The 125,496-nt window shown below is 44.3% G+C and overlaps 5 protein-coding genes across 7 annotated transcripts in view; 3 read left to right on the top strand and 2 right to left on the bottom strand.

Annotated features, from left to right (window-relative positions):
- Nucleotides 1-16,573, top strand: part of stxbp2 (syntaxin binding protein 2) — a 41,727-nt gene extending 25,154 nt beyond the window's left edge. Inside the window, exons 9-18 of one of the 2 annotated variants that reach the window (XM_035770765.2) lie at nucleotides 627-757; nucleotides 1,092-1,199; nucleotides 1,420-1,543; nucleotides 3,621-3,701; nucleotides 4,438-4,579; nucleotides 6,621-6,727; nucleotides 6,870-6,968; nucleotides 8,565-8,650; nucleotides 12,945-13,102; nucleotides 15,625-16,573. In XM_035770765.2, the coding sequence (XP_035626658.1) occupies nucleotides 627-757; nucleotides 1,092-1,199; nucleotides 1,420-1,543; nucleotides 3,621-3,701; nucleotides 4,438-4,579; nucleotides 6,621-6,727; nucleotides 6,870-6,968; nucleotides 8,565-8,650; nucleotides 12,945-13,102; nucleotides 15,625-15,689 (1,101 nt within the window). In that variant the 3' untranslated portion in view covers nucleotides 15,690-16,573. Of the gene's footprint in view, nucleotides 1-626; nucleotides 758-1,091; nucleotides 1,200-1,419; nucleotides 1,544-3,620; nucleotides 3,702-4,437; nucleotides 4,580-6,620; nucleotides 6,728-6,869; nucleotides 6,969-8,564; nucleotides 8,651-12,941; nucleotides 13,103-15,624 lie in introns of both variants that reach the window. The other variant, XM_035770764.2, reaches the window with a different exon arrangement.
- Nucleotides 16,574-24,029: 7,456 nt separating this feature from the next.
- On the bottom strand, nucleotides 24,030-27,319 carry LOC118384341 (zinc finger and SCAN domain-containing protein 31-like). The gene is made up of 2 exons (XM_035770763.2): nucleotides 27,008-27,319; nucleotides 24,030-26,816 (listed from the first exon to the last, which is right to left on the bottom strand). The coding sequence occupies exons 1-2, from the start codon at nucleotides 27,201-27,203 to the stop codon at nucleotides 25,636-25,638; spliced, it is 1,377 nt and encodes a 458-aa protein (XP_035626656.1). The 5' UTR covers nucleotides 27,204-27,319; the 3' UTR covers nucleotides 24,030-25,635.
- An 83-nt stretch (nucleotides 27,320-27,402) lies between these two features.
- Nucleotides 27,403-43,319, top strand: xab2 (XPA binding protein 2). Its single transcript, XM_052518518.1, has 19 exons — nucleotides 27,403-27,566; nucleotides 28,740-28,888; nucleotides 29,778-29,901; nucleotides 30,157-30,354; nucleotides 32,047-32,181; nucleotides 32,515-32,679; nucleotides 32,984-33,128; nucleotides 33,603-33,754; nucleotides 34,303-34,422; nucleotides 34,686-34,817; nucleotides 35,252-35,383; nucleotides 35,875-35,988; nucleotides 36,280-36,442; nucleotides 36,857-37,047; nucleotides 38,775-38,897; nucleotides 39,345-39,516; nucleotides 39,835-39,961; nucleotides 40,315-40,424; nucleotides 41,720-43,319. The coding sequence occupies exons 1-19, from the start codon at nucleotides 27,531-27,533 to the stop codon at nucleotides 41,785-41,787; spliced, it is 2,556 nt and encodes an 851-aa protein (XP_052374478.1). The 5' UTR covers nucleotides 27,403-27,530; the 3' UTR covers nucleotides 41,788-43,319.
- A 1,082-nt stretch (nucleotides 43,320-44,401) lies between these two features.
- Nucleotides 44,402-102,036, top strand: camsap3 (calmodulin regulated spectrin-associated protein family, member 3). Its single transcript, XM_035770761.2, is given in 19 exon segments — nucleotides 44,402-44,981; nucleotides 59,065-59,327; nucleotides 83,598-83,753; nucleotides 83,885-83,971; nucleotides 86,925-86,957; nucleotides 88,207-88,345; nucleotides 89,598-89,737; nucleotides 90,361-90,445; nucleotides 90,853-90,895; nucleotides 91,111-91,181; nucleotides 91,644-91,680; nucleotides 91,829-93,878; nucleotides 93,881-94,075; nucleotides 94,173-94,306; nucleotides 94,521-94,807; nucleotides 94,968-95,070; nucleotides 95,341-95,459; nucleotides 97,740-97,858; nucleotides 99,255-102,036. Coding segments are annotated over 19 exon segments (4,497 nt in total). The 5' UTR covers nucleotides 44,402-44,848; the 3' UTR covers nucleotides 99,558-102,036.
- Nucleotides 102,037-103,021: 985 nt separating this feature from the next.
- Nucleotides 103,022-118,381, bottom strand: nr5a5 (nuclear receptor subfamily 5, group A, member 5). 2 transcript variants are annotated; one of them, XM_052518517.1, is made up of 7 exons: nucleotides 118,213-118,381; nucleotides 111,319-111,434; nucleotides 110,802-110,943; nucleotides 108,311-109,050; nucleotides 108,058-108,177; nucleotides 104,240-104,387; nucleotides 103,022-103,951 (listed from the first exon to the last, which is right to left on the bottom strand). In XM_052518517.1, the coding sequence occupies exons 3-7, from the start codon at nucleotides 110,875-110,877 to the stop codon at nucleotides 103,704-103,706; spliced, it is 1,332 nt and encodes a 443-aa protein (XP_052374477.1). In that variant the 5' UTR covers nucleotides 110,878-110,943; nucleotides 111,319-111,434; nucleotides 118,213-118,381; the 3' UTR covers nucleotides 103,022-103,703. The 2 variants fall into 2 exon arrangements, with proteins under 2 accessions (XP_052374477.1, XP_035626655.1); XM_035770762.2 differs by lacking the exon at nucleotides 118,213-118,381 and adding an exon at nucleotides 112,682-112,989.
- Between the last annotated feature and the right edge of the window lie 7,115 nt (nucleotides 118,382-125,496).

Raw genomic sequence — 125,496 nt, 5'->3', positions numbered from 1 at the left:
CTGTAAATTATATTTCACACATTTTCTGCTGCTCGGCTACTTTTTCTCTCCTTTTCTGTCTTTCCTAGCTGGCATTTCCTTAAAGCCTGTGTTGGACTTCTGAAGGCATGTATTAATTTGATATAATTTACCTTTCTGCTCTTATCTTCTCCATGGTCTCTCTGCCTCAGTACCCAGCACAGTAATACCATTTTCACACTATCGTGCAGAACTGTACTGGCTCGGATATGTGTTTTTCACAACAAAATATCCACTGTGGTGGGTGCATAAGCAGGCCTGCGCAGTACAGTGTGAAAAGGGTATTAAAATACACATGGCATAGATATTTTCTTGTTTTTGTGGTTGTACTTTAAGAAAAAATTGAATGTGTGAAAGGTTGGTGTGGGAAAAAAATAACTCTTCTGAATGGGTCAAGTCTGATGGTGGCACTGACTAGGCGACTTGTTGGTAAAAACCTGTTACCCCAAAGCATTCCTGACATTCTATTGTAGAGCTAGAGGCAATATATTTGATATATAACAATATCCCCAGTCTGCCAAATCACTGAAGGAGTTAACTGGTAATTTAAAAAGTGAGATTTTTAGGTATAATTTCTTGCTGACGTGAGATGTCTGATTCGTTTTCAGGGTCCTGACAAGGCCAGGTCACAGCTGTTGATTGTGGACCGTGGCTTTGACCCCATCTCTCCCATTCTGCATGAGCTGACTTTCCAGGCCATGGTCTATGACCTTCTGGACATCAAACTGGACATCTACAAGTAAGCTTAGTTTGGCAGCCTAGTCCCAATATACTGCATTACTTTTGATGACCATATGGAAAATGCTATACAGACACTCCTGACCTGCAAAACAATACTTCATTTCAGAATTGGTTTACGGGTCAGTTTTACATTTTGGTTAGTCGTGTTTACAGGTTAGGAGTATAACCTTTCTCCTACCACATTATTATTATTTCTGAATGTAGCTATATATAGTACTCCTGTATAGTTACACATCATACCATGAGTAGAAGGTATCTGTTATCCCTGTATAACGGTTGTTGTTTTGTGTGCTCTAGTTATCAAACGATCCCTGTGTTATTGTGTGTTGTAGATATCAGACCACTGGGATCGGGGACTCGAAGGAGAAGGAGGTTCTCCTGGACGAAGACGATGATCTGTGGGTCCAGCTGAGACACATGCACATAGCTGACGTCACCAAGTAAGACCCACGCTCATCAAGATTACATACGACTAGTGTTTTTAACGATTCTAACCTCAACTAATAAGAGATGACATGATTCAGAGTTGGAGGTAGGTTTAGTGTTTTATTCAGGAAGTGAGTTGTAAAAATTCATATCATGAATTCTCTTTCTTGATTTGAACACTGAATTGAACCCAACCCTGGGTTCAGATGTTGATGCTCTTTGTTCGTGTTCCAGGAAAGTGACAGAGCTGCTGCGTGTGTTCTGTGAGAGCAAGAGGATGTCCACAGATAAGGCCAATATCAAAGACCTGTCTCAGATGCTAAAGAAGATGCCACAGTACCAGAAGGAACTCAGCTTGGTGGGTATTCCTCGTCTTTCCATCTAAAATCAGTTGATTGATTGAGACTGGCATTCATGTCTCTCCAGTGATCACCTACTGTCAGACTAAATGTCAACACATGTTCTATTCACATTTGGCAAAGATATGGGCCGTGTTCCAATGTTCATACTAACAAACAGTAGGATTTTTACCTGCTACGCTGAAAGCTTAGTGCAAGTTACTTTATCCTATTGTTCTCAGGAGTGAGCTGCACGTTAAAAAAAAAAGTGGATTTTACATTTAAGGGGCGTGAGCCTGATTTAATTGAAATGAATAGGAGCGCATCCGGTGTAGCAGACCACGTATAATGCATGCCCAATGCATTTTTTCATTCTACTGTGCCTTCAGTATTCACGCTCCTTGACTTTTTCCACATTTTTGTTGTGTTTACAGCCTGAATTTAAAATGGATTAAATTTCAATTTTTTTGTTGTGTCACTGGCCTACCTACGCACAATACCACAATGTCAAAGTGGAATTATGTTTTTTTTTTTAGAAACTTTTACAAATGACTTAATAATGAAAAGCTGAAATGTCTTAAGTCAATAAGAATTCAACCCCTTGGTTATGGCAAGGCTAAATAAATTCAGGAGTAAACATTTGCTTTGGTCACATAATAAGTTGCATGGATTCATTCTGTGTCATGGTGCTTATCATGATTTTTGAATGACTACCTCTCATCTCTGTACCTCACACATGCAATTATCTGTCGGAAAGGTGAATTTCAAACACAGATTCAACCACAAAAATCAGGGGAGTTATCCAATGCCTTGCATAAGAAAGGCCACCTGTTGGTAGATGGATTAATACAAATGCAGACATTGAATATCCCTTTGAGCATGGTGGTTATTAATTACCCTTTGAATGGTGTGTCAATACACCCAGTCACTGCAAAAATACAGGCGTCCTTCCTAACTCAGTTGCCGGAGAGGAAGGAAACTGGTCAGGGATTTCACCATGTTACAGAGTTTAGTGGCTGTTATAGGACAACTAGTGATGGATCAACCCTTGTAGTTATACTCCACTATATTAACCTAATTGACAGAGTGAAATGAAGGAACCATGTACAGAATAAAAATATTCCAAAACATGCATCCTGTTATTATTACTGCAAAATAAATTGGCAAACCAATGACCTTTTTGTCCTGAATACAAAGTGTTATGTTTGGGGAAAATCCAATGCAACATATTAGTGAATACTACTCTCCATATTCTCATGCATAATGGTGGCTGCATCATGTTATGGATATGCTTGTAATCTTTGTGTGATTAACCTTTTTTTTAACTAGGCAAGTCGGTTACAAACAAATTCTTATTTACAATGACTGCCTACTGGGGAACAGTGGGCTTAACGGCCTTGTTTAGGAGCAGCACGTCAAATATTTGCCTTGTCAGCTCGGCGATTCGATCCAGCAATCTTTCGGTTACTGGCCCAGCTGTAACCACTAGGCTACCTGCCACCTCATCTTTAAGGACTGTGGAATTTTTCAGGATAAATGGAATGGTGCTAAGCACAGGCAACATCCTAGAGGAAAAGCTGGTTCAGTCTGCTTTCCACCAGACACTGGTAGATGAATTCAACTTTCAAGTTGAAAGTCCACAGGAGTTGCTTACCAAGAAGACCGTGAACGTTCCTGAGTGGCCGAGTTACAGTTTTGACTTAAATCGACATGGAAATCTATGTTAAGACCTGATCATTGCTCGACAACCATTTTTCAACAACCAATTTGACAGGACTTAAAGAATTTAGAAAAGAATGGGCAAATGTTGCACAATCCATGTGTGGAAAGCTCTTCGAGACTTACCCAGAAAGACTATAATCACTGCTAAAGGTGCTTCTACAAATTATTGACTCACTCAGGGGTGTGAATGAGATACTGTGTTTAATTGTCCCTCAAATTTAAACAGTTCTTAAAAACGTTTGATTGTGTCATTATGGGTGAGAACTGCAATTGAATCCATTTTGAATTCAGGCTGTAGCAACAAAGTGGAGTATCATGATAGTGTGATGCCATCAACTTTTAGAAGTTAATAAGTATAATGTGTTTATTTTGCAGTACTCTACTCACCTGCACCTGGCTGAGGCCTGCATGAAGAAATTCAAAGCCTCGGTGGACAAGCTGTGTGAGGTGGAACAGGTCAGTGTTGATACAAAACACAAGTCCCAAATGCCACCCTATTCTCTATATAGTGCAATACTTTTGACCAAGACCCATAGGGATCTGATCACAAGTAGTGCACTATATAGGGAATAGGGTGCCATTTGACACGCTACCATAGTGTGACGCTGTCTGGCGTCCTAGTGGGCATCCACTTCACTAATGTTGTGTAAAGGGCTTGAGACGAGACGTGTCACACATCTCTATCAAGTGTCCCTCTCTGAACCTACAGTAATGTCATTTGCTAGTCTTAAAGACCATTAATGTTGCCAGGCTGTTATTACTACTGGGAAACCCATCCATCCAGAAATCTTACACCATCTTACACCAAGACATCGCAGACAAGAACCCCTTTCCCTTCCTGGTTCCCAGAGCAGCTCCTACTTTCTCCCTCAACACATTTACCCCGTCCCAAATGGCACCCAAGTCCCTATTTAGTGCAATACTAATAGCGTGCCATTTGGGACGCATACATTGTTTTAATCTTAATGATTCTAGTAGCACCACTCGGGTTTGTTTCCTAGTCTTTAACATGGTAGGTTTAGTGGTCACTTGAGACTTACCCAGCATGTCCAGGAGTGAGGTAATCCGGGTCTGATTGTGGGACTAGGATCTGCAGTGTTAATGCACTGATGTGTGACGGATGCGGGGGCCTAAATGCATCATTCTCAGAGTGGTGTTGTCGATTTGTTGTTTTCCCCCGTATGTTTCCCAGGACCTGGCCATGGGGACTGATGTAGATGGGGAACCCCTGAAGGATGCCATGAAGAGCATCGTCCCGGTACTCCTCAACACCGACATTGACCCCTACGACAAGATCCGCATCATACTGCTCTATGTCTTCCACAAGAAGAAGGGTAGGTCAACATATTTGCCTTGGCTGCATGATCCCAACGTGTTTGCTTTCTGTCAATGCATGGTCAAGATTCACACAGCAGGTGCAGCAATATGAGCGTTTCTAATATGATAGGACACAGCTACTCATTTACATTTAAGTCATTTAGCAGACGCTCTTATCCAGAGCGACTTACAAATAAGGTGCATTCACCTTATGACATCCAGTGGAACAGCCACTTTACAATAGTGCATCTAAATCTTTTAAGGGGTGGGGGGGTGAGAAGGATTACTTTATCCTATCCTAGGTATTCCTTAAAGAGGTGGGGTTTCAGGTGTCTCCGGAAGGTGGTGATTGACTCCGCTGTCCTGTCGTCCACCATTGGGGGCCAGAGCAGCGAACAGTTTTGACTGGGCTGAGCGGCAACTGTACTTCCTCAGTGGTAGGGAGGCGAGCAGGCCAGAGTTGGATGAACGCAGTGCCCTTGTTTGGGTGTAGGGCCTGATCAGAGCCTGGAGGTACTGAGGTGCCGTTCCCCTCACAGCTCCGTAGGCAAGCACCATGGTCTTGTAGCGGATGCGAGCTTCAACTGGAAGCCAGTGGAGAGAGCGGAGGAGCGGGGTGACGTGAGAGAACTTGGGAAGGTTGAACACCAGACGGGCTGCGGCGTTCTGGATGAGTTGTAGGGGTTTAATGGCACAGGCAGGGAGCCCAGCCAACAGCGAGTTGCAGTAATCCAGACGGGAGATGACAAGTGCCTGGATTAGGACCTGCGCCGCTTCCTGTGTGAGGCAGGGTCGTACTCTGCTGATGTTGTAGAGCATGAACCTACAGGAACGGGCCACCGCCTTGATGTTAGTTGAGAACGACAGGGTGTTGTCCAGGATCACGCCAAGGTTCTTAGCGCTCTGGGAGGAGGACACAATGGAGTTGTCAACCGTGATGGCGAGATCATGGAACGGGCAGTCCTTCCCCGGGAGGAAGAGCAGCTCCGTCTTGCCGAGGTTCAGCTTGAGGTGGTGATCCGTCATCCACACTGATATGTCTGCCAGACATGCAGAGATGAGATTCGCCACCTGGTCATCAGAAGGGGGAAAGGAGAAGATTAATTGTGTGTCGTCTGCATAGCAATGATAGGAGAGACCATGTGAGGTTATGACAGAGCCAAGTGACTTGGTGTATAGCGAGAATAGGAGAGGGCCTAGAACAGAGCCCTGGGGACACCAGTGGTGAGCGCGCGTGGTGAGGAGACAGATTCTCGCCACGCCACCTGGTAGGAGCGACCTGTCAGGTAGGACGCAATCCAAGCGTGGGCAGCGCCGGAGATGCCCAACTCTGAGAGGGTGGAGAGGAGGATCTGATGGTTCACAGTATCGAAGGCAGCCGATAGGTCTAGAAGGATGAGAGCAGAGGAGAGAGAGTTAGCTTTAGCAGTGCGGAGCGCCTCCGTGATACAGAGAAGAGCAGTCTCAGTTGAATGACTAGTCTTGAAACCTGACTGATTTGGATCAAGAAGGTCATTCTGAGAGAGATAGCGGGAGAGCTGGCCAAGGACGGCACGTTCAAGAGTTTTGGAGAGAAAAGAAAGAAGGGATACTGGTCTGTAGTTGTCGACATCGGATCGATCGAGTGTAGGTTTTTTCAGAAGGGGTGCAACTCTCGCTCTCTTGAAGACGGAAGGGACGTAGCCAGCGGTCAGGGATGAGTTGATGAGTGAGGTAAGGGAGAAGGTCTCTGGAAATACTCTCCACCTGACTGCTATTGAAATGAAATGATAGCTTTCCTGAACAGCTCTGTAAGATCAATTGACTTGATCACATTTTTTTGTGTATATGTTTGTGGATGTTGGCCTGAGGAGCAGATGGTGGTCTTTAAGTTGAGCGCTTGGCTCTACTCTGTAAATAATGATGGTCTCTCTAAGAATATGATGTGGTTACTGTTGATACTTGGGGGATGACAACAGGCTAGCTTAGGAAGCCGTTTTGATGAGGCTAACTTGATGAGTCGTCACTCATTACGTTCTCCAGCTCTACTCTGTATAACGGTGGTCTCCTCACACACAGGCATTGGAGAGGAGAACCTGACCAAGTTAATCCAGCATGCCAACGTGCAGGCAAACAGCAACATCATCACCAACCTACAGCACCTGGGCTGCCCCGTCATCGCTGGGGTCAGTAAGGCTCTGTCTGTCAGTCTCTCCGCCGCTCTCTCTCTCGCTCTCATGTTTTTGGGCTGAATAAATGCCTCTCTTTACAGTGAAGCCTTTTTTCCCCCTTGTTATATTTTGAAGGATGCGAAATGTTGTGTTTCAGGCTCTCAATGCAGGGAAAACACTGCCTGAGAAGAAAGAGCGCAAGGAGAGTACGTACCAGCTCTCCCGATGGACACCCACCATCAAAGACGTGATGGAGGTAAGGAGGAGGACAAGGATAGACGGTGTGGTTTGAGGAAGTTGGACCTGCTTTGAAAAGGGCCTGGGGCTTTCCCACCCAGACCTGACCCTTTCACGAACTGACCCGGGACAACTAGACCCGTTCCATATAGACTTGGTCAGATCCAGGTCCGATCCGAGTGCAGGAAGCAGCAGAAAAGTACATTTTTAAGATACTTTATTAACCGGAGCTGATAAAGCATGAGAGAGAGGTGCCGCTCTAGCAGGGACCGTGCTGTTTGTGTACTGTGAGGGAGGAACACCAAGCAGACTCGTGCTATTTATTTCATTTTTATTTTATTTAACTAGGCCAGTCAGTTAAAAAAAAAATCTTATTTACAATGATGGCCTAGGACCAGTGGGTTAACTGCCTTGTTCAGGGGCAGAACAACAGATTTTTACCTTGTCAGCTCGGGGATTTGATCTAGAAACCTTTCGGTTACTGACCCAACGTGCGAACCACTAGGCTTCCTGCCAACCCATATACCCATGACAATAATATCAGATAAGACCCGTGACACTTTTTTTTTATTTTTTTTATTCTGCGTCTCAGGTATTTTGGTACAGGTGGATCCGTCAACAGCTGATTGACGACAGGACGGTTGGGCATTAGTGCAGTTGAGTCCGTTTCGGCGATAACATGGACTCTAAACAAAGTGATTAAACCCGCACACACAATGCAGCAGCACACATAGAAATAGATTGACTAGAAGTGGCTTGGAACCTATAACCCTGGCAATTTGACTGGTAAACTCATGGGTACACTCGCAATGGCTCCCTAATATAGACCCAATCGGTATACGATAGAGAGGCGCGACCCTGCCCGTCTGTGGGGAAGACAACCTGTGGTTACCCCAGTGGCTCACAGCAAAAACTTGACCTTTTTCAACCACAATTTCCTTGTTTTAGTCAATTACAAAACTACATTTTAAGAAAAGTACATGTGTAAGGATGACTTTTCAACATTGCCTGCTCTCTGGCCTTCTCACGACTTAGAAAAACGTAAGGCTTCCCAGACCCCCATTTTCTGTCATGACGATGCTAGCTAGCAGCCACTTGAGTGAGTGCTACCTACCGACCGGAACATTAAGCTAGCCAAGGCCAACAACACAAACAAACGGACTATACAAGTAGTGAGTAGAGTTCCAAACGGACTGTACTTAACAAGTTAAATGTGTTACCTGTGATGATGTTTTCCACACACATAGCTAGCTACGTGTAGCCTACATGGACATCTTCCCACTTGGACATCGCCTGAAGCCACAAGGCTCTTCTCACAGGCTCTGTTTCCCTACGTGGGAGCACTGCAAACCATAGATCAGGATTTTTGACCTGGCTACATGTACATTGAACAACACAGCAGATTTTCTGCATGTTTTCTGCATGTTTTGTTGTTTCTGTATAACAAAAAAAATCTATGATGAAGTTGCCTCTTACAATGCGGCTCAACAGGAAATAATGTTGTTTTTCCCCAACTTGTGGGTGTGGTCGAGAGGAATTGTGAGGCATTTGGCAAGCAAATTACTATCATCCAAAAATTCCAATTCTGACCAACCATGTCTGTCTATTTTTCCAGAATGCCATAGAGGACAAGCTGGACAAGAAGCAGTGGCCATTCATCTCTGAGCCTGCCCCCATCAACACCATGCAGACGACTGTCAGGTGTGTATACTCTATACATCACTTGGAGGGGGGGAGAAGGGGCATGGCCTTATCGGATGCAGATGGGTCACATACGTTAACACTTGAATCTCAGATGTAATCTTTAAAATAGAGCATTGGCGTAGTTAAGTGGGCTGGAGAGGTGAAAAGTTAGTTGATCCAAGCTGCCATTAGACAGCCTGTGAATAATCTACCAGGAGTTATTTTTAGTTTGTTGATATAGTTTGTTTGTGTTGTACAGTGCATTTGGGAAGTATTCAGACCCCTTGACTTTTTCCACATTTTGTTATGTTACAACCTTAATATGTTGTTTTTTTCCTTTTTTCCTAGGCAAGTCAGTTGAGAACAAATGTGTATTTTCAATAACTTGCCTAGGAACAGTGGGTTAACTGCCTTGTTCAGGGGCACGGATTTGGTCTTGCAACATTTCGGTTACTAGTCCAACACTCTAACCACTAGGCTACCTGCCCTCCAATATTTTAAAAAATCCTCATCAATCTACACACAATACCCCATAAGGACAAAGCAAAACCAGGTTTTTATGTTTTTTGTAAAATAATTATTTATTTAAGTATTCAGACCTTTTACTATTAGACTCGAAATTGAGCTCAGGTGCATCCTGTTTCCATTGATCATCCTTGATGTTTCTACAACTTGATTTGAGTCCACCTGTGGTCAATTTGGTTGATTGGACATGACATGGAAAGGCACACACCTGTCTATATATACACCAGTGCATGTCAGAGGAAAAACCAAGCCATGAAGTTGAAGGAATTGTCCATAGAGCTCTGAGACAGGATTTGGGAAAGGGTACCAAAAATGATCCGTAGCATTGAAGGTCCCCAAGAGCACAGTGGCCTCCATTCTTAAATGGAAGAAGTTTGGAACCACCAAGACTCTTCTTAGAGCTGGTCGTCTGGCCTAACTGTGCAAATTGGGGAGAAGGGTGACCAAAAACCCGATTCTGACAGAGCTCCAGAGTTCCTCTGTGGAGATGGGAGAACCTTCCAAAAGGACAACCATCTCTGCAGCACTCCACCAATCAGGTCTTTATGGTAGAGTGGCCAGACGGAAGCCACTCCTCAGTAAAAGGCACATGACAGCCCACTTGGAGTTTGCCAAAGGCACCTAAAGGACACAGACCAAGAGAAACAAGATTCTCTGGTCTGATGAAACCAAGATTGAACACTTTGTCCTGAATGCCAAGTGTCACGTCTGGAGGAAACCTGGCACCCAAAGGTGAAGCATGGTGGTGGCAGCATCATGCTGTGGGGAGGTTTTTCAGTGGCATGGACTGGGAAACTAGTCAGGACGGCAACGGTTCACCTTCCAACAGGACAACGACACTAAGCACACTGCCAAGACAATGTAGTAGTGGCTTCGGGACCAGTCTCTGAATGTGCTTGAGTGGCCCAGCCAGAGTCCGGACTTGAACCCGATCGAACATCTCTGGATTCTTGTGTAAATATGATATTTCAGTTTTTATATTTATATATATGTCTATATCACACTTTTGCTAACATTTCTAAATTGTATTTGCTTTGTCCTTATATGGTATTGTGTGTAAATATCAATTTCATCAATTTTAGAATAAGGCTGTAACGTAACAAAATGTGCAAAAAGTCAAGGGATCTGAATACTTTCCAAATGCACCGTATAAAAGCTCATCTGAAAGTACTTCCGGGCTTGGTAATCTGTGTGTTTACTAATTAATGGACAATGCAGTGTTGTCCCAAATGGCACCTTATTCCCTCTATATATAGTGCACTACTTTTGACCAGAGCCCTGGTTGAAAGTTGTGCGCCGTATATAGAATAGGGTGCCATTTGGGATGTACACAGACTTCCTTGTTCAGAGCAAAGCTCTTTTTGAGGCCAGGGTTTAAATTCTTGATAAAAATCTTTCTATACACAGGCGTATCATCATGGCTGCGTCCTAAATGGCACACTATTCCCTTTTATGGTGTCCTACTTTGGACCAGGACCCATGGGGCATTGGTCAAAAGTAGAACAGTATGTAAAATGGGGTCTCATTTGGGATGCACCCATGAAGAAATATGTTACATAGCAAGGACATCAACAGCTTAATGGAATACATTTACATTTAAGTCATTTAGCAGACGCTCTTATCCAGAGCGACTTACAAACGTGTACACTTCTGAACTTTAAACATGTCACCATCCGGCAGCTGTTTTTTTAGCTTTATAACTATATCCCCTGAGCTTTTGTTCTCATCCCACTGATGTTGTGTATTAGCCTACAGTACCAGACCCATACTCATTCTACATTGAAGAGTAATAGTGAAGACATCAAAACTATGAAATGACACATATGGAATCAAGTAGTAACCAAAAAAATGTTAAACAAATCAAAATATATTTCATACTTGAGGTTCTTCAAAGTAGTCGTCCTTTGCCTTGATGACAGCTTTGCACACTCTTGGCATTCTTTCAACCAACTTCATCTGGAATGCTTTTCCAACAGTCTTGAAGGAGATCCCACATATGCTGAGCACTTGTTGGCTGCCTTTCCTTCACTCTGCGGTCCGACTCATCCCAAAACATCTCAATTTGCTTGAGGTCGGGTGATTGTGAAGGCCAGGTTCATCACTCTTCTCAATGGTCAAATTCCCCTTACAGAGCCTGGAGGTGCTTGAGGTCGGGTGATTGTGAAGGCCAGGTTCATCACTCTTCTCAATGGTCAAATTCCCCTTACAGAGCCTGGAGGTGTGTTGGGTCATTGTCCTGTTGAAAAACAAACGATAGTCCCACTAAGCGCAAACCAGATTGGATGGTGTATCGCTGCAGAATGCTGTGGTAGCCATGCTGGTTAAGTGTGTCTTGAATTTTAAATAAATCACAGGCAGTGTCACCAGCAAAGCACCATCATACCTCCTCCATGCTTCACAGTGGGAACCACACATGCGGAGATCATCTGTTCACCTACTCTGCATCTCACAAAGAAACGCAGGTTGGAACTAAACATTTTCTAATTTGGACTCATCAGACCAAAGGACAGATTTCCACTGGTCTAATGTCCATTGCTCGTGTTTCTTGGCCCAAGCAAGTCTCTTCCTATTATTGGTGTCCTTTAGTAGCGGTTTCTTGGCAGAATTTCGACCATGAAGGCCTGATTCACGCAGTCTCCTCTGAACAGTTGATGTTGAGATGTCTGCTACTTGAACTCTGAAGCATTTATTTGAGCTGTCATTTCTGAGGCAGGTAACTCTAATGATCTTATCCTCTGCAGCAGAGGTAACTCTGGGTCTTCCTTTCCTGTGGCTGTCCCCACGAAAGCCATTTCCATCATAGTGCTTGATGGTTTCTGCGACTGCACTTGAAGAAAATGTACAAATATTTTAATTTTCCAGATTGACTGACCCATGTCTTCAAGTATTGATGGACTGTCATTTCTCTTGCTTATTTGAGCTGTTCTTGCCATAATATGGACTGTATCTTTTACCAAATAGGGCTATCTTCTGTATACCACCCCTATCTTATCACAACACGACTAATTGGCTTAAACACATTAAGAAGGAAAGAAATTCTACAAATGAACTTTTTAACAAGGCACACCTGTTAATTGAAATGTGTTCCAGGTGACTACCTCATGAAGCTGGTTGCGAGAATGCCAAGAGTGTGCAAAGTTGTCAAGGCAAAGGGTGGCTACTTTGAAGAATCTCAAATATAAATAATAGTTTTTTATTTTAAAAAACCTTGAATGAGTAAGTGTCTGGTACTGTATATGTTGATCATATTTAATATATCTCTATCACACCCCTTCATCTTAGATTATTCACATAGTACATCTACATTGCCCTTCGTTGATTATCCCATACATATGATAGACTGTAATATACTATGTTCTATTTAATTCTGTGCATTATCCATGGCCAGCCATCTTGTCAAATTATATTATCTTGAGGCTTTATACCTCCCACAGTATCTATTATATAATCAGAAAATATAGTGTGATAATTTACACCATAACCATGTATTGATTTAAGATCCATAATTGTTGATAATGGATATATAATTATGATCGTTGGAGAACTACATAATTACTCATGTACATTATATCACAGGAGGCTGGTGAGTGGAGTGAATGGAATTTTATCAAACATTAAAATCTATTTGTTATCGTTCCATGTATCCCGTTCGTGTCATTTACTATGAACCCACCGTTTCCATTTAAAGTGCCACCACCGATGTACATGTTTTATTTTACCGCAGCAAATCATTTCTACATAATTAGAAATGTACATGTTTTCTTATGTTTGTATCATACTGCAGCAGTGCTCGGTTCGGACAGTGGCACAAGAACAAGTCTCCAACGGAGTATCGTTCCGGCCCTCGGCTCATCATCTTCATGATCGGAGGCGTGTCCCACTCTGAGATGCGTTCCGCCTACGAGGTCACTCGAGCTACCGACGGAAAATGGGAGGTCCTGATTGGTAGGAACACAATAGTTGGGACTCAAACTTAATACTGTACACGTTTGTATTTTTATTTAACCTTATCTTTAACCAGGCAAGCCAGTTGAGTTTTTATTTTATTTACAATGATGACACACCGTGTACCCTCGTTTGGAATTCCCCTGCTGGTGGCGCGAAAAGATCCTACAGTGCCTTCAGAAAGTATTCACACCCCTTGACTTGTTACAGCCTGAATAGATTACATGGATTTTTTTTTTCTCTCTGGACACAATACCCTATAATGACAAGGTGAAAAACACGTTTTCAGACATTTTTGCAAATGTATTTGAAAGTGAAATGTATAGAAATATCAAATTTACGTAGGTATTCACACCCCCGAGTCAATACTTTGAAGAAGCACCTTACACCTCTGGGTATGTCTCTAAGAGCTTTCTATACCTGGATTGTGCAACATTTGCCCACTTTTTCTTTTCTGAATTATTTCAGCTCTGTCAAATTGGTTGTTGATCATTGCTTAACAACCAAACCATTTTCAGGCCTTGCCATAGATTTTGAATTAGATTTAAGTCAAAACTGTAACTCGGCCACTCAGGAACATTCACTGTCTTGGTAAGCAACTCCAGTGTAGATTATCCCTTGTGTTTTAGGTTATTGTCCTGCTGTCAAGTTGAAACAGACCGAACCAGGTTTTACACTAGGATTTTGCCTCCTGTTAGCTCAATTCCATTTATTTTTTATTCTGAGAAACACCCCAGTCCTGAACTATCGCATGCAATACCCATAACATGATGCAGCCACAACTATGCTTGAAAATATGGAGAGTGGTACTCCGTAATATGTTGTATTGGATTTTCCCCCAAACAACACTATATTCAAGACCAAAAGTGAATTGCTTTGCCACATTTTTTGCAACATTACTTTAGTGCCTCGTTGTAAACAGGATGCATGATTTTGAATATTTGTATTCTGTACAGGCTTCCTTCTTTTCACTCTGTCACTCTGTCTAGGTTAGTATTTTGGAGCAACTATACTGAACAAAAATATAAACGCAACATGTTGGTCCCATATTTCATGAGTTGAAATAGAAGATCCCATACATTTTCCATATGCACAAAAAGCTTATTTTGCTTACATTTTGTGCACAAATTTGTTTACATCCCTGTTAGTGAGCATTTCTCCTTTGCCAAGATGATCCATCCACCTGACAGGTGTTGCATATCAAGAAGCTGATTAAACAGCATGATCATTACACAGGAGTGCCTTGTGCTTGGCACAATAAAATGCCACTATAATGTGCAGTTTTGTCACACAACACAATGCCACAGATGTCTCAAGTTTTGAAGGAGAGTGCAGTTGGCATGCTGACTGCAGGAATGTCCACCAGAGCTGTTGCTAGATCATTTAATGATAATTTCTCTACCATAAGCCACCTATGTCGTTTTAGAGAATTTGTCAGTACGTCCAACCTGCCTCACAACCGCAGACCATGTGTAACCACGCCAGGACCTCCACATCTGGCTTCTTTACCTGCGTTATTGTCTCAGACCAGCCACTGGGACAGCTGATGCAACTGACGAGTATTTATGTCTCTAATAAAGCCCTTTTGTGGGGAATAACTCATTCTGATTAGCTGGTCCTGGCTCATCAGTGCGCCCAAGCAGTCATGATTTCCTTATATGAACTGTATCTCAGTAAAATCTTTGAAGTTGTTGCCAGTTGCGTTTATTTTTAATCAGCATATACAATATTGTTGATCCATCCCCAATTGTATCCTATCACAGCCATTTAAACTCTTAACTGTTTTAGTCACCATTTGCCTCATGGTGAAATTCCTTCCTCTGCGGCAACTGAGTTAGGAAGGACGCCTTTATCTTTGTAGTGATGCACTATCCAAACTGTTATTAATAACTTCAACATGCTCAAAAGGATATTATTCAATGTCTGCTTTTTTTTCTTTTTTTTTAAACCAATAGGTGCCTTTCTTTGCAAGGCATTGGAAAACTTCCCTGGTCATTTTGGTTGAAATCTGTGTTTGAAATTCACTGCTTGAATGAGGGACTTTAAAGACAATTGTATGTGAGGTACAGAGATGAGGTAGTCATTTAAAAAAAACATGTTAAACACTATTGCACACAAAGTGAGTCCATGCAACTTTTATGTGACTTGTATAGCACATTTTTACTCCTGAACTTATTTAGGCTTTCCATAACAAATGGTTTGAATACTTGACTCGAGACAGTTCAGCTTAAATGTTTTTATTCATTTGTAAGCATTTCAAAAAACAATTCCACTTTAACATTATGGAGTATTTTGTGTGTGTGTAGGTCAGTGACGACAAATCTCTGAATTCAGGCTGTAACAACAAAATGTGGGAAAAGTCTATACTTTCTGAAGGCACTGTATATCCCCCAGAGTCTGTCTGTCTCCATACATTTTCATCATGAATCTTCACAATGAATGTAAGTGTCTTCGGGTTTCATAAAAGCACCATAGAATTAGTATTAATACTCCTGTGTTGTCGTTTCCCCTCCTCTCTATAGGTTCGTCTCACATTGTCACTCCCACCAGCTTCCTAAATGACCTGAAGAAGCTGGATCTGGTTTAAACTCCTGAGAACTAGATACAACCCTCCCTTCTCTCCTCAGGCCTGGTAGGGAGATGGTCTGAGTCTGCTGGGAGAATGTCTCTGAACACAAACCTGGATTCAAATTGCTCTTGTTTTGAGGGTTTTGATTTAAGCCGGCCGGGAGTGCCAGATCAGTGGTGTTTTCACTTTTTAGGACTATTCCAGTGGTCCTAATGGATTAGACAAGTTCAATTAAGCACAGTTAAAAAATAAAACCAATACTATTTGAACCCAGGTCTGCTGTTAACTGAGGGGTTCATCATGAGATGCTTGAGTGCTCGTCTGTTGCAGGGTTTGAGATGACTAAAACAAAGTGCCTTTTTAAAAAAAGATGTAGTCATCATTAAAGGACAGTATCTTATGATTCTCAATATTTTATTGAATTTTCTTATTTGAATTATGCTTGAATTAAAACAAATTATGTACATACATATTAATGTAATGCTGTGATGGACATTTTTTTGCTCTGAATATTTAATTAAAACAGTCCTTATATTATGAAGATTATTTGAATCTGTGTCTTCTACTGTAATTGAGTTATAAATATGGGCTGCATATCAACATTCTAAAGTGGCTTCCTCTCCTTTTGTCCTCACTGCTGATGAATGAAATGGTATAAAGAGCAGTGGCCTCTTTAGACTATTGAGATGTAACCTGTGTTGGGACCATTAAATAATGGTGTGCCTTTCCTGAGTTACATTTGTTTTCATCTGTCTAAATGTCTTTACTACTGTAGTGTCTTTCTCTGAAATCATGCACTTTCATAATAATATAGGTTTTTATAAAGGAAGGGATGATGTGTGGTTGTGAGGGCCTTTGTCTTTGTATTTTAGTCCAAATTAGGAATAAACTAAATGCATTTTTCTGTTTGTCATGTGTTCTTGCTGCCATGAGAATGCCAAGAGAATCCCTGGTGTTGAAGCCAGGAGAAATCAACATAGTACTAGTCTGGGTACCGGGTGCAGATTAATCCTTGGAAAACACTTTCAGTTGAGATTATTTTTAGTCGTGGACTAGGCATAATCTGTGTCTGGGAAACCGTCCCTATTTTGATTGTATACATTAATTCTAATGTCCATTTCTATGGCAATAAAGCATGCGTTATGTATTGTAGCATGCATTCTAATTTCTATGGCTTTCACAATCGATGCTGAAGGTCTTTGTTTATAATGTAATTGATCTTGACCACCAGCCTGTTTAGGATTGGAGGCCTTATGGCACTGAGTTTAATTACTTATGCATCCTTATCCTCACTTCTTAAATACTGCATTATGTCTCAGTCTAAATAGCAAATATTTGTCCCACTTTTAAAAAAAGTGTTTTAATAAGTATAGACGTTAAGCATAAACACCACATGGATGCTTCACAAGTCATTTATAGCGTTTCATATTAGATAATGGTGATATAACAGGCCGCTTCATCTGGTGTGACATCTGGCATTTTCTATGGTCCATTGTAGCTCAGCTGGTAGAGCATGGTGCTTTCAATGCCTGGAGAGTGGGTTTTCCCAGATTCCCAGGCGCCACCTTTTGCTGTGCCTTGATTTCGGCCCCCTTGAACTTTGCGAGCTTTCAGGCTTCAAACATAAAGATATAAAACTGTATTTTTGTGAAGAATCAACAAGTGGGACACAATCATGAAGTGGAACGACATTTATGTCTTTTTAACAAATCAAAAACTGAAAAATTGTTTTGCACATCGAGAGACTGAATTTTTTTCCCATTCCTCCTTGCAAAACAGCTTGAGCTCAGTGAGGTTGGATGGAGAGCATTTGTGAACAGCAGTTTTCAGTTCTTTCCACAGATTCTCGATTGGATTCAGGTCTGGACTTTGACTTGGCCATTCTAACACCTGGATATGTTTATTTTTGAACCATTCCATTGTAGATTTTGCTTTATGTTTTGGATCATTGTCTTGTTGGAAGACAAATCTCTGTCCCAGTCTCAGGTCTTTTGCAGACTCCATCAGGTTTTCTTCCAGAATGGTCCTGTATTTGGCTCCATCCATCTTCCCATCAATTTTAACCATCTTCCCTGTCCCTGCTGAAGAAAAGCAGGCCCAAACCATGATGCTGCCACCACCATGTTTGACAGTGGGGATGGTGTGTTCAGGGTGATGAGCTGTGTTGCTTTTACGCCAAACATAACGTTTTGCATTGTTGCCAAAAAGTTCAATTTTGGTTTCATCTGACCAGAGCACCTTCTTCCACATGTTTGGTGTGTCTCCCAGGTGGCTTGTGGCAAACTTTAAACAACACTTTTTATGGATATCTTTAAGAAATGGCTTTCTTCTTGCCACTCTTCCATAAAGGCCAGATTTGTGCAATAGTCGACTGATTGTTGTCCTATGGACAGAGTCTCCCACCTCAGCTGTAGATCTCTGCAGTTCATCCAGAGTGATCATGGGCCTCTTGGCTGCATCTCTGATCAGTCTTCTCCTTGTATGAGCTGAAAGTTTAGAGGGACGGCCAGGTCTTGGTAGATTTGCAGTGGTCTGATACTCCTTCCATTTCAATAGTATCGCTTGCACAGTGCTCCTTGGGATGTTTAAAGCTTGGGAAATCTTTTTGTATCCAAATCCGGCTTTAAACTTCTTCACAACATATCTCGGACCTGCCTGGTGTGTTCCTTGTTCTTCATGATGCTTGCTGCACTTTTAACGGACCTCTGAGACTATCACAGTGCAGGTGCATTTATACGGAGACTTGATTACACACAGGTGGATTGTATTTATCATCATTAGTCATTTAGGTCAACATTGGATCATTCAGAGATCCTCACTGAATTTCTGGAGAGAGTTTGCTGCACTGAAAGTAAAGGGGCTGAATAATTTTGCACGCCCAATTTTTCAGTTTTTGATTTGTTAAAAAAGTTTGAAATATCCAATAAATGTCGTTCCACTTCATGATTGTGTCCCACTTGTTGTTGATTATTCACAAAAAAAATACAGTTTTATATCTTTATGTTTGAAGCCTGAAATGTGGCAAAACGTCGCAAAGTTCAAGGGGGCCGAATACTTTCGCAAGGCACTGTATATATATCATGTTATTGCCTGTAAATGATTAATATAGTCTCTATGTATGCGTTATAAAAGTCTTATGATTGTTTCAGTAAGCCTTACAAATTAGGTGTAGTTTGAAGTGAAAGGTCCCCCTATATACTGTATGTTCTTTCTCAATGGCTGAAATGACACCAGTATCTGGTTCTGAGTGAAGTATCTATGCAGGTTTATAAAGGCTTCATTAAACAGTAAAAGTCATGTTTCGTTCAAGGTGGGACTCAAATACGGTGTATGTTATTTAATAATGACTGGAATTATTATTGGTTAAGATAATTTAGTATGACACTGAAGACAAGACAAGTCTGTGACCTGCAGTCAGCCTCTGTACAGACGATCTAACCCTGACCTCTGACCTGTCGCCCTGCACGCCAACCCTTCACATTTACATTTAAGTCATTTAGCAGACGCTCTTATCCAGCACGCATTCACCTTACCCTTTACAATAGTGCATCTAAATCTTTTAAGATGAGAGGATGTGGGCTCGACAAAACACAAACAATATGCAATACATGGATATGGCTTTAATGATGTCAACGTCAGCTGAATGTTACCAACAGCGAAAAGATCATCCTGTCTAGAGAATTATATATTTTATCTGTGATCACAGATGGTGATATTGAAGAGGGATGGTGGCAGCGGCTGGAGCACTTAATGGGGAGGGGTTAATACTTAAGGGTTTATGTGATCCTTTAAAAGCATCCCCTCTAGTCACAACCTGCTTCTTATGCAATGGTACTGGCAATATCAAACCTCGCAAACTATTATTTGAAAATCATACTCTTTCTAATCCATTTGGAATGTCCTATTACTACTGTAAGAGATATCGAGTCCTACATGGTGTGCTCTCTCACCTGAAGTAGTTGTGCCACTTTTCTACACTTGACTTGTGATTTGGCTCTGGTCGTTCTGGATGATGCCAGCTGCTGAAGTGGAGACACAGATTGGAGGAAACAGTATCCTGCTGGTATGTCATAGAGTCTGTCATTCTCTGTTGTGTCACTAGCTACCTGCCTGGGTTCAAATACTATTTAAGATAGAAGCTGACTTCTTCACATTGGTGGACTAGATACAAAGTGCTTTCATTTTTAAACTGTAAAACAGATATGAATGAAAATAGCCTCAAATTAAAGGAGACATTATGTACTGTTTCCTCATATGAAACACTTGATCACAAATTTAAAAAATGCTAGAGTATAGAGCCAAATAAAATGTTTTAGCTTCACTGTCCAAATACATAAGGTGTGGACTGTATGGCTCAGGTCCTGTATTTATAAAGTGAACGAATGCTGATCTAGAATCAGGTCCTCCCAGTACATATAGTCTTATTCAAACTGATCCTAGGTCAGCACTCCTATTATAAGAGACTGTATGAAATGTATATAGTATGTACAGTATACGTTGGAAGTAGAAGCCTAAGAGTTGTTGTCCATTAGATAACTCCAATTAGGGGAGGGATAATAAAGGGAAATACATATTTTTAAATATATATATTTTACATACAGTACCAGTAACTCTGGGTCTTCCTTTCATTTTTTAATTTTAAATTTTATTTAACCTTTATTTAACCAGGTAGGCAAGTTGAGAACAAGTTCTCATTTACAATTGCGACCTGGCCAAGATAAAGCAAAGCAGTTCGATGTTTCCAGTTTCAGAGATTTTTGTTGTTCGTTCCAGTCATTGGCAGCAGAGAACTGGAAGGAGAGGTGGCCAAAGGAAGAATTGGTTTTGGGAGTGACCAGAGAGATATACCTGCTGGAGTGTGTGCTGCTATGGTTACCAGCGAGGTGAGAAAAGGGGGGAATTTACCTAGCAGGGTCTTGTAGATGATCTGGAGCCAGTGGGTGGCGACGAGTATGAAGCGAGGGCCAGCCAACGAGAGCGTACAGGTCGCAGTGGTGGGTAGTATATGGGGCTTTGGTGACAAATCTGATGGCACTGTGATAGACTGCATCCAATTTATTGAGTAGGGTGTTGGAGGCTATTTTGTAAATGACATCGCCGAAGTCGAGGATCGGTAGGATGGTCAGTTTTACGAGGGTATGTTGGCAGCATGAGTGAAGGATGCTTTGTTGAAAAATAGGAAGCCAATTCTAGATTTAACTTTGGATTGGAGATGTTTGATGTGAGTCTGGAAGGAGAGTTTACAGTCTAACCAGACACCTAGGTATTTGTAGTTGTCCACAAGTCAGAACCGTCCAGAGTAGTGATGCTGGACGGGCAGGCAGGTGCAGGCAGTGATCGGTTGAAGAGCATGCATTTAGTTTTACTTGTATTTAAGAGCAGTTGGAGGCCACGGAAGGAGAGTTGTATGGCATTGAAGCTCGTCTGGAGGGTTGTTAACACAGTGTCCAAAGAAGGGCCAGAAGTATACAGAATGGTGTCGTTTGCGTCGTGGTGGATCAGAGACTCACCAGCAGCAAGAGCGACATTATTGATGTATATGGAGAAGAGAGTCGGCCCAAGAATTGAATCCTGTGGCACCCCCATAGAGACTGCCAGAGGCCCGGACAACAGGCCCTCTGATTTGACACACTGAACTCTATCAGAGAAGTAGTTGGTGAACCAGGCGAGGCAATCATTTGAGAAACCAAGGCTAATGAGTCTGCCGATGAGGATGTGGTGATTGACAGAGTCAAAAGCCTTGGCCAGGTCAATGAATACGGCTGCACAGTATTGTTTCTTATTGATGGCGGTTAAGATATCATTTAGAGGGCCTCCCGCCAGCTGCGCCACCAGAGACTCTGGGTTCGCGCCCAGGCTCTGTCGTAACCGGCCGCGACCGGGAGGTCCGTGGGGCGATGCACAATTGGCGGAAAACCTGCAAAATCGGCAGTGTATCAAATACTTGTTCTCCCCACTGTAGGTCTGTAGCAGTTTGGGTCAAGAGTGTCCCCCCCTTTGAAGAGGGGATGACCGCAGCTGCTTTCCAATCTTTGGGAATCTCAGACGACACGAAAGAGAGGTTGAATGGGCTAGTAATAGGGGTTGCAACAATTCCGGCAGATCATTTTAGAAAGAAAGGGTCCAGATTATCTAGCCCAGCTGATTTGTAGGGGTCCAGATTTTGCAGCTCTTTCAGAACATCAGCTGACTGGATTTGGGAGAAGGAGAAATGGGGAAGGCTTGGGCGAGAGTCTGTGAGGGGTGCAGTGCTGATGATAGCCAGGTGGAAAGCATGGCCAGCCATAGAAAAACGCTTATTGAAATTCTCATAGGACAAGATGCTGACCGGTTCTTTAACCTGTTGACCAACACACAGGGTCATTGGCTTGACGACCAGCGAGTGACCTTTCCCTTGTTGCCTGGGATACAGGGGTCTTCTGCTGGTCATCAGGATGGTGTGAAGACAAAGGCTGGACCTGATCCAGCTGTCACACCCCAGGTAGGCCCTATTCTGACTTCCAAATCAACCCCTAGCTCAGTGTTTTTCTACCCAAAAGGGAGCACATTTTAGCCCCTACTTCCAATGGCTAGGAGGGGGACAGTGGGAGCAGGTAGCTGACTATTGGTGGCTATTCAGCAGCCTGATGGTCTTGGGGTAGAAGCTATTGGCCAGTCTGTTCGGTTTAACCATGTGTCCCATGGATGGGGACGTGCCCAGCCTGGTTGCTCTTGAAGTCCACAATCAGCTCCTTTGTTTTGCTGACATTGAGGGAGAGGTTGTTTACCTGGCAACCTCCTGCCTGTAGGCCCTTTCATCTTTGTTGGTAATAAGCCCTACTACTGTCCTGTCATCAATGAACTTGATGATGGAGTCAGAACTATAAGGCCACGCAGTCATGGGTATACAGGGAGTACAGGAGGGGACTGAGGACGCACCCTTGTGGGGCCCTCGTGTTGAGGATCAGTGTGGAGGTCATCTTGTCCCCCTTTACCACCTTCGTTGTCCTCAGGGGCTCTCCTCGGCAGCTCAGAGTCGTTTTTCTCAAAGTGTGAGAAAAAGGTGTTAAGCTCATCCGGTAGTGCGGCGTTGGTGTCCCAACATGACTGGCTTTCTTTTTGTAAACCGTGCTCGTTTGAAGCCCCTGCCACATACGTCTCATATCCGACCCACTGAATCACTCCTCCACTTTGTTCCTATACTTGTGTCTCGCTACCTTGATCAATCTGGGTAGGTCGTATTTGTACTGTTTAACCATACAAATGTCCTCAGAAAAACAACATGTAGCAATTACAATTGAAACCTGTCAAATCCTCTCATATACACAGGAGTGCCAAGGGAGTAGGTGCTATGCTTGATTTGGAATTCTGCAATAATCTAGAATTTACTCTGTTCGAGCCGGTGTTCCCAACCTTTTCCACCCAGGGCCCATATTAAATACACCAACTAAAAATAAAGTCTAGACCCGATTTTCTCTAAATGTTATTCTGCTACCAAATACATTTTATTATGATCATTTATATGAACTCTCAATTAAATTATACATATTCTCTTTTATAGACAGTGATTAGACCAATTGATATTGACAGACACACATTGTATAAGATTACTTCCCAAGCAAAGATCAATTTCTCTGACTCCTTGACTTTAGAAGGTCGTAGCTCAGCTACTGAATGTCATAGAGACATGCCATATATTACCATGTGCATCAGTCACATCTTCCTCTGGCATTTTACTGCTTCTTTCTAGCCAAAAGCATTGTGGATTTATGCATCGTTTTAGATTGGTTATAAAAAATTGCATATATTAAAAAATACACTAAACATTGGCGCCACGCCCCCTAGCATATAGCAACAGCAGTGATGTGTTAATGATGACGTCCATCCTCTGTATTTTCTGTCAGGGATCCAAGGCAGATGTGCCACCATGGCCATCCACACCCCAGATCAGCCTGACTGAAGGGACTCCACTCACACTCAGGCAGGCCTACTATAGATCAGATTCTCCCACCCAGGCCTTTTCTGAACCAGCAGACTCCCAGAGAGAGACACCAAGATCAGCTTCCTTTAGCCCTGGCTCTGAATACAAGACCATACAGGATCCCTCAGCTCAAGTAATTATATTCACTTGAAATGTTTATTGCTTTCGTGGGATAACATCACATGCACATAAAAAAAAAAAAGGGAAACCAATACAGGGGTATTCATATGCGTAGTAGGTAGGCAAGTCATGATGCAACAGGTCAAGTAAATATATTTGTGTTTTCTTATATTTCATTCTCATTTTGATAAACAGATGTCTATTGATTATGGATGCGTGTTGATTTGTTCACTTGGCTTCTTATACATTCCCACCATCAGACGCTTGTATTTTGAAAGCATGATTAAATCAGTTTATTCAATGCTTGCTTAACGCAACGTCTGAACTCTGAAAGAATAGTTGTCTGTATCGTTTTTTAAAATTACAATAACTGTGGTATTTCCTCCCTAAAGGTAACATAGATGTTGTCCATGTGCTTCACTTCACAACAGGTAAGCTTATGCATGATGTTGGTGACAGTCTGCTTGTTTGAAGACTGTGGTCGTACCGTATGTCAGTATTGTGGTCAACAAGTAAAACGTCACCCAACAAGACTGTTGATTACTCATTTGGGAACTCATTAAGGCAGTTACAGAATGCAATTATAGAACTAAGAATGCAATAGAATACACATTACAATTAGTTTTCAGTTTCTGTCACTCAGGGACGCAAGGCCGACAACCAAATGCCATGCTTCTTACCAGAAATGTTCCTCGATTTGGGACCCCAGGAGAGGCTATGGTTCACTCTGAGCCGAACCCCAAGAAGAACCCTATCCCTCAACCTGGTCCCCAAGGACGACTATATCTCCAGGCTCTGAGGGGTGGCCAGTCCTCTTCTGGCTGTGCCGGGTGGAGATTATAACAGAACATGGCCAAGATGTTCAAACTTTCATAAATGACCTGCAGGGTCCGTTCCAGGTTGTGTTTATTGCAATCGTGTTGCACAGATGAACAGATGTCACAAAGCCTGGTGAAGTGTTCCTATGTGTTTTAATCTTCCAAGATGTGCATCCCCATTTTTTAAAAAAGAAGGAATGTCTGGAACAGCACCACCACATCAGAATCTCAAATGTCTTGCAAATGTTATATCTCACATGTCATATTTTTCAGCAATGCTATGTATTTTACGATGAGCTGCAGGCGAGAATGCAGCATTATGTGACTCTTCTTGTTTTGAACAGCAAGTTGAAGTTGTCAGTCAGTGTAATTCTTGTTAATAGCTATCCAATAAAAAAAAATACATGATTGGTTTAAATCCTATCGCTTCTCATTGAATTTTGAATTCATGCCAAGTCCTTTTTGAAGAATGTCCTCGGGTGAATTCAGTCATGTGTTCAGAACCTCACAGATAATAGTGTAGGTTCAGTCTGCAGCATCACAGTCAAAGGCCAAATGTACCATGGAAGTCTCTCAAATCACCAAGAGGAATGGAGAAAAGCCGAATAGCACACAAATGAATGACTAGCTGAGTTTGAGAACAAAAATTGAATAAAAACTTTATTCAAAATGTTGAAGATCACTTTCATAACAGGTCAACATCAGATCTAATCTATACAGATAAGTTCGGGGGTTGGGTTTGTGTAGGCCTGGATTTGGGTTATGCCGGATCCATGCATCCTGCCAGCCAATTAAATGCATCCCACGGTGGATTTATGAAAATAAAATGAGCGTGGCTTTCAACAATTTACAGTCTGTGACACTTTGGAAACACGGGCACATAAATAACTTTTGTCTGCTGCTATTTGCATTTGGTAAACTAATGGGTAATGGCTACTAACAAGTAATGGTAACTAATGCACTGATTCCATAATGCAATGCGTCTGTCCTAAAGGGCTGTTCTCCTGTCCAATGGCGGTTAGAATGCGCCTCAATCTTCTGATACCGTAACCCATACAAGGCATTGTCATGTTGTATTCTCCTTCTTGTTGTGAACACTCTTCATGTGCCTTCTTTGGGATTCAAGCGCTTTGAAGCGGGTACCGCAATCGGTGCACACATACGGTCGTTCCTCATTGTGCATTGTCTGGTGCTTATTCAGCGACGTTAACGTTGCAAAACATTTATAGCATTCAGAACACATATACGGTCTCTCCCCTGTGTGAACTCTCATATGCACTTTCAGGTTATCTCGTCTGTTAAAACCACGGTGGCAAACCGGACAAGGAAACGGTTTGTCCCCTGTGTGAATCCTCCTATGCTTTGTCAGACAATCACTCGACCTGAAGCCTTTGCCACAGTCACTGCACCGATGGGGTCTTTCCCCTGTGTGAATCATCATGTGTCTTTTCAAATTACTAGTCCAGTTGAAACATTGACCACATAAGTGACAAAAAAGAGTTTTCATGTGAGTTTGGAGATGCTCTATCAGAATTTCTTTGGACTCAAAGTGTTTTCCACAGACACCGCAAAGGCAATCTAGGCCTATATCCTCTGTGTGTTCTCGTGTATGTTTTATTAAAAAACTCACAGAGTTACATTTATTTCCACACACACCACACCAACAGGGAGTAGTAAGGCTTTGACTGTGTGCGTTCATATGGGATGACTCTGTGGATTTCCTTCCTTTTTTCCACATACCAGAGCTATGGCTTGTTATTTTCTGTGCTTTCTTTGATTTGAGGGGTGTAAACCTAATCCAAGGTTCTTTTTCCTCTTCATTGACAACTTCCCTGTATTTACTTGGGGTTGGAGAACAGGCTAGATTTACTGCAGAGAGGGGCTGAGGTTCCCTGGTTGGTTCTAATGACATGTAGCCCTCTCCATCAGGTTCTGTTTTGATCGGTTCCGTTGAAGTGCTTGTTAGAGAGGCTCCCTGTCTATATTCCTCACTTTGGGTTTGGTAAAGATGTGAGGGCTGACATGAGTCCTCTTCCTGATCATAGTCATTTTTCACACAGTCACTAGAGCTAATTATGATAAAGTCATTATTAAACTCCTGACTGGTCCTATGTTGCTCCTGTTCATCCTTAATTTGAGTGGGCTCTGGGTCTTCTTGCCCCAGACTGGGGCTCCATTCCTGCTCACAGTGTTGCTGCTTAGTGGGAACCTCCTCTTCGAAGACAGTGAGAGAGAGCTGCTGGAGGTCTGGGGAGAAGGATTAAACAAAAAAGTAAAAGCTGACATGAGACCATAATTACATTTACATGTATGCAAACATAATGCAAAACGTGTCTTTCAGCAAGACGTGTTTCGTGCTCAAATGTAATAAAAAAAAATATTTCCAATGTCGCATAATATTAATGTCAACAGGAAAAATATAATAGCTAGCGACAAACCTGTCCTTTGTAATTGTATCTCTTGTGGTTTGAGAACGATATCAAGCTGCCTCTGTAGACGGCAGTTCTCCTCTTTTGAACGATACACTTCTTCCTGGTACTCTGATATCGTTTTCTCAACAGCCCCAAATATCTCCTCAGCCGCTGCTGTTAAACGCTGGTTGAGAAACATTCTCAACAACTGTATTTTAGCCATTTTAGATTATCCAAGCAGACTACGCGGCTACGTGCGTTTGTCGACGTTTTGGTAACCTTTCACCTTTAGTTTTGTCCATGCACGAGCATTTCATATTTTCCAGTGTCGCGTCCTGCTGGGCTGGAGTGCTGACATACGGGGTTTTCTTCGTGACTAATGATTGGATAGTCTGTTGAGTGACCGTTATACTACCCAATGATATTTCCAAAAGGGGCGGGGTTTATTCTACGTTCTGAACACGTTGGGGGAGTCGGGAAGTTTAGTAACAATACATACATTTTGTGGTACTTTTAACTTCGGGCTTTAATTTTGATCTTAAAAACAAAAATGCCCCCTCTAAATGGGAAACCGGACGTCATGTTTGTAAGTTATTTCATGAATATTGATATTTTGTTGTGGAATTGTTCTCAGCATGCTGTAGTATGTCTGCGGCCTCCTCGAACTCGGATGTGTCGATTTGAATGCCCTGGCGAACTAACGTTATATCTTTCTGACAATAACACTTATCTAGATTATTGTTCATTTAGATACTGTACAGGCTACCGTGTGTGCCTTCACATTATATTGTAGTAGGCTGGACACATGCAATGTTTAACAATGCTTTTTCTGATAAAAGCGAGTTCATTTCATCCGCCGTTGAGCCGTTTCATAATTTTACCGTGTGTTCCAGCTGCGTGCAGTAGCTTTGAAGTTATCACGAAATAACGGGGCTTATTTTAGGGCATTTTTCGCCCTGCCAGCTCCTATTTGTTATATTGAGCACCGTAGCACCAATTTGCCTCACGAACGTTATATTATTCACAGCCTATTGGTCCACGCCACAGTGCCTGCTTTGCTACTGTAGTTAAAATGTAAACAACAACGTACTCATGGAACTCTGAGGTCGTCTCATTGTTTCCAATAGGGAAGTATAGGTATGTCTGTCTATTTTGCCTAATATCTCGCAATGTGTATGTTCGATTTCGATTTTTTTCCCCAAGTCGGACACCATTTTAATCAGGATCCTCTTCTCTTTCTAATTACGTAAGGTTGCGCAGCGTACTCTGTTGTCATCGGTCGCTAGACCAGAAATAGTCAAGTTGACTTTGTTTTCCCTATTTCCTCGTAATGCAGACATAAGCACACTTGGCACCATCGAGATGCGGATGTTTACTTAATACATTACTATCTAAGAACAGATTGCAGTGGTAAAATAAAACGGGATACAGTTTTTGGTGCCATTTACACGGAATGGAATTCAAAGCGACACTCCAGTCAGAAGAGGCTCTGCCAACGTTCTATTCCATTCATTTGCTATGGGCTCGCGCTAGTGTTCCAGCTTAGTCAACGTTATTTTGGCATTTTTCAGCCTTGGGTGAATTTTGACTCGTTCTATTGTCCGGCCTACTTGTAGTCCTTTCTATCCTTCGAACAATGTTGCACTCGTTCTGAGAATAGTGCAGCGTTTTTTGAATGAGAGAAAGATGTCCAACGTTGTTCGAAGGAGAGAAGGCTTCCAGTTGACCGTTTTGCTGTGTTGTTGGTGGGCTTTTTCAGGAGGAAGATGACCTGCCTTATGAGGAGGAGATCATCAGGAATCCGTACTCGGTCAAGTGCTGGATGCGCTACATCGAGTTCAAACAGAATGGCGTCAAGTCAGTCCTCAACATGATCTATGAACGAGCTCTGAAAGAGCTACCTGGCAGGTAGAGGCAAAGTGTCTACATCTAGCTAGATGCAGTGTTTCCCAATCCTTGTCATGGGGACCCAAATGGTGGTGTGTATCGTTTTGTTTTTTGCCCCAAAATACACCCCCCTGGGTGCCCAGGGCCAGAATTGGAAAACACTGCTAAAGGTTCATGGAAAATACTGTGATGTCCCAGACTGTTTGTAGTCTGTCTGTGACTAGAGGATACCGATTATGATTTTTTTCAACGCTGATACCGATTATTGGAGGACCAAAAAACCGAATACCGATTAATCGGCTGATTTAAAAAAAACTTAAATAAAAAAAATCTAATAATAAAATATTGTATTTGTAAGGACTATTACAACAATACTGAATGAACACTTATTTCAACTTAATATATATAATGCATCAATAAAATCAATTTAGCCTCAAGAAGATAATGAAACATGTTCAATTTGGTTTAAATAATGCAAAAACAAAGTGTTGGAGAAGAACGTAAAAGTGTAATATGTGCTATGTAAGAAAGCTGTTTCAGTTCCTTGCTCAGAACATATGAAAGCTGGGGGTTCCTTTTAACATGAGTCTTCAATATTCCCAGGTGTGTAGGTTTATATTGTAGTTATTATAGGACTATTTCCCTCTATACCATTTGTATTTCATTAACCTTTGACTATTGGATGTTCTTATAGGCACTTTAGTATTGCCAGTGTAACAGTATAGCTTCCGTCCCTCTCCTCGCTCCTCCCTGGGTTCGAACCAGCAACACAACGACAACAGTCACCACATCGAAGCAGCGTTACCCATGCAGAGCAAGGGAAACAACCACCCCAGCCCAGCAGGGCGCTAACTAAATAACTAAATGTCATGACTGTGTGTTCACGGATTGTTCATACGTGACCTTGCAGTTACAAGTTATGGTACAACTACCTGAGAGAGAGACGGAAACAGGTCAAAGGGAAGTGCATCACGGAGCCATCCTACGAGGAGATCAACAACTGCCATGAAAGAGCACTGGTTTTCATGCACAAGGTAGGCGAATGCTTATATAAATTGATTTGATTTTGATTTTTTTTAAAATTATGTCCTGTTGTCCATCCATCCATTGTGAAGAGAAAATACTCACACAAACTCTGAGGAATATCATTGTCCATTCATTGGCACAGACTATCACAGAGTACATTTATGTGTGTGAGAGTATTTTTTAAAAACTTGGAAGTAGATTTTGTCGTCTGAGATTGTAGGAATAGCATCCCACATAACTTGTTCTTCCCGTGGCTGTCCTAGATGCCGAGGATCTGGCTGGACTACTGCCAGTTCCTGGTGGCTCAGTGTAAGATCACCAGGAGCAGACGCACGTTTGACCGAGCACTCCGAGCCCTGCCCGTCACTCAGCACCCTCGCATCTGGCCCCTGTACCTCCGCTTTGCCCGGAACCTACCCCTGCCTGAGACCGCCATCCGTGTCTATCGCAGGTACCTCAAGGTAAGAGGACATTTCTAGAAGATTTGCTCCTCTGTGATTGAACTACAACCAAAGCTGAAACAACTGAAGCCTCTCTTTATGGAAGATAGTCACAGGATAAATCAGAATTCACATGAATAAACACTATTTAATTTCAACCATGGTGATAAGAATGTGTCCTGGTTATGAGATTATAACAACACCAACCACACATCACATCGGAAAACCGACAAGATATCACGCAGCATAAAAGGTAGGCCTGGAATAGATGAGTGCTACCAATAAATGTGTGAAAGCAGGCTATGTGCCGCTCACACTTGGCTGAGCAGAAAACTATTAAAGGAAGTGTGAGAAGGCCCCACATGTGCATTGGCCCGTAGGCGTATGTAGACCTGATCTCCCACCTCCAGCTGTAGTGCGACTGCTTCACCCCTGCTGTACCAGTACTAGACTTGGGGTCAGATTGAATAGACATACACTCTCCATTCTTGAACGGAGACGTGTGGGAGTCTTCAGATGAAAGCATGAAAGAAGAAGCTGAAGTATTTAGACCCCTCTTTACAGGGGCTGCAAACACTCCTGTGCCGGGGGCTTTAGGCGTTGCCGATGTTAGTGATGACCTTGCTGTAGGTCAGGTTAGTGTCTTTGCTGAAAGGCCCTAATTTTCCAGTCTCTCTCAGGACAGTAGAGAAGAGCACCTTTGTCTTCTCTTTATTTCTCAGCTCCTCAAGCTGACTCTCGATGACTTTTAGCGTGGTTTCTATGGCTCCTAGTTTTTCCCATCGCGGTTTGCAGTTTTTTCCACGGTGGTTTGCAGTTTTTTCCACTGTGGTTTTCAGTTTCTCCTTCATGACTCCGAATTCTGTAATTAGAGTCAACGTGTAGCATGAGTTCTGCAGTTCTGCAGTGCATTCCACCTTATATTCAGTCATTGGGGTGTTCTCCCGTGCAATTGACAGACAGCAGCTCAGAGACGCCATCAGAAATGCTGTAGCCTTCATCCTTCACCTGGGTTCTGATACCTCTGAGTAAACCGTATTGGGTCTGAGTAGGCCTAACCTGTTTTTATTCCAGAGTTTTCACAGCTTCTTTTTATACAGCCAGGTTTTGACGCGATCCAGTAGACTGGAAGTTAGTCCTTGTAATGTTGGTTTTATCGTTCTTTATTCAACCTTATTAGTCCGTAAATCAGACTGTCTGTGATTTTGTACCTAGATTGTGCTGTTCTGGCATAGACAAAGCTTACTTACTGGCCCTGTCCCTAGAGTTGCTGAACATGTGATAACACACACAAAGCTACCATCGCTGCAATGTTATCTCCAAATCATATATCATTATAAATGTGAAAGATTTTTGGAATATTTGGGTCAGGAGACCTCTGACCTCTAGGGTTCATATTGGAATGAACTCTATACTTTATTCCTGATAACCCTAGATATTTCTTTAGTCCTTGTAATTATTTGAAGGAATGGACAGGACAATACAGTGCGTTCAAAGGATTTTCTCTCGGCTTAATGCATTTTCTAGTCTTCCACACAAGCAGCAGTGTGATATTCCAGAGTTATTAGATAAATGGTTGATTAAGAAAGCCACATTTATATATTGGTTGTCAAGTAAGTTCTACTGTGCCAAAAGTCTATATTTCTCAAAATGGCAAAGTTATTTCTGCAACAGCCCCCTGGATTTAACTCTCTTCCCCCTCTTTCTCTGCAGCTGTCCCCAGAGAATGCAGAGGAGTACATAGATTATCTGCGTTCCTGCAGCAAGCTGGATGAAGCAGCAGTGCGTCTGGCAGCCGTTGTCAACGATGAGAGCTTTGTGTCCAAGGAGGGCAAGTCTAACTACCAGGTAAGACCACGTCTGGCTCATCCTCCTTATCCCCATGTTGTCGTGTGGTTGATATCTAACGTTGTTGTGTGGTTGATATCTAACGTTATCCCCATGTTGTTGTGTGTTTGATATCTAACGTTATCCCCATGTCGTGTGGTTGATATCTAACGTTGTTGTGTGGTTGATATCTAACGTTATCCCCATGTTGTTGTGTGGTTGACATCTAACGTTATCCCCATGTCGTGTGGTTGATATCTAACGTTGTTGTGTGGTTGATATCTAATGTTATCCCCATGTTGTTGTGTGGTTGATATCTAACGTTATCCCCATGTTGTTGTTGATATCTAACAGCTATGGCACGAGCTGTGTGACCTGATCTCTCAGAACCCAGACAAGGTGAACTCTCTGAATGTTGGGGCCATCATCCGTGGAGGCCTCACTCGTTTCACAGACCAGCTGGGCAAACTCTGGTGCTCCCTGGCTGACTACTACATCCGCAGTGGACATTTTGAAAAGGTACTGGTCTGGATTGATGCATCCCAAATGGCACCCTATTCCCTTTGTAGTGCACTACTTTTGACCAGAGTCCTATAGACAATATCACCTTTATAACTCACCACCATAACCTTGTCATAATATATGTAATAAATACATAATATTTATTTGACATGTTTTGACTAGCTATCATGCACGTTATGAAGCTTTACGACGTTCTTATGTAGTTCAAATCAAATGTTACCAAATATATGCACTGTTTTTGGGATGCACACACACACACTCACACAGACTAATTTGAATGCTGTGTGTTGTGGCTCACCAGGCTCGTGATGTGTATGAGGAGGCCATCTTGACGGTGGTGACGGTGAGAGATTTCACCCAGGTGTTCGACAGCTACGCCCAGTTTGAGGAGAGCATGATCGCTGCCAAGATGGAGACAACCTCCGAGATGGGGAAAGATGAAGAAGGTGGGCGCATCTCAATAGTCTAAAGGGATGTCACTCTCCTTGTCTACTGCTCAGATCTCAAGTAACTGTATAAAGGGAGATCGATTCCTTACCTAGGTATCCATGTTACTGTTTTTCCAATCCTGCCTGGTACTTTGAGTAAAAAAAATCTAATTAAAACAGGTGTTATTTGTCACGTACACAGTTTACAGCCGGTGTATAAAAGGTGCAGGGAAATGCCGGTGCGCTGGTTCCTTCAACATAACACATAAATGTAACCGAAGGAGAGTAGTCTTGGGAAGCCAGCCATTTTAGAGTATTGAGATGCACCCAGTGTATCTAGATTGTGGAGTATCACAATTTCTTGCAAAAAAATAGATTTGATCTCAACAAGAATAACCTGTGAAAATAAAGATTACAAAGGGGGGATCACAGCCGTAAGTGAATGCTTTGCCTTTGTCATCGTGCTCAACTCGTGTTCCCTTTCCCCCTAAGAGGACATAGACCTGGAGCTGCGTCTGGCCCGCTTTGAGCAGCTGATCGCCCGCAGGCCCCTCCTGCTGAACAGTGTGCTGCTCAGACAGAACCCCCACAACGTCCACGAGTGGCATAAGAGGGTCAAACTGTACGAGGGGAAACCACGACAGGTAGCAGAAACCAGAAGTGGGCACATAGTAGGAGTGCTGATCCAGGATCAGTTTAACCTTTTAGATCATACTGAATATGATTATATGAACAGATGAGACCAGATCCTAGATCAGCACTCCTACTCTGAGACCCTTTGTGGATACAGGCCCTGAGCTCTTAGCCCTAGTCTGACTCGGTGTCATCTCCTTAACTCTGTCTCTAATACCCATTTTATACTACTGAACCGAGGTGTACTGCGCTGGCCTGGTTCTGCATCCACTGTTCTAGCTGGAACCGTGATGTGAAATGAAAATATCTGAGCCAGCGCAGTACGGTTCAGGTCGGCATTATTATAATGTGAAAAGGGTTTGAGAAAACCCTGAAAAACAGTTCTTTACCGAGCTAGTTGACATCTGTGTTATTGGTAGAGAGTAGCGATTAATGCATGTTTACAGATTTCACATTTATAATAGTTTCTTAGTCTTTCTAGCTGGCAATAGGTACCTTGCATGCTTTTCTTCACATACATGTACAGTGTATAGAAGGTGTGTCTTAACCTCTTTTTCAGATCATCAACACCTACACAGAGGCAGTTCAGACTGTGGACCCTATGAAGGCTACAGGGAAACCCAGCTCTCTCTGGGTCTCCTTCGCCAAGTTCTACGAGGAGAACGAGCAGCTGGACGACGTGAGTCTCAAACTAAGGTTTCCCCATCTCACGTGGGTTGAAATCGTACTTCAAGTGTTCGTTTGAGCCTGCCTGGAGTGCCAGATGGGTAGAATTGTCACTTTTGGGACTATTCCATTGGTTTCATTGCAAGCTCGCCAAGCAAGCGCAGTAAAGTATTTACCCAGGTCTTCTCCCTACTTAGGGTGACAACAACATAGATTTAATCCTTCAAGCCAAGAGAAAGTTTATTTTTTTTAAATGTTATTTTTCCCAACCATCAGGCGCGGACCATCTTTGAGAAAGCCACCAAGGTGAACTACAAGCAGGTTGACGACCTGGCTGGCGTGTGGTGTGAATACGGGGAGATGGAGCTACGCCATGAGAACTACGAACAGGCGCTACGTATACTGAGGGTGAGACGGAAACACAGGCACAACAAATACTGACCCACTATCTGTCACACACTCCAAAGACACTTACATTTGTACTTTTATGTCATCCAAAATGATTTCTTATGCATTTTAAACTGCTTAACATTGCTGTGTGGGCAGCTGATCTGTACTTGCGTTTTTAATCTATCTATTTAATAACTTCAGTCAATGAATACCCTCATCTAATCTCATATTCTATGATGCAGACTGCTCTTCTCAGAGTTTCAAATATTATGTCTATAGATGCACATTTTTGTATTTATTTTTATTTAACCCTTATTTTACAAGGTAAGTTGACTGAGAGCACATTCTCATTTACAGCAACGAGCCGGGGAATAGTTACAGGGGGGATGAATAAGTACTGGATGCATGTCTGTGTAAATATCCCTGGACTTTCTCTCTTTCCAATTGTGTAGAAAGCAACTGCCATCCCGTCCAAGAAGGCGGAGTACTTTGACGTGTCAGAGCCGGTGCAGAACAGAGTGTACAAGTCTCTGAAGGTCTGGTCCATGCTGGCTGACCTGGAGGAGAGTATGGGAACCTTCCAGGTACTTTCTTCATATTTCCCTCTCAGGTATCTGTCTTCGTTGTGTTTCAGTTGCACTGCTTTAGAAAAGAAAGAAGGTAGCTTTGATGCAACACATCTAAGACTGCGTTTACACAGCCAGCCCAAATCGGATCTTTTGCCCCATTATTGGCAAAAGATCTGATCTTATTGGTCAAAAGATCAAAATGGGGCTACCTGTGTATACGCAGCCTAACAATAGTCAACCAACATTTCGGCAGCAAGTAGCATGGTTTCTGGATTGGATTGATTAACATTGTTTAGGTTTATACGGTTGGCGTATTCCATGAGCTCTTCTTTCAGATGAAATCATGTTAGAATAGGAGAAACTGAAAATGCATCTTGGGCATAGTGATGACCCAGTTTTAGGGAGCAAACAATGAAACAACCAAAACGTGTAACAACAACGCATGTAATGACCATATGATATAACTAACAACCCTGCCTTTTGTCTTGGTCGTTTCTCCCCGTCAGTCCACCAAGGCGGTGTACGACCGCATCATTGACCTGCGCATAGCCACGCCCCAGATAATCATCAACTACGCCATGTTCCTGGAGGAGCACAACTACTTTGAGGAGAGCTTCAAGGTGACCGCGCCCACCTGCCCTGCTGCACACATCTCACTAGCCTGATCCCAGTTCAGTTGTGCTGTCTTGACAACACTTATGGTCATTATCACGATGTCTGAACTGGGACCAGTCTAACGTTTCACAGCCTATCATAACAACACTAACTTATACTGCATTCAAACTGGGTCGTGTTCAGGGCAGAGTACCCTACTGAACAAGACCCTGACCGTGCCTCCACCCTTAAAACTACATCATTTCGATCAGTTGTTAAATCCCCCGTTGCTGGCGGTCTCCATGCGCTCTCTACAGGCGTATGAGCGCGGCATCGCCCTCTTCAGGTGGCCCAACGTCTATGACATCTGGAACACCTACCTCACTAAGTTCATCGACCGCTACGGGGGCAAGAAGCTGGAGAGGGCCCGGGACCTGTTTGAGCAAGCGCTGGATGGCTGTCCAGCCAAGTTCGCCAAGAGTAAGGGACTTTGTTGTCTTTCTGTCACTTCTGTACGTTTTTATGTCTTAACGCATGTTTGTGACGCGTTGCATGTCTGTCGAAGTATGATGCAAAAATAATTTCCTGACTGATAAAACAAAGTCATCATCACAGTTGCTTTTTAGCTACTGAGAAGCACCTAGGAAAGTACTGTCCTTTTCACACTACCAAGACAAGCTGGCCTGGTTACACATCCACCACATTTGCAGAAACCGTGCTGGGAATGACAGATGTTAAAAGACCATGACCGAGCCAGCTTCGTACGGTTCAGGTTGGCATGATAGTATAAAAAGGGGTGTTCCGTGTATCTTTCAGTTTGCTGCTGGTATCCATTTGTATCCATCCCCCGGCTACAGGAATGACGAGTGACATATTTTCTGTTCTGGTTGACAGCCATCTACCTGCTGTACGCCAAACTGGAGGAGGAGTTTGGGTTGGCGCGTCATGCCATGGCGGTGTACGAAAGAGCCACGCAGGCGGTGGACAACACGGAGAGGCATCACATGTTCAACATCTACATCAAGAGGGCTGCAGAGATCTACGGCGTCACCTACACCAGAGCTATCTACCAGAAAGCCATTGAGGTAAGAGTGTAGGGGCGCACACACAGGTGCATCTCAATAGTCTAAATCAGGGCCTACGGGTGGTTTGAGTAAAAAAAAAGAGACTCTTCAAAGTAGCCACCCTTTGCCTTGATAGTTTTGTGCTCTCCTGGCTTCTCTCAAGCAGCTTCATGAGGTAGTCACTTGGAATGTATTTCAGTTAATGGGTGTGCCTTAAGTTAATTTGTGGAATTTCTTTCCTTAATGTGTTTGAGCTAGTCAGTTGTGGTCAAAGACCAAGTCCATATTATGGCAAGTACAGCTCAAATAAGCAAAGAGAAACGACAGTCCATCATTACTTGAAGACATGAAGGTCAGTCAATTCAGAAAATTTCAAGAACTTTGAAAGTTTCTTCAAGTCCAGTTGCAAAAACCAAGCGCTATGATGAAACTGGCTCTCATGAGGACCATCACAGAAAAGGAAGACCCAGAGTTGCCTCCGCTGCAGAGGATAAGTGAATGAGAGTTAACTGCACCTCAGATTGCAGCCCAAATAAATGCTTCACAGAGTTCAAGTAACAGACACATCTCAACATTAACTGCTCAGATGAGACTGCATGAATCAGGCCTTCATGGTCAAATTTCTGCAAAGAAACCACTACTAACAGACACCAATAATAAGAAGAGACTTGCTTGGGCCAAGAAACACGAGCAATGGACATTAGACCGGTGGAAATCTGTCCTTTGGTCTGATGAGTCCAAATTTGAGATTTTTGGTTCCAACCATTGTGTCTTTGTGAGACGTAGAGTAGGTGAACGGATGATCTCCGCATGTGTGGTTCCCACCATGAAGCATGGAGGAGGAGGTGTGATGGTGTGGGGTTGCTTTGCTGGTGACACTGTCTGTGATTAATTTAGAATTCAAGGCACACTTAACCAGCATGGCAACCACAGCCTTCTGCAGTGATACGCCATCCCACTGTGATACGCCTCCAAATTCACCCGACCTCAACCTAATTGAGATGGTTTGGGATGAGTAGGACTGCAGAGTGAAGGCAAGCAGCCAACAAATGCTCAGCATATGTGGGAATTCCTTCAAGTGTTGGAAAAGCATTCCTCATGAGGCTGGTTGAGAGAATGCTAAGAGTGTGCAAAGCTGTCATCAAGGCAACGGGTGGCTACTTTGAAGAATCTCAAATATAAAATATTTAGATTTGTTTCACACTTTTTTGGTTACTACATGATTCCATATGCGTTATTTCATAGTTTAATGTTTTGACTGTTATTCTACAATGTAGGAAATAGTACAAATAAAGAACCCCTTGGATGAGTAGGTGTGTCCAAACTTAAATATATATATATATTTTTTTTTTTTGGGGGGGGGGGGGCAGAAAAACTCCATATACTTTCAAATGACTAAAACCAAATAGAAATGTTGTGAAAATGATACAGGACCTACATTCATACTGTTTCTTGACTGTCTCCAGCATGCTAATAATCACTGAAATGAAAGCTAGACAGTCAGTGAGCATTAAACATTTTCCAAAAGATGGATATTGGAAAATGTTTTGCTAATTCTGACAGCGAAAAAGATAACACATTTTCAGTGCGGCCCTCCGGACCTCGTTGAAGGACGAATGCAGCCCCCATGGCAAAATGAGTTAGACACCCCTAAATTTATCCCGTGATTTTTATTCATTGTTATGCCGTATATTGTTATGCAGCTGATATATTCCAATATATAATATCATATGTTGTTTTTCTTCCAGGTGCTTCCAGACGAACACTCCAGGGACATGTGTCTGCGCTTCGCTGACATGGAGAGCAAACTGGGCGAGATCGACCGGGGACGAGCCATATACTCCTACTGCTCTCAGATCTGTGACCCAAGGGTGAGCTCTCACACTGACCCAGGGTCCTGTTCATTAGTGCACATTAGAGCTGGGCAATATGGACAAAAATCCGTTTCGCGATAAATTGCCTGAATTGATGCGACAACAATACATTTTGTGATACGCTTAGAACATTAATGTGCTACCACTACTACTAGTTTGATAGTTGTGGCAATCAATTGTGCCATTAACATTCACTCAGCAAACGTATTTAATTTCAAACTTCACATTTCTCTAGTGTAGGCTACTTATCGCGATGATTTTTGGTTTATCGTCCCAGCTGTAACGCACACCGTAGGAAAACGTTACTGAACGGAAAGCAAGCTGTTCTTATTGGACAATCCACGTAGTCCTTCTCTGTTTCAGTCCTTTCCTCATTTTGGTGGAAACACAGGTTCGTGTTGAGTAGCGATAAAATGTTTCACTCCCTGTGTGTGTTTGTTTCAGATGACGGCCACGTTCTGGCAGACATGGAAGGAGTTTGAGATCCGCCATGGGAACGAAGACACTATCCGGGAAATGCTGAGGATCAAGCGTAGCGTCCAGGCCACGTACAACACACAGGTCAACTTCATGTCCTCACAGATGATGAAGGCCACCACCAACGCCACCGGCACCAGTAAGAACACACACACACACACACACACACACACACACACACACACACACGTGCATGCATGCATACACACATGCATACAACCATATACGCACACACACACAAAACACACACACACCTTTGGTCTCCAATGATGGCACAACCTTATCAAGCATTAGATGTTTTTCCTATAAGAGATTGATTAATCGATTAATCTCATATGTTGATTTTGAAGTGTCATTCTCACATCTGTAGATGTTTTTCATGAAAAACACAGGTCAGTTGGGGCTAGGTTAGAGTTAGGGTTAGGGTATCTAACTCTGTTATTCTATGTGTGTGCAGTCTCAGATCTTGCCCCGGGCCAGATGGGGCTGGATGATATGAAGCTGTTGGAGCAGCAGGCCCAACTGCTGGCCGCCGAGGCTGAACAGGACAAACCCAAACTCAAAGAGAAGATCCTCTTCGTCAGGTCTGTCACCCCCCCCACCCATTTAGCATCCTTTCTGTTGACCTCTGAAACCGCCAACTGCAGACCAGGGCCCGTATCAGAATAGGAGTGCTGATCTAAAATGTAATATCATAATCAATAAGATAATATGGACAGATCCTAGATCCTAGACTTTGAAGCGTCTCATAATAGGAGTGCTGATCTAAAATGTAATATCATAATGAATAAGATAATATGGACAGATCCTAGATCAGTAATCCTACTATGATTACGGGCCCATGAAGAGGCCAGTCATTTAATATAAATACAACAATGTAGAAGTGGTTCAATACTGGTCTTAATCACTGTGTGTCATTGTGAATCTGTTTGTTTAGGAGTGACACGTCACGCAGCGAGCTGGCTGAACTGGCCAAACAAGCCAACCCTGATGAAATTGATATTGAGGATGAGGATGAGGATGGTGATGAAGACCAGGGCCCTGAGGGTAAGTTACAACACCACTGTGGGGGGCTGTTGAGCAGGGAGCAATGCTACAGAACATTCACATAGAAGTGGATTGTGTAGATAAAGAAAATGATTCTGTCATAGACTATAGAACCATGTCAACCATATACCTCACATTTCTATCTGCAATGTTTTGAATGTTTCACATGATTGAATGTTTCAGCTGTTTTCTTGAAAACCCTAATAATAATATTTCAAAAAGAAGAATAATATACACACACACACACACACAGTACCAGTCAAAAGTTTGGACACACCTACTCATTCAAGGGTTTTTCTTTATTTGTACTATTTTCTACATTGTAGAATAATAGTGAAGACATCAAACTATGAAATAGTTGGAAACACATATGGAATCATGTAGTAAGCCAAAAAGTGAATTTATATTTATATTTGAGATTCTTCAAAGTAACCACACTTTTCCTCGATGACAGCTTTGCACACTCTTCGCATTCTCTCAACCAGCTTCATGAGGTAGTCACCTGGAATCCATTTCAATTAACAGTGTGCCTTGTTAAAAGTTATTTTGTGGAATTTCTTTCCTTAATGCATTTAAGCCAATCAGTTGTGTTGTGACAAGGTAGGGATGGTATACAGAAGATAGCCCTATTTGGTAAAAGACCAAGTCCATATTATGGCAAGAACAGCTCAAATAAGCAAAGAGAAACGACAGTCCATCATTACTTTAAGACATGAAGGTCAGTCAATCTGGAAAAGTTCAAGAACTTTGAAAGTTTCTTCAAGTGCAGTTGTAAAAACCATCAAGCGTAATGATGAAACTGGCTCTCATGAGGACCGCCACAGGAAAGGAAAACCCATAATTACCTTTGCTGCAGAGGATAAGTTAGTTAGCGTTACCAGCCTCAGAAATTGCAGCCTAAATAAATGCTTCACAGAGTTCAAGTAACAGACACATCTCAACATCAACTGTTCAGAGCAGACTGTGTGAATTAGGCCTTCACGGTTGAATTGTTGCGAAGAAACCACTACTAAAGGAAAGCCAATAAGAAAAAGAGACTTGCTTGGGCCAAGAAACACGAGCAATGGATATTAGACCAGTGGAAATCTCTCCTTTTGGTCTGATGAGTCCAAAATTGAGATTTTTGGTTCCAACCGCCGTGTCTTTGTGAGTCGCAGAGTCGATGAACGGATTATCTCTGCATGTGTGGTTCCCACAGTGAAGCATGGAGGAGGTGGTGTCATGGGGCTTTCCTGGTGACACTGCATGGTGGTTATGTAAATGTGTGTTTTCATTATGTTTGTCTCTCCCTCCAGAGGTGCAGCTGGAACAGAAGAGCGTCCCCACGGCTGTCTTTGGAGGGCTGAAAGAAGGAGAAGATTGAATACAGATATGACATCACTGACGAGCTCCCTGGTCCACGACTGGAGCCTTTTCAACCCCTGTAAAATGTATGATGAGAATAGATTGTATGGAATGTGAACTTTGTCATTGATCTTTTCTTTGTTGTTGACTGTAAGGGTTCTTGCTCTACATTCATAGATTGTCAAGTCTGCACCAGATCTGTGAATAAAAATCAGATTTATGAATAGAATTTAAATGTTCCTTATTAAAAACAATTTAAATGCTCCTTTCTAAAAACAATATAAACGCTCATTTTCCTTCTAAACATGAGGACCAAGGCACACTTCAAAGATAACTTGTTTAAATTAGCATGTTCAATAGAACAAAATTGTTAAAACCTCTGACATGTTTTGGCATGACTTTTGTCAGGTAGTTTTTATGATTTTGTTCTATTGAACATGCTACAGTATCATAATAAAGAGTGCCTTGGTCCTCAAATGAACCCTTTAACCAAAGAGCGCCTTCAACCTACAAAGATCTACTAGTAGTGTATCCTTGCAGCACTTTTTATCATTCTTTCTACAAATGCTCCTTGATGTGATGCATTAAAGCAAAACTAGCATTGGTAGCACTGTGGCACTTTTCCTACAGTTGAAATCACTGTTTGCTACAGTATTGTATGTCTTGGCATTGCAATTATTTCAACCTGCATGACATTGAGCCTGTTCACAATGGTTCTATGAATTTGATGTGTAAACTGCTGACATAACTCTTACTGTAAGTCCAACACCATGACTGACCGGGTCTGTGCAGCAGTGCTTTGCTTCAGAAAGACAAAGGGGAGTTTCCTGCCCTAGAAAAACAGGGAGTAGTTATGCTGGGTGAATAGGGAATATTTCATTGATACTGGAGCTGGGAGTTGTAAGTAACAAGAGACGCATTTTACAGCCTTGTCATGCTCCCAGGCTTATTGTTTTCGATTTTAAAAACTAGCACTCACACTAGCTGGAATTCACAATTCTTAGGAATTAGGAACGTGGCATCCTATATTGGATCTGAGCAGTATGTTGTGTATTATAGCCTACAGTTATATAATTTACACTTCCTCTTTAACTAACCTTTAAACCAGTTTTTTTATTGATTTGTTTGTATTGTTATGAAGGGAAATGAATAACCCTAGAACGGGAAAATAAATAGGCCTAGCATTCTCTTCTATCCAGTGGTGTAAAGTACTTAAAGTAAAAATACTTTAAAGTACTACTTAAGTAGTTTTTGTGGGTATCTGTACTTTACTATTTATATTTTTGACTACTTTTACTCCACTACATTCCTAAAGAAAATAATGTACTTTTTACTCCTTACATTTGCCCTGACACCCAAAAGTACTCATACATTTTTAATGCTTAGCAGGACAGGAAAATTGTCTAATTCACTTATCAAGAGAACATCCCTGGTCATCCTTACTGCCTCTGATCTGGCAGACTCACAAAACACCAATGCTTCCTTTGTAAATTATGTCTGAGTGTTGAATTGTGACTGGCTAGCCGTCAAAAAATACAAAAAATAAAATTGTGTCGTCTGGTTTCTTAATATAAGAAATTTTAAATGATTTATACTTTTACCTTTGATCCTGAATTACATTTAAAACCAAATACTTTTAGACTTACTCAATTAATATTTTACTGTGTGACTTTTACTTTTACTTTAGTTATTTTCTTTTAAGGTATCCCTACTTTTACTCAAGTATGAAAATGTGGTACTTTTTTCTCCTGTTTTAAGTGATCGGTTAGTTATTCAGAGAAAGGAATCACCCTGGAACGGAGAAGAAATAGGCCTTAGCGTTCTTCTCTTCCATAATTAGATGAAAATAGTTGAGAGGTAATCCTCTCATAGGCTGCGTCCCTAATGACACCCTTTTCCCTACATAGTGTAGGGAAAAGGGTGTCAGAGCCTTATGGGCCCTGATCGAAAGTAGTGCACTATATAAGGAATAGAGATCCATTTGGGACATAGTCACAATGTTACTGCTGAGAGAGCTCTTGGAACTTTCAAGGCCATCATGTGATGTGATTGGGAGATCTGTGTGCCTGCTGAGAATTCTGTGTTTTCTGTGTGGTTTGCAAAGCTTGAGCGTTGACTGGAAAGTGGAAAGAAAAGAAATCAAGGCCTAGGCTCCTATTTCACATGTTTATTTTAGTACAATTTGGGGGTTTGTGGCAGTCCATGTGTTTTATTTTTATAGAAGTTGCATATCATTTGGTGGGCTACTTTTTGTTCAAAACCACACAGAGTAGGCCTACTTGAGACCTGTGATAAAAAAATGCCTACATTGCATTATCATTTATGGCAACTAAGGCCATTTATGCACCTGTTTAATTAAAACGTATAATGCATAGAAATCTCAAAATGCATCATTGTTGGCGTTTTCTTTTACCTATATGGTAGGTTTCATGGTCAGAAGACAATATTTGGAGACAAGTGTATGGAAACCTCCTTTGCGCTATTTGCTCAATTCAACACGGCAGGTTTCACCCACCTAATTCATATTTATGCCATACCTAATGCACCTGTCATCATACCGCTCGCTACCTGCTGGTCGCGTTCACAGGATTGAGAACCCGCCCCTTCACTCTTCCTCAAACGCGATTGGCCAGTCGGCTGAGTGAGTGATGCCATTGTGGAGCACCTGGAAATCAGTCATCGACGGGGCTCCAGCCTACTGTACAGCGCTAACCAAATGTTAGCAATGCGGACGGCGAAACGGGAAATAATACGCCTTTATTTATTTATTTTGTATAACCCGATGTGTTGGGGCTTCAGTAGGGCTTTAAGACCGCGCGCCTTCATCTTATGACCATTTTTTTTTTTTGGGGGGGGGTCTGTAATCAGGAGAGAAACGGGATATATCCTGAGCTGGGGCCCATAGTGTCTGGATATTTCCCGAGAAAACGATTACACACATCCGTGTTCCTCAGCCACAGTGTTATGGAATAGGAAAAATAAAAGAATGAATGCTTGATTTGAAGCTTTTTCTTTCGCCACCAACTATTTTATAGGTCTATATCTCCCTCCGGTTACCACGGCCCGTCTGCGGACTTGCTATGGTGGACTCCAACGCGATGAGGAAGACTTTTGTAGTCCCGGACATAAAACCTTTGGATCTGTATGATTGTACCAGGGCAAAAATATGCGCAAGTGTGGGATGGGTCTTGGCCAAATCTTACGCCAATGCAGGTATGTGGCCTAGGCTATTGTAGCCGAACGTTTATAATGTTTTGTTCTGTGTTTTTCCTACATTCCCCTCCCTCCCATGTAATCCAGCATTGTTCCCCGACTGTCAGTGTAATGAAAAGCGCGTGCATGAAGGTGAACTGACTGCGCGTTGTGTAAACTCAGCGATTTTGGGCACACAAAGAGTCGCCTACAGTACGTTAGAGGTGGGACAGAGAGCGTGTGTGGGATGTAGCCCTTCTCGGCACCCCCATTTCAACCCGAATAGCGGTCCTTCCTCAGATTGCCAGGTGTTGTGCCCGAATATTGTATAACGTCGAAAAAACATATCCTTACAACATCCTTGTTTGGGTCACAGCAGCCTATTTGATCTACAGTAGTTGATTTAAGATCCAGCTCGCTTGCTTGCCAATTTCGACTGGTGCATTGAGGCCCCCCTAGCAAATGGTGACGAGGCATCGGTTTTGACAGCTTGTCTAATTTCAATCACCAATAATGGATCGAACTAATTTAATTTTGGCTGGCGAGTAACTCCGGGACTATAAAATATCCTGACCTGAACCGAGTGTTCACCACTGAAAAACACATAGGCTATTGTCAGGTCAGCTGCTGCACAAATAGCGTGAGATTTAAAAAATGTATCTAAATAATATAATAGGCGGTATCGATAATGGTATATTTCTCTATAATAATGCTAATGGTAGGAGCCTACTGAAACCACCCGTTCTCTTTCGATGACGCGCATACACACCCACTTAAAGATAATCTGTTTGTTGGATATATGCCTAACGTTACTACACTATTTAAACGAAACCCGTTTTAGTTTCATATAAGCCGCCTACCCTCCCCAGTTGAAAGAACATCTATACTGAACAAAAATAGAAACGCAACAATTTCAATGATTACAGTTCATATAAGGAAATCAGTCAATTGAAATGAATTCAATAGGCCCTAATCTATGGATTTCACATGGCTGGGCAGGGGCGCAGTCATGGGTGGGCCTAGGAGGGCATAGGCCCACCCACTTGGGAGTCAGGCCCAGACAATCCGAATGAGTTTTTCCCCACGAGGGCTTTATTACATACAGAAATACTCCTCAGTTTCATCAGCTGTCCAGGTGGCTGGCCTCAGACGATCCCGCAAGTAAAGCAGCCTGATGTGGAGGTCCTGGCGCTGGCGTGGTTACAAATGATCTGCATTTATGAGGCCGGTTGGAAGTACTGACAAATTCTCTAAAACGCTGGCTTATGGTAGAGAAATGAACATTCAATCATCTGGCAACAGCTCTGGGGGATATTCCTGCAGTCAGCATGCCAATTGCAGGCACCCTCAACTTGAGACATCAGTGGCATTGTGTTGTGACAAAACTGCACATTTTAGTGGCCTTTTATTGTCCCCAGCACAAGGTGCACCTGTGTAATGATCATACAGTTTAATCAGCTTCTTGATATGCCACACCTGTCAGATTGATGGATTATATTGCCAAAGGATAAGAGCTTACTAACAGGGATGTAAACACATTTGTGCACACAATTTGAGAGAAGTAAGCTTTTTGTGCTTGGAACATTTCTGGAATATATTATTTCAGATCATGAAACATGGGACCAACACTTTACATGTTGCGTTTTATATTTTTGTTCAGTATAGATGGGAAAGGACAGAACCAATAACCAACCACCATACACCAGCATGTATGTATGTTTGTATTACTTATAATATGAGGATATGGAGTAGTCAAGGCGGTGGCCCGTTCCTGTAGGTTCATGCTCTGCAACATCCGCAGAGTACGACCCTGCCTCACACAGGAAGCGGCGCAGGTCCTAATCCAGGCACTTGTCATCTCCCGTCTGGATTACTGCAACTCGATGTTGGCTGGGCTCCCTACCTGTGTCATTAAACCCCTACAACTCATCCAGAACGCCGCAGCCCGTCTGGTGTTCAACCTTCCCAAGTTCTCTCACGTCACCCCGCTCCTCCGCTCTCTCCACTGGCTTCCAGTTGAAGCTCGCATCCGCTACAAGACCATTGTGCTTGCCTACGGAGCTGTGAGGGGAACGGCACCTCAGTACCTCCAGGCTCTGATCAGGCCCTACACCCAAACAAGGGCACTGTGTTCATCCACCTCTGGCCTGCTCGCCTCCCTACCACTGAGGAAGTACAGTTCCCGCTCAGCCCAGTCAAAACTGTTCGCTGCTCTGGCCCCCAATGGTGGAACAAACTCCCTCACGACGCCAGGACAGCGGAGTCAATCACCACCTTCCGGAGACACCTGAAACCCCACCTCTTTAAGGAATACCTAGGATAGGATAAGTAATCCTTCTCACCCCCCTAAAATATTTAGATGCACTATTGTAAAGTGGCTGTTCCACTGGATGTCATAAGGTGAATGCACCAATTTGTAAGTCGCTCTGGATAAGAGCGTCTGCTAAATGACTTAAATGTAAATGTCTTGTCAAGTGCTCTCTTACTATACATAAGCTCTCTTATTGGTCAACCCTAGCGACAGTCCAGAACTCTTGATTAATGCATAGTCCTACTGCACATAAGACATTCTACTGCACATAGTAAACAGTGAAGAACCATGCCGATCTTGGTTAAAAAGGGCTTCATTTGGAAGTCCTGTAACGATAACCTTCCTTCACATTCCTGAAATGTTAAGAGGTCCCCGATTTCCCTGGCTAGCCAGGGATAATGAAAAGAGCTTGGGAGTACTCTGAATTCATGCCAATAAACACACACACCCACCCACACACACACACTAAGATGTCTCTAGTTTTGTCAGACATCAAGCAGACTAATTGATATCAGTTATCTCTGTAAAAATCTAATAATAAAACAAAATAACTAAATTAGTTTGTGTACACCGGGGTCGGAGCATACGAGAGAAAGAGCAACTCATGGAATGGGTGAACAGATAGATATGAAAGACAACCCCATGCTATGTCAAACTCAATCTGACTTCCCTGGTTAAATAAGGAATGAATGACAATATTGATTAGCCTACTTGATTTGTCTGTCTGTCTGTCTGTGATAAAACAGAGTTCCCAGTGAACAAAGGTTATAAAAACATCTCTTGTTTGTTCTCTGCACCTGAAACCTGTCGCTGCTTTGTAGCTCCACCCTGCTAGAGCTGTGTCCTGTTCATAATTATGACTCATGTTCTCATCATCAGTGTGTCTTGGGTTGGGTGTGAGACTGAGTCAATAAGTGAGGAGGACCTAAGGAGGATCTAGTGCTGCATCCCAACTCTCTACCTTTCTGCCCTAAGTGTTTACTTGTTCATCTCCCTTTGTGGATTTAAAAGGAAATTAGTTGCAGAACGTTTTGCTACGGTGTGCCCTACTGAACATAACCCTGGTCTATGATGGGAAGGGTATTCATGTTGAAGCTTAGGATGTCATTATGCTGTGGCTCTGTGGGAATTTATAGGTCAGTAGGGGATCCCTGCTATGCTCTGTTCTGGGATGGCCCCTGGTCCACCATAGTGTCTGTTGTCTGTCTGAGGTAACTGTTGCACACAGATGGTAGGATCAGGACCACCTACCTACCTGTTTTACAGATCCTTCATGAGGTATACAAAATCGGGTCATAGAAGAGGCTTTAATTATCCAAATGATCTAAAGCGACTTACTGAACTGCTGACATTCACACGATACAGTGCAATTGTGAAGTATTCAGACCCTGTATTCAGACCCTTGGACTTTTTCCACGCTTTATGGTACAGCTTTATTCTAAAATGGCCTTATTCTGAAATAGTTTTTCACCCCCTCATCAACCTACACACAATACCCCATAATGACAAAGCAAAACCCTTCTCTTTTTTTATAATAAACTTAAATATGATGTTTCCATAAGTATTTATTTTAACCCTTTACTCAGTACTTGAAGCACCTTTGGCAGCGATTACTGCATTGAGTCTTCTTGGGTGTGACCCTACAAGCTTGGCACACCTGTATTTGGGGAGTTCCTCCCATTCTTCTCTGCAGATCTTCTCAAGCTTTGTCAGGTTGAATGGGGAGCATCACTGCACAGCTATTTTCAGGTCTCTCCAGAGATGTTAGACCGGGTTCAAGTGTGGGCTCTGGCTGGGGTACTCAAGGACATCTAGAGACTTGTCCAGAAGCCACTCCTGTGTTGTCTTGGCTGTATGCTTAGGGTTCTTGTCCTGGTGGAAGGTGAACCTTTGCCCCAGTCTGAGAACCTGATCCAGTGTGCTCAGGACTTCATGAATGATCCCTCTGTACTTTGCTCCTTATATCTTTGCCTTGATCCTGACTAGTCTCCCAGTCCCTGCCGTTGAAAAAAATTCCCCACAGTATGATGCTGCCACCTCCATGCTTCACTGTAGGGATGGTGGCAGGTTTCCGCCAGATGTGACGCTTGGAATTCAGCCCAAAGAGTTCAATCTTGGTTTCATCAGACCAGAGAGTCTTCTTTTTCATGGTCTGTGAGAGTCTTTAGGTGCCTTTTGGCAAGCTCCAAGTGGGCTGTTTCCTCCAGCATCTTCACAAGGTCCTTTGCTGTTGTTCTGGGATTGATTTGCACTTTTCGCACCAAAGTACGTTCATATCTAGGAGACAGAATGCGTCTTCTTCCTGAGCGTCATGACGGCTGCGTGGTCCCATGGTGTTTATTTTTGCGCACTATTGTTTGTACATATGAACGTGGTACCTTCAGGCGTTTGGAAATTGCTCCCAAGGATGAACAGACTTGTGGATGTCTACAATTTATTTCTGAAGTCTTGCCTGATTTCTTTTGATTTTCCCATGATGTAAAGCAAAGAGGCACTGAGTTTGAAGGTAGGCCTTGAAATACATCCACCGGTACACTTCCAATTGACTCAAATTATGTCAATTAGCTTGTCAGAAGCTTCTAAAGGCATGACATACGTTTCTGGAATTTTCCAAGCTGTTTAAAGGCACAGCCAACTTAGTGTATGTAAACTTCTGACCCACTGGAATTGTGATAGTGAAATAATCTGTCTGTAAACAATTGTTGGAAAAATGTCTGTGTCATGCACAAAGTAGATGTCCTAACCAACTTGCCAAAACTGTAGTTTGTTAACAAGAAATTTGTGGAGTGGTTGAAAAACGAGTTTTAATGACTCCAACCTGGAGTATGTAAACTTCCGACTTCAACTGTGTTTAAATAAGGTATTCTGTTTTAGATTTTTAATACATTTGCAAACATTTCAAATAAACAGTTTTCGCTTTGTCATTATGGGGTATTGTGTGTCGATTGATGATCTAAAAAAATCTATTTTAGAATAAGGCTGTAACATAACAAAATGTGGAAAAATTCAAGGGGAGACTGTATGTATGTCTCAATTGAGGCATTCAAATCTTGGGGGATTTATATCAAAATTGTTATACACAAACCAGTAATAGTTTTTAAATGTTTAATTTAATTTGTTCCTTATTTAACCAAAGATGTCACATTGAATTTGACAGAGCATGGCAGTTGCAATGCCAGGATAGTGGGTTCGATTCCTGTGCGTAAAATGACTACAATCATGACTGTAAGTCCCTTTTGATAAAAGCGTCTGTTAAATGGCATATTATTATCTTTTTCAGTACGCCCTAGTTTTAACAATAGACAAGAATGCTGGTAACCCATGATGTCTGAAGTGTGTGTATGTGTGGTTAACCTCAACCTGTAGACATCAAAACCCTGAGGCCTGTAGTTATTTCGAGGGGTGTTTCAGGCAATCGGCATATCGACTTGAACCAGAGGGGGGTCATGTGGAACATTAGCCTAATCCACGGGATAATAACATGTTCACCATTAGTTGCCAGTCTTAAAACGAGGCCTGTCTTTGTCCTAAAGGCACTCAGCCTCTCCCACCATATAATGAAGGTTTTGATATTCCTGTGAACATGCTATGGAGGGATATCACCACAGCGACAACAACGGATCAACAATTGTCCACAACAACATTGTGATTTATGTTCTATAAATAATTTTTGATATTTTCTAGGATAATCATTTGAAGTAAATCTAATTTGATCGTAGATACTAATTTGGGTGTTCTCACTTAAAGCAGACATTTTGAGACTGTGCTTTCTCCCTCCCTCCCTCTTAGCGCTTACCTTGCACAGTTGAGCGTGTCAGAGTTCTTTCTGAATTATTTAAGGTGTAGACATGTTCATGAACGATCTTCGCAGGCCAGTCTGAGCACACTGGACCCCGGCCCCTAATCAGGAAATGTGTGGGCCTCTGTCTGCTTCTGGCAGCTGCTTTGTTCGGCCCTTAATTAAAACTAAGTGGTCTTAATGTGTTCACTGTTCCCATGACAACCCTTCTGAAATGTAACTCTGGTCAGCCAGCCAGTAAACCAGTCAGTTTGTCCGTCAGTCTGCCAGCCAGCCAGTCAGTCAGTCAGTCAGTGCTCTACCTGGTGTACAGTTCACCCGAATGGAGAGGGACAGAATGGATCCTTACAGAATCTTACCCATAATGACGCTTCGATTGAAACTAGGGCCAGCCTCTGTGTGTAGTCCTATTTCAGTGTTTTTAGTTTGTGACTGTCCATTTGTTGACGGCCACATGTCTGATGTTTATGACAAGACTGACCGGTCGGGCTAATTCAATCGATCAATTATAAATAGGACTACATGGACCTCTGCTCTGGTGCATCCCCCTGCCACGTCCTGTCAGTAGTGGGGTAGGGGTGTAGTAGACCACACACAGAGCAGAGCTCTTATATTCTACTCAATCACTACCTTTTACCCCAATTTACCTTAGACTATTCACTTATAGTGCTTGTGTAAGTTGTTTGAGACTTTTTGTGTATTACTCACCAAATTTCCATGATGTTTTATTACAACCCAGCTCGTGTATGACCTTTGACCCCTCACCTAGACCAAAAGATATGCCCTGACCCCTGACCTGTTATAGTGATAGTTGAGCGGCTGCTTTCCTGGAACCAGTTTCCCGGTTAATACACTCACTCACTCAGTTTACACAAAGTCGGACAAGTTAGTGTTTGCTATCCTCTTGAGGGGGTATGGATATCAATGTCCTGGTGACATTGTTATCCTCCATTTACTGCTCACTCGTTACCCTTTTACTGCTTTCCACTCACTCTTTTTTTCTAACTCCTATTCAATTTCCTTTGTGTCCTAAGTATTTTTTTTTTCAAACAAAGTGTGAACGGCTGTTGTTTTACTTGAAAGAGAGCAGGTGTGCTGCAGGCCTTTTTTAAAACTGCGGTTCCCAATACCTGAAATCCCATTTGCAAAATGTCTATTTCCAGCTGCTGCTGCTTCCCTGTCTGTTTCAACCTGGTGACGTGTGTGACACAGACTGGTCGTTCATCCTTCTGGACCGTCCCACAGGGAAATTCTGCTTGTATCGACTGTATCCATCTTGCTTTGCATCTTACTTTGCATTATGTAATTTAAAAAAAAAAAAAATTATCCACGTTGTATAGTGACGTGCTGCGTGGTGGAACTGCACTGGAAATCCTGAAAACATTATTATTATTCCACGTGCAGCGTCTGAAAACGCCTTGTGTGATCCATGCGGTGTCTTATGTTGCATTTCAATAGTCTAGCAACTTAGCGGGCCAATGTGCTTCCTTCCATCAGTCCAGTTATTTTGAATCAGAGTGGAGGAGGGAAAGGAGATGAGAAAAGGTCAACTGCTTTAGACTATTGAGATGCACCCGTAGTTTAACCTCCCTCACTTGGTCAGTCAGTTTGCATGAAACGTTTATACTGCTAACAATGTCCTGTGGTTTAACCACAAAGGAGCATTCACACACCCCAATGTAATCTTTCTTTATTTGACATACTAGTATTCTACACCTGGGTTGTGGTACTTCATGAACTTGTCCTGTAAGAACACAGATTATTGTTTTGTTTTCTGTTGCGAAAAGTTGTAGTGGGGAAGTCTGTGAAAGTACAGAAAGCTGGAGGGGGGTAAATGGAATGTTGTTTTTGGGAAAAGCTACCCATGCTATTGTGTGCCCTAAATAAAACCATTAACTTAATTAAAGGAACCCTAATGACAAAACGACAACATGGTCGGGCGACTCCCTTTATCCTTCAATCTCCTCTGATCTTCTCATGAGTCAGAGTTCACCATGTGATGTCCCTTTTTTTAAGTCTCCTTTCAGATACTAACCGAACTGTTCCTTTCTCATTGTTTTCAGCCTTCCAACTGTTTACCGTAGGGTTTGAAAATGAGTCTGTGTGTAGACTACATTTACTGTCCATCGAATAGGCCACGTCGGTCTCATCTAGGGCTGTGGCGGTCACGAAATGTTGTCAGCCGGTGATTGTCAAGAAAATAACTGCCAGTCTCACGGTAATTGACCGTTAATTAACAAACACATTTAGCATGTCCTGGCTTCCACACATGGCCTACAAGCCACTGATGCAGACATTTGTTACATCTACATTTTAAAAGGTCTCTAATTAATCCATTTAATGTAGCCTACACCATCACAATAAATCCATAATTTATTTTAGACAGGTCTAAAGAAACATTATATGAAGAAAATGTTGTCTATTTCAAAAGAACAGAATAGCATACTCTGAGTTGTCTGTATGTTAGGTCCTGATCTGGCTATGCCATATGGCTGTGGGCTACACTAGTTCATTTAGCAGACAAGATTTTCTTAGAATTCCTGGGCATTATTTTATATACACTTTGCTATATTATTTTATATAAGAATATAGGAAGAATACAATTGAACATAGCTGAATATTTTCTCCAAACGATTTGAGGGAGTGCACACATGCAGCTATTTTGTGTTGAGCAGTTAACAGCCACTCTGCTTAATTATTTATGTGACTTTAGTTGTGATACAAAGGTTGGGCTATATGCTTTGATTTTTAATACATTCTAAGGCTTTATGATGCGACTCCTAATGATGAATTGAAAAAAGTTGCATAAAAGGCATGAGCTCTACTTTATTTGCGCAGGCTGTACACACTTCATCAGTCTCTCATTCACAATTTTGATAAGCACTTGATAATTCCTTGAATTTCCCAGCTGCATCCCCTTTGTGTAGCTGTAATGCCACCTCAAAAACTCTTGTGTGACGCCTCCCGGGTGGCGCAGTGGTTAAGGGCGCTGTACTGCAGTGCCAGCTGTGCCACCAGAGACTCTGGGTTTGCGCCCAGGCTCTGTCGTAACCGGCCGCGCCCGGGAGGTCCATGGGGCGACGCACAATTGGCCTAGCGTCGTCCGGGTTAGGGAGGGTTTGGCTGGTAGGGAAATCCTTGTCTCATCGCGCACCATCGACTCCTGTGGCGGGCCGGGCTCCGTGCGCGCTAACCAAGGTTGCCAGGTGCACGGTGTTTCCTCCGACACATTGGTGCGGCTGGCTTCCGGGTTGGATGGCGCTGTGTTAAGAAGCAGTGCAGCTTGGTTGGGTTGTGTATCGGAGGACGCATGACTTTCAACCTTCGTGTCTCCCGAGCCCGCACGGGAATTGTAGCGATGAGACAAGATAGTAGCTACATAACAATTGGATACCACGAAATTGGGGAGAAAAGGGGTAAATTAAAAAAAAAATAATAATCTTGCGTGCATACTTATCCAATTCGAAGGCGCACATTTAAGATATTGGAAGAACTGTCCACATTTTACTTTTCGTTAGCCAACAAGATGAGTAGGCCTATCAACTTTTGTACTATGGGGGATAAATAGGTCAACAGAATAGGTCAACTGTTGTACTATCCCCCATAGTACAACAGTTGACCTATTCTGTGCAAGAAAGAAATATTCCAAACATAGTCAGGGACAGTTGTGGGATGCGATCAATCCCAAATTAATACAACCACTAGTATCAAACAATCGTTTTTATGCAATGTGGCTGATGCAACAGATCAGAACGTTTAGCTTAAAATGTTGATAAACTGTTCATAAGCGCATTGAAACTCACGTGCTGCATATGTATGCCAGTTAACGCTACCTGTTGTAAAGCGGATGAATGTGCTTAACTTCTTTAAATTATTTGGCCACTTTAGTTGTGATACAAACCTTATCAAAACATATATAGGCCTATGGGCTAGGCTACATGAGGTGTGATACAAACCTTATCAAAACATATATATAGGCCTATGGGCTAGGCTACATGAGGTGTGATACAAACCTTATCAAAACATATATAGGCCTATGGGCTAGGCTACATGAGGTGTGCGACTATGATTTGAAAAGAGTGTCTGTTTCTTGCCTTACTGCACACAAGCTGGGCATCATTCACGAGTGGTACTATATAATTCACAAGTGATACGCTAATATTGTCACCCATCAGGCTGTTCTTGATTTAATCTTGTCTTTACATATAATAAATAATATGTGTATGAAATTTGTTTTGGATTCAGAATGGACCATTATCATGCATCTGTCTCTAAACAGGGTCAGCTGAAATAAAATACGTCTCTATGCACTTACATAGCGAATGGAGGAAGCTTTTCCCCTGGTTAATTTTCATGCCAGCCAGGTAGGCTATACTCCTGTTGTATAGAGAAGCAATGTGCTTAATATTAGGAAAGTTGAGAAATAAATATCGTAGCCTACAGAAATGTTGCGCAACAGTAGCCTGTGGGCTCTCAAGTGTTTGATTAGATTTTCGATTACATTGGCATTGATGTCAGAGTGATTAAAGGGACAAATAAGAGTGCTGAGTACCAGGCAGTTAGCAAGTTGGGATACTAATGACCATCAGCAGCATCAGAGCTTGGAGAAGCCTAATTACCTTGATTAAACGGTCATGTGGAATTGAACTGCCGGTGTGGCGGTAATACGGTCACAACGTAACAGCCCTATAGTCTCATCCACCATAACAGCCCCAGTCTCATCCACTCTGAATACCGCCAAACCAGTTTTCAGAGCGTGTGTCAGATGTGGATTTTCAGGTTCATGTTTGTATAGGGTTTTGTGTGGCTGTGTTTACTGAAAACCAGTCGAAGTCGTGTTTACTTTGGGCTCTTCAACATCTTCCTGGACTGTGCTTCACATCATGTGCTGAGCTAAAGGGACTTGTTTCCTACATGGTGCTGTGTGCTCCATTGAGGTGGAAACAGTGTGCCTGCCTCAAATGGTATCCTATTCCCCTTATAATGCACTGACCTGAGCTAGTCAAAAGTAGTGCACTATAAAGGGAATATGGTGCCATTTGGGGCGGAGACACTGTTTTGGTTTGCCCTTTCCCAAGGTTCAGGTGACTTTCTCGTCCTAGCTGTACTTTGAGAAATGTGCCACAAAGCACAGGTTCCTGTCAACTCTTTATAGAACTCGCCTTAAAGATAATTTCCCACAAAGACTGCCCTCAGCTGAAAATAAAACACCAGGGTCGTGTTCAACGGGGCACACAAGAAAAAATGAACATTAGCTTTTCTTAATGGCTAGGCCAAGGTAGTCTGTGTTCTTCTGTTAATGCCTAATGAACAAGGCCCTGGTTATCTACCAGTACCACAGGGCTCTGTCTGGTAATTCTCCAATGCTGACGCTAACCTCTGGGCCTGGATGTCATGTCATTTCACTCCTCTTGACCCAGACTGATAATGTGGTTCCATACTGACCGCATCCCAAATGGCCAGGGTAGTGCACTATACAGGGAATGGGGTGCCATTTGGGATGCAAACACTGACTGACTGATGTGGGGTTGGAAATGGAGTGCACCACAGTGTCATTCTTCCCCCACGGGAACGACACCATCAGACCTGAACTGCTGATCAAACACTCACAGACAGGGAAATGGAGGGAGGAGTTGGTACTAGCCCCCAGGAAAGATCAAATTGTAACCAGTGTATCATGCCTGTCTCTGTAACCTTGTCTGTCTCCTGCAGGCCCTATGATTGGCTGGCTGGATTTGCTGTGGGAAACACAACACCGAGACACATGCCATATGCACACAAATGCACGCCACGCGCACACACAAACGCACATACAGGTACACATTCGCTCGCACACACCTTCGTTTAACCCCTACTCGGCCCTTCACTCAGATTGTAGTTGCAAGGCAGTCTAGCTTTGTCTATCCATACTCTATACCTTCATTATACACTGAGTGTACAAAACATTAGGAACACCTTCCTAATTTTGAATTGCATCCCCTTTTGCCCTCAACATACTCCATTCGTCAGGGCACGGACTCCACAAGGTTTCGCAAGCTTTCCACAGGGATGCTGGCCTGTGTTAATTTCAATGCTTCCCACATTTGTGTCAAGTTGGCTGGATGTCCTTTGGGTGGTGGACAATTCTTGATACACACAGGAAACTGTTGCGTGTGACAAACCCAGCAGCGTTGGGGTTCTTAACGCATTCAAACCAGTGCGCCTGGCACCTACTAACACACCTCGTTCAAAGGCACTTAAATCTTTTGTTTTGCCCATTCACCCTCTGAATGGCACACGTATACGCAACCCATGTCTCAAGGTTTAAAATCCTTCTTTAACCTGTCTCCTCCCCTTCAGCTACACTGGTTTGAAGTGGATTTAACAAGTGACTGACTATAAAGGATCATAGTTTTCAGCTGGTTTCTCCTGATCAGCCTGTCATGGAAAGTGCAGGTGTTCCTAGTGTTTTGTATACTCGGTGTATAATTGATGAGGAAACAGCCACTCTTAAGTTTGTTTTTATTAGATACTAAGAGACAAACAGAATATGTGTTTATCTGACAACAGGACTTTAAACTGTGTTTTGCCAATGATATTGTTAGGACTTTGAACTTCGTGTTCCTGTCCCATATCCAGAACAAACAGCTGAGAGATTGTGTCTGAGATGGCACCCTATTCCTTTTAAAGACCTCTGGTATTAAAGGGTGTGAAAGTTTAAACGTTAAAATGAAATTGAGATCCTTAATGTTAAGAAAAATTCCAAACCTAATTATAAAAAATACAAAAATAATACAAAATGGTAATAACATTTTTGTAGATGCAGAAAGTAAACAGCATAGTGGGTCAATTTCCGTGACAACTAAGAGCATTGGTTCTTTAGCTGCCACGCTGTGAACACGTGAAGCGAACCTGTGCACATGGGCGGATAGTTTGTGTGACTGAGAGCGGAAGTGTTGAATCTCGCTCAATCTCCATATCCTATTCATTGGTGATTACTGAAGTTCCGAGACATGGCAAGCCAAGAAATCTGCGAGATGCAGCATGGCATTGGGAGAGACAGCTTTTAATTGCCGATAGATCGTCTGTCTGTCTGGTAGCCGACATGCCTATTAGGGCCGTGACGATCCCAGTCTCGCAATATTTTTGTTCAATTTCAATAATGTAAACACGAAGCAGGTCAAACTAGTTGGTCCTTTAAAAACTAAACGTGACTCTGTATGACAACATAATGATGTTTCCAACATTACGGCTGAGTGGAGGCTGTTATAGCAGCAAAATGAGGGACCAACTCCATATTAAATGCCCTTGATTTTGGAATGAGATGTTCGACGAGCAGGTGTCCACATACTTTTGGTCATGTAGTGTATCACGATACTGGTATCGTTCCCAGCGCCCTACTGCCTATACTGTGCACCTCCGTTCTCTCTCCGTCCCTCGCGAGCTCGCTATGGAAGATGCGAGTGTTTGATTAGTTCCCGTACTTCCGAGAACAGTCTCTTCCGTTCCAAAAATATTGAATCCTACCGGAATCGAATCTTGACAGTCCGAAAGGGGAGTCAACGTGCAAGGAGTGGTCTCTCCACCACTAAGTCATTGTCGTTAACAGTTGGAAAAATGGCAGAGAAAGGCAAATCACAGCAGCGAAGTCCTGTATGGCAATACTTTGAGAAGTGAAACGAGAACGAAATGCAAACTTTCCGAGTTGGAATTGAGGTACGGTAATGGTAGTACAGGTGCGATGCTTAACCATCTGACAGGGACTCAAACCGTTTCTTGCAGCAGCGAAGCTTTCTTATTGTTATTGTTTTTATTGGAACACCGATAAAACATTGGCGTTTTAAACGTTGAGAAAAATGTTTAATTTCTCACATCTCTATCTGGTATATTGGATGCAGTCCGGGTGTCTTTTCTGTATTTTCTCCCTCAGTGACCTTGTTTTCCCTATTAATAGTGTACTCTGCTCCCACATTATTATTTCCCTCACTGTTTTTGTCCCTCTTCTCCGTCCGTAGAGCATGTTCCAGTGGAGTTGCGGGAGCCCTTCTACTGTGACCAGTATGAGCAGGAGCACCTGAAGCCCCCCGTCACACGCCTCCTGCTCTCCTCTGAACTCTACTGCCGCACCTATGGTCTGCTGCAGGCGGACCAGGTGGGGTCAGGGGCCCCAAAAGACAACGCCACCCTGCTGCAGCTCCTCGCCAACAGGGGCGTGACCCCCAAAGATCAAGACGTCCCCGTGACTGACGCGGACCTCCGGCATAAACCAATCAAAATGGTAAGAGATGGGTGTGGCATATGGCGTGTTGACATGGTAATCTTGGCGCCAAGAGCCAAGTCTCGTGTCATGTTAGGTTTCGTCTGACACGAGAGACTTATGGTTCGAGTTATGAGAAATAGAGGAAGATTTCTGTTTTGCCACTAGTCTTTGTCTCTAATGGTAATGCCCCTGGGATGGGAATGGGATGACTGCCACAACACACAGGTTCAATTGAGGGAAGATCGAAGCTGTGCTGGAAACTGCCACTGGACCGGTCCTGGTGTCACAATAATCCATTCGGCAGTGATCGATCTGGTCGCCTGGGCATACGGTCTGCCTAATAGGGACACACAGGCATTGTCTGGTCACCCTCAGACTGCTGGTCCAGGGGGAGTGGGAAGGTTAAAGCAGTGGAGGGGGGTTGGGGTGTGTAGGGTGGGCATGTATGGGGAGGGGGTGGGTGGGTTAGGGTTGGGTCGCACAGGAAGGGACTTGTTTATGCTTTGATTCCACGGATTAGACAACATTAAAAAAAGACCCCCTTTCCGGGCCCCTGAAGATGAGTGGATCCAGCTGTGAGGACCAGGGGTACGTCAGGGGGGATTCAGTCTTAATTCTGGGTGTAGCATGGTAGGGGTGGGACTGGGAGGGGAGGCCTGGAGAAGGTAGTGTTTCCGAGACAATAGGTGGCTCTGACTAGGCCTTACAGTCGTGGCCAAAAGTTTTGAGAATTACACAAATATTAATTTCCACAATGTTTGCTGCTTCAGTGTCTTTAGATATTTTTGTCAGATGTTACTATGGAATACTGAAGTATAATTACAAGCATTTCATAAGTGTCAAATGCTTTTATTGACAATTACATGAAGTTGATGCAAAGAGTCAATATTTGCAGTGTTGACCCTTCTTTTTCAAGACTTCTGCAATCCGCCCTGGGATGCGGCCAATTAACTTCTGGGCCACATCCTGACTGATGGCAGCTCATTCTTGCATAATCAATGCTTGGAGTTTGTCAGAATTTGTGGGTTTTTGTTTGTCACCTGCCTCTTGAGGATTGACCACAAGTTCTCAATGGGATTAAGCCACTTAGTTCTCACTTTTGCCTTATTGCAAGGTGCTCCATCATGCTGGAAAGGCATTGTTCGTCACCAAACTATTCCTGGATGGTTGGGAGAAGTTGCTCTCGGAGGATGTGTTGGTACCATTCTTTATTCATGGCTGTGTTCTTAGGCAAAATTATGAGTGAGCCCACTCCCTTGGCTGAGAAGCAACCCCACACATGAATGGTCTCAGGATGATTTACTGTTGGCATGACACCGGACTGATGGTAACGCTCACCTTGTCTTCTCCGGACAAGCTTTTTTCTGGATTCCCCAAACAATCGGAAAGGGGATTCGTCAGAGAAAATGACTTTACCCCAGTCCTCAGCAGTCCAATCCCTGTACCTTTTGCAGAATATCAGTCTGTCCCTGATGTTTTTCCTGGAGAGAAGTGACTTCTTTGCTGCCCTTCCTGACACCATCCTCCAAAAGTCTTCGCCTCACTGTGCGTGCCGATACACTCACACCTGCCTGCTGCCATTCCTGAGCAAGCTCTGTACTGGTGGTGCCCTGATCCCGCAGCTGAATCAACTTTAGGAGACGGTCCTGGCGCTTGCTTGACTTTTTTGGCCACCCTGAAGCCTTCTTCACAACAATTTAACTGCTCACACCTGTGTTAACGAGAGAATCACTGACATGTCAGCTGGTCCTTTTGTGGCAGGGCTGACATGTCAGTGGAAATGTTTTTTTGGAATTCCGTTCATTTGCCTGGCAAAGAGGGACTTTGCAATTAATTGCAATTCATCTGATCACTCTTCATAACATTTTGGAGTATATGCAAATTGCCATCATACAAACTGAGGCAGCAGACTTTGTAAAAATAATATTTGTGTCATTCTCAACTTTTGGCCACAACTGTAGAACAGAGCAATGGGTAAACTGCTCAGCACCAGTGAAACCAGAGCTCCCTTTGTTAAGAGAACACGTTGGGCTCTGTTACGAGCTGGTAGCTGGCTCTCTCTCTTCTCTTCTTTCTTTTTGTGTGTGTGTTTCTCTCTCTCTAACCACATTTTCATCCACAGTTTTTATGCGAATTACAACCGCTGTGACGGAAAAAGGGAGTTTCGGTACAATTTGATAAATGGCAATCCAATAATTTGTTCGTTTGACAAGGTGGGATCTTTTTGTACCGTTAAAGTGTCTTAAGTGTGTTATGTGAGAAATAGACCATCCAATAGACCATCCATAATCCATGCAGTTTATTAGACTAAAGATTAAAGACGGTACCTTCAGAAAGTATTCACACCCCTTGACTAATTAAATTGAGATTTGGTGTCACTGGCCTACACACAATACCCAAAAGTGGAAATAGGTTTTTAGAAATTAAATTGTTTTTGACCAATTTAATTACACATGAACAGCTGCAATGTCAATAAGTATTCAACCCCTTTGTTATGGCCAGCCTAAATCATCTAAGGAGTAAAAATGTGCTTAACAAGTCACATAAGTTGCATGTACTCACTCTGTGTGTGTGTGATTAATAGTATTAAACATGATTTTTCTTTAATGACTACCTCATCTCTGTACCCATGTTTTCACCTTGTCATTATTCTGGAGGGCTGAGCCTGTTCAAATAGGAACTGTGTAACATTACAGCTCCATGTCTCTTCTTTCACTATACCCAATTTAACCACCGTCTCCAATGTTAGTCTCCAACTAATTCAATATTATACGCCCTAGATTTTACTTTGAAATGTGACTTAGACGTATCAATATGAGACGTGGAGGACTTTTGTAAACAATTCATGGAATTCCAACTGGAGCACAATAGACATCGTATAATTCTCATTATACATCATGAAAGTGCTGTAGTCAAAGGCTACAGTTAGACTGCATGAGCATACTTTGACCTTCTCCTAATTTTTACAGTGTGACTTTAACCATATTACCCCCCTCTCTCCCCATCTAATACTGTATAATATTCACTGCAACATCTATGTTCTCACCCCCATCCAGCGCAGCTCCTCTAGCAGACACCGGCCCAACAGACACCGGGTCTGTGATTTGAATGCCTCGAAGTCAGTCTCTGGAGAACCTGTGTAGCTGTAGTCAGGCGTGTTTCCCTCATAGTCGTTCAGGTGAAAGTAGAACGCTCCATTACCCCTGTCTCCACCTCTTTCTGCCTCTGCCTCTCTGCTTCTCTGCCTGGTGCCTCTAATAGGGGAGCTACACTGGGCCGGCGAGCCGCTTTATCAAGTGCTCTCGGCTGTGAGCAATTATTGCAAATAAAACTAGAGTGTAATGTTACGCTGAGCAGCGCACGCCTCTCGTGAAACTGCCTGGAGCCCTCTACCTGTTGTCCAGGGCACCAGGTGGTGTGTTTGCTGTCTGCAGGTCCTTGTACTAATTGCACCAGTGGTGTGTGAGGGGAGAGGTGTGCTGTGCTGTCTCATCCAGGCCTGGGTTCAAATAGTATTGACGCTCTTTCAAACACTTAAGCTGCGCTCGATTGAGCTTGCGTGGCTGGCGCAATGGAACCAATGGAATAGTGGAGGTGAGAGTTGTGCTCCGCTGTGCTCAGCTAGTACTGTCTGTGTTCCCGCTATTGCTGTCTGTGCTGTTCAGCTGGTGCTGTCTCAGCTCCATGGTGGTGATGGTGTTGCTGCCATGCCACCAGGCCTGGGAGGCTCCCTCAGCCTCAGCTGGCCAAGAGCTAGTAGTGAGACTCACCACTGTTAGGCTACTACTGCTGCTACTCAACTTGCACTTGTATTGCTCTCTGAGCTTGAGCTGTAGACAGTGCTGCTGTCTGAGCTGGGCCACTGCCTGGCTCTGTCAGGGGAGGAAAGTGGGTCATGCAACACTTACGCACAGCGTTAGGAGGATGGAACAGTGCATCAATGTGGGCCTCGGCCAGTAAACGGCTTTAGAGCAACAGCAATCTGCTGCTGTAGTGTGCGGCTTTATATGAAAGCTCATCTGTGTCATACACGCATGAATACACACACACACACACACACACACACACACACACACACACACACACACACCAACCAAAGTAGTAAAATACTACTTAAGTATATTTAAAACCAAATACGTTTATACTTTTACTCAAGTATGAAGTGTAAATGTAATTGCTAAAATATACTTAAGTATCAAAAGTAAAAGTATGAATAATTTAGCATTCCTTATATTAAGCAAACCACACGGCACAATTTTTTAAAATGTACATTTATTTACGTATAGCTAGGGTCACACTCCAACACGCAGACATAATTTACAAATGAAGCATGTGTGTGTAGTGAGTACGCCAGATCAGAGGCAGTGGGGATGACCAGGGATGTTCTCTTGATAAGTGTGTGAGCTGGACCATTTTCTGTCCTGCTAAGCATTCAAAATGTAACCAGTACTTTTGGGTGTCAGGGAAAATGTATGGAGTAAAAACTTCTTTAGGAATGTAGTGAAGTAAAAGTTGTCAAAAATATAAATAGTAAAGTAGAGATATCCCCAAAAACTAAAGTAGTACTATTTTTCCTTAAGTACTTTACACCACTGCCTATCGCTCCACAAAAGCCTAACGCTCTGCAAGGGAAACACCTCAAGGTCTCAGAGCAAGTGACGTCACTGATTGAAACGCTAGTAGCCCACACCGCTAACTAGCTAGCCATTTCACACCGGAGACACACACACACACACACACGCACAGTGAGGGTAAACAGAATATATTATTGTTTGCAAACAGCTAACATTTATATTGCCTTTTAAAGCTGTTACACTGTATGATATTGACCAGTCTTCTCTCTGGTTGTGTCCCAAATACCAAGAACCCTATTTCCTGTGGGCCCTGGTCAAAAGTAGTGCACTATGGCGGGAATAGGGTGTCCTTTTGGAGGTTACCACTGTTATCAATAACCTCGCAGATTACATCATCAGCTCCAAATGAGGCTGGGGCAAAACAAGCTAAATGAAATGCCTGCCACCTGCAGTATAGATATTCTAAATAGGATACTTTCTCTAGTGCCCCACCTTAGAATGCCGCTGTCACTGAGCCATCTAGATCACTCAGCCAGTCTTGGGCTGGCACCCTATTTCCCCATGTCCCTCAAACTCAACTCTGGACCTCAAAACTCTTTTTTTAAATTTTTTTTTATGAAACAATTGTTTTTGAATGGAATCCTTGTTTATGTTGTCAGATTTAAGTTTTGGCCATTTAGCACTCTTATCCAGAGCGACTCAGTCAGTGAAGTTCATTCAAATGTTATATGGCCTACATATGACAAAGGCATGAGTGGAGTGGTGGGGGTGGTCAGAGGATCACCCTGTTTCAGAAGTCCCTGCCTGTGTCTATGGTTGGTTTTTGTTAGTGAGTCGCTGACAACGTGGACCTAACTCATACTGCTGTGTACGCAAGTTTTCGCTCAAGTTAGCATCCGTCTAGAGCTCAGTAGGAATTAGAAGCGGCACAGGCTGGGTCCCAAGTGGCACCCCATTCCCTATTTAGTGCACTACTTTTGACCAGGTCCCAGTAGTGCACCCATAGGGCTCTGGTCAAAAGGAGTGCACTATATAGGACAGAGGTTGCCATTTGGTACGCAGACTCACTTTATCCCCTGGATCAGGATGCTGCTGAACATCGTCTCAAAACATTTGGCCCATCACGTGACCTCCCAGGCCTGCCAAGGGGGGGAATAACATTTAGTTGTATTTTCTTTTGTTTGTTGCAGAGAAGAGTCAACAAAGGAAAGCTGCAGGGATTACAACATTGATCTTGGAGGTTGGTTTGGAGGGGACATTGGGAGGGTTGCAAAAAGCTGGCGCAGCACAGATTGGTGTGGTTTTGCTGATGCTTCAGTATTTAGTATCTAGTTAGACATGTCCAATACCATGTGCTGTTCTTGTCAGTGGAGCTTGGGGTGTCGGGAAGAGCACCAGCCCCACCAAACCCCACCGCGCTGCCCCCCGAACTCCCACTGATCCCCCAGACCTGGCTGGCTGGCTGGCTGGCTGGCTGGCTGGCTGGCTGGCTGGCTGGCTGGCTGTCTGATCCTTCGCTTTGTCCCTCTGTCTAACCCTGGATTTCATGAGTACGGGGCTGTGGCCGGGGGGGGGGGTTCAGAGAGTTAAGTCATATTTCAAACATAATCAGATTTCATCTTTTATCCGTCATAATCGCTCTTAACGATCTGCGAGATGAATTTAGTGTTTGTTTCCCTGTTATTGTTATTATTGACATGGATGATAGTCGCAGTATTTCCAGAGCAGAGATGAGTGATTTCCTTATGGACAGCTTATTCTATATAGCTTTATTATATTATTTAATATATTGGAGGATATGTTATGTCCGGTCAGCACAAGAGGATTCTGAGCAGAGCGCCCCGGTGTTAAGCCGGCGGGGCGGGGGGGGTAGAGCACCACTGCCACGCTCAGGATTGTGGGTGGTGAGGTGCATTGTAGGTCAGATTGTTGGTTGTTATGGCGATTTTGCTGGCGGACTGTGTGCCCTGTGTTCCAGGTTTGCACCTCTCTCTACCCCCCTCTCCCTTCTCATTAGTGAGAACTTGTGATTTGGCTTAGCAAGCTCCGCAGGGTTGGGACAGGAAATCTGTGACCCCCCCTCTTTTCCCAACCCCTCCTCTTCCTCCCTACTCTGCTTTCATTCCACGCTCTAGTTGTGAATGACCCTGTAGTCTACTCCCTCCTGAATGATCACGGTATTACACCACAGTGAAACAGTCCCAGCCCCACCAGTAAAGAGCTTATTCTCACTGAATAAGAGTTATCTGGACAAAATGTTGATGTACGAGCCGAGAGAGGGTTTGGTTGACGTTCTTGCTTACGCAACAAGTCACAAGCATGTGCAGACAATTAAACGTGTGGCAACCTGGCATTTGCCCCAGCACTTTTAATTTTGTTTAATACAAAATGTTGACACTCAAGCGTTTAAAAATGGGACAAAGTAATGTTTTTTTAATTTTTTTATTATCTGATTCGCCTCATGATTTGTTTGACAGGATTTGAATGTTTTCATTCTCTCCAGGGCCAGGAGTTTTTCCAGGAGTTTTTTTTTTTAACCATATGATCAGATTATAAACAAATCTGGTCCCGTCATAGCCCATATAACACTGTTTTTTTTTACAGCTGATTTTATTACTATGTCTTAACCGGAGTTTTACCTGGTTAGGTCAGCCTACCAGACCAAGAACAACTCTGGGGCCCCAGGAAACCCCCCACCACTCACCACTCTGGGACCTATGGTGCCACCTCTGAAATCACCACACAATGTTACAAATGAAAAAAACATTTTATTTTATTTCATTATCTATCTAAAACATGTTGACTTATGTAAGTAAAACAACATATCTCAACATTTTGTAGACATAGTATTTTGTAGACATAGACTTCCATTGTTTTGCGTGGCTCAGCAGAGGTGGCAGCTACTGCGACCAATTTCAGAATGTAACGGGCAATTTAAGGTAAACACTCAAGGAAAATGTCTACATTTCAGCTGTTTCAAAAACATTGTTCTGCTATTACCATTTATACTGTAAGAGTGTTGAGCTCAACGAGACCATTCTGTTTACACTGCCCTGCTCAGAGGAGGAGGAGGAGGAGGAGGGGGGCTGTCGGGCGCGACCTTCGGAGGTAGCGCTCGAGACTAGAGGATGGCCGATTATAATTAGAGCCGATTTGAAGTTTTCATAACAATCGGTAGTCTGCATTTTTGGACACCGATTATGGCCTATTACATCACACTGCACGAGGAGACTGCGTGGCAGGCTGACTACTTGTTATGCGAGTGCAGCAAGGAGCCAAGGTAAGCTGCTAGCTAGCATTAAACTTATCTTATAAAAAACAATCAACCAATCATAATCACTAGTTAACTACACATGGTTGATGATATTACTAGTTTATCTAGCTTGTCCTGCATTGCATATAATCGATGCGGTGCCTGTTAATTTATCAATCACAGCCTACTTCGCCAAACGCGTGATGATTTAACGCGCATTCACGAAAAAAGCACTGCACCAATGTGTACCTAAACATCAATGCCTTTATTAAAATCAATACACAAGTATATATTTTTATACTTTAGCTAATATTGCCTGGTAACATTAATTTATTTTAACTAGGGAAATTGTCACTTCTCTTGCATTCAGTGCAAGCAGAGTCAGGGGGTATGCAGCAGTTTGGGCCACCTGGCTCGTTGCAAACTGTGTGAAGACCATTTCTTCCTAACAAAGACCGTAATTAATTTGCCACAATTGTACATAACTATGACAAAACATTGAAGGTTGTGCAATGTAACAGCAATATTTAGACTTAGGGATGCCACCCGTTGGTTCCGTATTTCACTGAAAGAATAAACGTTTTGTTTTCGAAATGATAGTTTACGGATTTGACCATATTAATGACCTAAGGCTCGTATTTCTGTGTGTTATTATAACTAAGTTTATGATTTGATAGAGCAGTCTGACTGAGCGGTGGAAGGCAGCAGCAGGCTCGTAAGCATTCATTCAAACAGCACTTTCCTGCATTTGCCAGCAGCTCTTCGCTAGGCTTCAAGCAATGCGTTGTATATGACTTCAAGCCTATCAACTCCTGAGATTAGGCTGGCAATATTATAGTGCCTATAAGAACATCCAATAGTAAATGGTATATGAAATACAAATGGTGTAGAGAGAGAGAAAGTCCTATAATCACTACAACCTAAAACTACAAACGTGGGAATATTGAAGACTCATGTTAAAAGGAACCACCAGCTTTCATATGTTCTCGTGTTCTGAGCAAGGAACTTAAACGTTAGCTTTTTTATATGGCACATATTGCACTTTCACTTTCTTCTCCAACACTGTTTTTGCATTATTTAAACCAAATTGAACATGTTTCATTATTTATTTGAGACTAAATTGATTTTATTGATGTATTATATTAAAATAAGTGTTAATTCAGTGTTGTCGTAATTGTCATTGTTACAAATATATAAATAATCAGCCGATTTAATCGGTATCGGCTTTTTTTTGGTCCTCCAATTATCGGTATCGGCGTTGAAAATCATAGTCGGTCGACCTCTACTCAAGACATAAGTATTGTCTCTCGAATTGATACCTCTCGAGAACCTCTCAAATGTGCCTTTGCTATCGTCCATGTGAAACCGGCTTCAGTTTCCTCCTCCCCTCCTCACACTCTCACTAGTTCTGTCACTCTCTCATATTCCTCTCTACTGTCAGTCTTTCTCTCTTTGTCCAAAATTCCACACTCTCAGACTGTAGTTCCTCTCATTTTAACATGAAGGTAATGGCTCCCTCTGTGTCTGAGTCTCTGTTTGGATGCTTTACTGTATTTCCCTCTACTTTTTGTCTTCTAAATTGAACACTTGAAAAGGCAGCCATTGCAGTGACATGATGACAAATGGCTCAGCTCCACATCCATTCCAGTCACTCTGTTGTGGGTAATCGGTGTCAGGGAGTGGTGTTCTGACTAAGGGTGACTGAATCTCTCTCTCCCCGTTAGAGAGAGCTACTGGGCTGGTTGGAAATGGCATCGCCACCCCTCTCCCCTCCTCAGACAGCCCAGCTCAACCCAGACCATGCAGACATCATGAAAGCTTTATATCCATGCTACCCTGAGTGCTCTCAGCCCTTGTCTTTCCTCCCTCGCCCTGGCCCTGCACTGACTGTGCTAGCCAGGTTGTCCCCCAACCCCGTATTTCACCTCAGCCCCTGTCGCTGCCCCCAGTCCCCGTCTTTGCCCCCAGTCCCCCGTCTTTGCCCCCAGTCCCCCGTCTTTGCCCCCAGTCCCCCGTCTTTGCCCCCAGTCCCCGTCTTTGCCCCCAGTCCCCGTCTTTGCCCCCAGTCCCCGCCTTTGCCCCCAGTCCCCCGCCTTTGCCCCCAGTCCCCCGCCTTTGCCCCCAGTCCCCGCCTTTGCCCCCAGTCCCCCGTCTTTGCCCCCAGTCCCCCGTCTTTGCCCCCAGTCCCCCCGTCTTTGCCCCCAGTCCCCGTCTTTGCCCCCAGTCCCCGTCTTTGCCCCCAGTCCCCGCCTTTGCCCCCAGTCCCCGCCTTTGCCCCCAGTCCCCGCCTTTGCCCCCAGTCCCCGTCTTTGCCCCCAGTCCCCCGTCTTTGCCCCCAGTCCCCGTCTTTGCCCCCAGTCCCCGTCTTTGCCCCCAGTCCCCCGTCTTTGCCCCCAGTCCCCCGTCTTTGCCCCCAGTCCCCGTCTTTGCCCCCAGTCCCCGTCTTTGCCCCCAGTCCCCGTCTTTGCCCCCAGTCCCCGTCTTTGCCCCCAGTCCCCCGTCTTTGCCCCCAGTCCCCGTCTTTGCCCCCAGTCCCCGTCTTTGCCCCCAGTCCCCCGTCTTTGCCCCCAGTCCCCGTCTTTGCCCCCAGTCCCCGTCTTTGCCCCCAGCCCCCGTCTTTGCCCCCAGTCCCCCGTCTTTGCCCCCAGTCCCCAGTCTTTGCCCCCAGTCCCCCCCTTTGCCCCAGCCCCCCGTCTTTGCCCCCAGCCCCCGTCTTTGCCCCCAGCCCCCCGTCTCTGCCCCCAGCCCCCCGTCTTTGCCCCCAGCCCCAGTCTCTGCCCCGTCTCTGCCCCCAGCCCCAAGCCCCCCGTCTCTGCCCCCAGCCCCCGTCTCTGCTTTCCCAGCCCCCCGTCTCTGTCTTTCCCCAGCCCCCGTCTCTGTCTTTCCCCCAGCCCCCCGTCTCTGTCCCCAGCCCCCGTTTCCCCAGCCCCCCGTCTCTGTCTTTCCCCAGCCCCGTCTCTGTCTTTCCCCAGCCCCCGTCTCTGTCTTTCCCCAGCCCCCCTCTCTGTCTTTCCCCAGCCCCCGTCTCTGTCTTTCCCCAGCCCCCGTCTCTGTCTTTCCCCAGCCCCCGTCTCTGTCTTTCCCCAGCCCCCGTCTCTGTCTTGCCCCAGCCCCGTCTCTGTCTTGCCCCAGCCCCCGTCTCTGTCTTGCCCCAGCCCCCGTCTCTGTCTTGCCCCAGCCCCCCGTCTCTGTCTTGCCCCAGCCCCCCGTCTCTGTCTTGCCCCAGCCCCCGTCTCTGTCTTGCCCCAGCCTCCGTCTCTGTCTTGCCCCAGCCTCCGTCTCTGTCTTGCCCCAGCCTCAGTCTCTGTCTTGCCCCAGCCTCCGTCTCTGTCTTGCCCCAGCCTCCGTCTCTGTCTTGCCCCAGCCTCCGTCTCTGTCTTGCCCCAGCCTCCGTCTGTCTTGCCCCAGCCTCCGTCTCTGTCTTGCCCCAGCCTCCGTCTCTGTCTTGCCCCAGTCTCTGTCTTGCCCCAGCCTCCGTCTCTGTCTTGCCCCAGCCTCCGTCTCTGTCTTGCCCCAGCCTCCGTCTCTGTCTTGCCCCAGCCTCCGTCTCTGTCTTGCCCCAGCCTCCGTCTCTGTCTTGCCCCAGCCCCCGTCTCTGTCTTGCCCCCGTCTCCGTCTCTGTCTTGCCCCAGCCCCCGTCTCTGTCTTGCCCCAGCCTCCATCTCCGTCTCTCCCCTTGCACTACACTGCAGACAATACGTATACATTGAACAGACAAGTCTTGGCTCACAGATAAGCTAGTAGTGTGACCTTGCCTCCGTTGAGCACAACACAGCCCTAGAGTGAGGAGGGGAGAGCCCAGTCGTCTCTCCCAGTGCCCAGCGCCCTCCATCCCTCCCCTAGGTAGAATGGTATGTGACAGCAGGGCAACGGTGGCTGGGCTGGCACTGCCATGTAGTCTCTAGTCTCTCTCTCTCTCCCTCTTTCTCTCTCGCACTGTCATTCTCTCACACACACACACACACACACACAGCACTGTGCCGATGTCAGTACTTTACACCCAGCACGGAGAGGCGGGCGGGCGGGCGGGCGGAGAGATTCAGGCCGCAGCCTTGGAGCAGCAGCAGTAGTGTGTGTGCATGCTATGATAACTACCAGTCGGGGAGAATTTGAGTTCAGAAAAAGTAAAACAACAAGTATAGTAGAAGGGGCTGGTTAGTGCAGATTAGGCTCAGACTAAAGAGGGATTGAGGTGGAAGAAAGGGAATCTGTTGTTATGAGCTGTCTGTCCTCTCCATTGCTCTACTTTTGACCAGGTCCCATTGGTCTCTGGTCAAAAGTAGTGCACTAGGTAGGGAATAGTGTGCCATTTGGGACTCAGACAGGGTTAATGATTATAACCTTGGGAGGGGGCTCTGGTTAGCCAATAGAGAGAAGGGAGGAGGCTTGCTGCTGGTAAGCCATAGGGCTCTGGTCAAAATAGAGCTGGGCCGTCTTTTACTATATAACGGTATTGATCTTTCTTTTTTTTTTTACAAAAACCTGCTTGTTTTTATAGTTTACTCTGTTTGATACTTGAGATGTCTTTCTCCCTCTCCCCGTGCTGTATGTCACTTCCCCTACACCAAACCCTGCCCCCTGTCATGCCAGGAGAGGGCAGTTGCTCTTGAGTCACCTTCTTGCCGTTTACACTGCAGTCTAGCGTTCTACAACAACATTAGTTTGTTTATCTTACTGTCTGCAAACTACTGTCTGCTAGTTTCTTTTCTTAGCAAGCTGTGGCTACCTTTTAGGGAATCGGGTACCATCTGGGGACTATTTTGTTGTGCATTATGTGAAACAACATTGATAGAGGGGGAGACAAAGATGGAATCATTATTGCTCTGAGTGGTAGATTCATGTACAAGGGGCAGACAATAAGCAACTGTTAGTGTAGAACAAGCATAGTAGAGTAAACGACCGCAGTACCATTATAGCAATGGGTACATTTCTATATTTTCTGTGTCCTCTGTATCTATTATATCCCCAGCTAGTGTTGCCCAAATTACTCTCCCCTGTCGTAGCTACACATCAGTCCTCAGCCCCTTTCTCTTCCTTCCGCCCATCTCTCCCCTGAGCCCCTGTCTGTGACCCCGTCTCTGTCCTCAGCCCATCTCTCCCCTCAGTCCCTGTCTGTGACCCCGTCTCTGTCCTCAGCCCATCTCTCCCCTCAGCCCCCGTCTGTGACCCCGTCTCTGTCCTCAGCCCATCTCTCCCCTCAGCCCCCGTCTGTGACCCCGTCTCTGTCCTCAGCCCATCTCTCCCCTCAGCCCCCTGTCTGTGACCCCGTCTCTGTCCTCAGCCCATCTCTCCCCTCAGCCCCTGTCTGTGCCCCCGTCTCTGTCCTCAGCCCATCTCCATCTCTCCCCTCAGCCCCTGTCTGTGACCCCGACTCTGTCCTCAGCCCATCTCCATTTTTCCCCTCAGCCCCTGTCTGTGACCCCGTCTCTGTCCTCAGCCCATCTCTCCCCTCAGCCCCTGTCTGTGACCCCGTCTCTGTCCTCAGCCCATCTCTCCCCTCAGCCCCTCTGTCCCCGTCTCTGTCCTCAGCCCATCTCCATCTCTCCCCTCAGCCCCTGTATGTGACACTCTCTGTCCTCAGCCCATCTCTCCCCTCAGCCCCTCTCCCCGTCTCTGTCCTCAGCCCATCTCTCCCCTCAGCCCCGTCCCCCGTCTCTGTCCTCAGCCCATCTCTCCCCTCAGCCCCCGTCTCTGTCCTCAGCCCATCTCTCCCCTGTCTCTGTCCTCAGCCCATCTCCATCTCTCCCCTCAGCCCCTGTATGTGACCCCGACTCTGTCCTCAGCCCATCTCCATTTTTCCCCTCAGCCCCTGTCTGTGCCCCCATCACTGTCCACAGCCCATCTCCATTTTCCCCTCAGCCCCTGTCTGTGCCCCCATCACTGTCCTCAGCCCATCTCCATTTTTCCCCTCAGCCCCTGTCTGTGCCCCCATCACTGTCCTCAGCCCATCTCTCCCCTCAGCCCCTGTCTGTGCCCCCATCACTGTCCTCAGCCCATCTCCATCTCTCCCCTCAGCCCCTGTATGTGACCCCGTCTCTGTCCTCAGCCCATCTCCATCTCTCCCCTCAGCCCCTGTATGTGACCCCGTCTCTGTCCTCAGCCCATCTCCATTTTTCCCCTCAGCCCCTGTATGTGACCCCGTCTCTGTCCTCAGCCCATCTCCATTTCTCCCCTCAGCCCCTGTCTGTGCCCCCGTCACTGTCCTCAGCCCATCTCTCCCCTCAGCCCCTGTCTGTGCCCCCATCACTGTCCTCAGCCCATCTCCATCTCTCCCCTCAGCCCCTGTATGTGACCCCGTCTCTGTCCTCAGCCCATCTCCATTTTTCCCCTCAGCCCCTGTATGTGACCCCGACTCTGTCCTCAGCCCATCTCCCTCTCTCCCCTCAGCCCCTGTATGTGACCCCGTCTCTGTCCTCAGCCCATCTCCATCTCTCCCCTCAGCCCCTGTATGTGACCCCGTCTCTGTCCTCAGCCCATCTCCATCTCTCCCCTCAGCCCCTGTATGTGACCCGGTCTCTGTCCTCAGCCCATCTCCATTTTTCCCCTCAGCCCCTGTATGTGACCCCGTCTCTGTCCTTAGCCCATCTCCATTTTTCCCCTTAGCCTGTCTCATCCCCCATCTCTGTCCTCAGCTGCTCTCTGTCCTCAGCCCCGGTCTCTGTCTCTGTAGTGATGTGGATCCTTAGAATGAGCATATAACAGGTAAAAAAGACTAAACTGATCCTAGATCAGCACTCCTGCTCTTAAAAAATTCATGAATACAGGCCTTCAGGACAGGAGCCCCTGGTGTCATTCAGTTGAACGGCTAGTCTAAAGGAAACCTAGCCTGGTTAAAACCAGACTGAACGCTGTGTTTACCAGGCTAGACGAACATTGCCTGCCTGCCTGCCTGGCCTGCCTGGCTGCACACTGAACTGTCTGCTTGCCCTGCTATCTGTTTGCCCTGCTATCTGTTTGCCCTGCTATCTGTTTGCCCTGCTATCTGTTTGCCCTGCTATCTGTTTGCCCTGCTATCTGTTTGCCCTGCTATCTGTTTGCCCTGCTATTTGTTTGCCCTGCTATCTGTTTGCCCTGCTATCTGTTTGCCCTGCTATCTGTTTGCCCTGCTAGCTGTCTGTTTTGTTTTTCTGTCTTTGTCCTTGAGACCTACTGAAAACACGAAGAGCACTTATTTAAAACAACCCTCCAGACACACAACCCTCCAGACTCATTGTCCTTCAGTGCATGGCCTTGATTTGATTGGAAGGTCAGAGTGCTGTGTGTTTCATAAACAGTTCTACGTTTTACTGAGTCAAAGGCTGTTCTCGTCTCCGGTGGGAAGCAATGGAGGGTACATGTACCTGTAGGCCCACTTCTCAGAACCTGGTGTGTGTTCGTGCGTGGGTGCCACTAGGGTTGCACATTTTGGGGAATATTTAGAGGTGGAAACTTTCCGTGGGAATTAATGAGAATAAATGGGAATTAATGAGAATAAATGGGAATTAATGAGAATAAATGGGAATTAATGAGAATAAATGGGAATTAATGAGAATAAATGGGAATTAACAGGAATATATGCAAATTAATATTAATACCAATTAAATGTAGATGTTTATTGCATTGGATATATTTACATATCATATGGAGACAGAAACATAAACCTTTTACCTTATCACAAGTAGACATAATTGCAAGTGATTAAATCCTTCCGATAGAAATAAAAACATACATTTAGTTATGAATTGAACTGTAATTAAATGAGTTGACTCTTCACATGGGAGGATTTCACTGAACAACAAAAGGGAATATTGAATGATCCATCGCATCTCCCCAAAAACATTTTCAACATACATCTGTAAAATAATAGTCCAGAAACTAAAGCTTTGGTTGTTTTCCTCTCAGACTTCCATGTCTTCTCCCTGGACGACCTCAATGTCTACCTCTTGATCATCAGACTCTGAGGCCTCATCTTCACTGTCACTTTCCAACCTTGTTGAGGACGGCTCGTTGTCAGGCTCAAGCCTTACGTTTTCCCGGGTGGCCACCAGTTTCTCAGCCGTTGTATTGGTCAGCCTGTTGCGTGCTTTGGTGTGTGTGTTCCCAAACAAGGACCAGTTGCGGCTGATGGTGGTGGGATTTGGCGGATGATTGAGGCAAAAGGGGAAAGAGCCTCAGATCCACAAAGTCCCTTCCACCAGGTGGCTGATGAGATATGTTGGCACGACTGCCATATTGCATCTTCATCCCAAAGCCCTTGCTTAGAAGTCTACTTCGCCAGACTGCCAAGAACCTTGCCCTCATCCAGGCCAAGGTGGCGAGACATCATAGGCCTTGTTGACCTCTGCACCAGACAGGATGCTGCGGCGTGTATGGGCTTCAGGCAGAAGTCTTTACGCTTTTTTATGTATTTTAGAACTCTGCTTGGAGCAACTCCTCATCGTTTTAATGCTTCTGGTATTTTTGCAAATGACATAAGTGATCACTGTGCTATTGCCTGTGTGAGAGATGGTAAAATTCCTAAGAAATCTCCACGTGGTTTACGAAAAGAAACCGGAAGCGGTTTGATGTTCAAGGGTTTTTTACATGATGTATCTAGCATTGAATGGAATAGAATGGAATGAATCCCTGATGTTGAACTAGCCTTTTCTTACTTCCACAACACATTCCAGGATGTATGTAATAGGCCCCTTTTTAAAACAATATCAGGATTGAGGGCAGCGAGAACCCTTGGTTTACTAAGGAACTCATAAGGGAACGAAATGCTATGTGGGCTAAAGCAAGAGGGACTGGTTTGGCAGATGATTGGATGGCTTTTAAACGTCTTCGAAATATGGGTGTGGCTATGATCCGTAAATTGAAAGCAGACCACTACCTGAAATCTACTTCACATAATTTAAATAATCCATCCAAATTTTGGCAAGTAGTGAAAGGTTTGGAGTACAAAAAAGATCCACCGCTTCCCAAACAATTGTTGGTAGACACACAGATTGTAACTGAGAGAACCTCCATTCAGAAAGCCTTGAAGCAGCATTTTTGTTTTGATGCAGGCAGTTTATTTGAAAAGGTCAAAGGACTAATTGAGCCCCCTATGAATTTACCTGACACCCCTGTGCACTCCTTTACCAGGTTCTCCTTTTCATCCTTCTCTGTTTCAGAAGTGTGTAAAGCCCTGAAAGAAATTGCTGGGGGGAAAAAATCCCCTGGCCCTGATGAACTAGACCTCTGCTTCCTACACCTAGCTGCAGACATCATTGCTCCCCCTTAACATGTATTTTTAACCTCATGCTTGATATAAAGGAAATCCCCAAGTTCTGAAAATCTGCTTTTGTACTGCCTCTCCTGAAAGGTGGAGATCCTTCGCTACTTGACAACTATCGACCCATATCAAAATTGTCTGTACTGTCAAAGGTACTGAAGTCCTTTAGTTAGCAGGCAGCTAAAGGCCCACTTCCTAGAAAACAACATCTTAAATGGAATGCAATCAGCACTGTTTCAGCAACATTGAAGGTTTTAAATGACATCCACTGTGCTCTTGATAAGAAATTACATTGTGTGTCTGTCTTTATTGATTTGTCACAGGCTTTTGACACTGTGGACCATGCTGTGTTAGTGCAAAGGTTAAAATGTTGTGGAATTACTGGTCATGCTCTAGATTGTGTACGATTTGATAGGTAATTTAGAAACCAATGTGTAATGGCGGATGGTTGTAAATCCGTAGAGGTGTGCTCAGGTGTTCCGCAGAGTTCTATTTTGGGCCCACTGTTGTTCATTTTGTATATCAGCAACATTGGAGATCTTATGGAGATCTTATTGAAACAGGGGATGTTCATTTTTATGCAGATGATGCTCTTTATTCAAGTGGTAGTAGTTTATCTTTAGATTTTGAAAATGCCCAAAGAGCATTTAATATCATATAACAGAATCTGTATGATTTTTAAAACTGGTTCTAATTTCGGGTAAAACAAAATGCATGCTATTTTCAAATGCCAGGTATGTTACTAATCATATCATTGCTACATTGGCTGGACATACTATAGAGCAAGTTAAAGTGTACAAATATTTGGGTGTGTGGGTTGATGATAAGCTGAGCTTCACTGTTCATGTAGAGAACTTGATAAGGAAACTCGAGCTGAAAATAGGTTTTTATTACCGGCATCTTGGCTTGTTTTTCTTTTGAGGCCAGGAAGGAGCTGGTACGATGTACATTACTGGTTGGTTTTAGATTTTAGTGATGTTCTATATATGTAGGCCTCAGCCAATACCCTGAGAGCACTTGATCCAGTGTATCATGGAGCCCTCGGGTTCATTACAAATCAAAAACATTGATCTCTACAGCGCTGTTGGCTGGTCGCCATTGACCTTGCTTACGCTTCAACACTGGTATACACTGATTTATAAAATGCCATTTTATCTCTGTTCTTTTTTTTTAGTCAGGTCGGTAGATAAATATCAATTACGGTCCCATTCTCATTTGCTTCTAACAGTATCTAAAATTAGAACAGGTCATGGTAGAAATAGTTTTAGTTACTTAGCTCCGTGGTTCTGGAATTCTCTCCTGCACATGTAAAAATTTGATGATCTAGTTTCGTTGGTGGAGTTTAAACACTTGATCGATGTATATATCATAGAAGAGTGTAATTGTCTTTAGGACAGGTGTTTTTAGTCAAGACTTTAGTGTTTTTAATGTGAAATGTTTTTGTTGTATTGTATGTGTGTTTATAGTTTTGTTTAATGTTGTGTTAGTGAATGAAAGTTGTTTTGTCTGAAACGTTGTTCCCCCTGCTGCTATTGGACCAGAAAAGAGATGGTATCTCAATGAGAAAAACCTGTATAAATAAAGGTAACAAAACTAAACAAATGGGCAGGGCAGAATGGATTTCTTCTCTTACATCTGCAAGCAGAGTCTGAACACCAGACAAGATGGCATTGTCCCCCTCAATCCGTGCAATGGCTACTGCTATGGCCATTTGGAGAGACTCCTTCCCCTCCAGGAGACTGTCACATGACAACACCACCCCAACGGGTGTTGCTGGGCAGCTTCAATGTGGTGCTCTTATTCTTCTCACTTTGCTTGGTGAGGTAGATTGCTGCTATAACTTGATGACCCTTCACATACCTAACCATTGCCTTGACTCTCTTGTAGAGTGCATCCATTGTTTTCAGTGCCATGAAGTCCTTGAGGAGCAGATTGAGCAGCACCGGCAATGGGTGGGATGTGAGGGTAGGACTCCTCCACTTTAGACCAATCAGCCTTAATTTTCGCAGCATTGTCGGTCACCAGTGCAAATACCTTATGTGGTACAAGATCATTGATGACTGCCTTCAGCTCATCTGCAATGAAGAGACCGGTGTGTCTGTGTCTGTGCTCTTGTAGAATACTGGTTGAGGGGTGGAGATGATGTAGTTCATTATTCCTTGCCCACAAACAATCGACCACCCATCAGAGATGATTGCAATACAGTCTGCTTTCTCTATGATTTGCTTGACCTCCACTTGAACTCTGTTGAACTCTGCATCCAACAAATGAATAGGTAAAAGCATGTCTGGTTGGAGGGGTGTATGCTGGGCAAAGAACATTCAGAAATGTCTTCCAATCCACACAGCCTGTGAGTATCAGAGGTGAACCAGTTGCATACACAGCTCGAGCAAAACATTCATCAGCATTTCTGACTTAGTTCCTCCATTGAGTCAAAATAACTTCTGATAGGGTGGCAGGTAGCCTAGTGGTTAGAGCGTTGGGCCAGTAACAGAAAGGTTGCTTGATCGAATCCCCGTGCTGCCCAGGTAAAAATCTGTCGTTCTGCCCCTGAACAAGGCACTTAACCCACTGTTCCTAGGCCGTCATTGTAAATAAGAATTTGTTCTTCATTGACTTGCCTAGTTAAATATAGGTTAAATATATATTTTTTTTTTAACGAATTCCAGGAGGACCATGAGCTGTTGCTATCGATAGGGTGCCTGATTCATCATTTTCACCTCACATACAGTTGAAGTCAGAAGTTTACATCCACTTAGGTTGGAGTCATTAACATTTGTTTTTCAACCATTCCACAAATTTCTTGTTAATAAACAATAGTTTTGGCAAGTCGGTTAGGACATAAACTTTGTGCATGACATATTCCAGTCTGTGTTAGCAAAACACTCCTGCACAGTTGAAGTCGAAGTTTACATACACATATCCAGATGGCATTGAGGAATACACCACATCAGTCACTGGCTTCATAAATAAGTGCATCGACGATGTCGTCCCCACTGTGACTGTACGTACATACCCCAACCAGAAGCCATGGATTACAGGCAACATCCGCACTAAGCTAAAGGGTAGAGCTGCCGCTTTCAAGGAGCGGGGCTCTAACCCGGAAGCCTATAAGAAATCCCGCTATGCCCTCCGACGAACCATCAAACAGGCAAAGCGTCAATACAGGACTAAGATCGAATCGTACTAGACCGGCCCGGGCTCGTCGGATGTGGCAGGGCCTGCAAACTATTACAGACTACAAAGGGAAGCACAGCCGCGAGCTACCCAGTGACACGAGCCTACCAGACGAGCTAAATGACTTCTATGCTCGATCTGAGGCAAGTAACACGAAAACATGCATGAGAGCATCAGCTTTTCGGGACGACTGTGCGATCACACTCTCCATAGCCGATGTGAGTAAGAGCTTTAACTTCTTGCGACTAGCAATCCCGTATCCGTGAGCGGGAGCCGCAAGCGCATTACCATAACGCAACTTTTCCTATTCATGAAAATCGCAAAATAAATATATTCAAACACAAGCTTAGCCTTTTAACAACACTGTCATCTCAGATTTTCAAAATATGCGTTACAGCCAACGCTAGACAAGCATTTGTGTAAGTTTATCATGGCACAAGGCTCTGCTGGCAGCAGGCAACATTTTCACGAAAATAAGAAAAGCAACCAAATTAAATAATTTACCTTTGAAGAACTTCAGATGCTTTCACTCAGGAGACTCCCAGTTAGATAGCAAATGTTCCTTTTTTCCAAAAATAATATTTTTGTAGGCGAAAAAGCTCCCATTTGTTCATCCTGCTTGGCTGAGAAATCGACCGAAAAATACTTAAACTATAACGGCAACCTTTTTTCAAAATTTGCTCCATAATATCGACAGAAACACGGCAAACGTTGTTTAGGATCCATCCTCAAGGTGTTTTTAACATATGTATTCGATAATATATCCGTCGAGGCAGTTGGTTTCTCATAAGAAACGATTGGAAAAATGTCTACCTCAGTATTTTACGCAAGATTTTCTCCGGGAGACACCATGTGACCACTCGCTATATATGGTCCCTTACAGACATTCTCCAATGGAAATGCCTAAAAAGACGTCACAATGCTGTAGACATCTCATTCACAGCCATATAAGGAGTCATTGGCATGAGGCGGTTTCAAAAAATGCGGCACTTCCTGGTTGGATTTTTATCTGGGTTTCGCCTGTAACATCAGTTCTGTGGCACTCACAGACAATATCTTTGCAGTTTTGGAAACGTCAGAGTTTTCTTTCCAAAGCTGTCAATTATATGCATAGTCGCATCTTTTCGTGACAAAATATATTGTTTAAAACGGGAACATTTTCATCCAAAAATTAAAATAGCGCCCCCTATATCGAAGAGGTTAAACAGGTCAACATTCACTAGGCCGCAGGACCTAGACGGATTACCAGGACTTGTACTCCAAGCATGCGCTGACCAACTGGCAAGTGTCTTCACTGACATTTTCAACCTGTCCTTGACTGAGTCTGTATGACTGCACGGGCCAGGCACGACTACAACACCATCATTAAGTTTGCCGATGACACAACAGTGTCATCGGCCCTACAGGCCCTACAGAGGGTAGTGCGTACGGCCCAGTACATCACTGGGGCCAAGCTTCCTGCCAGCCAGGGCCTCTATACCAGGCGGTGTCAGGAAGGCCCTAAAAATGATCAGACTCCAGCCACCCTAGTCATAGACTTCTCTATGCTACCGCATGGCAAGTTGTATTAGAGCGCCAAGTCTAGGTCCAAAAGGCTTATAAACAGACCATTTGAATTGTCTCACCCCCCTATTTTACACTGCTGCTACACTGTTTATTTTTTATGCATAGTTACTTTAATAACTCTACCTACATTTACATATTATCTCGACTAACCGGTGCCCCGGCACATTGACTCTGTGCCGGTACCCCCTGTATATAGCCTCGCTATTGTTATTTTACTGCTTCTCTTCAATTGTTACTTTTTAATTTTTTTTTTCGGTATTTTTCTTAACTTCATTGTCAGTTAAGAGCTTGTAAGTAAGCATTTCACTGTAAGGTTGTATTCGGCAACATGTGCCAAATAAAATTGTATTTGATTTGACTAAATGCTGTGCTTTCCAGGCTTGACTAACACTGCTTGTCTGCCTGGCTGTCTGCACACTGAGCTATCTGTTTCTTTCTACGTCTGTCTTTCTGTCTGTCTATATCTGTCCTACAGACCTACTGATAACCCTAAGAGCACTTATCTAAATCCAACCCTCCAGACTCTCTAACTTGCACTCTCCTTCACTGGCCCTGGTTTGGTTAGGTCAGAGCATTGTGTTTCTATGAACAGTTCTAGACTTTACCACAGATGGGAACAATGAGAGAGATCTTTCACTGGATGTATACATGTGAAGCTTCCCCTTGGCGTCTCCACTCACTGCCAAAAATAGGAGTGAGAGGAAGCCCACTGGCCGACAGTGAGAGAAAATTAAACGAGATGGATTTTGGGTGACATTCTGCACATTTTCTGATCGCTGAAATGTTTGATTTCAATACAGTTTTCTGTTCCCAAAACGAATCTTATGTCCAGAGTGGACAAAGGTTTTTTTTTTTTTGTGGACTTTACCCTTTGCAAAAAAAACAAACAAAAAAAAGTCAGGAGTGCAAAAGCGAATTGAGTTATTGCTCACGCGCACTTCACAGAGGAGGCGTTCCCTAACGGAAACATGCAGCAGATACATGCTAGAATGCGCCAATAGGATCTCGCTAGCTCGTGCTTTGTCTCTGCCCACCTCCTTGCTTGTTCTGGCAACTATGACTCATTTGTTCCCATTGGCAACGACAGTCTGTCGTCTATCTGGGTTTAGTAATACACATCTTTGACTGTACTAACTGGGTCAAAGGCTGTTCTTGTCTACGCAGACCCCTCATGATGAGTTACGATTTCTTGTTGGGGCCCCAACCCCATCAGTTGCCCATCCCTGACCTAACCCCATGGGAAGCAGCAGTAGACCGATAACGAGCTAACCCTCTTATGGGAGCTAATCATGTTTTTGGTGTGTTTTAATGGGCTTGGGCCATGAGAGCTCAATGTAATGGGTTTGGCCATGAGAACTAAAGGCACTAATAGGTTTGGCTATGAGAAAAGGTACTGGGGCTCTAACTAGCTTGGAGAAAGGCACTGTCATCATTTTGGGCAAGGAGAGGAGAGGAACAGAAGCAATGGACCCTGCATTGGGGGTTGGCTGGAAATACAGCAGTTTCGGTTTGGGATGTGACGGGGGAAGCGATTGTTGTGCCCTTTTTTATGTTGTGTAAATTGATACTGTATGTTTTATGGTTGTGTTGTTGTGAAAGAAGGGGTTTTGTGTGTGTAGTTTTACTCACATTCTAGTGTGTGTGTGTGTGCACACGCACACTGCGCCACAGGATTCCTGGGGTTTGTGCATCTCTCTCACTGAGCCATCCCTAGTGGGTTGATTACAGAACAACGCTGTACAGAACCAAACTGTATCCTGCGCAGCCCTAGAGGCCCTGTACACAACGTTATCCTGTAACCTGTCGTCCATGAGTCATGCTGCCATATCTCCTAGCAGAGAGGAGGGAGAAAACGCGCGCACACAACGATTAGAAGGGAGAAGGGGGAATGACTAGGAGGAAAGAGAAAGTATACTGTGGAGGGGCAGAGAGGGAGTACACAGAGTAAAAAAGGGCTGTTATCGTGATAGCACAGATGTTCCAAAGTTCACTCAGACAAGCTCTCACTCTCTTTTTCTCTCTTTCTCTCCTCTTGCTTTCTGCTGATTCAGAGCTGTGGTTCTTGGAGTCCCCTAGTGGCTGGTTGTGGTACTGACCTGAGAACCTGCCATACATACTGCAGCCTGGTGTGATCTCATCTCGCTCTGCCACATTAACATGGACCATGCTCTTTCAGAGCAGTCTGAGGCTGTGGCCCAAACGGCACCCACTTCCCTAAATAGTGCACTACATTGAACAGGGCCTTTGATACAACCCTATGGGCTCTGGTCAGACGTAGCGCACGATACAGGGGATAGGGTGCCGTTTGGGACACAGCCTAAATGTTAGTGCTGCTACCCACCATTATTGCATTAGCCATAATTGATGGATGCTGTATTAAATGTCGTCTGGGTTTGGTGGGCGGACAGCCAATCACGCAGCTACCTCCCCTGACTGTTCCAATGCTGACAGTTCCCTGTTCTCTTTGCTGTGATTTGGTGCAGAGTGCCCACCTGGCGGTGATGGATGCCCTGATGTCGGTGGGCGCCATGGAGACGGTGAGCGCAGTGAGGATGTCCGGTGCGGCGACAGGGGAAGAGCTTCTGGGTGGAGTGGGAGGAGCCAGCTGGGAGAACACCCTGCTCCACTGGGTGAATGGGGTGAGGACAAGGACAGGGAGCTCTCTCTCGCGCTCTCTGTGTTGCCGAGTCATGATTTCATAACCCAATTTATATCGCCGTACAAAATATACAGACTTATAACGTGCGGCTTTCCACCATCCCATCCCCAGTTGAATCAGAGGCTGAGAGAGCAAACAGAGGGTGCACAGGGTGACCCGTCTCAGGACAGCACAGAGCCACAGCCTGTCCAGCCTTCTGTAAGTATTACACTACACCTGTACTACACAGGAACTGTGTCCAAAATGGCATCCTATTCCTTATATAGTGCATCTGTATAGAGCCCTATGGGCCCTGGTCAAAAGTAGTCCACTATGTATGGTGCCATTGAGGAAGCATGCAGTATTTATGTCAACAGCACTCACATTATGAAACACATTGTGTAACACGTATACATTAATCTCATGGATTACATGCTGTTAAAACACTCTGACGTAAACATTTCCTGTGAACAAGCATGTTTTAGACAGCGTGTGCATGTAAGATATTTCTACTTTATCGTGACAGTTTCTAGTCTCCTACGCACACACTTTACATGCAATCTCCCTAGTAATCTGGTGCTTGTGCAGGTAACTACCAAAATAAAGGAAACCACGAGCCGCTGAAACGGCTTCAATGCGCCTTGGCATAGATCCTAGAGGTTTGGAGGGATGTGAGACTTCTTCCACGAGAAATTCCATCATTTGTTTTTTGTTGTTGATGGTGGTGGAAAACGCTGTCTCAGGCACCGCTCCAGAATCTCCCATAAGTGTTCAACTGGGTTGAGATCTGGTGACTGACACACACACACACAACCCTTTAAACCCCCTAGTCTCCTTTTGAGACTTCTCTTTCAAAGTCACTGAGATGTCTTGTAGCCAAAATAATGGGCAACTGGGCATTTTTCTACATGACCCTAAGCATGATGGGATGTTTTAGTGGCTTAATTAACTCAGGAACCACACCTGTGTGGAAGCGCCTGCTTTCGTGTCCCTCATTTACACAAGTGTTTCATTTTATTTAGCAGTTACCAGTATCTCAACATAATGCTTACTGGTTGTATAATTGTTAGGCTCTATATATATATATATACAGTGCCTTGCGAAAGTATTCGGCCCCCTTGATCTTTGCGACCTTTTGCCACATTTCAGGCTTCAAACATAAAGATATAAAACTGTATTTTTTGGTGAAGAATCAACAACAAGTGGGACACAATCATGAAGTGGAATGACATTTATTGGATATTTCAAACTTTTTTAACAAATCAAAAACTGAAAAATTGGGCGTGCAAAATTATTCAGCCCCTTTACTTTCAGTGCAGCAAACTCTCTCCAGAAGTTCAGTGAGGATCTCTGAATGATCCAATGTTGACCTAAATGACAAATGATGATAAATACAATCCACCTGTGTGTAATCAAGTCTCCGTATAAATGCACCTGCGCTGTGATAGTCTCAGAGGTCCGTTAAAAGCTCAGAGAGCATCATGAAGAACAAGGAACACCAGGCAGGTCCGAGATACTGTTGTGAAGAAGTTTAAAGCCGGATTTGGATACAAAAAGATCTCCCAAGCTTTAAACATCCCAAGGAGCACTGTGCAAGCGATAATATTGAAATGGAAGGAGTATCAGACCACTGCAAAGCTACCAAGACCTGGCCGTCCCTCTAAACTTTCAGCTCATACAAGGAGAAGACTGATCAGAGATGCAGCCAAGAGGCCCATGATCACTCTGGATGAACTGCAGAGATCTACAGCTGAGGTGGGAGACTCTGTCCATAGGACAACAATCAGTCGTATATTGCACAAATCTGGCCTTTATGGAAGAGTGGCAAGAAGAAAGCCATTTCTTAAAGATATCCATAAAAAGTGTTGTTTAAAGTTTGCCACAAGCCACCTGGGAGACACACCAACCATGTGGAAGAAGGTGCTCTGGTCAGATGAAACCAAAATGTAACTTTTTGGCAACAATGCAAAACGTTATGTTTGGCGTAAAAGTAACACAGCTCATCACCCTGAACACAGCATCCCCACTGTCTAACATGGTGGTGGCAGCATCATGGTTTGGGCCTGCTTTTCTTCAGCAGGGACAGGGAAGATGGTTAAAATTGATGGGAAGATGGATGGAGCCAAATACAGGACCATTCTGGATGAAAACCTGATGGATTCTGCAAAATACCTGAGACTGGGATGGAGATTTGTCTTCCAACAAGACAATGATCCGAAACATAAAGCAAAATCTACAATGGAATGGTTCAAAAATAAACATATCCAGGTGTTAGAATGGCCAAGTCAAAGTCTAGACCTGAATCCAATCGAGAATCTGTGGAAAGAACTGAAAACTGCTGTTCACAAATGCTCTCATCCAACCTCACTGAGCTCGAGCTGTTTTGCAAGGAGGAATGCGAAAAGATTTCAGTCTCTCGGTGTGCAAAACTGATAGACATACCCCAAGCGACTTACAGCTGTAATCGCAGCAAAAGGTGGCGCTACAAAGTATTAACTTAAGGGGGCTGAATAATTATGCACGCCCAATTTTTCAGTTTTTGATTTGTTAAAAAAGTCTGAAATATCCAATAAATGTCGTTCCACTTCATGATTGTGTCCCACTTGTTGTTGATTCTTCACAAAAAAAATACAGTTTTATATCTTTGTTTGAAGCCTGAAATGTGGCAAAAGGTTGCAAAGTTCAAGGGGGCCGAATACTTTCGCAAGGCACTGTACATATATATATATATATATATATACACTCTTCAAAACGGTCTTTTTCCTCTTAACTGTCCTATTAAAGTAGCCTTAATACATATAGTATCCTCTCCTCTCCACCTGTCTTCTCCTTCCCTGTTTTTCTCTGTCCTCTTTCCTCCTCTCCACCTGTCTTCTCCTTCCCTGTTTTCCTCTTTCTCTGTCCTCTTTCCTCCTCTCCACCTGTCTTCTCCTTCCCTGTTTTCCTCTTTCTCTGTCCTCTTTCCTCCTCTCCACCTGTCTTCTCCTTCCCTGTTTTCCTCTTTCTGTCCTCTTTCCTCCTCTCCACCTGTCTTCTCCTTCCCTGTTTTCCTCTTTCTCTTTCCTCCTCTCCACCTGTCTTCTCCTTCCCTGTTTTCCTCTTTTCTCCTCTCCACCTGTCTTCTCCTTCCCTGTTTTCCTCTTTCTCTGTCCTCTTTCCTCCTCTCTGACAGTGTCCCACTCGCTGGTACTGGAAATTTGTCCCTGTAAGTTCCTCCTCTTTCTTCTCCTCTTGCATCATTCCTTATCTTTCTCTCCGTATTCATATTCTCTATCCTCGCTCTTATTAGATTTTAGAATGAGAGGTCTGTTCTGTTTTTCTCTCCCTGCCTCTCCCCCTGTTGGTACAATATAAGAATGCAGGCATACTGCTTCACTGCTCTGCACTAGGCCTATCCGCTGTACATTTCCTTGGGCTGATGTCACAGGGAGGGGTAGGGATGGGCAGGGTATTGTTGTTATTGGACATAAATCACATGTAATCCACTCAGGGCTCTGGAAATGTGAGAGAAAAAAACGTTCCTGCTAGAAACCAGTCCGTCTGGTCGGCTCCGTCTTAAAACGGACCATGTGACGTTTTTTTTGAGTCCCAAATGACACTCTATTCCCTATTTTGTTGGATTACTTTTAGCCAGGGCCCATAGAGTAAGAAGTAATGAGCTCGTGGTGTAGGCCTTTTAATGTGCGGTGAAACATTATGAACTGTGCCAATACAACCATTCTAACATGGCCGATAGTCATAGCTGTTTCACACTATATATACATTTTCTATCTGATTGGGACGGTTGTGTAACATTACACTCTCCTGAACAGACCCCAGGTCTGCTGACAGTGTTGACACTGTGCTGGCTGTGTTCAGTCGTTGTCTATAACCTGAGAAGCCTCAACCTGAATAGTTTACCTGCGTCAGGTTGGGTTAAATATCTTCCTCCGACGAGACTCTCTCTCCTGGCCTACTTTCCACTGACAAAGCCCTCGCTGTCTCTGGACTCTTTCTATGGTTACGTCCAAAATGCCACCCTATTCCCTTTTGAACAGAGCCCTAGTCAAGACTACTGCACTACATAGTCAATAGTAGTGCACTATACAGGGAGTAGGGTGCCAATTGGGGACGCAAGCCATTCTCTCTCTCCCCATGGCTTCTGCTGCCTGGTTGGCTGCACCTTTCTCTTCTCCACTTCCATGGCATGTTATCTGTTCTCTCTCCACTTCCACCCCTTTATTCTCTCTCTCCTCTAGGAGCATGTTGTTGGTCACGTTATCCGTGAGCCTGATGGATGTTTGTGTGCACGTGTGTATGTACCATTTGTGTTGTATTTCCACCTGTGTGTTTTTTTTTTTTTAAGAACATTGACCTTGAACTCGCAATGACCAGTAAAACCTGGACATCTCCCCAACTCTCCCGTACTCACTCAATGACGTCTCTCTCTCTCTCTCTCTCTCACCCCATCTAAGATCCGCTACAGAAAGGACAAGATGCTGTCTAAGCAGAAGCCTACATTTCCGGTGGTGACTGAAGTCAAAGACCTCTCCAACGGTTGTGCCATCGCTGCTGTAGTACACTACTACTGCCCCGGCCTGTTGCAGCTAGAGGGTACGTACATAAAACCATATGATACAAATTAGCATGACAGTATTTGATATGCAAATACCAAAGTAAAACACAGGACTTGCGTATAGTTGTCCAATACAATGCAATATAGTACATGCCTGAGGGTTTGACTAAAAAGCCTAGCTTACTATGTTACAGGTTCCATCTAGGTTTAAACCACACTACCTTTAATACAGTAACCTACTGTATTACTGTGTGCAGTGTATCATTACAGTAACCTACTGTATTACTATGTGCAGTGTATCATTACAGTAACCAACTATGTGCAGTGTATCATTACAGTAACCAACTGTGTGCAGTGTATCATTACAGTAACCTACTGTGTGCAGTGTATCATTACAGTAACCTACTGTGTGCAGTGTATCATTACAGTAACCTACTGTGTGCAGTGTATCATTACAGTAACCTACTGTGTGCAGTGTATCATTACAGTAACCTACTGTGTGCAGTGTATCATTACAGTAACCTACTGTATTACTAAGTGCAGTGTATCATTACAGCAGTATTACTATGTGCAGTGTATCATTACAGTAAATTACTGTGTGCAGTGTATCATTACAGTAACCTACTGTATTACTATGTGCAGTGTATCATTACAGTAACCTACTATTACTAGTGTGCAGTGTATCATTACAGTAACCAGTAACCTACTGTATTACTGTGCAGTGTATCAGTAACCTACTGTATCATTACAGTAACCTACTGTATTACTATGTGCAGTGTATCATTACAGTAACCTACTATGTGCAGTGTATCATTACAGTAACCTACTATGTATGTATCTATAACCTATTACTGTTCAGTGTATCATTACAGTAACCTACTGTGTGCAGTGTATCATTACAGTAACCTACTGTGTGCAGTGTATCGTTACAGTAACCTACTATGTTCAGTGTATCGTTACAGTAACCTACTATGTGCAGTGTATCGTTACAGTAACCTACTATATGCAGTGTATCATTACAGTAACCTACTGTGTGCAGTGTATCATTACACATACTGTACTACCACATACTGTACTACCTGTCCTGTGTTAATGTTTAGACTCCATGGCCTGACTACCTGCTTGTTGTACCGTTCCTGTGTTTAATGAGAGTTGTAATATGGCTTCCCTGTGCTCTAGCCTCTCCAAACTGTACGTGTGACTTTTTCAGCGGGGTTGGGATAAAGTCGAATTCCCGTCGGTCCTCTGCTTATAGTTGGACAATAAAGTGATCCTCGTTTTGTCCTTCAGATGTGTGTATGAAGGAGTCCATGGCGGTGGAAGACAGCCTGTACAACCTGCAGCTGATCCGAGAGTTCTGTGACAGCTGTCTGAAGAGCTGCTGCCCCCTAGTGTTGGAGGACCTGCTCTACTCCCCACAGGAGCTCCAGGTACCCCCCCACGCCAGTAAGGCCCTGTAGGATTTTGCTCCAACCCCAGTTGTAACTAACCAGATTTATTTGAGCTTATTATTAGGCGCGCTAGACTAGGGTTGGAGTACAAACCTACAGGGTGGTAGCACTCCAGAAACAGGTTTGGAGAGCTCCGATCTACACATTGTCTTGCCCCCAGAGCCATGCATTTAGAAATGTGTGGCTAAATGTATGTCTCTGCCTAGACTGGAGAGGCAGGTAGCCCAGTGGCAGCAGGTAGCCCAGTGGCAGCAGGTAGCCTAGTGGTTAGAACGTTGGGCCAGTAACCGAAAGGTTGCAGATCGAATACCCGAGCCGACAAGGTCAAAATATGTCATTCTGCCAATGAACAAGGCAGTTAACCCTCTGTTCTCCGGTTGGCCGTCATTGTGAATAAGAATTTGTTCTTAACTGACTTGCCTAGTTAAATTAAAAAATATAAAAAGACTGTCTTATACAGTGTTTGGCCAACTGCCGCTGGATGCCATACATGTAGTAAAACTATTAAAGCATGTAACTTCATTCATATCCAGGAATGAATTGTTACAGAGATCGAAACGGCATTACAGGGCTCCTTTGAACTGTTTCTCTGGTATGTTCAGATCAACATGATGAGTTTCCTAGCGGAGCTGCTGGGTTGGTTCGAGGTACGGAGGCCGGAGTTTGTTCAGCCACTGAACACCACTGGTAAGTGTTGGGCTGGGCCCTGTTCAGGAGGATGCAATGTTCCAAAACGTGCACATAGAAATGTGTCCTATCGAACAGATGTGGTGGTCTGTCAAGTAGAATAGGGAATTATGTCAGCTCTAGTTGTTACACTTCTATCTGCATTATTCGGAGCGTTTCGCCTCACTGAATACACCCCCAGGGCCTATTTGCATAAAGCTACTCTGAGTAGGAGTGCTGTTCTAGGATCAGGTCCTCCCTGTCCAAAATAATTGTGATTCTAAAAGGCTAAACTGATCCTAAATCAGCCCTTCTACTTTTGAGATGCTTGGTACATTCAAGCCCGAGTCTTGTGTGTGTGATTCCTGCGTCGGCCTGAATGGCAGCGTCGACATTTTGACTAATGAGACTGTTTTGTTTTGTTCCAGATGCTTCTGCACCGCTCAAGCCAACCAGTTTGAGCAATAACAGGTACAGCAGCTCACGCACTGTCATAACCACAAACATGACTTTATATTTCTGTGTCAGTAGTAATCTGTCTCAGGAATGATATCTTTAGAGTGAACGTTTATCGTGAGCGCTCGGGTGAGTGAGTAGATTTCCGATGTATTTATTACCTATGGCAAATCAACTTGAAGCTTCATCCTGACACTTGATCTTGAAACAAGTTTTTGTCCGTATTTCAGCGGCTCTCCTTCCATCTTCAAGAAGCCATTCCTGCCCATCTCCTCACCAGTGTCGCCAGGGCCTGCGCCAGGTGAGTGCGGGGCAACGCCCATCCCATCATTTAGGTCTGTCACACGTCTGCCCTCTGCAGAACACCCGGGTTCAAATAGTGTTTGTTTTATTTACACTCAAACAACACAATTACGTGTAATGCAATGAAACGAGCTTGCCTGGCCCAATGGAAGCAATGGAATAGTCCCGAAAGTGCAAACCCCGTTCATCTGTGACCGCAGGCAGGCATGCTCAATCAAACGCTCCTCAAGGTGTTTGAGGGAGAACAGGTACTTAGGTTCACACTCTGGGGAGTCTTTTATAACTGTGTTGTCTGCATTTGTTTATCAGTGGGTCCATGTGAAGGTTTTCTGTCTTTTTCTGTATTTATTTTTGGTGTTTATCTTTGCATGCCCTGACTAGTGCCTGTGTGTCTGTGTTGGTGACTGTGTGTGAATGTGTGCAGTGTCTCTGACTCAGTCTGCTTCCATGTCTCATGTAGAGAGAGCTGGGAGAACATGGACCAAGAAGCCTTTCAGGTAGGACCCCCATCTCTTTGTCTCTCTCTCTCTCTCTGTTAGCTCCATATTTCAGTTGTATCTCAGTACAAAGTGTTGGTCAATTCTATTTCAATTAAGTCATTTCGGGAAGTAAACGCTCTCTCTCTTCCCGTCTCTCTCCGTCCAGTCGTCCCCTGTCCTCGGCCGTGTCCTTTAGCATTCCCTTTGGCCTGGACAGCGACGTGGACGTCGTGATGGGCGGAGCCATCACCCGCTCGGTCAGCTCTGATAACGTGGCCCCCGGCCAGACCATAACCCGCGTGCCCTACACCCCCCCAGAGGACCTTAGTCACCTGCTCAGCAAGCCCCCCGCCCCCCACAGAGGTTCCTGGGCCACCCAGAGCTCCTCCGTGGTGCCCATGCTGCTGAAGGAGAATGGCCTGGGAGAAGGAGAGGGAGAGGGGGATGGGGATGGGGAGCTGCCCACCATCGAGGAGGCCCTGCAGATCATACACAACGAGGACAAGATGGAGCCCCGGCTCCACCCTGACGGGGCGGCCGACGGATTCTTCCTGCACTCTCCCGACGACCCGGCCAGCACCAGACGCAACGGCCGCGCCGCTCACTCCTCCCACCCGCCTAACCCCATACCCCTCAGCTACTCTGCCCCGTCCCGATCTGGGATGATGTACCACCCCCACCTCCCCATGGGGGGCAAGACGCAGGCACCCAGGGAGCAGGCCTCCTCCACCCCCTTCTCCCGTACCCGACACACCTCGGAGGGCTCGCGGGACGACGACTCGGTGCTGAGGGACGGGAGCGTGGACTCTGACGCCTCTGAGGACCTCCTGCTCCTCCCCAATGCCCAGTCCACCCCTGCCACGCCTGCTGTCCACACCAGAAGCTGTGGAGGGGGAACGGACGCGCCGGACAGTGGCGTGAGGATGACCAGCTTCGCTGAGCGCAAGAAGAAACCGTCGACAGTGGGTGTATCACCTAATAGCGGCGGCGCCAGCAGCAGCGATCCGGTCGCCCCGGCAGCGACAGCTCCGATGACCAGCTGGGTGGTCCAGCCCCAGAAGTCGACAGAGGAGAGCCCCAGTAAGAGTCCTGGATTAACCACCGAGATGTCCGAGCTGGGAGCCCGGCTGGACGAGAAGAGGAAGGCCATCGAGGCCCAGAAGAAACGGATTGAGGCCATCTTCGCCAAGCACCGCCAGAGACTGGGCAAGAGCGCCTTCCTGCAGCTGAAGAAAGAGCAGGGAGTGGGGGAGAGAGAAGAGGAAGAGGAGGGGGGCCAGGTTAGCACCTCCTCCACAGAGGAGGACCTCAGGGGGCTGACGCTAGAGGAAAGGCTGGCTCGCATGGAGGACGAGGAGCAGCAGGAGGTGCAGCAGCAGGAGAAACGGCGCCTCTCACTGGAGCAGGAGGGGAATATAAAACCTTCATCACACCTGGACAACAAGCAGGCCTCCTTACCCAGAAGGGAGAAGGGTGCAGGGGCGGCAGGGCCAGGAGGAGAGCAGGTCGGAGTGGTAGCGCGTCAGCCAGCGCCCTTGGGGGACTACAACAATGCTGTCTCAAAGCTGAACGCGGCGCTAAGCTCCCTGCAGAGCGACATGCAGCGCCTCTCCGAACAACAGAACCAACTCATCAGGAAGAAGCCTGCCACTCCCGCCGGCAACAAGTCCTGGGTGATCCCGCCCAGTCTCAAATCCTCGGCCCCTCCCCCGACTCGCATGTCCCGCGCGTCCACCCCCCGCGACCTCGCCTCCGCCTCATCTTCCCCCTCCTCGTCCCGCCGCAACGCAGCCAGTCCCGCCAGAACATCCAAGTCACCCCAGGTCCAGCGCCGGGCTCAGTCGGTGCCTCCCAAGAGCCCCAAGCACCAGGCCACCCACTACCACCACGCCCGCCCCCAGGACCTCAAAGTGCCGGGCCTGTCGCGCGTCCTCACCCCCCCACAGAATGTGGACACTATCCCCCACCTGCGCCGCGCCTCCCCCTGGCAGTGCCGGGACCAGAACTCCTCCACCTTCAACATCAGCTCTGCCCCCAGCCCTGCCTCAACCCCAATCCCCTCCCCCGCCCCAACCCCCACCCCCCGGGCCCTGTCGCTGGCCCTGGATGACAACATGTCGGACGCCGGCTCCAACGAGGACCAGAGCATCTTCAGCATGGACCTGGATACCGCTACATCTCAGGCCTCGGGGAGAAAGGAGCAAGGGGTGGTGGGAGCTCGGGGGCGCCCTCCGAGTGCTCGTTTGAGAGTGACGTTCCCGCTGCGGGGGTGTTTAATGGCAAGCGCAGCAGCCTGATCGAGATTTCTCTATCGGCCTTGTGCGGGGACGAGGATGACCTGAGTGTCATGGACGACTCCATGAGTGACGTGACCGAACCCGAGATGAAGGGAGGGGTCGGCTTCTTCTTTAAGGTTAGCCGGACTCTGTGTGTGTGTTTGTCTGTGTCTGTTTGCCCGTGTATGTGTTGTAAGCCTAACTAATCCTGTACCGGTGTGTGTCCACCATCAGGATGATAAGGTGCGGCCGGAGGACGAGATGGCCCAGAGGAAAGCAGCCCTGATGGAGAAACAGCGGAAGAGGGCGGAGGAGATGAAGAGACGCAGACTGGAGCAGGAGGAGAAGCGAGAGAAAGAGCATGCGATGTGCGTTGCGTTTTCAAGCCACTTACAATACTGCACTGTCCAACAGTCGACTCTAAATCCACTAGATGGCGCTGCTTATGTTTTTTTTGCTCGGGTTACTGCCCAGCACTTTGTGACAAATGTTGTATAAATAATGTGATTTTTATTTGAATAAGTAATTGATTTGATTGATTTGTTTGGTTCTCCTCCCCTCTCTCTCTCTCTATACCTCTAGCCGACCTGAGTGGTTTAACATCGAGGGCTGGGGAGACAAGTGTGGTGGCAGTGGTGAGGACCGGCCCCGGACCCCCGGTACTCCCCCATCGGAGAGCACGACCCAGCGGAGAGACACCTTCACCAGGCAGGAGTACGAGCGGAGGCAGCAGCTGAAGATCATGGAGGATCTAGACAAGGTGTTGCGGCAGAAGCCCACCACGGTGCGCGGCGTGAAGAAGCAGAGACCCAAGACCATGTTCCGGGACGACTCGGTGCTTTCCCGCAGCCCCGCCAAGGGGTTCATGGGTAAATATAAACTCCGCTCCCATCTCTCCCATTGCTGAGTCAGTCTGGGGGCGTTCCTCCTTGTTGTTGTTTGCAGTCGTGCTGCACATCTCAGAAGACTGCGATGTCACATTTTTAATGGGGTTTTTCTCTGTTGGTCTCTCTCTCTCACTCACACTAGGCTCCAAACTCAACAAGGTCTATTCCCACTCTACCATGAACCTGTCCTCGATGGCTAACGACACTGGCAACAGCGGGACACTGACCGTCAGGAAGTCTCCCAGGTAACCAACTGTCAACAAGCTGTATTTTACCGTGCTGGTAACTATGGTAACTGTAACCAGCTGTATTTCCACCGCACATGTAGCTACGGTTAACCATAACTAGTTGTTACCCCCCCACAGGGAGCTGTAGCTGCCTGACTATCCCCTCCTCCCGTCCTCATTATTGGCCCATTTTTAACCCAAATGTGTAATTCAATGCATGTCTGTTTATGTACCGGTATGTAGATTGTTTTGTTATGCTTCACAACAAATTTCCTCTCCTCCCTACAGCCGATCTCACTCCCCCTCAAGGCTGATGTCACCGGGACGAATAGCCAATCAGAACGGCGAGAAGGACTGGGAGAATGGCTCCACAGCCTCGTCTCCCGCCTCCATCCCAGAGTACACCGGTACGTTTAGTCGCTTTGGATAAAAGCGTCTGCTAAATGGCATATATTATTATTATTATTATTTACCTTTAACCTTACAGCTCACTGTTAACCATCACTCGGGGTCCATGACTGTGACATAATCTCTAGTTCCCTCTTCCAATATTCCTGTTCCAATAATATCCACACTAGCATTCATCAATAATATTACTTAACCCAGAACTAAAGTCTTGTGTAATTGGCCAGATCTTCGATTAAGTTCTAGGTCCATACGGTAACCGGAACGATGAGCTCTCTCTTTGCAAGTTACAGACCGAGTGTCCCCTCCCCGTCTGAATTTTGAAAGATGCTAAGACCTGCAAAATCGGGATTTGTCCAAAGTACCAGAACTAACGCTGTTCGTTATCTCACTCATCCCTTTGTATCATGACAGATCGACACTACCATTTATGTTTACGAGAGAGAACTTTATCATGAGTGGAATGCTAGTATGGATATGGGAACAGAGCCTATACTGAGAATACGATGTCATCATAAGTACAGTTGAAGTCAGAAGTTTACATACACTTAGGTTGGAGTCATTAAAACTTGTTTTTCAACCACTCCACAAGTTTCTTGTTAACAAACTATAGTTTTGGCAAGTTGGTTAGGACATCTACTTTGTGCATGACACAAGTCATTTGTCCAGCAATTGTTTACAGACAGATTATTTCACTTATAATTCACTGTATCACAATTCCAGTGGGTCAGAAGTTTGCATACACTAAGTTGACTGTGCCTTTAAACAGCTTGGAATATTCCAGAAAATCATGTCATGGCTTTAGAAGCTTCTGATGGGCTAATTGACATAATTTGAGTCAATTGGAGGTGTACCTGTGGATGTATTTCAAGGCCTAACTTCAAACTCAGTGCCTCTTTGCTTGACATCATGGGAAAATCAAAAAAATCAGCCAAGACTTCAGAAATTGTAGACCACCACAAGTCTGGTTCATCCTTGGGAGCAATTTCCAAACGCCTGAAGGTACCACGTTCATCTGTGCAAACAATAGTGCGCAAGTATAAAGACCATGGGACCACACAGCCGTCATGACGCTCAGGAAGAAGACGCATTCTGTCTCCTAGAGATGAACGTACTTTGGTGCGAAAAGTGCAAATCAATCCCAGAACAACAGCAAAGGACCTTGTGAAGATGCTGGAGGAAACGGGTACAAAAGTATCTATATCCACAGTAAAATGAGTCCATATCAACACAACCTGAAAGGCTTCTCAGCGAAGAAGAAGCCACTGCTCCAAAACCGGCATACAAACGCCAGACTACGGTTTGCAACTGCACATGGGAACAAAGATCGTACTTTTTGGAGAAATGTCCTCTGGTCTGATGAAACAAAAATAGAACTGTTTGGCCATAATGACCATCGTTATGTTTAGAGGAAAAAGGTGGAGGCTTGCAAGCTGGAGAACACCATCCCAACAGTGAAGCACGGGGGTGGCAGCATCATGTTGTGGGGTTGCATTGCTGAAGGAGGGACTGGTGCACTTCACAAATTAGATGGCTTCATGAGAAATTAAAATTATGTGGATATATTGAAGCAGCATCTCAAGACATCAGCTTGGTCGCAAATGGGTCTTCCAAATGAACAATGACCCCAAGCATACTTCCAAAGTTCTGGCAAAATGGCCTCAGGACAACAAAGTCAAGGTATTGGAGTGGCCATCACAAAGCCCCTGACCTCAATCCTATAGAAAATCTGTAGGCAGAACTGAAAAAGCGTGTGCAAGCAAGGAGGCCTACAAACCTGACTGAGTTACACCAGCTCTGTCAGGAGGAATGGGCCAAAATTCACCCAACTTATTGTGGGAAGGTTGTGGAAGGCTACTCAAATGGTTTGACCCAAGTTAAATCATTTAAAGGCAATGCTACCAAATACTAATTGAGTGTATGTAAACTTCTGACCCACTGGGAATGTGATGAATGAAAGAAATAAAAGATGAAAGAAATCATTCTCTATTAAAAAAAAAAGTGGTAATCCTCACTTGACCTAAGATGGGACATTTTTACAAGGATTAAATGTCAGGAATTGTGAAAAGCTGAGTTTAAATGTATTTGGCTACGGTGTATGTAAGCTTCCAACTTCAACTGTATCTGTTTGAACTAATCCATCACATATTAACAGAAAGCTCATATGGGAACGTACTTGTTCTTTGATCTATGGCTATTTGTATTGATTTGGTTGATTTTGTGTCGATGTGTTGTTTTTGTGTTTGATTTTTTTTGTTTGTGATATTTGTGTTGTCTCCCAGGGCCCAAGCTGTACAAGGAGCCCAGCTTCAAGTCCAACAAGTTCATCATCCACAACGCCATCTCCCGCTGCTGCCTTGCTGGCAAGGTCAACGAACCGCAGAAAAACAAGATCGTAGAGGTCAGAACTCTATGAATCAACAACTCCACTTTAAACAAATGTGTGCATCCCAAATGGCACCACCATATTCCATAATAGTGCACTACTTTTGACCAGGTTCTATAGGGCACTACAAAGGGAATAGGGGTGCCATTTGGGATGCGAACAACAACAACAACAACTCCTGTTAGAGCCCTTTAAATCAACAACCTTGCTATCCTCCACTCTGCTGGCTAGGCTGGATTGCCCGTCAGTCTACCTGGTTGGAGCCTCCACACTGCCACTGTTTATAATCCCGTTCACCTCCTCTCTCTCTCAGTTCAGCTCAAAGGGCTTTATTGGACAGGAAACATATGTTTGCATTGCCAAAGCAAGTGAAATAAACAAAAGCTGAACAGTAAATATTACACTCACACAAGTTCCAAAAGAATGAAGACGTTTCATATTATGTTTATATACAGTGCTGTAATGATGTACAACAGGGAAAATAAATGAACATCAATATGGGTTGTATTTACGATGGCGTTTGTTCGTCGCCGGTTGCCCTTTTTCTTGTGGCATCAGGTCACAAACCTTGCTGCTGTGACGGCACACTGTGGTATTTCACCCAGTAGATATGAGAGTTTATCAAAATTGGATTTGTTTTCAAATTCTTCGTGTGTGATCTGAGGAAAATATGTCTCTATGGTCATATATTTGGCATGAGGTTAGGAAGTGCAGCTCAGTTTCCACCTCCTTTTGTGGACAGTGTGCACATAGCTTGTCTTCTCTTGAGAGCCAGGTCTGCCTACGGCGACCTTTCTCAATAGCAAGGCTATGCTCACTGAGTCTGTACATATTCCAAGCTTTACTTAGTTTTGGGTAATTTACAGTGGTCAGGTATTCTGCTACTGTGTACTCTCTGGTTAGGGCCAAATGGCATTGTAAAAAACATTGCTCTGTTTTTTTGTTAATTCTTTCCAAAGTGTCGAGTAATTATCTTTTTGTATTCTCATGATTTGGTTGGGTCTAAATGTGTTGTTGTCCTGGGGCTCTGTGGGTGTGTTTGTGAACAGAGCCCCCGGACCAGCTTTCTCTCACGCTGTCTCTCTCGCTGTCTCTCTCGCTGTCTCTCTCGCTGTCTCTCTCGCTGTCTCTCTCTCGCTGTCTCTCTCGCTCTCTCTCTCTCGCTCTCTCTCTCTCTCTCGCGCTCTCTCTCTCGCGCTCTCTCTCTCGCGCTCTCTCTCTCGCGCTCTCTCTCTCGCGCTCTCTCTCTCTTAAATTCAAAGGGATTTATTGCCGTGGGAAACATATGTTTGCATTGGCAAAGCTCTCTCACTCTTTCTAATGTGGATTTGTGTTGAATGTATTGAGTTGTGTCATTGTTAAAGCATTTTTAACATTTGTTTTATCTCCCCCATCTCCTTCTGTGGTTCAGGAGATGGAGAAATGCCAGGCAAACCACTTCCTCATCCTCTTCCGTGACTCCAGCTGTCAGTTCCGGGCCGTCTACACCATGAACCCAGAGACCGAGGAGATGGTGCGCCTAACGGGCATCGGGCCTCGCGTCATCAGCCCCGCCATGGTGGAGTCCATCTACAAGTATAGTTCGGACCGCAAACAGTTCACCACCATCCCGTCCAAGACCATGTCCATGAGCGTCGATGCCTTCACCATCCCCGGGCACCTGTGGCAGAGCAAGCGCCCGGGCACCCCCAAGAAGCTGGGCACCCCCAAATAGTAACGAGAACATCTCACTGATTGAGGAGGTGATAGGCGGGGGGAGGAAGGAGGTGGACATATATAAATCAGGGGCCCCTCTTCCCCCCCAGTCAACCCCCCCACCCCCTCCTCCCCCTCCTTTCTCTTATATTGGTTTGGTCCAGTGTTGGCTATTGATTTGGGGACTGCTTTGGTTCAGTAGGCTGGTCAGGTAGACTGCCGGAAGGATCTGAAAGGAATACATTACACTGGTGTCAGACATGTATAAACCGCCTGCCCCTTTAAGCCTGTCCAACCGGATGGTCTCTGCCCCTTTAAGACCAACCTAGGTCGTATTCACTAGGAGGCAAACGGACCAAAACAGGGAGGGACTACCTGAATGTGTCCAATAAGAAACGCTTGTTTTTCGTTGCAATATGTTTTGCTACGGTGTGCACCAATGAATATGACCTTCAACAGCTCTGTGTATGGGGGACATTTGTACATGTCATGTGTCAAGGGGGCCACCTACAGATAATCACTACTACTAAAGCCATTCATAGGGCCCTGTCTGTCACACACTACACCTCCGTAGGGGCCTCTGATTGCCCCCCACGGCCTGATATACCTAGATTGTAAAATAATAATGTTGTGATAGGACAAGAATGAACAGGGCTTCTTCCCACCGTACTAGGCCTCTTAACCCCAGGGCCTGGCTCACCCAGCCTCCTACTGCTTTCCCACTGCCTACCCTTGACTAACCCCGTCCACAAGTCATCCATTGTGACCTTAAGCACTTGGTGGTGAGCGCGAGAGGGAACATCTCGCACACACTGCCGCAGCTCTCTGAACAGAACATGGGGGTCAGACCCGCAATCTCCCTCTCTTTCTCTCTTTTCTCTTTCTTTAATCTGACCTTCTTTCTTCTTTAATTCCAGGACTCTTTCTCCTCCCGTCTGCTGCCTCTCCCTGCAGACGGGACAGAAGAACCCACCCTGAAAGAAATCCGACTTAGCAAACTGCTCTCTCATGAATGTAGGGCGCACCCGAACCACTCGGCTCCTCCGGGTGTGTTTTCGTTGGCCAGTAGAGGACTGGGAGGTACTGTATTGGGCGGGTCCACCGAGGGCTCTAGCACTCTTGGCTGGCTGCCGTGCCTGTCAGTCAGAGCGGTATGAAGGACTCCGCCCAGCTCCAACGCTACTTCAGCTGTAGACATCTGGATGTTTTTTTTTTTTACACCACTACTTTTGACATGTTGTGCTGAGTGAATCGCTTCGGCCTTCGTGAGCAGAAATGAGAACTAAACCCCCCCTTGCTTTATTTCCTATTTCAGTACGAGAGGTGGAATGAAAATAGCGTTATACCGTTGTACATTATTATCTTGATGAATGAAACTGGAAAAAATGAAGGAGGACTTTATACTCTGTTTAGCATTACCCAGGATTCACATTGTGTGGAGAGAGAAAAAGAAATGAAAAGATGAATGACAATTTAATATATATGAATGCTGTTTATTGCTAATTACTTTCAGTTTTGACAATGATTTGTACAAACTAGTTGAACTATGAATAAGCTAGCCTGCTGCTTTACCATTAGGTGTGCGTGTGTCTGAGAGAAGAGCCAGTGAGCGAATGAGTAGAAAGACTGTCTGACTACAGAGACTTAGTGAACTCTCCACAATCTGAGAAATAAACCCAGGACAAAAATGAACAAGCTGTGTCATTTGAGATCACACACACACACGTTACCTGTGAATGAAAGATAATCAGGACTGTATCAGCCCTAATTCGGTCCCACTGCAGGGTATGGTGTGGTACTACAGTATTTGGGGTTTTGGGTAAACCTCGACCCCATAGGGTACCATTTGGAACACAAACCATGTTTCTGGTCTAACCTGTAGGCCCTAGTGGGTTCTGATCTCCTCTTGTCTTCATTTAGCACTCTGGCTGGCAGGCCTACATCAGCTGATGATCAGCTGTCATCTATATTATCTCTCTTGTCTTGTTTCACATCACAAACTGCCTCCCAACAACATCACGTTCCTGTCGTTTTGACTGAGATTTCCAATGGAGATCTGATTAGATTTTTTTGGGTCTCTCTAAAAAAGCTCGACATTGGGTTTGTATGTTCAGTGTGTATGGCAAGGAGTATGAGATGAATGGACTGGTGTATATCTGTTTGTAAAGGAGAGTACGTATGCGATAGTTGAACTATAACTGGATTCTGTGCAATTCTCCTGTAGACAGTAAGTCAGTCATGTAACCCCATGGTGTGTTTATTGGGTAATGATTATAAGGATTTTTTTAATGATTATGATTTTATTTTTTCCCCGTTTAAAGTGGTGATTGATGTTCATTTCATAGAAGACATGTCCTGTATGTTGTCTTTTTTATTTAGCTCTGTTGCCACCGTGTCGATGTGGGCAGAGTGCTTGTGTTCCTCTCGCAAAATTGTTCATGATTGCAGATCTATCCCAGGTAACTGGACCAGGCTAATAAAATCATTTAAAAATATCACCATTACCCCTTTCATTTATGTCATGCTCATTCTTAGTGTTTCTGGACCCACCTGTGCTTAAATGATTTCTAAAGCATCTATCGTATGGGGGCCTTTAAACTTTTTAATAAGGTGTTTGTTGCCTGTCGGTTCCCCGTTTTTAAAGATTGAGGGAATTTCTTTCCTTTACATAGTCTCTTTTTCCTCTCGCTTCATTTAGATTTTTAGTTGAAGTCCATACTGTCAGCCTTGCACTGGGGCTAGCTAAGACTGTTGGGTAAATGGTATGTGTGTAACTGAAAGGCGGGCCCTCTATGGCCCATGTCAGCAAAAAAAAGTGGTTGAGTGGTTCTTCTAACGAAACTAAATATGCTCAAATCTGGGTACAAGATTAAAGGAATGTGAATCTTATTCAGTAATTACTTTTCTGAAGCCTGCCAGCTAAGATAGAGTAGCTAGCTTGTCTGACTTGGTAGCTAGTTCAGGTTATCAAGAAACCATTTGAGATTGGGAACCTATCTGGGCTTGCTAAAGGGCGAGTAGTATTACAGTGAAGGAAGGAAAAATAAAATGTACAGGACAAATCTGAGTGGGAAGTGACACCTCTGCTTGTTTACGTCAAACAGGTCTAGTGGTAAAGGGATGACATGATTTGTCTGACATAAAACATTGTCTTGTCAAATGATATGCATATGTCATCTGCATAATGTGTGTACAGGAGAAGAGAAAGCATATAGCAGTGTTTTGGTTCCTACTCCCATCTGAATACTGACTAGTTAACTCAGGGTTTCAAACAAATGATCAATTGGAGATAAGTATTACTTGGGAGGAAGCACAAAGATTGTTGTTGTTACTAACCACAGGCCCTGGATCAGATGTTGATGTCTTATCCCCTTAATGGTTAGGATTGGCATTAGGGTCATTGGGTCCAGCTTTGGAAAAATGGATTTCGGCTATCGGATAGGAGTAAATGCATAGAAAGAATATATAGAACCAGAGTCCCCATTCAAGTCAATGATTCTTCCATTTTATTAATTTTATGCAGATAGTTAACTTTTTTTTAAAAATTGGGCCCTGATCTCAGATCTGTGCTTAGGGACAATGTCTACCTCTGAGCAAAGATTACAATCTTGGTGGACTGATAACAGGCTCATTGGCAGTTAAACATCACCCTGATGCCCAGGACTTGATCAGTATGGAGAAAATGTTTTGAAATGCAGTGAAACAGGGAGGTAATACCTACATTTTGATCTGTTTGCGTTCCTTTGCAAAATGTTTTGCTACGATGTGCCCTATTGACCCCTGGGTTGTGTTCATGCTACACCTTGGCAAAAATGTTTTACAATGGAATACAAAAACACTTTTATTGGACAAGTCCAGGTAATCTCTCCTTGTGCCAAATGAACACAACCCAGGTGAGGAGAGGGAGCCCACCAGCCAAGTCCAGCAGGCACCCTTCCAGCAGGTAGTTGTTCAGAAGTGCATAGCAATCAGCATCTCTGAGTGGGACAGGGTTAAACGTCCCAAATGACACCCTATTCAGTGCAGTGCACTACTTTTGACCAGAGCTCTATGGGGGGGCCTGGTTAAAAGTAGTACACCACGTACGGAATATGTTGCCATTTGGGACAGTCCCAGGGTGTTGTTCCACTGTGTAAAGCATTCTGTTAGCAGGGCAAGGCGGTATTCAGCTGTGTTTAGCGTGCAGCATCTCTGTGAGCAATGAGTTGCAGGGCAGATCACCCTGTAGGTGGCGCTGGTACAGATACTCCTCCACCTGCAGGCTGATGCTGCGAACCTCAGGAAGCCGTAGCAGCAGTTGGCCAAACTTGTCGGTGTGACCTGGGTGGGTGTAGAGGGTGTGGTCCATCAGGGTGTGGTTCACCCTTTCCTGGGTCCGCTCCACCTGCCCGCGGTCCTGCACTGACTTCACATCTGCAGGGTCGAGAAGGACAGGTAGATAAAGTTAGTTGAACGTCTATAAACCATCTGTAGGGGACTATCCAAACGGACTTCACGTCTGCAGTGTGGAAAAGACCGGCAGAGAGAGTTTGAACAATTGGGAAATGTCTGTGAGATTGTCTAATACAAAAACTCAATCAAGTTGTCCGTTTCCAGTGGAGATTCCTTGGCTGAGAATCAGCCAACCAGGGATCTAAACCAGAGACCTACAGCAGAGGTACATCTGAGCAAAGTAACATTCAGTAGGACTGGAGGACTCACCAGGGTTGAAGAGGACCAGGTATTTGAGGCACACAAACTCCTGTGTGTCCAGGTGGAGGGCCTTGAGTTTAACCACCAGGTCCTGAGTCCTTGACACCAGACTGGTCAGAGTGACCCCTGCCTGGGTCAGGATGTTCGACACCTCAATCTGCAGAGAGACAGGACTATTTAGGACCTCCAGACTTGACACCTTCCAGACAATTCATTCAAAACAATTTAGGACTTTCAGACGATTAAACTCTAAGACTATCCAGATATTATTTTCTTTGTGTGTGTGTGTGTGACTTTTTTTTCGCTCCACATTTAAACTGAACAAAAAAATATAAAAACGCAACCTACAACAATTTCTACCATTTGCCTCATGCTGCACGACATCTTCACATATAGTTGATCAAGCGGTTGATTGTGGCCTGTGGAATGTTGTCCCACTTTTCAATTGCTGTGCGAAGTTGCTGGATATTGGCGTGAACTGGAACACGCTGTCATATACGTCGAGCCAGAGCATCCCAAACATGCTCAATGGGTGACCTGTCTGGTTAGAATTCAGGCCCTGTAAGAACTGTGACATTTTCAGATTCCAGGAACTGTGTACAGATCCTTGCTACATGGGGCCGTCCGTTATCATGCTGAAACAGGAGGTGATGTGGCGGATGAATGGCACGACAATGGGTCTCAGGATCTCATCGCGGTATCTCTATGCATTCAAATTGCCATCAATAAAATGTAATTGTGTTCGTTGTCCGTAGCTTATGCCTGCCCATACTATAACCCCACTGCCACCATGGGGCACTGTGTTCACAACGTTGACATCAGCAAACCGCTCACCTACACAATGCCAGACACGTGTTCTGCGTTTGTGAGGCTGGTTGGACATATTGACAAATTCTCTGAAATGACATTGGAGGCGGGTTATGGTAGAGAAATTAACTTTCAATTCCCAGGTAACAGTTCAGGTGGAATTTCCTGTAGTCAGCATGCCAATTGCACGCTCAAAACATGAGACATCTGTGGCATTGTGTTGTGTGACAAAACTGCACATTTTAGAATGACTGTTTGTCCCCAGCACAAGGTGCACCTGTGTAGTAATCATGCTGTTTAATCAGCTTCTTGATATGCCACACCTGTCAGGTGGATGGATTATCTTGGCAAAAGGAGAAATGCTCACTAACGGATGTAAACAAATTTGTAAACATCATTTTAGAGAAGAGCTTTTTGTGTGTATGGAACATCTCTGGGATCTTTTATTTCAGTTCATGAAACATGAGACCTTCACATGTTGCATATTTCTTTTTCAGTGTACATTTTAGTAATGTAGCAGGGTGCTCTTATCCAGAGTGATTAGTAAGTACATTTTCCTCACTAAAGTAGCTGTCAGCAAAGTCCGAGCTACTAACAAACGCTACTAATTTTTTTTTAAGTAAGGTCAGAGTGTTAGTTCAAGAAAGGCCTATGTGAGCTTCGACTGGAAGCCATTGGAGTGTGCAGAAAGAGTGGGGTGACACAGGAGAACTTGGGAAGGTTGAACACCAGGCTGACTGCAGCGTTCTGGAGAAGTTGCAGGGGTTTGATGAGCCCAGCCAACAATGAGCTGGCATAGTCCAGACGGGAGATGCCAAGTGCCTGGATTAGGACATGCACTTCTTCCTGTGTGAGGTAGGGTCGTACTCTACAGATGTTGTAGAGTATGAACCTGTAGGAGCAAGTCACTGCTTTGATGTTTCCAGAGAACAGGGTGTTTTCTAGGGTCACGCCAAGGTTCTTTGCACTCTAGAAGGGGAACACCGTGGACTTGTCAAGCGTGATGGAGAGGTCTTTTAGCGGGCAGGCTTTCCCTGGGAGGTAGATCAGTTCCGTCTTGTCGAGGTTGAGCTTGAGGTGGTGGGCCAACATCTACACTGAGATATCTGCCAGGCACACAGAGATGGTTGTTGCCACCTGGGTGTCATTGCCTGGCAATGATAGGAGAGACCATGTGAGGATATGACTGGGCAGAGTGACTTGGTGTATATAGAGAAGTGGTTCTAGAACCGAGCCCTGGGGGACACCAGTCATGAGAGTAAGTGTTGCAGACACAGATCCTCTCCAGATCACCTGGTAGGAGCGGCTTGCCAGGTAGGATGCAATCCAAGAGTGTGCAGACCCTGAGACACCCGGCCCTGAGAGGGTGGAGAGGAGGATATGATGGTTCACGGTGTCAAAGGTAGTGGATAGGAGGATGAGAACATAGGATAGATGTTGAACTTTGACAGTGGGGAGAGCCTCTGTGACTAGTTGGGTTCAAGAAGATTGTTCTGAGAGAGATAGCTTGAGAGTTGTTCAGAGACGGCAACCTCAAAAGAAAGAAGGGATACCGGTCTGAAGTTTGACGTCAGAGGAGTCAAGTGTTGGTTTCTTGAGGAAGGGGGTGACACGGGCCATTTTGAAGTCAGAGGGGAAGCAGCTTTTGGTCAGGGATGAGTTGATGAGGGAAGTGAGGAATGAGAGAAGGTGTCCAGAGATGGTCTGGAGGAGGGGATGGGGTCGAGTGGCCAGACCTGACTAGTCGCAAGATTTCATCTGGAGAGAGTGGGGAGAAAGAGGTCAAGGCGTAGGGTAGTTCTGTGTGATGGGGATGAGGAGTGATTGCCTTCAACCTTCTTTTCAAAGAGGTTGACAGAGTTGTCTGCAGAGAAGGAGAATGGAGGATTAAGTAGGGAGCAGAAGGTGGAAACTATTTTCTAGATTTAGAGGCAGAAGCTTGACATTTTGAGTGACAGAAAGTGGCTTTAGCAGCAGATAGAGAGGAAGAGAAGGTGGAGAGGAGGGAGTGGAAGGATGATAGGTCCTCTGGAAGTCTAGTGACCATCTGAGTAGGGGCTGAGTGGCTAGGGCTGGAGGAAAGGGAGACAGAAAAGGAAACAACGTAGTGATCAGAGACTTGGAGGCGGTTGCTGTCAGATTTGTAGGCGAACAGCCTCTACTAAAGATGAGGTCAAGCGTATTGCCTGCTTTGTGAGTGGGAGGGGACTGAGAAAGGGTGAGGTCAAAAGGGGCAAGGAGGGGAAAGATGGAGTTGGAAAGAAATGAGTTAAAGGCAGACGTTGCGAGGTTGAAGTCGGCAAATACGAACAGCGGTGAGCCATCGTCAGGAATTTAGTTTGTCACGGTGCCAAGCTCATTGAGGAACTCTTAAGGGCACCTAGTGGGCAATAGACGACAACAATGTTAAGCTTGAGTGGACAAGTGACAGCATGGAATTCAAATGAGAAGAAAAGAGAGCAGCTGGAGTAGCAGTGTTCTCTGGAGTGATCCATGTCTCCATCAGGGCCCAAAAGTAAAAGGACTGAACGGCAGCATAGGATGAGATCAACTCGGCGTACCGGACCAACGATCAGCCGTTCCAAATGTTGCCAGAGACCAGGAATTCCACATGAGTTGTGTGTGCAGGGTACACTAAATTAGAAGGGTTTCCAGCCAAGGGCTGTGGAGCGTCTGTAAAGCCTACAGGGAGAGGAGCGAGCTGGGATAGAACACACACAGTTGCCAAAGCTACAAAAGAGCAAAACGATATCACCTGAAAATAACTAGGTAAGATACTCAAGTGAGAGTGGTGTGAAGCCTTCCTTTCATACTATTCAGACTACACAGGACGTTCAAACTAGTTGGGACTTTCGGCCCTATAGTATTATTCAGTCAATACATTATAGTATGAGCTAATCGAGGAGGAGGAGGAGATGGAAAGGGTGAGGAAGAGGATGAGGACGTGCATGAGAACAAGTACAAGGACGACCACAAGAAGGAGGAAGGGAAGGAGGACAGTGATTGGAGGTGGTACCTACCTGTTGTCCTGTGACCAGATAGATGCAGCCTTCTCTGCTGTAGGCCACCTGTCGACACAGGTGATCCAGCACCAGCAGCTCACTCCAACAGCTCTGCAGCAGCACCATCTGGTCCTCCACCTAAAGGAGTAACCACCAGGACCACACACTGGTCAGTTCACCTCTCAATGCAGTCGATTCAGGAAGTGAATTGAAAGTGTCCCATTGTTTTCTATGAGGATAATGTGTGTGTGTGTGTGTGTGTCTGTATGACCTTAAGCTCCTTGAAGAGAGCACTGTTCCTGGCCCATTCCACAAGCCCAAACAGAGTCTGGTCGGCCATTTTACACATGATACTGAAGGTGTTGAGGCGGTCGTGTTTCCCACGGCTTGCTTGCTCTCTCTGCAGGCTGGCCAGCACCTTGGCACACAGCTGGCGCTCATCCGGCTCACCCTCCAGAAGCTGGGCCAGGAAGCTAGGTATGGGAGCAGTCAACATGGAGGTTAAGGTCGGGGTTGGGGTGGAGCTCGGGGTGGTTGTGGACGTGGTGAGTAACCCTTTAGGTGTGGGTGGGGTAGGAGGTGCCGGGCCATAGCTGTGAGGAATCATCTCACTTTTCTCCTGGTGGTATCCTGATCCCCCTCCATGGGAGGAACGGTGGTACACTTCAGGGTAAGCCAGGGATGGGGGAGGAGCTAGAGCCCTCCTGTCCCGGTTCAAGGTGCAGTCCAGAAGCATGGGGTGGAGCTCTGAATGGCCCAGATTAGAGGGGTAGGCCTGCGATTGGTGGAAATTGTCAGAGGGAAGGGGTGCCGATGTGTGACTGGACATCAGGTGAATGTTGTTTGAAACGGAAGGCTGATGTGTTTGTGCACTTTCCAGTTTGATCCTGTAGGGGGTGGTGTTGTGCTGCTGGTGGCGGTAGACCCCTCTCTGCTGTTTCATCTGCCTGTCTCGTCGATACAGAGGGCCAAACTTGTTCCGGCCACCTCTCATTCGGTCTGCCCTTACCGCTTTAGGACCAGAGAGTAACATACAGTAGAGGTATGAGTATACTGACACTATAATGAAGAGAGTAACATGAGTACATTAAAACTATATTTAATAAAAGGTTACATGTGAGTGTATTGACACTAACAAATGAAGAGAGAGTAACAGGAGTAACAATCCTGCCAGGAGGGCTCATTGGGCAGGGTATGCATATGTTCGGGGAATATTCAAATGGTTCCAACTCCCATTGTGCCAGCACTGCCGGGTAAGCTCAAACAAACTCAGCAAATTTATTTGAAAAGACAAACCAATACTAGTTGAACCCAGGTCTGATGTCAGCATGTTTTAGTGTACACTATCTGGGTCAGTTCTGGTTTATGAGTCCACAGATAAGTCATATGAGGGAGCAGAACATGGAAGGGTATCAGTGGAAGTAAAGGTAAGGCATTATGCAAACTAGCACAGAGGAGATTTCCACAGGTACACATAATGGGAACAGTTCAGTACATGAGTGATAAAGTAGATTGAAAGCCGGGGCTTTCACATAGGTGTGTTTCCTGAATGAACGAATGAAGCAATTAACATCCCATCATGCTTACGGTCATATATAATCATTCTGGGCATGCCATTACTTTGGCTACCATGGTTGTGCCCCCAGAGGATGACAATCCATAAGGGCACTAGTGGTCACTGAATGGTTTGATGAGCATGAAAACAATGTAAACCATATGCCATGGCCGTCTCAGTGACCAGATCTCAACCCAGTTGAACACTTATGGGAGATTCTGGAGCGGTGCCCGAGACAGCGTTTTCCACCACCATCAACAAAACACCAAATGATGGAATTTCTCGTGGAAGAAGTCTCACATCCCTCCAATATAATTCCAGACACTTACAGAATCTATGCCAAGGTGCATTGAAGCTTTTCTGGATTGTGGTGGCCCCAACAGCCTATTAAGACACATTATCTTGGTGTCCTTTATGCTGGCAGTTACCTGTATACTGTATATCAGTGATGGGCAACTTTGATGGGGGTGGGGGCCGCAAAACATCTGAACTCATCCGGGGGTGGGGGCCTCAAAACATCTGAACTCATCCGGGGGTGGGGGCCTCAAAACATCTGAACTCATCCGGGGGTGGGGGCCTCAAAACATCTGAACTCATCCGGGGGTGGGGGCCTCAAAACATCTGAACTCATCCGGGGGTGGGGGCCTCAAAACATCTGAACTCATCCGGGGGTGGGGGCCTCAAAACATCTGAACTCATCCGGGGGTGGGGGCCGCAGTTGCTCGCAGGATATTTTTGATTGTTGTTGTAAATGTAACCTTTATTTAACTAAGGAAAGTCAGTTAAGAACAAATTCTTATTTACAATGACGGCCTACACCAGCCAAACCCAGATGACGCTGGGCCATTTGTGCGCCGCCCTATGGGACTCCCAATCACGGCCGGTTGTGATACAGGCTGGATTCATACCAGGGGGTCTGTGGTGACGCCTCTAGCACTGAGATGCAGTGCCTTAGACCACTGCGCCACTCGGGAGCTCTGGATTGATCGAAGGGCCTTCAAAAGGGGCTAGTTGCCCATCCCCGCTTTAAATGGTTCCGAGTCCCACATGTCTGTCCTGTGCTGGGTCTGAAGGATTGTTTTGAGGACCCACATTGATTGTTTTGTGTGCGCACAGGTGTGTGTATGCATGTGTTTAAGTGTGGGTGTATGCATTTGGTTTAAATGTGTGTGTGCACGTGCGAGTGAGTGAGTGAGTAGTGCCGTACCCTCTCTCTTCATGCCCACGGCCAGGCACTTCTGGAAACGGCAGTAGGGGCAGCGTTTCCTCTGGGAGGGGTTCATGGGACAGCTCTGTCTCTCTGCACAGGTGTAACGCTTGTTGTTCTGCACCGAACGCTTGAAGAAACCCTGCAGATAGAGAGGGAGAGGAGAGAGACAGGGAGCCAGAGAGAAAGGGGGTGGAGAGAGAGACAGAGAGCTCATTCAAGCTGCTGCTAGGATGCTGTTTGTGTGCCTTGTTATGTCTCAAAGGAAACAATGAAATTACTTGGATCTACGATAGAGACGTTAAATAAAAACACTCTTGGTTTCATGTAGCTGCTCTTGACTGAGCTGGCCTGGTGTAATAGAACAAATTAAATAGTCCCAAAAGTCAGGAAAAACATCCCATCTGCCACTCCAGGCAGGCTCAATGTAACAGTCAACAAAATCATCCCAATACTATTTGAAACAAGTGTGTCACTGACAAGAAGTGTGTCGCCGATCACGCTGGGCCTACATTACCTTGCAGCTCTCGCAGGTGAGCAGTCCATAGTGGTAGCCAGAGACTTTGTCTCCACAGACTGGACAGACCTCCGCCTGATCTGGCCTGGTCCCTGGCTCGGTCTTCAGCTCCTGAGCTGGGGAGTGGGGAAGGTTTAGCTGTTTAGGATCCCCATTAGCTGCTGCATGTGAATGAGCTACTCTTCCTGAGGTCCACAAGGTGTTGGGGGTGTCATGCATTGGCTAATGGCAGGGATTAAAGAGACCTCTATGTGTCTGCTTGTTATTAAGTGGCTGACCAATGTCCGACTACGGGCTTGATTCAATTCGATTTTAAAGTCAATGCGTCAGTGTTTCGTGGAGACCGGATCACGGTGAACACTGCATAAGTCAGTTGGCTCAATCAGAAATGACCTTTAAACGTCAATCACGCCATAACGCGGACCTTCTGAGGTCCGGATTGAATCTAGGCCTAAGTTAGTAGTCAAGTCCTTGTACTTATACTTATACTTGTTAACTCGATCGGAGTCGGAATTCACAAAGCATATCAGAGTAGGAGTGCTGGTCCCTCGTTATTCATTGTGATTTAAGAGGTGAAACCAAACTGATCCTAGAACAGCACTCCTACTATGAGACGCTTTATGAACACGGCCCTGGTTTATTCTTCAGTAAATGAGAGGCGGCGGCCTCTGAACAGCCATCGTGCTATATTCTTATCACTCAGGTTGATAGGCTGAAACTATAAACTGAACTGTCTTATTGTGACACTTACGTAATTCATATTGACCATGTTTTTAGTGAATGAACAGATTAGGGCAATAGGAAAGTACGTTTGGCAATGGAAATGACGATATTAAGAGGAAATTCACCAATGTCCATATTTGATCAATAGTGAGCGATTTAAAAGAAAGTTCCCGCTCCCTGAAGCGGTCTTCACACCCTTCATTCAACTGATAAATCAAAGTACTGTGACCACTAGCCTGGTTCCACACTGTATAGCTGTATCCAACTGTTCTTTCCTTGTAATGCCATACATGTTTGGCTTGACAATGAACGAACAGAGAGGAGTTGGCCAAAGCACAAATTGGCTGGACCAGCATTTCCCGAACCTGGTCCCGGGGACCCAATGGGGGTGCACGTTTAGTATTTTTGAAATTGTGCACCCCCCATTGGGTCCCCGGGACCGGGTTCGGGAAATGCTGAACTGGACCATCAGGCTATATGATCACACATTTCGTGTCACAAACAAAACATTCTGAGAGGCACCTAGTAGCTTGAGAGGCAGCTAGAACAGTAACAGAAGCAGTTATAGTCCAGGTCGGTAACAGCAACCGTAATAACAGTACAAGCAAGATTACCAGTCCAGGTCAGTAGCAGTACTCACATGTCGACGATCCCTCCGAAGACAACATATCCAGAGGCTGGGCCTGGCCCGCATGGAAGTGGCCCTGGGGTACGTACATTTTGAAAGAGGGAATATAGCCTAAATCACCCTAACTTGTTCCTCATAGCCGGAGCGAGCAGGAGCCCAGACAGGCAGACAGAGAGGCAGGCAGCCACAGCAGGACCTCTGCTGTCTGTCTAAGGACCCACTATTGGACTGTGCTCCATAGTGGACTTTGGACTTTACTCCATTGTGGCGGTGCAATAAAATCCTGTCCTAACTTACTGGAACTCCTATCACAGCCTGGTGAGTGAAGACCTTCTTGGAGGAATTCCTGTGCAGTAAGTAAGTGCTGTAGGTAGGAAGGCATGTAGGCAGGTAGGTAGACAGATAAGTAAGTAGGTACAGAACCAGTCAAAAGTTTGGACACACCTACTTTAATTTTTTTTTTACATTGTAGAATAATAGTGAAGACATTAAAACTATGAAATAACACATTTGGAATCATGTAGTAATCAATTATGTTTTACATTCTTCAAAGTAGCCACCCTTTTCCTTGATGAAAGATTTGAACACTTGGAATTCTCTCAACCAGCTTCACCTGGAATGCTTTTCCAAAAGTCTTGAAGGAGTTTCCACATATGCTGAACACTTGTTGGCTGCTTTTCCTTCACTATGAGGTCCAACTCATCCCAAACCATCTCAATTGGGTTGAGGTCGGGTGATTGTGGAGGCCAGGTCATCTGATTCAGCACTCCATCACTCTCCTTCCTGGTCAAAAAGCCCAATGTTGGGTCATTCAAATCAAATGTATTTATATAGCCCTTCGTACATCAGCTGATATCTCAGTGCTGTACAGAAACCCAGCCTAAAACCCCAAACAGCAAGCAATGCAGGCGTAGAAGCACGGTGGCTAGGAAAAACTCCCTAGAAAGGCCAAAACCTAGGAAGAAACCTAGAGAGGAACCAGGCTGTGTGGGGTGGCCAGTCCTCTTCTGGCTGTGCCGGGTGGAGATTATAACAGAACATGGCCAAGATGTTCAAATGTTCATAAATGACCGGCATGGTCCAATAATAATAATAGTAAGGCAGAACAGTTGAAACTGGAGCAGCAGCATGGCCAGGTGGACTGGGGACAGCAAGGAGTTATCATGTCAGGTAGTCCTGAGGCATGGTTCTCAGGCTCAGGTCCTCCGAGAGAGTGAAAGAAAGAATGAAAGAGAGCATACTTAAATTCACACAGGACACCGGATAGGACAGGAGAAGTACTCCAGATATAACAAACTGACCCTAGCCCCCCGACACAAACTACTGCAGCATAAATACTGGAGGCTGAGACAGGAGGGGTCAGGAGACACTGTGGCCCCATCCGAGGACACCCCCGGACAGGGCCAAACAGGAAGGATATGACCCCACCCACTTTGCCAAAGCACAGCCCCCACACCCCACACATTGTCCTGTTGAAAAACAAAATGATAGTCCCACCAAGCACAAACCAGATGGGATGCATAATGCTGTGGTAGCCATGCTTTCTAAATAAAATCACTGACGGTGTCACCAGCAAAGCACCCCCACACCATCACACCCCCTCTTCCATGCTTCACGGTGAGAACCACACATACGGAGATCATCCGTTCACCTACTCTGTGTCTCACAAAGACAAAAGGTTGGAACCAAAATTCTCAAATTTGGATTCAGACCAAAGGACAGATTTCCACCAGTCTAATGTCCATTGCTTGTGTTTCTTTGCCCAAGTAAGTCTCTTATTGGTGTCCTTTAGTAATGGTTTCTTTGCAGAAATTTGACCATGAAGGCCTGATTCACACAGTCTCCTCTGAATCGTTGATGTTGAGATGGGTCTGTGACTTGAACTTTGTGAAGCATTTATTTGGGCTGCAATCTGAGGTGCAGTTAACTCTAATGAACTTATCCTCTGCAGCAGAGGTAACTCTGGGTCTTCCTTTCCTGTAGCAGTCCTCATGAGAGCCAGTTTCATCATAGTGCTTCGTGGTTTTTGTGACTGCAATTGAAGAAACTTTAAAAGTTCTTGAAAATGTCTGTATTGACTAACCTTCATGTCTTAAAGTCATGATGGAATGTCGTTTCTCTTTGCTCATTTGAGCTTTTTCTTGCCATAATATGACAATTCTTTTAAATTATTTTTTTATTTCACCTTTATTTAACCAGGTAGACTAGTTGAGAACAAGTTCTCATTTGCAACTGCGACCTGGCCAAGATAAACGTATAGCAGTGTGAACAGACAACAACAGAGTTACACATGGAGTAAACAACTAACAAGTCAATAACACAGTTGGAAAAAAAAAAAAGAGTCTATATACATTATGTGCAAAAGGAGGTAGGCGAATAATTAACATTTTGCAGATTAACACTGGAGTGATACATTTATTTTACCTTTATTTAACTAGGCAAGTCAGTTAAGAACAAATTCTTATTTTCAATGACAGCCTAGGAACTGTGGGTTAACTGCCTGTTCAGGGGCAGAACGACAGATTTGTACCTTGTCAGCTCGGGGATTTGAACTTGCAACCTTCCGGTTACTAGTCCAACGCTCTAACCACTCAGATGGTCATGTACAGGTGGAGATATTGGTGTGCAGAAAAGTAAATAAAATAAACAGTATGGGGATGAGGTAGGTAAAATTGGGTGGGCTATTTACCGATAGAGCAACATCATTGATATATACAGAGAAAAGAGTCGGCCTGAGAATTGAACCCTGTGGCACCCCCATAGAGACTGCCAGAGGACCGGACAGCATGCCCTCCGATTTGACACACTGAACTCTGTCTGCAAAGTAGTTGGTGAACCAGGCAAGGCAGTCGATCGAAAATCCGAGGCGACTGAGTCTGCCGATAAGAATATGGTGATTGACAGAGTTGAAAGCCTTGGCCAGGTCGATGAAGACGACTGCACAGTACTGTCTTTTATCGCTGGCGGTTATGATATCGTTTAGTACCTTGAGCGTGGCTGAGGTGCACCCGTGACCGGCTCGGAAACCAGATTGCACAGCGGAGAAGGTACGGTGGGATTCGAGATGGTCAGTGACCTGTTTGTTGACTTGGCTTTCGAAGACCTTAGATAGGCAGGGCAGGATGGATATAGGTCTGTAACAGTTTGGGTCCAGGGTGTCTCCCCCTTTGAAGAGGGGGATGACTGTGGCAGCTTTCCAATTTCAGACGATATGAAAGAGAGGTTGAACAGGCTGGTAATATGGGTTGCGACAATGGCGGCTGATAGTTTCAGAAATAGAGGGTCCAGATTGTCAAGCCCAGCTGATTGTCAAGCCTATCTTATATATACCGCCACATCCTTGTCACAACACAACGGATGGGCTCAAACGCATTAAGGAAAGAAATTCCTCAAATTAACTTCTAACAAGGCACACCTGTTAATTGAAATGCATTCCAGGTGATTACCTCATGAAGTTGGTTGAGAGAATGCCAAGAGTGTGCAAAGATGTCATCAAGGCAAAGGGAGCTTTGAAGAATCTCAAATATATTTGTATTTGTTTAACACTTTTTTGGTTAACAAATGATTCCATAGGTTTTGATGTCTTCACTATTATTCTACAATGTAGAAAACAGTCAAAATAATGCAAAACCCTGGAATGAGTAGGTGTGTCCAAACTTTTGACTGATACTGTGGGTAAGCAGGTAGGTTGGAAGGTAGAAAGGTACACCAACAGATTGCTGTAAATTTACTGCAAAAAAATACATAATTCTATATTACAGCACAGCACTGTAAAGAACAATGTAGAATGGGGTCTCAATGGCATGCTGCTACACTGTTGTAAAATTACAGCATTTGCAATTAATAATACATTTCACAGTAAATTATTACCCGTTTCGCTGTATATACTGTGAATTATGAAGCATTGTGGGAAAATGTTGTGGGCGGGGAAAGAATCTCTGGCTATTTAAATGATTGTGAGGCTGTATTTGTTGCACCCGTTAGTGAGAATGCTGTACCCACAGAATACAGTACTATTTTACCGTATTTTGGAAACCTAAAAACCTTGTCCTGTAAATATACAGTAATTATCTGACTACTGTGCTACTAGTAATTTACTGTAATTCAGCAAATGTTTTACTTTAGTCATTTAGCACAGTGGTTTGCAAACTGGGGTGTAGGGCTCCCCCAAAACAAACTAATAGTATTATTACACATTTTTAAGGAACTCAGTCCGGCTTTCAACTTACTCTTGAAAGATGTAATTGTAGAATGTACAATTTCGAAAATGTGCAGTGCATAATCAGTTTTCCTCATCATGTCAATCATTGGGGGCGCTAGATGTTCCCAAATGCTGGAAAGGTGGCCTGAGTAATAAATGTTGTGCACCTTATTTAGCAGACACTCTTATCCAGAGTGACATACAGTAGCAATTAGGGTTAAGTGCCTTGCTCAAGTGCACAGATATTTTCCCCTTGTCAGGATTAGAACCAGCAAACATTTCGGTTACTGGCCTAACACTCTTTAACCACTAAGCTACGTGCCACAGACGACAGCCCTGTGTTTTAAAACATCTAAAAACATTTTCCTGTAAATTGAAAGTAATTTACTGGCTACTGCACTGCCAGTAATGTAGTGCAATTAAGTACCACCCCACAGAATACAGTACCATGCGATATTTTTGGAGCGCCAAAAATCTTTTGAACACTAGTGGGTGCATGGTATTGTTGTTTCTGGCTCATTAACATAGTGTAACGACCCTGGGTTTATAAGCGCGGAAATCGACTGCCGCACGAGCATGCTTTTGCAGCACAGTCGATAGCCCGAGGTCCGGCGCGCTAGAAGGTCGAGGGTTCGAGACCTGCTCCCTGCTGTTTCAGTACACTGGTGTCAGAAGTGGGATCGGACCTTGCATCCACGACAGTGGTTTAGCCAAGTCCTTTTGATCTGTTTCGCCCGTTAGTCCTTGCCAATTTAGAAGGCTTTGTTAGGGCCTCTTCAAGTGCAAGTGATATAAAAACACACCATTTTAATTGGTATGCTGTAATATATAATTACTTATTCAACAGCAATCGCTTTCATTTTATTACATTAAGTAAAAAGTACTGTATTTCTATTTCGCTATATATTTACTGCAGCCTTCTATCAATGTTGTGGGACGGCAAATAATTGTTGGGTCATTAACATATTTCGATGCGTACCTTGTAAGTGGCTATATTTTTTTGCACCGGTTAGTGAGAATGCCTACCAATTGAACAGATATGTGGAAGTAGTGCCCTACCAATTTAATGTGTACAGGGAACAGATTATAGTGGTAACAACTCTTAAACCTTTACTGGTTGAGCGTTTTGCCAAGTCCTTTTGATCTGTTATAAATATACAAAATACCTTGACGACCCCAATGTATCCTCAACTACAACAACATTCAGTAAAAGGTTCCAAAAACGTTTTACTTCCCATGACTGTGATTTATGACATTTTTTTTTAAATCAAACTTGTTTTAAAAAGCCACACAGCAGTAGAAATCCCCCTTTTCGAGCTAAAAGATGATGGCCAGAGCTTACCCGTGATGTTGCACAACGATTTACGTCAATAATTCATCGTTTTAAACGAAGTATGACATATTTGGGCTTGAAGTGACACATCCGAACCTCCAATTTCGTGGGAAGCCGTGTGAATGCAGTCTCTTTATTTGATATGACATACCATTTTTTTCAGCGTACGTTTCGTTTTCAGGGCTGGCTTTTATTTGAACGTTACCACCCACCAGCACCGCACTATTTATTAATCAGAAACAGCTGTATATTTATTCCTCCAAAGAGCCTCGAGTCCACTTAGCCGCCTGAGCCATGGAGCAAATAAAAATAGGGGTTACAAACTTATGTTTTTGCATCTTGACTTGTTAGTTTTTTCTCCAGAAAATGATTATAAACAATTGGATCATTTATAAATGTTCACTTGTTTTTTAACTAGTCTTAAAAATATGTATATATGACCATTTTTGTGTGATGTGATCACATTTTGCAAACCCGCTCCCCTCGTCGCCCCAAGAAGAATGGTTTTGACCACTAAAGGTTTGCTTCACTTACACGCTTGTGTAACATTAGCTAGAAACCACAAGTGTCTATCCAGATAAGGCAAATGCACCCGCAAAAGAACATTCAAGTAATTTATAGTTACAGTACATGTCATTTGCGGCGTGCATGATCACGAGCAAAGTCATTGTAGTCTATCATTTTAATTCCCATGTGAGAACCATGAGCACGGGCTGACTTGGCTTTTGCTTTACTGCAGCAAAAGTTGGACCGAGATCACTATAATGTAGAGAGACGCATGTCAGCTATCTTTCAGTAAGTTATCGATTTTACCCGAGCTTCATCTTATACTAACTATTTCTATGGCGGATTCGCAGCTGCAATTTATGGAAGATGCCACAACTTTGGAGATAACAATTGATGGTGAAGTCAAAGATATAAAACAGAAAGGAAAACGCTGCACTTTGCTGCTCATTCTCCCAGGTGATTTTATTGTAACAACGTTTCGACTCATACGTCTTCATCAGGCATCCATATCCCAGGTGAGGATGGAGGTGCTTATATATAGGGGCAGAACTCAGTGACGTCACTTCCGGAAACCGGAGGTAAAAATATATAACATAGTTTCACAATATTAACATTCAATGTATCAAAATATAAGATCACACCCAAGTAATGTGATCAATATTTACAATAATATACATATAAAATATTAAATTAGGATAAAAAAAACAATTTTGACATTATGAAACTATAAAAACAGTTTCATGTCAAACTCCTGGTTAAGGTCAAGAGGAGACAGTGTGTTGAGCCTATGGATCCAGAAAGTAAAGTAAATGTGTTTGGATTAAACATAAAACCTGTATGACCTTACATTGTCTTCTAAAAATCTTGACTCATGAGCAACATCAGACCTGCAAGTCACAATAAACTGGTTTATGACATGATTAGTAATTCCTACTGGAATCCAGCAGTGGAAATCAAACAATTGGAATATTTCACCCCCTGCAACCTGCATTCAGAATAACTGCTTTGGTGACAGACTGAGACAACAAGACTATCTAAACCATCTAAACTGAAACAACCATCTCAGTAACGGGTGCAATAATATCCATCCCCTTACAGATTGGATTAGTTTAGAAAAATATATGTATCTTTGCATAGTATAAGATCAATTCATCAATAAATGTGTATGCAGAAACATAGATATTAAAACAAACTATTTTTTAAAAATCTACCAGCAACAAAGCATTGTGGGATGAGTTTGTGAGCTAGACAATGAACAACCTAACAGTCTGAGGCAAAGTGCTCATCCTTCTCCAACTATTGACAATGATAAATGAGGCATTTCTTATTTGTCAGTATGAATGAAATTAGTGGGCCCTGCCTTGATGACTGTATTAGCTGTACACTACTTCTCCTATAGGTTTTTGTAGTCTTAAAAATCAACATTATCGGTAATGTAATCTTTTACTTGCTATGAATGTGATATGTTCTTGTTTATCTACTTTAGTTTAATGCACTGACTGTAAGTCGCTCTAAATAAGAGTGTCTGCTAAATGACCAAAATGTAAATCAAAACACAAACAGTTTGAGAGCGGAGCTTCTTAGAATAACACCCAGCAATGTGCTTTGCAAGTGTTCATTTTTACATTTATATGTTGGTCATTTAGCAGACGCTCTTGTCCAGAGCAATTTACAGTCAGTGCATTAAAGGACCCCCTCCCAGAGGAAGTTGCCGCCACTATTTCAACATAATACCTGTCCTAGAGATGAAATGCACATTTAAGTTCCACCTCTGAACAATGATGAAGACTACTTATACATATTCACAATAAAAAAATATATTTAAAAAACAGCTAGCAAGTTACAACAATTAGATCGGTTGCTAGCTAGCTTTATCACTAGCTAGCATGTCATTTCTGGCCAAGAAATATTTCAGCTATCCATTTATTCCAAGTAATAATTTAAGCGGGCTACTTTCACGTTTATTTTTGTATGACGAAATACATGTATTCTAATTAAACTGTTGAATTGTACTTCAAGCCAGTGAATTACAAATGACAAAATAGGTATTGACACTATTGAAATACCTATATCAAATACACGAAACAGAAATACTGCCCATCGTTGACACTAAGCTGCCTGCACTGTAAATCAGCAACAGTTTTCTAACCACTATACTTCCAGTAATGCACTGTAACATCTAGAAATACACCATGTTGCTGTAGTCAGCTGTTAACTTAATATGCTGTACATTTGTGTTTCAGCAAAAATCTGTGCTGCCAGTATTTTACTGTAAAATTACAGTAGCCTTCTGGCTAGTGTGCTGCCAGTAATGAACTGTAAAAATGACAGGACCTTTTTTTCAGTGTAGACAGATGGGTAGGCAGGTAGATAGGTTGGTAGGCAGACAGGTAGGTTAGTAGGTCAGCAGGCAGGGAGGCAGATCAGTAGGCAGGTAGGTGGGAAGGCAGGCAAGTAGGAAGGCAGGCAGGTAGGTTAATAGTGAGGAACATTACTAAGAAGATTATAACCCAAAGTAACTTCAAACAGTGAAAACCTGCATTTGAGTCCCTGGGGCACTGACCTCCAGGGGTGCAATTTCAAGAGAAGCCTGGATTTATTTGTTTCTCAATAGGTAACATTCCAGATCACTTACCAGGTGGGTGCAGATAACAACATGCCAATCACTGGGCTGGAGCACAACATGGTAATCTTAATGATGTGCTGGCTGACGTCAGAGATAAGACTGCAGTCCAAGGGTGATCGCTTATCTAACTTTCCCCTCTGTCGGGATATGAATTATGACATTCATGGACATGTGGAATGAGTCCCAAATTGCACCCTATTCCCAATATAGTGCACTACTTTTGACCAGGGTGCACTTTATAGGGAATTGGGTGCCATTTGGGATGCAATCTATTTGTCCCCTGGGATTGCAGACCTATCATATCCAGGTTATGTTTCTATTGAAGCCTTATATGTTCTGGAAAAGATACGTTATCTAGGTTATGCTTCTGTTCAGGAAATGCTTGATGGTGGTTCAAAATTGTTTGGTAGTAGTTGAACAAAACAATGTTACACTAGTTGAACAAAACCAATGAAACTACAAAACTAAGACACTATTAAATCTTTAATATTCAAATATTTCCTAACGAACAAATAATGTTACAGTGTTAAAATATATCACAACATGGGACAATTAGATTCTTCCTCTATAGAAATAGGACAGTTAAAATATCAACCTTTGAAGGGTTCTATCAACACCATCATTAAGTTTGCTGACGACACAAAGGTGGTAGGCCTGATCACCGACAACGATGAGACAGTCTATAGGGAGGAGGTCAGAGACCTGGGAGTGTGGTGCCAGGACAACAACCTCTCCCTCAACGTGAGCAAGACAAAGGAGATGATCGTGGATTACAGGAAAAGGAGGACTGAACATCGACGGGGCTGTAGTGGAGCGGGTTGAGAGTTTCAAGTTCCTTTGTGTCCACATCACCAACAAACTATCATGGTCCAAACACACCAAGACAGTTATGAAGAGGGCACGACAACACCTTTTCCCCCTCAGGAGACTGAAAAGATTTGTCATGGGTCCCCAGATCAAAGTTCTACAGCTGCACCATCGAGAGCATCCTGACCTGTTGCGTCAACTGCAGGTATGGCAACTGCTCGGCATCCGACTGTCAGGCGTATGGCTCAGTAGATTACTGGGGCCAAGCTTCCTGCCATCCGGGGCCTATATACTAGGCGCTGTCAGACGAAGGCCCAAAAAATGTCAAAGACTCCAGTCACCCAAGTCATAGACTGTTCTCTCTGCTATCACACTGCAATGTGGTACTGGAGTGCCAAGTCTAGGTTCAAATGGCTGAACAATTAATCAAATGGCCACTTAGACTATTTGCATTGACACCCCACCCCCCACCTTTTGTTTTTACACTTCTGCTACTCACTGTTTATTATCTACGCATAGTCCCTTTACCCCTATCTACATGTACAAATTACCTCGCCTTACCTGTACCTGCACACATTTTTCTTGTCAATAAAGTTTTCTTGTCAATGCAGCAAACAAGACAGCAACTTTCAATCATATATCATTGGTTGGGATATTAATCAGCAAATATATTTTAAGAAAAATATTATAAAAAAAGTAATACAATACAAAAAAACACCCATGACACATACAGTACCAGTCAAAAGTTTGGACACACCTACTCATTCAAGGGTTTTTCTTTATTTTTACTATAGTGAAGACGTCAAAACTATTAAATAAAACATATGGAATCATGTAATAACCAAAAAAGTGGTATAAAGTAGTCACCCTTTGCCTTTACAGCTTTGCACACTCTTGGCATTCTCTCAACCAGCTTCACCTGGAATGCTTTTCCTAAAGTATTGAAAGTGTTCCCACATATGCTGAACACTTGTTGGCTACTTTTCCTGCATTATGTGGTCTAACTCATCCCAAACCATTTAAATTGGGTTGAGGTCGGATGATTGTGGAGGCCAGGTCATCTGATGCAGCACTCCATCACTCTCTTTCTTGGTCAAATAGCCCTTACACAGCCTGGAGGTGTGTTTTGAGTCATTGTCCTGTTGAAAAACAAATTGTAGTCCCACTAAGCGCAAACCAGATTGGATGGCATTTCGCTGAAGAATGCTTTGGGAGCCATGCTGGTTAAGTGTGCCTTGAAATCTAAATAAATCACTGACAGTGTCACCAGCAAAGCATCACCACACCATCACACTCCCTCTTCCATGCTTCATGGTGGGAACCACACATGCGGAGATCATCTGTTCACCTACTCTGCGTCTCACAAAGGCACAAAGGTTGGAACCAAAAATCTCAAATTTGGACTCATCAGACCAAAGGACAGATTTCCACTGGTGTAAGGTCCATTGCTCATGTTTCTTGGCCCAAGCAAGTCTCTTCTTGTTGTTTGTGTCCTTTAGTAGCGGTTTCTTTGCAGCAGTTTGACCATGAAGCCCTTATTCACTCAGTCTCATCTGAGCAGTTGATGTTGAGATGTGTCTGTTACTTGAACTCTGTGAAGCATTTATTTGGGCTGCAATCTGAGGTGCAGTTAACTCTAATGAACTTATCCTCTACAGGAGAGGTAACTCTGGGTCTTACTGTCCTGTGGCGGTCCTCTTTTTTGTTTTTTTGCGACAGTACTTGAAGAAACTTCAAAGTTCTTGAAATGTTCTGCATTGACTGACCTTCATGTGTTAAAGTAATAATGGACTGTCATTTTTCTTTGCTTATTTGAGCTGTTCTTGCCATAATATGGACTTGGTCTTTTACAAAATAGGGTTATCTTCTGTATACCTCCTCTACCTTGTCACAACACAACAGATTGGATCAAACGCATTAAGAAGGAAAGAAATTCCACAGATGAACTTTTAACAAGGCATACCTGTTAATTGAAATGCATTCCAGGTGACTACCTCATGAAGCTGGTTGAGAGAATGCCAAGAGTGTGCAAAGCTGTCATCAAGGCAAAGGGTGGTTACTTTGAAGAATCTCAAATATAAAATATATTATGATTTGTTTAACTCTTTTTTGGTCATGTAACGTGTACGCTGGGAGTCGGGAAGCATGTTCAGGGAGTGTATTTAAGAAATAAATTAACATAGAACAAAACAATCAACATGGGCAGCGTACAGACTTTCTTACGTTTATAGGATATAACTAACAGTACTCGTTAACACCCACTAAATGGCAATAAGTAAAAAGAATAGAGAAGAAAAATTTAAAGGGGAAACAACAACTAAAACTAGATTGTTGGTTAAGGGCTTGTAAGTAAGCATTTTAACGGTAAAGGTTGTATTTGGCGTGTGTGACAAATACAATTTGATTTGATACACTGAGTATAAAAAACATTAAGATCACCTGCTCTTTCCATGACAGACTGACCAGGTAAAAGCTATGATCTCTTATCGATGTCACTTGTTAAATCCACTTCAATCATTGCAGATGAACGGGAGGAGAAGGGTTAAAGAACACACACACACACACACACACACACACACACACACACACACACACACACACACACACACACACACACACACACACACACACACACACACACACACACACACACACACACACACACACACACACACACACACCAGCCTTGTTGGAGCCGGTGATGTGTTTATGTATTTGAAGAGTCTCCGGAAGGCAGTGTAAGTGGCCTTGTCCATGAGACAATTGCATGTGTTGGTTTGTGTCATGAACTGCCACGCTGCTGGGTTTTTCATGCACAACTGTTTCCCGTGTGTATCAAGAATGGACAAAGCATTGGAGTCAACATGGGCCAGCGTCCCTGTGGAACGCCTTCGACACCTTGTAGAGTCCATGACCAGACAAATTGAGGATGTTCTGAGGGTAACCTTAATCACCCACAATCTGCATTCAGAATGACTGCCAGGGTAGGGAAGATTGAATACTGAGACTACCTCAATCATCTAAACTGGAACAACTACCTCAGTAATGTATGCAATAAATCCAATTACTAACAAATTGGATTAGTTTAGGAAACTGTATGTTCTTTATCTTTGTGTAGCATAAAATTAATCAACCAATCAATTTACATGCAAAAACAGATATTACAGTAAAACAAATAATTCTGAAAATCTCCAATAGCTCATGCTGGGAAATATTATATATGGTTCTATGTAGAACCCTTCTTGCCTTCCAAAGAATCATCAAAGAACCCTTTCTTCCAAAAACAGTTCTTAGAATGTTTAAGATTCTAGGTAAAACCCTTTGACTTACAAAGAACCCTTGTCTTCCAAAAA

Source organism: Oncorhynchus keta, chromosome 5, assembly GCF_023373465.1.
Source record: "Oncorhynchus keta strain PuntledgeMale-10-30-2019 chromosome 5, Oket_V2, whole genome shotgun sequence".
Taxonomy (NCBI): Eukaryota; Metazoa; Chordata; class Actinopteri; order Salmoniformes; family Salmonidae; genus Oncorhynchus; species Oncorhynchus keta.
This window is presented reverse-complemented; position numbering and strand designations above follow the sequence as displayed.

Coding starts and splice junctions, on each gene's coding strand:
- LOC118384341 (XM_035770763.2), bottom strand. CDS start 27,203: ATGGCTAAAATACAGTTGTTGAGAATGTTTCTCAACCAGCGTTTAACA. Junction 26,817..27,007: donor GATACAATTACAAAGGACAG/GTTTGTCGCTAG, acceptor CCTTCTCCCCAG/ACCTCCAGCAGCTCTCTCTC.
- xab2 (XM_052518518.1), top strand. CDS start 27,531: ATGCCCCCTCTAAATGGGAAACCGGACGTCATGTTT. Junction 34,423..34,685: donor AGAACGAGCAGCTGGACGAC/GTGAGTCTCAAA, acceptor CCCAACCATCAG/GCGCGGACCATCTTTGAGAA. Junction 39,962..40,314: donor GAGAAGATCCTCTTCGTCAG/GTCTGTCACCCC, acceptor CTGTTTGTTTAG/GAGTGACACGTCACGCAGCG.
- nr5a5 (XM_035770762.2), bottom strand. CDS start 112,760: ATGTACGTACCCCAGGGCCACTTCCATGCGGGCCAGGCCCAGCCTCTG. Junction 110,944..111,318: donor TCACCTGCGAGAGCTGCAAG/GTAATGTAGGCC, acceptor CTCTATCTGCAG/GGTTTCTTCAAGCGTTCGGT. Junction 104,388..108,057: donor ATCTGGTCACAGGACAACAG/GTAGGTACCACC, acceptor GTCTCTCTGCAG/ATTGAGGTGTCGAACATCCT.